Source organism: Ranitomeya variabilis, chromosome 2, assembly GCF_051348905.1.
Source record: "Ranitomeya variabilis isolate aRanVar5 chromosome 2, aRanVar5.hap1, whole genome shotgun sequence".
Lineage (NCBI taxonomy): Eukaryota > Metazoa > Chordata > Amphibia > Anura > Dendrobatidae > Ranitomeya > Ranitomeya variabilis.
Window position 1 is genome coordinate 746,960,304 of NC_135233.1, and position 144,179 is coordinate 747,104,482.

Genomic DNA, 144,179 nt, shown 5'->3' on the forward strand with positions numbered 1-144,179 from the left:
TTTTGGCTCCCCTGGTGGTGGCTGGTGGTACTGGAGACTTGTGTGTGCTTTTCTTCCTCAGCTCACCTGCTTCCATCAGTTTTGGGAGTTCCCTATTTAGCCTTGCTCTCCAGTCACTTCCTTGCCGGTCATCATTGTAACCTGAGTCTTCAGTTGCATGTTCCTGCTACTAGTCTGCTGATCAGCTAAGTGGACTCTTGTCCTTATTGTTTTGTTTTTCTTGTCCAGTTTACAGTTTTGTCATTTCCTGTTACTGGAAGCTCTTGTGGACTGAAATTGCCACTCCTGTGTCATGAGTTGACACAGGAGTCTTAAAGTAATTTCAGGATGGGTTTTTTGAAAGGGTTTTTCAGCTGACCGTGAAGTCCTCTTTTGTATCCTTCCTCTATCTAGTAAGTGGACCTCGCTTTGCTAAATCTACCTTCATACTGTGTATGTCTTTTCCTCTGAACTCACCGTTAATATACGTGGGGGCTACTATCATCTTTGGGGCATTTCTCTAGAGGTAAGCCAGGTCTGTTCCTTCCTCTTCCAGGCGTAGTTAGTTCTCCGGCTGGCGCATGGCATCTAGGCAGCCGTAGGAATGCTTCCTGGCTACTGTTAGTTGTGTGGTAGATTTAGGTCACGGTCAGCTTGAGTTTCCATCACCCGAGAGCTAGTCTGTTATTTTTGTGTTTCTGATGTTCCCATGCCATTGGGGAATCATGACAGTATGACCGGCCGCTGTTAAAGTAATTGGCAGAAGAAAGGAGAGTAAAAGAAGTCTGTAGATTTTTTTTTTTTTTTCCCTCTCATGTTTGCTACTTAGTTGGCTCAGTTGTATTTCTGCTCTATTTACAGCATTGCCTTTCTCTCCTTCTAATCCTTGAATGGCTCTGATCTCTCCGGTTTAAGGATGGACCCTCAGAGTTTGGCTGCAGGTTTAAATAATCTTGCTACGAAGGTTCAGAATTTGCAAGATTATGTTATGCGTACTCCTATTTCTGAACCTAAGATTCCTACACCAGAGGTATTTTCCGGAGATAGATCTCGGTTTCTGAATTTCAAATGTAATTGTAAATTATTCCTTTCTCTCAAACCTCACTCCTCTGGAGATCCTGTTCAGCAGGTTAAGATTGTGATTTCTTTGCTGCGAGGTGACCCTCAAAATTGGGCATTTTCATTGACACCAGGGGATCCTGCGTTGCTCAATGTGGATGCGTTTTTCTGGCTTTAGGGTTGCTGTATGAGGAACCTAATTTGGAGATTCAAGCTGAAAAAGCTGTAATAGCCCTGTCTCAAGGGCAAGATGAAGCTGAGATATACTGCCAAAAATTTCGTAAATGGTCTGTGCTTACTCAGTGGAATGAGTGTGCCCTAGCGGCAAATTTCAGAGAGGGCCTTTCTGATGCCGTTAAGGATGTCATGGTGGGGTTTCCTACGCCCACAGGTCTGAATGAGTCCATGACAATGGCGATTCAGATTGATCGGCGTTTGCGGGAGCGCAAACCCGTGCACCATTTGGCGGTATCTTCTGAAGGGACGCCAGAGAAAATGCAATGTGACAGAATTCTGTCAAGAAGCGAGCGGCAGAATTATAGGCGCAAAAATGGCTTGTGCTTCTACTGTGGTGATTCCGCGCATGTTATATCAGCATGCTCTAAACGTACTAGGAAGGTTGACAAGTCTGTTTCTATTGGCACTTTACAGTCTAAATTTCTTCTGTCTGTAACTCTGATTTGTTCTTTATCAGTTATTACCGTGGATGCCTATGTGGACTCTGGCGCCGCTCTGAGTCTCATGGATTGGTCCTTCGCCAGGCGCTGTGGGTTTGATTTGGAGCCTCTGGAAGTTCCTATACCTCTGAAGGGTATTGATTCTACACCTCTGGCTTGTAATAGACCACAGTTCTGGACGCAAGTGACTATGCGTATGACTCCAGACCATCAGGAGATGATTCGCTTCCTCGTGTTGTATAATTTACATGATGTTTTAGTGCTTGGATTACCATGGTTACAATCTCATAACCCAGTACTGGACTGGAAAACTATGTCTGTGTTAAGCTGGGGATGTCGGGGGGCTCATGGGGACATACCTTTGGTTCCTATCTCGTCATCTATTCCCTCTGAGATTCCTGCATTTTTGTCGGATTTTGGGGATATTTTTGAAGAGCCTAAGATTGGTTCTCTCCCTCCCCACAGAGAGTGTGATTGCGCCATAGATCTGATTCCAGGCAGTAAATTTCCAAAGGGTCGTTTGTTTAACCTATCTGTACCTGAGCATGCTGCCATGCGAGAATATGTTAAGGAGTCCCTGGAAAAGGGACATATTCGTCCTTCTTCATCACCTTTAGGAGCTGGGTTTTTCTTTGTCTCTAAAAAGGATGGCTCGCTGAGGCCTTGTATTGATTATCGACTCCTGAATAAAATTACTGTCAAATATCAGTATCCGTTGCCACTGCTTACTGATTTGTTTGCTCGCATAAGGGGGGCTAAGTGGTTCTCCAAGATTGATCTCCGTGGGGCGTATAATTTGGTGCGAATTAAGCAAGGGGATGAGTGGAAAACCGCATTTAATACGCCTGAGGGCCACTTTGAGTATTTAGTAATGCCTTTTGGCCTTTCTAATGCGCCTTCAGTTTTTCAGTCCTTTATGCATGATATTTTCCGTGAATATCTGGATAAATTCATGATTGTGTATTTGGACAATATTTTGATTTTTTCTGAGGACTGGGAGTCTCATGTTCAGCAGGTCAGGAGGGTTTTTCAGGTCTTGCGGGAGAATTCTCTGTGTGTAAAGGGTTCTAAGTGTGTTTTTGGGGTTCAAAAGATTTCCTTTTTGGGGTACATTTTTTCCCCTTCTTCTGTTGAGATGGACCCTGTCAAGGTTCGGGCTATTTGTGACTGGACGCAGCCTACTTCTCTAAAGGGTCTTCAGAAGTTCTTGGGCTTTGCTAATTTTTATCGTCGATTTATAACTGGTTTTTCTGGTGTTGCTAAGCCTCTTACGGATTTGACTAAGAAGGGTGCTGATGTTGCCAATTGGTCCTCTGCTGCTGTGGAGGCCTTTCGGGAACTTAAGCGCCGCTTTTCATCTGCCCCTGTGTTGCGCCAGCCCGATGTCTCTCTCCCCTTTCAGGTTGAGGTCGATGCTTCCGAGATCGGAGCGGGGGCGGTTTTGTCGCAGAAAAGTTCCGATTGCTCAGTGATGAGACCTTGTGCGTTCTTTTCTCGAAAATTTTCTGCCGCCGAAAGAAATTTGAGGAGTGGCGTCATTGGCTTGAGGGTGCTAGACATCAGGTGGTGGTTTTGACTGATCACAAGAATTTGATTTATCTTGAGTCTGCCAGGCGCCTGAATCCTAGACAGGCGCGCTGGTCGTTGTTTTTCTCTCGGTTTAATTTTGTGGTCTCATATCTACCAGGTTCTAAGAATGTGAAGGCGGATGCCCTTTCTAGGAGTTTTGAGCCTGATTCCCCTGGTGATTCGGAACCTACAGGTATCCTTAAGGATGGGGTGATATTATCCGCTATTTCCCCAGATCTGCGACGTGCTTTGCAAGAGTTTCAGGCGGATAGACCTGATCGCTGTCCACCTGGTAGACTGTTTGTTCCTGATGATTGGACCAGTAGAGTCATCTCGGAGGTTCATTCTTCTACGCTGGCGGGTCATCCTGGAATTTTTGGTACCAGGGATTTGGTGGCTAGATCCTTCTGGTGGCCATCTCTGTCTCGTGATGTGCGTGTTTTTGTGCAGTCTTGTGATGTGTGTGCTCGGGCCAAGCCTTGTTGTTCTAGGGCTAGTGGGTTGTTGTTGCCCTTGCCTATTCCGAAGAGGCCTTGGATGCACATCTCGATGGACTTTATTTCTGATCTTCCTGTCTCTCAGAGGATGTCTGTTATCTGGGTGGGGTGTGACCGTTTTTCTAAGATGGTTCATTTGGTGCCATTGCCGAAGTTGCCTTCCTCGTCTGAGTTGGTTCCTTTGTTTTTTCAAAATGTAGTTCGCTTGCATGGTATTCCTGAAAATATCGTTTCTGATAGGGGTACCCAGTTCGTTTCTAGATTTTGGCGGGCATTCTGTGCCAGGTTGGGCATTGATTTGTCTTTTTCGTCTGCCTTCCATCCTCAGACTAATGGCCAGACGGAGCGAACTAATCAAACTTTGGAGACGTATTTGAGGTGTTTTGTGTCTGCGGATCAGGATGATTGGGTTGCCTTTTTGCCGTTGGCGGAGTTTGCTCTTAATAATCGGGCCAGTTCTGCCACTTTGGTTTCCCTTTTCTTTTGCAATTCGGGGTTTCATCCCCGTTTTTCTTCTGGTCAGGTGGAGTCTTCGGATTGTCCTGGAGTAGATGCTGTGGTGGATCGGTTGTATCGGATTTGGGAACAAGTGGTGGACAATTTGAATTTGTCCCAGGAGAGGACTCAGCGGTTTGCTAACCGCCAGCATCGGGTTGGTCCTCGCCTTCGTGTTGGGGACTTGGTGTGGTTGTCTTCCCGTTTTGTCCCAATGAGGGTTTCTTCTCCTAAATTTAAGCCTCGGTTCATCGGTCCCTATAGGATTTTGGAGATTATTAACCCTGTTTCCTTTCGTTTGGACCTTCCGGCATCTTTCGCTATCCATAATGTGTTCCATCGGTCGTTGTTGCGGAGATACGAGGTGCCGGTGGTTCCTTCTGCTGGGCCTCCTGCTCCTGTGCTGGTTGAGGGTGAATTGGAGTACGTTATAGAGAAGATCTTGGACTCCCGTATTTCCAGGCGGAGACTCCAGTACCTGGTTAAATGGAAGGGCTATGGTCAGGAAGATAATTCTTGGGTAACTGCCTCTGATGTTCATGCCTCGGATTTGGTTCGTGCCTTTCATAGGGCTCATCCAGGTCACCCTGGCGGTTCTTGTGAGGGTTCGGTGCCCCCTCCTTAAGGGGGGGTACTGTTGTGGTCCGCTTTTTGGCTCCCCTGGTGGTGGCTGGTGGTACTGGAGACTTGTGTGTGCTTTTCTTCCTCAGCTCACCTGCTTCCATCAGTTTTGGGAGTTCCCTATTTAGCCTTGCTCTCCAGTCACTTCCTTGCCGGTCATCATTGTAACCTGAGTCTTCAGTTGCATGTTCCTGCTACTAGTCTGCTGATCAGCTAAGTGGACTCTTGTCCTTATTGTTTTGTTTTTCTTGTCCAGTTTACAGTTTTGTCATTTCCTGTTACTGGAAGCTCTTGTGGACTGAAATTGCCACTCCTGTGTCATGAGTTGACACAGGAGTCTTAAAGTAATTTCAGGATGGGTTTTTTGAAAGGGTTTTTCAGCTGACCGTGAAGTCCTCTTTTGTATCCTTCCTCTATCTAGTAAGTGGACCTCGCTTTGCTAAATCTACCTTCATACTGTGTATGTCTTTTCCTCTGAACTCACCGTTAATATACGTGGGGGCTACTATCATCTTTGGGGAATTTCTCTAGAGGTAAGCCAGGTCTGTTCCTTCCTCTTCCAGGCGTAGTTAGTTCTCCGGCTGGCGCATGGCATCTAGGCAGCCGTAGGAATGCTTCCTGGCTACTGTTAGTTGTGTGGTAGATTTAGGTCACGGTCAGCTTGAGTTTCCATCACCCGAGAGCTAGTCTGTTATTTTTGTGTTTCTGATGTTCCCATGCCATTGGGGAATCATGACAGTCATCATTAGTGTTGAGTAGGGTTGAGCGACTTTCATTTTTTTAAGATCGAGTAGGGTTATGGGAAACCCAATTTTGTCCAGAGTCGAGTCGAGTGCAGTCGGCCGATTATCGCTAAAAGTCGGGGATCGACCGAAACACGAAACCCAATGCAAGTCAATGGGGAAGCATAGTCGGCAGTGAGTGGAGGCCAGGAAAACACCTACAGTGCCCATTTTAATGCCAAAAACATCCATTCTTGTTTCTGAAGCTTGCCAATCTTAATTAACTGTATAATAATAGTTGGGCATAGGGAATTGGGGGAAAGTTGTGGGGGGAGTAGGGCTGGCTCAAGTTTTTCGTGGGCCCAGGAAATGCGGACTACGTCACGGCGGTGTTGCAGGGAAAGGTAAGTATTTAAACGTTGCAAGTGCTGTGATCCTGAGCAAGCAGGGGGGGGCCCACTCGTTCGCATTGGCACTGGCACAGGGCCCCTCAAAGTACGGCGGTGTGTTTGCATGGCGGGGGCGCCTCCCACCAGCAGCGACACTTTTGCGTACTCTGAGGGGCCCTGTGCCAGTGACGTCGCCAACGAGTATGCCCCCCCACCTGATGAAGGAACCTGCACTTTCATCTGCACCTTCCTCTTTGTCCCTGTGTAAGGTGGTATAACATGCGGGAAGGGGAACCTTACTTTCAGCAGGGTCAGATTCTGGCTGTGTAGAGTACAAGGGGAATGTAGTGGTCTAGGTCAATGTACCAGCAGACTCATTTAGCAGTGGCTGGGCAATGGGCAGGATGAGGAGGAAACAGATATAGGGCCAAAGAATAAAGTAGGCTAAATGCAGTTCAAAATTGGTAACAGGACTAAACAGGCGGCATTGCTTTGTTCAGTGGAGTAGCAAACCCAAGAGCAGCAGACACTGTTTCAAGGGCCTAACCACACTAGTAGGCCAAATGCAGTTTAATATCTGATAGTATAGGGCGAAAGCCAGAATGTGGAAGCTCAGCTTTGTTCAGTTGAGGACAACACCAGGGAGGGGCAGACACCTTTAGTAGGCCGGAAAAGCCTATTGCATTTTTCAAAATGGTAATTTGGAGCAGAAGGTTGAAGCTCAGCTTTATTTAGTTGAGGACAACACCAGGCAGGGGCACACAGACAGACACCTTTAGTAGGCCGGAAAAGCCTATTGCATTTTTTAAAATGGTAATTTGGAGCAGAAGGTTGCAGCTCAGCTTTATTTAGTTGAGGGCAACACCAGGGAGGGGCAGAAGCCGTTAGTAGGCCCTAACCACCATTTTGTTTTTTAAAAACCACTTAATGAGAGCCGGAAGGTTGAAGCTCAGCTTTATTCAGTTGAGGACAACACCAGGCAGGGGCACACAGACAGACACCTTTAGTAGGCCGGAAAAGCCTATTGCATTTTTTAAAATGGTAATTTGGAGCAGAAGGTTGAAGCTCAGCTTTATTTAGTTGAGGGCAACACCAGGCAGGGGCACACAGACAGACACCTTTAGTAGGCCGGAAAAGCCTATTGCATTTTTTAAAATGGTAATTTGGAGCAGAAGGTTGAAGCTCAGCTTTATTTAGTTGAGGGCAACACCAGGCAGGGGCACACAGACAGACACCTTTAGTAGGCCGGAAAAGCCTATTGCATTTTTTAAAATGGTAATTTGGAGCAGAAGGTTGCAGCTCAGCTTTATTTAGTTGAGGGCAACACCAGAGAGGGGCAGAAGCCGTTAGTAGGCCCTAACCACCATTTTGTTTTTTAAAAACCACTTAATGAGAGCCGGAAGGTTGAAGCTCAGCTTTATTCAGTTGAGGACAACACCAGGCAGGGGCACACAGACAGACACCTTTAGTAGGCCGGAAAAGCCTATTGCATTTTTTAAAATGGTAATTTGGAGCAGAAGGTTGAAGCTCAGCTTTATTTAGTTGAGGGCAACACCAGGCAGGGGCAGAAGCCGTTAGTAGGCCCTAACCACCATTTTTTTTTTTTAAAACCACTTAATGAGAGCCGGAAGGTTGAAGCTCAGCTTTATTTAGTTGAGGACAACACCAGGCAGGGGCACACAGACAGACACCTTTAGTAGGCCGGAAAAGCCTATTGCATTTTTTAAAATGGTAATTTGGAGCAGAAGGTTGAAGCTCAGCTTTATTTAGTTGAGGGCAACACCAGGGAGGGGCAGAAGCCGTTAGTAGGCCCTAACCAACGTTCAAGGCCAAATGCAGTTTAATTTCTGATACTATAGGCCGAAAGCCAGAAGGTGGAAGCTCCGATTTAGACAGTGGAGGACAATTTGAATTAGGGACTGCAGACAGACTTAGTAGGCTGTCCCCTGTGGACCATGCATCCACCACATCAACCCATTGCGCCGTAATGGACACGTAATCTTCCGTGGCCATGCCTACAGGTCCATGCGTCTGTTGTCAGGTGCACCTTTGTACTCACAGATTGCCAGAGTGCATGGACAATGCGGTCTTCTACATGCTGGTGGAGGGTTGGGATGGCTTTTCTCGCAAAAGAAGTGTCGACTGGTTAGCTTGTAGCGTGGTACAGCGTAGTCCATCATGGCCTTATTAATAGTAAATAAAATATATAACTAGGCTCTATGAACTTTTAAATAGGTTCCAGGGGTACACGGGCAGCATTGGTGTGGTCAGTGGAGGAGTATTGCAAGTAGGGGCTGCAGACAGGCTATCAAAGGCCTAAAATAACAAACAGTAGGCAGTCATGGCAGTTTTACATCGGTTACATGGATACACAGGCAGGCACTCCAGGCAGCATTGTGGTCAGTGGAGGAGTATTGCAAGTAGGGGCCGCAGACAGGCTATCAAAGGCCTAACATAACAAACAATAGGCTCATGGCAGTTTTAAGGCCCCGTCTCACTAAGCGATTTACCAACGATCACGACCAGCGATATGACCTGGCCGTGATCGTTGGTAAGTCGCTGTGTGGTCGCTGGGGAGCTGTCACACAGACCGCTCTCCCCAGCGACCAACGATCAGGGGAACGACTTCGGCATCGTTGAAACTGTCTTCAACGATGCCGAAGTCCCCCTGCAGCACCCGGGTAACCAGGGTAAACATCGGGTTACTAAGCGCAGGGCCGCGCTTAGTAACCCGATGTTTACCCTGGTTACCAAAAAAAACAAACACTACATACTCGCCTTTCGGTGTCCAGGTCCCTTGCCGTCTGCTTCCTGCTCTGACTGAGCCGCCGTACAGTGAGAGCGCAGCGGTGACGTCACTGCTGTGCTCTCACTTCTCACTGTACGGCGGCAGTCAGTGAGAGCAGGAAGCGGACGGCAAGGGACCTGACGGACATCAGAAGGCGAGTATGTACAGTTTGTTTTTTTTTACATTTACGCTGGTAACCAGGGTAAACATCGGGTTACTAAGCGCGGCCCTGCGCTTAGTAACCCGATGTTTACCCTGGTTACCAGTGAAGACATCGCTGGATCGGTGTCACACACACCGATTCAGCGATGTCAGCGGGGCCTCAACGACCAAAAAAAGGTCCAGGCCATTCCGACACGACCAGCGATCTCGCAGCAGGGGCTTGATCGCTGGTACGTGTCACACATAGCGAGATCGCTATGGAGGTCGCTGTTGCGTCAGAAAACTAGTGACTCAGCAGCGATCTCGCTAGCGATCTCGCTATGTGAGACGGGGCCTTTACAGCGGTTACATGGATACACGGGCAGGCAGCTTGGTGGTCAGTGGAGGAGTATTTAAAGTAGGGACCGCAGACAGGCTTCAAAGGCCTAAAATAACAAACAATAGGCTCATGGCAGTTTTACAGCGGTTACATGGATACACGGGCAGGCAGCTTGGTGGTCAGTGGAGGAGTATTTAAAGTAGGGACCGCAGACAGGCTATCAAAGGCCTAAAATAACAAACAATAGGCTTATGGCAGTTTTACAGCGGTTACATGGATACACGGGCAGGCAGCTTGGTGGTGAGTGGAGGAGTATTTAAAGTAGGGACCGCAGACAGGCTATCAAAGGCCTAAAATAACAAACAATAGGCTCATGGCAGTTTTACAGCGGTTACATGGATACACGGGCAGGCAGCTTGGTGGTGAGTGGAGGAGTATTTAAAGTAGGGACCGCAGACAGGCTATCAAAGGCCTAAAATAACAAACAATAGGCTCATGGCAGCTTTACAGCGGTTACATGGATACACAGGCAGCTTGGTGGTGAGTGGAGGAGTATTTAAAGTAGGGACCGCAGACAGGCTATCAAAGGCCTAAAATAACAAACAATAGGCTCATGGCAGTTTTACAGCGGTTACATGGATACACAGGCAGCTTGGTGGTGAGTGGAGGAGTATTTAAAGTAGGGACCGCAGACAGGCTATCAAAGGCCTAAAATAACAAACAATAGGCTCATGGCAGCTTTACAGCGGTTACATGGATACACAGGCAGCTTGGTGGTGAGTGGAGGAGTAGTGCAAGGAGTGTCTGTCCCAGTACTCCCAAAATATAAATAGATGTTAATGTCTCGCAAAACAACCAAAACAAAAAAAAAGGTGGCATACTTAGGTACAGGGGTGGGCTCATCTACTGAGTTTCTGACATAGTAATTTGGCAGTAACTATTTAATGGTGCCAATATAGGACACAGACACAGACTACTTTAAGTTGCATCATAGATGTCTACAAATTTGTATTGTCTGTGCCAGACATTGAATGATGTCAGCGAATAGACTAAAGATTGGTGGAGCTGTGCGACATAATTTTGCACGTGGTAGAGCACATTTTGAGCTGGGGTAGGGGGGAACTCTCTTGAGGCCGGCGGGACCGCCCCAGGGCCCCTCATGTTACAACGGTGTGTCTGACGTTGGGTGCGCACCACCACCGCCAGAGACACTACATTGTACTATGAGGGACCCAGTAGCAATGCCGTCAACCAAAAGCGAGCACACCCACCTCTTCAGACAAACAGCAGTCTCACGGGTGCTTGCGCCAAGTCGCGATACCACGGCCCCGTGTGGGGAGTTTTGCCATTTAGGGAGGTGTAAACATGTCGTATGCTGTACAATCAGCTGCAGCAAATTAGACATTAGAAAAGTAATTCACAGGCAAGAGCTTTTCATAGGAAAGCTAGGTGTCGGCCGGGCAAGGTGGGGCAAAAGATTTCGAAATCCAGTTGTGGTTCATTTTAATGAATGTTAGATCGTCAACATTTTGGGTAGCCAGACGAGTCCTTTTTTCGGTTAATATTGAACCTGCAGCACTGAATACTCTTTCTGATAGGACACTTGCTGCCGGGCAAGCAAGCTCCTGCAATGCATATTCTGCCAATTCTGGCCAGGTGTCTAATTTGGAGGCCCAGTAATCAAATGGGAATGACGGTTGAGGGAGAACATCGATAAGGGATGAAAAATAGTTAGTAACCATACTGGACAAATGTTGTCTCCTGTCACTTTCAATTGATGCAGCAGTACCTGTCCTGTCTGCGGTCATAGCAAAATCACTCCACAACCTGGTCAGAAAACCCCTCTGTCCAACGCCACTTCTGATGTGTGCACCCCTAACACTCCTAGTCTGCTGCCCCCTGGAGCTCGTGTGAGAACGATCACGTGCGCTGTGTGCTGGGAATGCCTGAAGCAAACGGTCAACAAGAGTTGATTGTTTGGTTGCTAATATTAGTTCCAAGTTCTCATGTGGCATAATATTTTGCAATTTGCCTTTATAGCGTGGATCAAGGAGGCAGGCCAACCAGTAATCGTCATCGTTCATCATTTTCGTAATGCGTGTGTCCCTTTTTAGGATACGTAAGGCATAATCCACCATGTGGGCCAAAGTTCCAGTTGTCAAATCTCCGGTTGTGATTGGTTGAGGGGCAGTTGCAGGCAAATCTACGTCACTTGTGTCCCTCAAAAAACCAGAACCCGGCCGTGACACGCAACCAATTTCCTGTGCCCCCGGGAAAGGTTCGGCATTAAAAATATACTCATCCCCATCATCCTCCTCGTCCTCCACCTCCTCTTCGCCCGCTACCTCGTCCTGTACACTGCCCTGACCAGACAATGGCTGACTGTCATCAAGGCTTTCCTCTTCCTCTGGTGCAGACGCCTGCTCCTTTATGTGCATCAAACTTTGCATCAGCAGACGCATTAGGGGGATGCTCATGCTTATTACGGCGTTGTCTGCACTAACCAGCCGTGTGCATTCCTCAAAACACTGAAGGACTTGACACATGTCTTGTATCTTAGACCACTGCACACCTGACAACTCCATGTCTGCCATCCTACTGCCTGCCCGTGTATCCTCCCACAAATAAATAACAGCACGCCTCTGTTCGCACAGTCTCTGAAGCATGTGCAGTGTTGAGTTCCACTTTGTTGCAACGTCTATGATTAGGCGATGCTGGGGAAGGTTCAAAGACCGCTGATAGGTCTGCATACGGCTGGCGTGTACAGGCGAACGTCGGATATGTGAGCAAAGTGCACGCACTTTGAGGAGCAGGTCGGAGAACCCAGGATAAGTTTTCAATAAGCACTGCACCACCAGGTTTAAGGTGTGAGCCAGGCAAGGAATGTGTTTCAGTTGGGAAAGGGAGATGGCAGCCATGAAATTCCTTCCGTTATCACTCACTACCTTGCCTGCCTCAAGATCTACTGTGCCCAGCCACGACTGCGTTTCTTGTTGCAAGAACTCGGACAGAACTTCCGCGGTGTGTCTGTTGTCGCCCAAGCACTTCATAGCCAATACAGCCTGCTGACGCTTGGCAGTAGCTGGCCCATAATGGGACAACTGGTGTGCAACAGTGTCATCTGCCGATGGAGTGGTTGGCAGACTGCGTTCTGTGGAAGAGCTGTAGCTTCTGCAGGAGGACGAGGAGGAGGAGGAGGAGGGGGTGCGAACGCCTACAGCCAACTGTTTCCTAGACCGTGGGCTAGGCACAACTGTCCCTAAATTGATGTCGCCTGTGGACCCTGCATCCACCACATTCACCCAGTGTGCCGTGATGGACACATAACGTCCCTGGCCATGCCTACTGGTCCATGCATCTGTAGTCAGGTGCACCTTTGTACTCACAGATTGCCTGAGTGCATGGACGATGCGCTGTTTAACATGCTGGTGCAGGGCTGGGATGGCTTTTCTGGAAAAAAAGTGTCGACTGGGTAGCTCGTATCGTGGTTCAGCGTACTCCATCAGGGCTTTGAAAGCTTCGCTTTCAACTAACCGGTAGGGCATCATCTCTAACGAGATTAGTCTAGCTATGTGGGCGTTAAAACACTGTGTACGCGGATGCGAGGATAAGTACTTCCTTTTTCTAACCAGAGTCTCATGTAGGGTGAGCTGGACTGGAGAGCTGGAGATCGTGGAACTTTCGGGTGTGCCGGTGTACATGGCAGACTGAGAGACGGTTGGAGACGGTATTGTTTCCGCCGGTGCCCTAGATGCAATATTTCCTCCTACAAAACTGGTGATTCCCTGACCCTGACTACTTTTGGCTGGCAAAGAAACCTGCACAGATACTGCCGGTGGTGCGGAAAATGGTGGCCTTACAGTGACGGAAGGGATGTTGCGTTGCTGACTAGCTTCATTGGCCGAGGGTGCTACAACCTTGAGGGACGTTTGGTAGTTAGTCCAGGCTTGAAAATGCATGGTGGTTAAGTGTCTATGCATGCAACTAGTATTGAGACTTTTCAGATTCTGACCTCTGCTTAAGCTAGTTGAACATTTTTGACAGATGACTTTGCGCTGATCAGTTGGATGTTGTTTAAAAAAATGCCAGACTGCACTCTTCCTAGACTCGGATCCCTTTTCAGGGATTGCAGACTGAGCTTTAACCGGATGGCAACGCTGTGCTCCAACAGGTTTTGGCTTTGACACGCGTTTTGGGCCAGATACGGGCCCGGCAGATGGAACCTGTTGCGATGTTGATGCCTGCTGCGGCCCCTCCTCCACCTCCGCTTCTGAACTACTGCCGCCTGCACCCTGTTCCCCCAATGGCTGCCAATCGGGGTCAATAACTGGGTCATCTATTACCTCCTCTTCGAGCTCGTGTGCAACTTCGTCTGTGTCACTGTGTCGGTCGGTGGTATAGCGTTCGTGGCGGGGCAACATAGTCTCATCAGGGTCTGATTGTGGATCTGTACCCTGAGAGGGCAATGTGGTGGTCTGAGTCAAAGGAGCAGCATAGTACTCTGGCTGTGGTTGTGCATCAGTGCACTCCATGTCAGAATATACTTGTAATGGGCATGGCCTGTTAAATGTTTCACTTTCTAAGCCAGGGACGGTATGTGTAAAGAGCTCCATGGAGTGACCCGTTGTGTCGCCTGCTGCATCCTTCTCTCTTGTTGTAGTTTTTGCTGAGGAGGACAAGGAAGCGACTTGTCCCTGACCGTGAACATCCACAAGCGACGCGCTGCTTTTACATTTACCAGTTTCTGAAGAGGAGGCAAAAGAGCTAGAGGCTGAGTCTGCAATGTAAGCCAAAACTTGCTGTTGCTGCTCCGCCTTTAAAAGCGGTTTTCCTACTCCCAGAAAAGAGAGCGTTCGAGGCCTTGTGTAGCCTGACGACGAAACTGGCTCCACAGCTCCAGACTTAGGTGGAATATTTTTATCCCCACGACCACCTGATGCTCCACTACCACTACCATCATTACCAGCTGACAATGAACGCCCACGACGACCTCTTGCACCAGACTTCCTCATTGTTTTAAAATCTTAACCAAAGTAACTTTATTTGTTGCTGTCAAACAACTTACACGGTGAGCTATAACTTCAGTATGATTTCAATATCCCTTAACAGGTTGGTGAGACCACAAGGAAAATCAGGCACAATGTTACACACTCTGTTTTCTGTGGCACAAAATCACAGAGATGACACACACGCAGGACTGTCACTCAAGCACTAATGTCAATATTAATCTCCCACCTAATTTATTTATTTTTTTTTCTCAGGGAGACTTTAGAAACCAAATAATATTAAAAAAAAAAGGCTTTCTATGGCCCACAATTAGAGAGAGAGAGGTGGCACACCCAGGAGTCAAGACTGGCGCACAAGCTGAAAGGGCAATATTACTCTCCCACTGTTTTTTTAAGTTTTTTTTTTATTTCAGGGAGACTTTAGAAACCAAATAATATTAAAAAAACCAAAAAAAAAAATAGCCTTTCTATGGCCCACTGAATGAGAGAGAGAGGTGGCACACCCAGGAGTCAAGACTGGCACACAAGCTGAAAGGGCAATATTACTCTCCCACTGTTTTTTTATGTATTTTTTGTTTTTTAAGGGAGACTTTAGAAACCCAATAATATTTTAAAAAAATAAATAAATAGGCTTTCTATGGCCCACTGAATGAAAGGGAGAGAGGTGGCATACCCAGGAGTCAAGACTGGCACACAAGCTGAAAGGGCAATATTACTCTCCCACTGTTTTTTTATGTATTTTTTGTTTTTTAAGGGAGACTTTAGAAACCCAATAATATTTTTTTAAAAAAATAAATAGGCTTTCTATGGCCCACTGAATGAGAGGGAGAGAGGTGGCACACCCAGGAGTCAAGCCTGGCACACAAGCTGAAAGGGCAATATTACTCTCCCACTGTTTTTTTATGTATTTTTTGTTTTTTAAGGGAGACTTTAGAAACCCAATAATATTTAAAAAAAAAAAAAATAGGCTTTCTATGGCCCACTGAATGAGAGGGAGAGAGGTGGCACACCCAGGAGTCAAGACTGGCACACAAGCTGAAAGGGCAATATTACTCTCCCACTGTTTTTTTATGTATTTTTTGTTTTTTAAGGGAGACTTTAGAAACCCAATAATATTTTTTAAAAAAAATAAATAGGCTTTCTATGGCCCACTGAATGAGAGGGAGAGAGGTGGCACACCCAGGAGTCAAGCCTGGCACACAAGCTGAAAGGGCAATATTACTCTCCCACTGTTTTTTTATGTATTTTTTGTTTTTTAAGGGAGACTTTAGAAACCCAATAATATTTTTTTTTAAAAAAAATAGGCTTTCTATGGCCCACTGAATGAGAGGGAGAGAGGTGGCACACCCAGGAGTCAAGACTGGCACACAAGCTGAAAGGGCAATATTACTCTCCCACTGTTTTTTTATGTTTTTTTTTTTTTTTTAAGGGAGACTTTAGAAACCCAATAATATTTAAAAAAAAAAAAATAGGCTTTCTATGGCCCACTGAATGAGAGGGAGAGAGGTGGCACACCCAGGAGTCAAGACTGGCACACAAGCTGAAAGGGCAATATTACTCTCCCACTGTTTTTTTATGTTTTTTTTTTTTTTTCAGGGAGACTTTAGAAACCAAATAATAAGAAAAAAAAAAATAAATAAATAGGCTTTCTATAGCCCACTGAATGAGAGATAGCACACACAGCAGTGGCACACAAGCCCTGACTGAGGCCAATATTTTTCTCCCACTGATTGATGTAGTGTTTTTGTGTTGAGGTAGATTTTAGAACACAAATCAAGGAAAAAAAAAAAATGCTTTCTATGGCCCACTGAATGAGAGAGAGGTGGCACACCCAGGAGTCAAGACTGGCACACAAGCTGAAAGGGCAATATTACTCTCCCACTGTTTTTTAATGTATTTTTTGTTTTTTAAGGGAGACTTTAGAAACCCAATAATATTTAAAAAAAAAAAAAAATAGGCTTTCTATGGCCCACTGAATGAGAGGGAGAGAGGTGGCACACCCAGGAGTCAAGCCTGGCACACAAGCTGAAAGGGCAATATTACTCTCCCACTGTTTTTTTATGTATTTTTTGTTTTTTAAGGGAGACTTTAGAAACCCAATAATATTTAAAAAAAAAAAAATAGGCTTTCTATGGCCCACTGAATGAGAGGGAGAGAGGTGGCACACCCAGGAGTCAAGACTGGCACACAAGCTGAAAGGGCAATATTACTCTCCCACTGTTTTTTTATGTTTTTTTTTTTTTTTAAGGGAGACTTTAGAAACCCAATAATATTTTTTTTTAAAAAAAATAGGCTTTCTATGGCCCACTGAATGAGAGGGAGAGAGGTGGCACACCCAGGAGTCAAGACTGGCGCACAAGCTGAAAGGGCAATATTACTCTCCCACTGTTTTTTTAGGTTTTTTTTTTTTTTTCAGGGAGACTTTAGAAACCAAATAATATTAAAAAAAAAAAAAAAAAAAATAGGCTTTCTATAGCCCACTGAATGAGAGATAGCACACACAGCAGTGGCACACAAGCCCTGACTGAGGCCAATATTTTTCTCCCACTGATTGATGTAGTGTTTTTGTGTTGAGGTAGAATTTAGAACACAAATCACGGAAAAAATAAATAGGCTTTCTATGGCCCACTCAGTGAGAGATGGCACACACACGGATGGCACTGTAGCAGAAATGCCAATCTTAATCTCCCACAAAAAAAACAAAAAAAAAACAGGGACTGTCCTACAATTACTATCTCCCTGCAGTAATCTAAGCCAGGTATGGCAGGCAGCAATAGGAGTGGACTGATGCACAAATTAAATAAAAAGTGTGGACAAACAAAAAAGATAGCTGTGCAGAAAGGAAGGAACAAGAGGATATGTGCTTTGAAAAAAGCAGTTGGTTTCCACAGTGGCGTACACACAGCAATACAGCTATCACGGAGCCTTCTAGGGCAGCCCAATGAGCTACAGCGCTGAGGGGAAAAAAAAAATAAAATAGCTTCCACAGTCCCTGCACACCGAAGGTGGTGTTGGACAGTGGAAATCGCTGCAGCACAAGCGGTTTGGTGGTTAGTGGACCCTGCCTAACGCTCTCCCTGCTTCTGACGAAGCGGCAGCAACCTCTCCCTAAGCTCAGATCAGCAGCAGTAAGATGGCGGTCGGCGGGAACGCCCCTTTATAGCCCCTGTGACGCCGCAGACAGCAAGCCAATCACTGCAATGCCCTTCTCTAAGATGGTGGGGACCAGGACCTATGTCATCACGCTGCCCACACTCTGCGTTCACCTTCATTGGCTGAGAAATGGCGCTTTTCGCGTCATTGAAACGCGACTTTGGCGCGAAAGTCGCGTACCGCATGGCCGACAAGCACAGGGGTCGGATCGGGTTTCATGAGACGCCGACTTAGCCAAAAGTCGGCGACTTTTGAAAATGATCGACCCGTTTCGCTCAACCCTAGTGTTGAGCGATACCGTCCGATACTTGAAAGTATCGGTATCGGATAGTATCGGACGATACCCAAAAAGTATCGGATATCGCCGATACCGATGCCCGATACCAATACAAGTCAATGGGACACCAAGTATCGGAAGGTATCCTGATGGTTCCCAGGGTCTGAAGGAGAGGAAACTCCCCTTCAGGCCCTGGGATCCATATTTATGTGTAAAATAAAGAATAAAAATAAAAAATATTGATATACTCACCCTCTGACGCGCCCTGGTTGTAACCGCCAGCCTCCGTTCATAAAAATGAGCGCTTGAAAGTCCTTAGATGATGTCGCGGCCTGTGTTTGGTCGCGGAGCGGTCACGTGACCGCAACGCGACCAATCACAAGCCGTGACGTCATCTAAGGTCTTTCAAGCGCTTGAAAGTCCTTAGATGACGTCGCGGCCTGTGATTGGTCGCGGAGCGGTCACGTGACCGCTCACGCGACCAATCACAGGCCGCGACGTCATCTAAGGTCTTTCAAGCGCTCATTCTTAGGAACGGAAGCTGGCGGTTACATCGGTAAGGTCCAGGCTGCGTCGGAGAGGTGAGTATATCAATATTTCTTATTTTTATTCTTTATTTTACACATTAATATCGATCCCGATACCGATTCCCGATATCACAAAAGTATCGGATCTCGGTATCGGAATTCCAATACAGCAAATATCGGCCGATACCCGATACTTGCGGTATCGGAATGCTCAACACTAGTCATCATCAAAATCATCTCCCTTAATAATGGGATAATCTGTCCTCTAGTGGGCAAAGCACTTAAAGGGGCTTTTCCAAGATCAAAGTTAATTTTGATCAATAAATCTATGAGTACTAATAAGTTCCACAATAGGATGTGTTTAAAAAAAAGTTCCTTTGCTGAGATAATCTTAAAAATGTGCCCTTGGTGTTTACTTTGTAATGTCTGGGCTGACTGTGCTGGAACATGGTCTGATCATATCACATCCCCTGGGTAGAGATGGGCGGACACCTGGATGTTCTGGTCGGGCGGGTTTGGAAGAACAGTTAAAAAAAGTTAGGGTTCGGGTACCAAAACAGTACCCAGACCTCATTCACTTGAATGGGGGACCCAAACATCCAGTGTTTGCGATGCTGTCATGTGCATGACAGCGCGGCAAACACTTCTTCTGATTGGCAGTCAAATCATTACCATTAGACAGCCGCAGCTCCCATGCGGTCATTTGACAGCGTGAGCCCGCAGCTGTGATCAAAAGTATAAAGTTTACCTGGTGTCAGCTGATGGGACTACTGCTCCCATCATCCGATGCCTGCTGCCGCTAACAACTAACAGTGAGAGCAGCCTGTGTTCTAAATGAATAATTAGAAAAAAAAAACTGCATGTGTTCCCCTGTATTTTTGATAACCAGCCAGGCAAAACTGACAGCTGGGGGCAGCAACCTTGAGCTCTCAGCTTCAGCAAGGCTGGTTATCAAGAATTGAGAGGTCCCCATGCTGTTTTTTTAACTATTTAAATAAATAATTTAAAAAAACGGTGTGGGTCCCCCCATTTTTGACAATCAGCCTTGCTAAAGCAGACAGTTAGGGGCTGGTATTCTCAGTCTGGTAAAGGGCCATGTATATTGACCGTCCAGTCCAAAATAGTAGCCCACAGCCACCCAGAAAAGGCACATCTATTAGATGTGCTAATTCTGGCACTTTGCCCGGCTCTTCCCACTTGCCCTGTAGCGGTGGCAAGTGGTGTTCATATTTGTGAAGTTGATGTCACCTTTCCATTGCCCGGTGGCATCAAGCCCAAGGCTTAGTAATAGAGAGACGTCTATAAGACACCTATCCATTATTAATCCTATACCTATATTGTAAATAAACACACAGCCAGAATAAAGTCTCAGCACTGGAATATTTTTTACAACACATCCAATTGTGGAATTTATTATTATGCTAAGTGGAATGCCCACCAGGGCCGTGGGGTACTCGGTACCGGGTCCGGTACTTAAAGGGATGTGACACGGCGGCGACACAGTCCGTGGACCAGTGCGCCCATGTTAGAGGGACGGTCTTTAAAGGGGTTAGTTGAATAATAAAAGTTTGTGATGCCACCTGTGGTATTCGGTCAGGGGTGACTGACTCTGCTTAAATGGGTCCACTGGGGTGATGTTATGGCAGCAGGGATGGTATGGCTTCCCACAGGTGAAGCTGGGTCCCCAGGGCTCCTGGTGTAATAGATGAAGATGTGTAGTAAGAAACAGAGGACACAGGGTTGCAGTCTCTTTACCTCTTTACTTGGTTCAAGGCAGCCACAGTCCAGAGTACCAGGTCATGGATGCTGGTGTGGTCTGGCCGGCTTGGAAGCGAATTGGGATCCCTCTAACCAAGTGGAGTTGGAACCCTTCCTTCTAGTGCTGTGGTGTTGTAGTCTCTTGCTGCCTTAGGCCTCACACAAGGTCCTCACATTTTCTCTCTGTCCCCCTTTAGATAGGACACTAGTCGTACGACAGGTAGCTCGAGCCTTTTTACAGGATCTACATTATGACCCAGGCTCTATTTGCTACTGTGTTCTCAGGTGTTAATGGTGGATAGGTAACTTGCAATCAGCTGTCCGCCGGTTTCTGCCATGGGGCATGAAGTTACCCCCATAACCTCTGTCTTCTAGCTACCGGTATCTGCGCTCAGCATGGAGAAAGCCCAGTCGCAGCTTCTCTCTCCAGCTCTTTACTCTCCTTCACTTCTTCTCCCTCTCAGTCTTCTACAGACTACTCTGCTACTTTTCCCTTCCTAGGAGCTGCAGAATCTCTCATTTCCATGGCCCCAGCTTTCCTTCCTCACCACACTCTCCTCTCACCAACTGTCCAACTCCATCTGCCTAGCAACTGCCCAGCAACTGACTCCTCCTCCCACCCAGTGAGAGAGGCTCCCCTGAAGTCGGGTGTAGAGCTCCCCCTTCTGGCCTGGAGTCAGAACAGTGTTGTATGTGCTGAATACCTGTCAAAGGGATCCTTCCTCACTTCCAAGTGTGACATGACTCTCCCCATGAGGAAAGCAATGCCACTGTAACAACCGGTTACCTGAAGCGTTACACTAAGCTCTATTATTTAAAATGTACTTTGCTTGTGGAAAAACATCTTCCCAACTCCACATTAAATCAGAATAGTTCACTGGATCAATGTCCCATCACAGAATCTAGTACCCATAATCTGTAATATCATATTTTTCAGGAAAATTATCCACAATCTCTTTGAATATTGTAGTGAATTAAACATTACAACCTAATGTGGCAACGCGTTCCATACTTTCGCTGCTTTTACAGTAAAGAATCTGTGATTATGATTAAATCTTCTTTTCTTTAGACATAGTATATGCCACTTTGTTACAGTCACAGTCATAGTTGTGTAAAAAGATCATTGGAAAGATAGCTGTACTGTCCCCAATGTGACATTCACAATTGCAGCTATGTGCTATACCAGTTGATTACCTGTTTACATGCCACAGTCCAAGCATGTAAAGACTTTGCAGAGAGATATTGCTTCTTTTGTTTGCCGATCGGCACCTTCGCAGTGTGACAATGAGGTGCCAATGGGTTGCCATTTATATGGGTCTAATTTAGAAAGTACACCGGAGAGAAAACAAAAACCCTTTAAAATTTAACTTTTAATTATTAGAGTAGAAATTTAATAAAAAAATGAAAAAACATGAAATCTCCCAAGCCCTCCAAATAGGGGGATATCTTGACAGTTTATACAGCAGAGACTCCAATATACAATTTGTCCAAGACAACACTAGGCTGTGGTTATGAGGGAATCTATATCTCATAGTGTTACTGTGGATGACAATCTGTCATACTGCTGTGCAAATATCTCCTAGACCAATAACAGGGTTTTTATATCAATGAACATCAACTTTTTTTTTGATAGTGTTCCCTCACACTAGCTTAATTACAGCTATAGCCACTATATGATAAAGTACACACGTGGTGGAGGTAAATATAAATATGTTCATGTAGCATATAAAGGCCCCGTCTCACATAGCGATTTACCAACGATCACGACCAGCGATACGACCTGGCCGTGATCGTTGGTAAGTCGCTGTGTGGTCGCTGGGGAGCTGTCACACAGACGGTTCTCTCCAGCGACCAATGATCAGGGGAACGACTTCGGCATCGTTGAAACTGTCTTCAACGATGCTGAAGTCCCTCTGCAGCACCCGGGTAACCAGGGTAAACATCGGGTTACTAAGCGAAGGGCCGCGCTTAGTAACCCGATGTTTACCCTGGTTACCAAAAAAAACAAACAGTACATACTCGCCTTTCGGTGTCCCTTGCCGTCTGCTTCCTGCTCTGACTGATCCGCCGTACAGTGAGAGCAGATCACAGCAGTGACGTCACCGCTGCGCTCTCACTGTACGGCGGCTCAGTCAGAGCAGGAAGCAGACGGCAAGGGACACCGAAAGGCGAGTATGTACTGTTTGTTTTTTTTGGTAACCAGGGTAAACATCGGGTTACTAAGCGCGGCCCTGCGCTTAGTAACCCGATGTTTACCCTGGTTACCAGTGAAGACATCGCTGGATCGGTGTCACACACACCGATTCAGCGATGTCAGCGAGACCTCAACGACCAAAAAAAGGTCCAGGCCATTCCGACACGACCAGCGATCTCACAGCAGGGGCCTGATCGCTGGTACGTGTCACACATAGTGAGATCGCTACTGAGGTCGATGTTGCGTCACAAAACTAGTGACTCAGCAGCGATCTCGCTAGCGATCTCGCTATGTGAGACGGGGCCTTAAGGTGCAAGAGCAAGACAAAAACCCATAATACAATCAGGGAATTCCCTGAACTAAGTCTTGTCACTTCTCATAGACAGTAGAAAAAGACCATTTTATGGATAAACATCATGATAGGTCACTTATCTGGTAAATTGTTCCCAGTTTGGATGTCTCTTGTACCTATGTGTTTCACCCCCTCCCATTATCTGGGCTCATCAGGGTACCCAAGGTAGGAGTATGTCATAGTAGGATATCCATAAAAATCAAGAAAAAAGCTGAATGGCACTAAGAAACAGGTGAGTACTCACAGTTTGAGCGGGTTTAGCAGAGTTCAGTAGATTTAGCTGAGTCAACAACCCCACCAATCGGTAATCCACGGAATATTGCGTGCTTGCTTGAAAAAACATATGTAGAAATCCAAATAGCAAAGAAAGTAGCAGCACTGCACAAATCTTCCGATAAAAAAACCTTTGTCCTTTATTTCAACGATGTGCTGTGGATATATTTACAGAGGGCAGGATAGTTGCAGAACAAGCTGGTTAGGTTAATGGACTACTGCCGTTTCGTGTGTTACACACTTCAACGGGTCCAAAACATTTGGACCCGTTGAAGCGTGTAACATGCGAAACGGCCATAGTCCATTAACCTAACCAGCTTGTTTTGCATCTATCCTGCCCTCTGTAACCATGTCCACAGCACATTGTTGAAATAAAGGGCAAAGGTTTTTTATCGGAAGATTTGTGCGGGGTTGCTACTTTCTTTCCTATTTGGATTTTCATAGTAGGATATGATTTAATGTAAACTGCGGGAATCCTCATTTATAGCAAGATTACCATAGTTACCATTTCTGGTTTAAGCGAGGGGAGTAATTCCAAACAGTGTTATATTCAAATCACTGTCTATAGCGCCCAAAATCCGTGGTGCCCGGTGTCTGGCATACTTCCGGTACGTGGATCGCACATGCGCTCCAGCCTAGACATCCAGTTGGGTGCTCTTCCAGTCGATAGAACACAAATGTGCTCCACATTGAATTTCCAGACAGATTAAATCTATTTCTGGAGTTGAAGTGCCAAGGGGTGTCATCACTGTGACCTGCGTAGTTGCGTGCCATCTGCGCTTCAATTATGCAGGCAGTCAGCTATACCTGAATAAATACTATAATAATCTCCCCATATTTTTCATTTTCTAAAAACCTGAAATATTTCAATGCTCATGATTTCATTGCATATCTTATTATTTATCACAGTGAGGGCCCAGAAATGGACTCATCAAAATCTGTTGTCACCCCTAGGGTTGAGCGAAACGGGTCGGCCATTTTCCGAAGTCGCTGACTTTTGGCAAAGTCGGGTTTCATGAAACCCGACTCGACTCCTGTGTGGGGTTGGCCATGAGGTCGGCGATCTTCTGAATCTGGTATCGGAATTCCGATACCGAGTTCCGATATGTTTGCGATATCGGAAATCGGTATCGGAATTTACATTTAAGTGTAAAATAAAGAATTAAAATAAAAAATATTGATATACTCACCTCTCTGGAGGCCCCTGGACATCGCCGCTGGTAACCGGCAGCCTTCTTTGCTTAAAATGAGCGCGTTTAAGAAGCAGGGCACGTCCGAGGGTGAGTATATACCTAATAGGAATATACTCACCCTCGGCTTCTTTCCGGCAGCCTTCCTTCCTAAGAATGAGCGCATTCAGGGCCTTAGATGACGTCACGGCTTGTGATTGGTCGCGGCCGCCCATGTGACCGCCACGCGACCAATCACAAGCCGTGACGTAATTCTCAGGTCCTAAATTCCTAGGAATTTAGGACCTGAGAATTACGTCACGGCTTGTGATTGGTCGCGTGGCGGTCACATGGGCGGCCGCGACCAATCACAAGCCGTGACGTCATCTAAGGCCCTGAACGCGCTCATTTTAAGCAAAGAAGGCTGCCGGTTACCAGCGGTAAGGCCCAGGCTGCGTCGGAGAGGTGAGTATATCAATATTTTTTATTTTAATTCTTTATTTTACACATTAATATGGATCCCAGGGGAACCATAGTATCCCATTGCACTGCATTGGGTTTCGTGTTTCGGCCGACCCGACCCCGACTTTTTTATAGGATCGGCCGATTTCACTCGACCCGACTTTTGAGAAAGTCGGGTTTCGTGAAACCCGGCCCGATCCTATAAAAATAAAAGTCGTTCAACCCTAGTTACCCCCACTATTGCAAGGGATATGTCTATAGAGCCACCAAAATTCATTTGGTACAAGGCTTATAAATATTCACATGGTATTAATTTAATGGCTCATAGGAATCTCATCTGTAAATAGGGCACAAGTTGACCTAATAAAGCTAGTAAAATTGAGCTGTTCATCAAGACCACCAGTGCTAACGCTGTCCAGCCAAAATAGCCACCTTACTTTCCCGTTGGAGAATTTTATTGTGCCAATCAATCACCCTTATCTAATGGATGGGCTGACCACGTCTATACTCCAAAAACTGATGCTTTCAAGGTTACCTCCATGTTGGAAATTGGCATGACGTGCCAGCGGGTTATCCTTCTTATTTTTGATGTTCCTGAGGTGTTCCCCTATTCTTACATGTAACTGTCTCTTAGTGTTTCCCACATAGTCTCTTGGGCATGTGCAGCACCAAGAAAAATAAAACAAAAAGTGCTAAAAAGGATGGATGCATACCAAAATGTACCAATAAAAAGTACAGCAAAAAAGTCCTTTTAGATCTCTGCAGAAAAGTAATGTTATAGCTCTTACAATATGAGGACCCAACCAAAGAAAGTTGTAAAAAGATATTCTGCAGCAAAAAGAGTGAAAGTTAAAAACATAAATACATTTGGTATAACTGTATTCATATTGAACTGAAGATTAAAGATAACTTGTTAATTATACAGCACAGTGAATGCTGTATAAGCATAAATAATTTTCATTTTCTAGATTTATTATTATTTATTTATATAGCACCATTAATTTCACGGTGCTGTTCATGAGAAAGGGGTTACATACAGAATTATAGATATTGTTTACAGTAAACAAATTTACGATGACAGACTGGTACAGAGGGGAGAGGACCCTGTCCTTGTGGACTAACATTCTGCTGCATAATGGGGAAGAGACAGAAGGTTGGGGGTGCAGTAGCTCTGGTGGTGGTGAGGAGGCAGCTCTGGTGGTGGTGAGGTGGCAGCTCTGGTGGTGGTGAGGCGGCAGCTCTGGTGGTGGTGAGGCGGCAGCTCGGGAGGTTGGTGAGGCGACAGCTCAGGTGTTGGTGAGGCAGCAGTTCGGGTGGTGGTGAGGTGGCAGAATAGTTATTGCAGGTTGTAGGCTTTCCTAAAGAGATGGGTTTTCAGGTTCCCTCTGAAGGTTTACTGTTTATTCTTCTCTAGGAGTGTAATGATGGCAGTTGCAAAGGTCGCCACAGGGAGGAAACATTCAGCTTCTCTCAGTGAGAGAGGAACTGTGCTACTCCTGCACTTTCAGTCAGTGTAAATAGCCAGGCAGTGCTGGGCTCCACTCCCTCCAGTCTGTGCCCGTACCTCCGTGTGACAATGTGCTGCTGCCTGTTGCTGAAGATAAATTAGGTGAGCGATAGTGATGGGCAGTCTGGCTCTTTTTGGTGTTCTGATTCTCCTGGTTCCACTCACCAAAAAGACCTAGCTCTTTTTGGATCCTAAATGGATCCCTATTAAAAATGTGTTTAACCCCTTAGTGACAGAGCCAATTTGGTACTTAATGACCGAGCCAATTTTTACAATTCTGACCAGTGTCACTTTAAGAGGTTATAACTCTGGAACGCTTTATCGGATCCCGCTGATTCTGAGATTGTTTTTTCGTGACATATTGTACTTCAAGTTAGTGGTAACATTTCTTCGATATTACTTGCGATTATTTGTGAAAAAAATGGAAATATGGCGAAAATTTTAAAAATTTTGCAATTTTCAAACTTTGTATTTGTATGCCCTTAAATCAGAGAGATATGTCACAAAAAATAGTTAATAAATAACATTTCCCACATGTCTACTTTACATCAGCACAATTTTGGAAACAATTTTTTTTTTGTTAGGGAGTTATAAGGGTTAAAAGTTGACCAGCAATTTCTCATTTTTACAACACCATGTTTTTTTAGGGACCACATCACCTTTGAAGTCGTTTTGAGGGGTCTATATGATAGAAAATAACCAAGTGTGACACCATTCTAAAAACTGCACTCCTCAAGCTGCTCAAAACCACATTCAAGAAGTTTATTAACCCTTTATGTACTTCACAGGAACTGAAACAATGTGGAAGAAAAAAATGAACTTTTAACTTTTTTTTGCAAACATTTTACTTCAGAACCATTTTTTTTTAATTTTCACAAGTGTAAAAACAGAAATTTAACCACAAATTTTGTTGTGAAATTTTTCCTGAGTACGCCGATACCCCATATGTGGAGGTAAACTACTGTTTGGGCGCACGGCAGAGCTTGTAAGTGAAGGAGCACCGTTTGACTGTTTCAATGCAGAATTGGCTGGAATTGAGATCGGATGCCATGTCGCGTTTGGAGAGCCCCTGATGTGCCTAAACAGTAGAAACCCCCCACAAGTGATACCATTTTGGAAACTGGACCCCTTAAGGAACTTATCTAGATGTGTGGTGAGCACTTTGAACCCCCAAGTGCTTCACAGAAGTTTATAACGTAGAGCTGTGAAAATAAAAAATAGCATTTTTTCTACAAAAATGATCTTTTTGCCCCCAAATTTTTATTTTTACAAGGGTAACAAGAGAAATTAGACCACAAAAGTTGTTGTTCAATTTCTCATGAGTACGTCGATACCCCATATGTGGGGGTAAACCACTGTTTGGGCGCACCGCAGAGCTTGGAAGAGAAGGAGTGTCGTTTTACTTTTTCAATGTAGAATTGGCTGGAATTGAGATCGGATGCCATGTCACGTTTGGAGAGCTGCTGATGTGCCTAAACAGTGGAGACCCCCCACAAATGACACCATTTTGGAAACTAGACCCCCCAAGGAACTTATCTAGATATGTGGTGAGAACTTTGAATGCCCAAGTGCATCACAGAAGTTTATAATGCAGAGTCGTGAAAATAAAAAATATTTTTTTTTAACAATAAAGATTTTTTAGCCTTCAAGTTTTTATTTTCACAAGGGTAACAAGAGAAATTGGACCCCAAAAGTTGTTGTCCAATTTGTCCTGAGTATGCTGGTAACCCATATGTGGGGGTAAACCACTGTTTGGGCGCACGGCAGAGCTCGGAAGAGAAGGAGCGCCATTTTGGAATGCAGACTTTGATAGAATTGTCTGCGGGCATTATGTTGCGTTTGCAGACCCCTAATGTACCTAAACAGTAGAAACCCCCAACAAGTGACCCCATTTTGGAAAATAGACCCCCCCCAAGGAACTTATCTAGATATGTGGTGAGAACTTTGAATGCCCAAGTGCTTCACAGAAGTTTATAATGCAGAGTAGTGAAAATAAAAAATTTATTTTTTCCCACAAAAAAGATTTTTTTAGCCCCCAAGTTTTTATTTTCACAAGGGTAACAAGAGAAATTGGACCCAAAAAGTTGTTGTCCAATTTGTCCTGAGTATGCTGGTACCCAATATGTGGGGGTAAACCACTGTTTAGGCGCACGGCAGAGCTCGGAAGGGAAGGAGCGCCATTTTGAAATGCAGGCTTTGATAGAATGGTCTGCGGGCGTTATGTTGCGTTTGCAGAGCCACTGATGTACCTGAACAGTAGAAACCCCCCACAAGTGACCCCATTTTGAAAACTAGACCCCCCAAGGAACTTATCTAGATATGTGGTGAGAACTTTGAATGCCCAAGTGCATCACAGAAGTTTATAATGCAGAGTCGTGAAAATAAAAAATATTTTTTTTTAACAATAAAGATTTTTTAGCCTTCAAGTTTTTATTTTCACAAGGGTAACAAGAGAAATTGGACCCCAAAAGTTGTTGTCCAATTTGTCCTGAGTATGCTGGTACCCCATATGTGGGGGTAAACCACTGTTTGGGCGCACGGCAGAGCTCGGAAGAGAAGGAGCGCCATTTTGGAATGCAGACTTTGATAGAATTGTCTGCGGGCATTATGTTGCGTTTGCAGACCCCTAATGTACCTAAACAGTAGAAACCCCCAACAAGTGACCCCATTTTGGAAAATAGACCCCCCCAAGGAACTTATCTAGATATGTGGTGAGAACTTTGAATGCCCAAGTGCTTCACAGAAGTTTATAATGCAGAGTAGTGAAAATAAAAAATATTTTTTTTTCCCACAAAAAAGATTTTTTTAGCCCCCAAGTTTTTATTTTCACAAGGGTAACAAGAGAAATTGGACCCAAAAAGTTGTTGTCCAATTTGTCCTGAGTATGCTGGTACCCAATATGTGGGGGTAAACCACTGTTTAGGCGCACGGCAGAGCTCGGAAGGGAAGGAGCGCCATTTTGAAATGCAGGCTTTGATAGAATGGTCTGCGGGCGTTATGTTGCGTTTGCAGAGCCACTGATGTACCTGAACAGTAGAAACCCCCCACAAGTGACCCCATTTTGAAAACTAGACCCCCCAAGGAACTTATCTAGATATGTGGTGAGAACTTTGAATGCCCAAGTGCTTCACAGAAGTTTATAATGCAGAGTAGTGAAAATAGAAAATATTTTTTTTTTCACAAAAAAGATTTTTTAGCCCCCAAGTTTTTATTTTCACAAGGGTAACAGGAGAAATTGGACCCCAAAAGTTGTTGTCCAATTTATCCCGAGTACGCTGATGCCCCATATGTGGGGGTAAACCACTGTTTGGGCGCACGGCAGAGCTCAGAAGGGAGGGAGCACCATTTGACTTTTTTAGCGCAAAATTGGCTGTCGTGTTTGGAGACCCCCTGATGTACCTAAACAGTGGAAACCCCCAAATTATAACTCCAACCCTAACTCCAACACACCCCTAACCCTAATCTTAACCCGATCCATAATCCTAATCACAACCCTAATGATAATCACAACCCTAACCCCAAAACAGCCCTAATCTCAACCCTAACCATAACCCTAATCAAAACCCTAAATCCAACACACCCCTAACCCTAATCCCAAACATAACCCTAATCCCAACCCTAATTCCAAACGAAACCCTAATCCCAACCCTAATCCAAACCCTAATCCCAACTCTAACCCTAACTTTAGCCCCAACCCTAACCCTAACTCTAGCCCCAACCCTAACCATAACTTTAGCCCCCGTCGTCACAAAAAAGTTCAATGCAACCTTTTTTTTGTACGTCGCGTCCGCCATTTCCGCGCATGCGTGGCTGTAACTCTGCCCCCTCCCCAGGACATAGACTGGGCAGAGGATGCGTTGAAAAACTGCATCCGCTGCCCACGTTGTGCACAATTTTCACAACGTGCGTCGGTACGTCGGGCCGACGCATTGCGACCGCCCCGTACCGACGCAAGTGTGAAAGAAGCCTAAGGCTACTTTCACACTAGCGTCGTACTTGGCCCATCGCAGTGTGTCGGGCCGACATACCGACGCTAGCGTTGTAAGCGCCACACAACGGGTGCAGCGGATGCTGTTTTTTCAACGCATCCGCTGCCCCATTGTGAGGTGTGGGGAGGCGGGGGCGGAGTTCCGGCCGCGCATGCGCGGTCGGAAATGGCGGACACGTCGCACAAAAAAGTTACATGTAGCTTTTTTTGTGCCGACGGTCCGCCAAAGCACTACGCATCCGTCGCACGACGGATGCGACATGTGGCAATCCGTCGCTAATGCAAGCCAATGGAGAAAAAACGCATCCTGCAAGCACTTTTGCAGGATGCGTTTTTTCTCCAACGACGCATTGCGACGGAAGCCAAAAAACGCTAGTGTGAAAGTAGCCTAACCCTAACCCTAATCCTAGCCCTAACCCTAACCCTAAATTTAGCCCCAACCCTAACCCTAACCCTAACCCTAACTCTAACCCTAACTCTAACCCTAAATCTAACCCTAACTCTAACCCTAACTCTAACTCTAACCCTAGCCCTAACCCTAACCCTAACCCTAACCCTAATTTTAGCCCCAACTCGTCTCTCCTGCCGGCCGGCAGATGGCAGCAGATGGCAGGCGCACTGCGCATGCGCCCGCCATTTTCTTTCCCGACGAAGAAGCTGGCCGGCAAGAGGAGACACAGGAGGACCCAGGGACACCGGGTGAGTATTATAGGGTCCCCGAATCCCCCTATTTCTCTGTCCTCTGATGTGCGATCACATTAGAGGACAGAGAATTACAGATCGCTTTTTTTTTTTTTTTTTTGCGGTCGCCGGTAAACTGTTAATTACCGGCGATCGCAAAACAGGGGTCGGTGCAAACCGACCCCGATCATGTTCTTTGGGGTCTCGGCTACCCCCGGCAGCCGAGACCCCAAAGATCTTCCGGGTGCCGGGCGGCGGGCGTACTGCGCGTGCGCCCGCCATTTTTTCCCGGAAAAAAGATGGCGGCGCCCATCGGGAGCCACGAGGAGCACCGGGGGAGATAGGTGAGTATTGGGGGGCTATTGGGGGCCATCGGGGACCCTATTTCTCTGTCCTCCGATGTGCGATCACATCGGAAGACAGAGAAATTAAAAGGCAAATCGCGTTTTTTTTTTTGTTGCGACCGCCGGTAAACGGTTAATTACCGGCGATCGCAACTCGGGGGTCGGTAAAACCCCCCCGAATCATGTTCTCTGGGGTCTCGGCTACCCTCGGCAACCGAGACCCCAGAGAAAATCCGACTCTGGGGGGCGCTATTCACTTTTTCCACAGCGCCGTTAATTAAGTACCCTTAGCGGCCGCCGTTAAAAGGCGTATCGGCGGTCGTTAAGGGGTTAAAATAGGTGAACATTAATGTTGAGATATACCTTCCAATATCAAGAAGTATTGGTATTGGATTGGATCGGCCGATATCCAAAAAATATCGGATATCGCCGATACCGATACCCGATACCAATGCATGTCAATGGGACACAAATATCGGAATGTAAATAAGCCCTTTCTGTCCTTCTACATCCTGTTCCGGAGGGAGGAAGAGTGTGGGCGGTGCGTGGGCGGACACTGTGCTTGTCTGTGTGTGCGGGCGGGGTCTGTGTGGGCCTGCCGGAGATCTGTACGGGAGACTATGCGGGCTGGGTCTGTACGTGCCCGCCGGGGCTCTGTGCGGCCTTCCGGGGCTCTGTGTGGCCTGCCGGGGCTCTGTGCGTGCCTGCCGGGGCTCTGTGCGGCCTGCCGGGGCTGTATGCCTTCTGCACTGTATTCCTCTGCCGCTGAAAAAAAATTGTCCCTAGTCTCACTTTTGGCATTGCTGTGTGAGAAATTTTCCCCGCGCGTAACGGCCGTCGTTTTCTCTTGCTCGCATGAGCCTGTTTCCTCACTCCCCAGGCCATGAAGTTTCTATATGAAGATTGAATAAAGATTGCCAACTTTTAGATCAATTAGTGCCTTCTTTTTTCTTGCCTGTACTATTTAAATATATGTTCACTAGTGTTGAGCATTCCGACGGGGCTCTGTGCGGCGTGCCGGGGCTCTGTGCAGGTTGCCGGGGGTCTGTGTGTGTGTCCAGGCATCGTCCGATGGCAGTGATTGACACATTAGCCAATGATGGGACAGTAGTAGTCCCCATTATCTGGCTAATGTGTTGAATGTAAAAAAAAACAAAAACATACATACTACATACATACATACTACATACAATCCATTCATACATTACATACATTACTGTACATACATACAGACATACAGACATACAGTACATTAAACATAGATTACATACTCACCATTACTAGTCACTTTGTTCCCAAAGCCAGTGTCATCTGTAAAAAAGATTAAAATAACAAACAACCAATATACTCCCTGTCCACAGAAATCCACGAGTGTCTGTCATGTCGGACGCTGTTCACACTAGGGCGTCCGACAGACAGCAGTAATTCTACTTACATCCACTATACGCTCAGTGGTGTCGGCTAGATTTTATCCAACTTGCTCGGGGTTAATCTAGCTGGTAATCAGGTTGGAGGCTGGGTCACGCCCATGGCCTTTAAATAGTCATGCTGGACTTTGGGCGTCACCGATTATAGCTTGTGCTTTATGCCTAGTGATTCCGGTCTGGAGTGGTGGTCTTGTTGCAGGAATATCATATCTGGTGGTGTATTATCCTTTGTCATATTCCTCCTTCCTATATTTGTATTTGTTTTGCCCTGTGCACATTTTAGTGTATTCCTGTGTGTCAGCGGCGTGGTGCGTTTTTCAGTTTTCCCTGTCTGTGCTTTCTGTGGGGATTGGTGTGTGGTCTCTTCACTGGGTGGCGGGTGGTGGTTTCAGCTTGGAGCTGAAACAGGAGACAGGGTCAGGCCTGGCGGCCCAGACATGCACACCTTTAGTGTAACTTCTTGGAAAGGGACAGACAGGGTTTCCCTAGCCTGAGGGATATCGCAGGGGCCCGGGTAACCAGCCTTAGTCTACCCAGTACTCCCGTGACATTATAATCGGCACAAAAGAAAAATATATATATATATATATTTATTTTTTTTGTATGTCATGGATCCCATGACTTCCATAAACCGCCAGTTGAGGGCGCTGTTCTTACAGGTCACTGAATTGAAGGGGGCAGTTCAGCAACAGGGTCTTGTGGTATCTAATGTGCAAGTGGAAACTGCAGGTAGAGTTGCAGAGCCAAAAATCCCTTTACCTGAGAGGTTTGCTGGGGAACACAGTAAATTTGTTGTTTTCTGTGAAGCTTGCAAATTGTATTTTCGTATGCGCCCACTTTCCTCAGGTAATGACGCTCAGTGTGTGGGCTTGGTTTTGTCATTACTGAACGGAGACCCCCAAGCATGGGCGTTTTCATTACCTTCTGATTCAGCTGCATTTAACTCAGTAGAGAGTTTTTTTTCTGCTCTTGGACTCATATATGATGATCCTGACAGATTGGCTCTAGCAGAATCTAAAATATGCGCTCTCTGCCAGGGGGAGGATTACTGTTCTGAATTTCGCCGCTGGGCGGTGGACACACAATGGAATGACCCAGCGCTGTGGAGTCAGTTTGTATGTGGGGTTTCGAGAAGGGTTAAACAAGCCCTTCTGATGTATGAGACTCCTGCTTCTCTAGAGTCTGCCATGAGTCTTGTTGTCCGCATTGATCGCTGTTTGCGTCAGGGGGCACTAGAGATGCCACCTATGGGGGAGGTTGTAGGTGCCCGTGAGGTTGCTGCAGGTGAGCCCACGGAGTCTATGCAAATCACAGGGGTGTCGTGTCATCAAGCCCCCTCGCTCAGGAAGCAGGGACTCTGTTTTTGCTGTGGTAAAAAGGGGCATTATGTAAATGCTTGTCCTCTGTTTTCTAAAAAAAAAGCGCAACGGCGGAAAACTACTAAGCTCAGAGAGTGTGGAGGAGGCCATTCTGAGCTTATGCATATCCTCCATGGTGGTCTCTCAATGTAGGCTCCCTGCCAGAGTTATGGTCGCTGGCAGAGAGCTGCCAATCACTGTTTTTGTGGATAGTGGTTCGGCCACTAATCTCATTGATGAGGAGTTTGCGTGCACGGCCAGGTTCACGGTCGAAAAATTGCCTCTTCCTATCCAGGTGGTCACCATCAATGCTACCCCTCTCCCACAGGGGGAGATTACTGAGTTTGTGGCTGAGGTTAAACTCCACATTGGGGTCCTACATTCTGAGCAGGTTACATGTAGGGTGCTCAGTAATCTTCCTGCACAAATGGTTCTGGGTTTTCCATGGTTATCTATGCACAACCCGGTTATTGACTGGAAAACTCAGGACATAATTCAATGGAGCGGATTTTGCCAGGAGAATTGCCTGGCCACATGTGTGTCTGCTGTGACTCCAAGCATTCCTGAGTCACTGCTGGATTTCGCGGATGTGTTCTCAGAGAAGGGTTGCTCAGAATTGCCACCACATTGCCCCTATGACTGTACTATTGGGTTTAAACCAGGGGCTAAATTGCCGAAAGCAAGGTTGTTTAACATCTCTGGTCCTGAGAGGCAAGCTTTAAAAGATTACATTGCTGAGAGTCTGAGCAAGGGTACATCAGGCCTTCGTCCTCGCCGGTGGCAGCGGGGTTCTTCTTCATTAAAAAGAAAGATGGCGGACTACGCCCGTGTCTGGATTTCAGGGAGTTAAACCAGATTACGGTTTGTGATCCATACCCTATGCCACTGATACCTGATTTGTTCAACCAGGTGGCTGGTGCTAAGTGGTTTTCCAAGCTTGACCTCAGGGAGGCTTACAACCTCATAAGAGTCCATCAAGGTGATGAGTGGAAGACGGCTTTTAATACTCCTGAGGGTCATTTTGAAAATTTGGTGATGCCATTTGGGTTGACAAACGCGCCTGCAGTTTTTCAACATTTCATAAATGATGTATTCTCGCATGTTCTGGGGAAATTCGTTATTGTGTACCTAGATCACATTCTCATTTATTCATGTGACCGTGATTCTCATGTAGAGCATGTGAGGCAGGTGTTACAGCTCCTCAGGGAAAATAAGCTCTATGCAAAACTTGAGAAATGTGTATTTTCGGTTCAGGAGTTGCCTTTCTTGGGTTATATTGTGTCTGCTTCAGGGTTTAAAATGGACGCCGCTAAGGTGCAAGCGGTGCTGCATTGGAAACGGCCTGATAACCTAAAAGCACTCCAGCGGTTCCTTGGGTTTTCCAACTATTATAGAAAGTTTATCAAAGATTTTTCTACCATTGCTAAACCGCTTACTGACATGACGAAAAAGGGTACCAATTTATCTGCCTGGCCTCAGGCTGCTGTGCGCGCATTTGAATTTCTGAAGAACAGTTTTGCTTCGGCCCCCATTCTGGTGCAACCAGACATATCAAAACCATTTACCGTGGAAGTCGATGCATCTTAGGTTGGAGTGGGGGCGGTGCTGTCACAAGGCTCATCCTTGGGCGAGTTGCATCCGTGCTCCTACTTTTCCAAGAAGCTGTCATCTGCCGAACGTAATTACGATATCAGCAACAGGGAGTTGTTGGCTATCAAGTTGGCTTTTGAGGAATGGCGACACTTTTTGGAGGGGTCGGTCCATCAGGTTACAGTTATCACCGACCATAAAAATCAGCCAAGCGTCTGTCCCCCAGGCAGGCTCGCTGGGCATTAGTTTTCACGCGGTTCAACTTTTTTGTTACGTACCGACCTGGGTCTAAGAACATTAAGGCGGATGCTTTGTCCAGGTATTTTCCGGGGGGAGAACCTCGGGAGGATCCGGTACCCATCCTCCAAAAGGGTGTAGTGGTCTCGGCTCTCACAACCGAAGTTGAGGCTGAGATTGCCGAGGCTCAGGAGGAGGTACCACCAGAGCTTCCCATTAACAAATCATTTGTACCGCTCCATCTTCACCTAAAGGTGTTGGGTGAGCATCATGATACTGTCCTGGCTGGCCATCCAGGGGTTAGGGGTACCTTGGAGTTTTTGGTGGCCCAAAATCCGACAGGACGTGGTCTCATACGTTTCAGCATGTACCACGTGCGCTAGGACGTCCCGCTCTCGTCCTGCTGGCACACTACATCCTCTCGGGGTACCCAGTAGGCCACGGACAGAGATTTCCATGGATTTTATCACAGATTTGTCCTCCTCTGCTGGGAACACGGTCATTCTGGTGGTTGTTGATCGGTTCTCAAAGATGTCGCACTTTGTGTCTTTGCCTTCGTTGCCTAACGCTAAGACTCTGGCTCAGGTTTTTGTGCAGGAGGTGGTCAGACTTCACGGGGTCCCGTCTGACATCGTGTCTGATAGGGGTACTCAGTTTGTGGCAAAATTTTGGAAAGCTTTTTGCTCACGGCTGGGGATCAAGTTGTCGCATTCTTCTGCGTTTCATCCTCAGTCAAATGGTCAGACCGAGCGTATGAACCAGAATTTGGAGCAGTACTTACGCTGTTTTGTTTCTGACAATCAGGAGGAGTGGTCGACGTTCCTTCCTTTGGCTGAGTTTGCCATAAATAATAACCGTCAGGAATCGTCTGGGGAGTCCCCGTTCTTTTGTGTTTACAGGCTCCATCCTCAATTTTGTACTCTGCGTCAGGGGGGCTCTACTGGCATCCCGGAGGAGGACCAGTTAGGAGCACAACTGTCATCCATTTGGAGGAGAGTGAAACAGCGCTTGCTAAGCGTAGGTGCAAGGTACAAACGAGTGGCTGACAGTAAACGTGTGACAGGTCCGGACCTGAGTGTGGGTGACTGGGTGTGGTTGTCCACAAAAAACATAAAACTCAAGATTCCATCCTTGAAATTGGGTCCAAGGTTTATTGGTCCATTTAGAGTTGCCGCCATCATTAACCCGGTAGCCTACCATTTGGCACTCCCTACGGTATATAAAATACACAACGTGTTCCACAGATCTTTATTAAAAAAGGTGGTGGGTTCTGTGGACACGGCGCCTATGCCACCTCCAGTTTTGGTGGATGGCAATTTGGAGTTTGAAGTCTCCAAGGTGGTTGACTCTCGTGTAGTGCACCGCACATTACAGTACCTGGTACACTGGCGTGGTTATGGGCCGGAAGAGAGGTCCTGGGTACCTGCCTCGGACGTACATGCAGACCGGCTGGTCAGTATGTTTCACCGCCACCATCCGGACAAGCCGGGTCTTATAAGTCGTGAGGGCCCTGGGGTGTTATGACCCCAATGGCGAGGGTCTCAGAAATATCAGCAAGTCTGCGAAGTACAAAAATCCAGCTCATAGGGCAGTGGTAACTGGGTTGACCATATATCTACTCCTAACGCCAACAATAGAAGTAGCCGGGGAACATGCCTACGTTGGTCGCTATATGTCTCGCGCCAGCCGGAGAGCTAACTACCCCTAGAAGAGGAAAACAAAGACCTCTCTTGCCTCCAGAGAAAGGACCCCAAAAGTAGGATACAAGCCCCCCACAAATAATAACGGTGAGGTAAGAGGAAATGACAAACACAGGGATGAACTAGGTTTAGCAAAGAGAGGCCCACTTACTAATAGCAGAATGTAGTAAGATAACTTATATGGTCAACAAAAACCCTATCAAAAATCCACACTGGAGATTCAAGAACCCCCGAACCGTCTAACGGCCCGGGGGGAGAACACCAGCCACCCTAGAGCTTCCAGCAAGGTCAGGATACAGATTATATACAAGCTGGACAGAAATGCAAACAAAAACAAAATAGCAAAAAGCAAGAAAGCGGACTTAGCTTAATCAACACAGGAACCAGGATCAGTAGACAAGAGCACTACAGATTAGCACTGATATCAACGTTGCCAGGCATTGAACTGAAGGTCCAGGGAGCTTATATAGCAACACCCCTGACCTAACGACCCAGGTGAGCATACAAGGGATGAATGACATACCCAGAGTCAAATCACTAGTAGCCACTAGAGGGAGCCAAAAGGTAAATTCACAACAGTACCCCCCCCTTAGTGAGGGGTCACCGAACCCTCACCAAGACCACCAGGGCGATCAGGATGAGCGGCGTGAAAGGCACGAACTAAATCGGCCGCATGCACATCAGAGGCGACCACCCAGGAATTATCCTCCTGACCATAGCCCTTCCACTTGACCAGGTACTGAAGCCTCTGCCTGGAGAGACGAGAATCTAAGATCTTCTCCACCACGTACTCCAACTCGCCCTCAACCAACACCGGAGCAGGAGGCTCAGCAGAAGGAACCACAGGCACAATGTACCGCCGCAACAAGGACCTATGAAATACGTTGTGAATGGCAAACGACACCGGAAGATCCAGGCGAAAGGATACAGGATTAAGGATCTCCAATATCTTGTAAGGACCAATGAATCGAGGCTTAAATTTGGGAGAGGAGACCTTCATAGGAACAAATCGAGAAGACAGCCATACCAAATCCCCAACACGAAGTCGGGGACCCACACCGCGGCGGCGGTTGGCAAAACGCTGAGCCTTCTCCTGTGACAACTTCAGGTTGTCCACCACATGATTCCAGATCCGCTGCAACCTATCCACCACAGAATCCACTCCAGGACAGTCAGAAGGCTCCACATGTCCCGAGGAAAAACGAGGATGGAAACCAGAGTTGCAGAAAAATGGCGAAACCAAGGTGGCAGAACTAGCCCGGTTATTAAGGGCAAATTCAGCCAACGGCAAGAAGGTCACCCAATCATCCTGATCAGAAGAGACAAAACACCTCAAATACGCCTCCAGAGTCTGATTAGTTCGTTCCGTTTGTCCGTTAGTCTGTGGATGAAAAGCGGACGAAAACGACAAATCAATGCCCATCCTACCACAAAAGGATCGCCAGAACCTGGAAACAAACTGGGATCCTCTGTCCGACACAATATTCTCAGGAATGCCGTGCAAACGAACCACGTTCTGGAAGAACACAGGAACCAGATCAGAAGAGGAAGGCAGCTTAGGCAAAGGAACCAGATGGACCATCTTGGAGAAACGATCACATATCACCCAGATGACAGACATGCCCTGAGACACCGGAAGATCCGAAATGAAATCCATAGAGATGTGTGTCCAAGGTCTCTTCGGGACAGGCAAGGGCAAGAGCAACCCGCTGGCACGAGAACAGCAAGGCTTAGCTCGAGCACAAGTACCACAGGACTGCACAAATGACCGCACATCCCTTGACAAGGAAGGCCACCAAAAGGACCTGGCCACCAGATCTCTGGTGCCAAAAATTCCCGGGTGCCCTGCCAACACTGAGGAATGAACCTCGGAAATGACTCTGCTGGTCCATTTAGCAGGCACAAACAATCTGTCAGGTGGACAAGAGTCAGGCCTACCAGCCTGAAATCTCTGCAACACACGTCGCAGATCTGGAGAAATAGCTGACAAGATAACTCCTTCCTTAAGAATACCCACAGGTTCAGCGACTCCAGGAGCATCAGGCACAAAGCTCCTAGACAGAGCATCGGCCTTCACATTCTTAGAACCTGGTAAATACGAGACCACAAAGTCAAAACGGGAGAAAAACCATTTAATGACCAGCGGGCCTGTCTAGGATTAAGGCGTTTAGCAGACTCGAGATACATCAGATTTTTGTGATCAGTCAAGACCACCACACGATGCTTAGCACCCTCGAGCCAATGACGCCACTCCTCAAATGCCCACTTCATGGCCAACAACTCCCGATTGCCCACATCATAATTTCGCTCTGCCGGCGAAAACTTCCTAGAGAAAAAGGCACAAGGTCTCATAGGAGAGCAACCAGGGCCTCTCTGCGACAAAACGGCCCCTGCCCCAATCTCCGAAGCATCCACCTCAACCTGAAAGGGAAGTGAGACGTCAGGCTGGCACAAAACAGGCGCCGAAGTAAACCGGCGTTTCAACTCCTGGAAAGCCTCCACGGCAGCAGGAGCCCAGTTAGCTACATCAGAGCCTTTCTTGGTCATATCCGTCAGCGGTTTAACAACGCTAGAGAAATTTGCGATAAAACGACGGTAGAAGTTAGCAAAACCCAAGAACTTCTGAAGACTCTTAACTGACGAGGGTTGAGTCCAATCATGAATAGCTCGGACCTTGACTGGATCCATCTCCACAGCAGAAGGGGAAAAAATGAACCCCAAAAAGGGAACCTTCTGTACACCAAAGAGACACTTTGAGCCTTTTACAAACAAAGAATTTTCACGCAAAATCTCAAAAACCATCCTGACCTGCTCCACATGCGAGTCCCAATCATCAGAAAAAACCAGAATATCATCCAGATAAACAATCAAAAATTTATCCAGATACTTCCGGAAAATGTCATGCATGAAGGACTGAAAAACTGAAGGTGCATTAGAGAGCCCAAATGGCATCACCAAGTACTCAAAATGACCTTCGGGCGTATTGAATGCGGTTTTCCATTCATCGCCCTGCCTAATGCGCACAAGGTTGTACGCACCACGAAGGTCTATCTTGGTGAACCACTTGGCACCTTTAATCCGGGCAAATAAATCTGACAACAGCGGCAAAGGATACTGAAATTTGACAGTGATCTTATTTAAAAGCCGATAGTCAATACAAGGCCTCAAAGATCCGTCCTTTTTGGCCACAAAAAAGAATCCTGCACCAAGAGGGGAAGAAGAAGGACGGATATGCCCCTTCTCAAGAGACTCCTTGATATATGAACGCATCGCAGTATGTTCAGGTACCGACAGATTAAACAGTCTCCCCTTAGGAAACTTACTGCCAGGAATCAGATCAATTGCACAGTCACATTCTCTATGAGGAGGCAGTGCACTGGACTTAGACTCGCTGAAGACATCCTGATAATCAGACAAATACGCCGGAACTTCCGAAGGCGTAGAAGAAGCAATAGACAAGGGCAGGGAATCTCCATGAATTCCATGGCAGCCCCAACTAGACACTGACATAGCCTTCCAGTCCAAGACTGGATTATGGGTCTGTAACCATGGCAAACCCAAAACAACCAAATCATGCATTTTATGCAGAACAAGAAAACGTATTACCTCCCGATGTTCGGGAGTCATGCACATGGTAACCTGTGTCCAAAACTGCGGTTTATTTTTTGCCAATGGCGTAGAATCAATACCCCTAAGAGGGATAGGATTTTCCAATGGCTCAAGAACAAATCCGCAGCGCTTGGCAAATGACAGATCCATAAGGCTCAGGGCAGCACCTGAGTCCACAAACGCCATGACAGGATACGATGACAGTGAGCAAATCAAAGTTACAGACAGAATAAATTTAGGTTGCAAATTACCAATGGCGACCGGACTAACAACCTTAGTAAGACGTTTAGAGCATGCTGAGATAACATGTGTAGAATCACCACAGTAGTAACACAAGCCATTCTGGCGTCTATGAATTTTCCGCTCACTTCTAGTCAGGATTCTATCACATTGCATTAAATCAGGTGCCTGTTCAGACAACACCATGAGGGAATTTGCGCTTTTGCGCTCCCGCAACCGCCGGTCAATTTGAATTGCCAGGGCCATGGAATCATTCAGACCTGTGGGAATGGGAAAACCCACCATCACATTCTTAATGGCTTCAGAAAGGCCATTTCTAAAATTTGCAGCCAATGCACACTCGTTCCACTGGGTCAGCACGGACCATTTCCGAAATTTTTGGCAATACACTTCAGCCTCGTCCTGGCCCTGAGACATAGCCAGCAAGGCTTTTTCTGCCTGAATCTCAAGATTGGGTTCCTCATAAAGCAAACCGAGCGCCAGAAAAAACGCATCAATATCAGCCAATGCCGGATCTCCTGGCGCCAGCGAGAAAGCCCAATCCTGAGGGTCGCCCCGTAAAAAAGAAATAACAATTTTCACTTGCTGAGCGGAGTCTCCAGAGGAACAGGGTCTCAGGGACAAAAACAATTTACAATTATTCCTGAAATTTCTAAACTTAAATCGGTCTCCGGAAAACAGTTCAGGAATCGGTATCTTAGGTTCTGACATAGGATTTCTGGTAACATAATCTTGTATGCCCTGCACACGAGCAGCAAGCTGGTCCACACTTGTAATCAAGGTCTGGACATTCATGTCTGCAGCAATCACAAGCCACTCAGAGGTAAAGGGGAAAAGAAAAAAAAATGAGAGAGAGAAAAAAAAACTCAGAACTTTCTTTCTTATAATCCCGCTTCTGCAATGCATTTAACATTTAATACTGGCCTGGCAAACTGTTATGACCCCAATGGCGAGGGTCTCAGAAATATCAGCAAGTCTGCGAAGTACAAAAATCCAGCTCATAGGGCAGTGGTAACTGGGTTGACCATATATCTACTCCTAACGCCAACACTAGAAGTAGCCGGGGAACATGCCTACGTTGGTCGCTATATGTCTCGCGCCAGCCGGAGAGCTAACTACCCCTAGAAGAGGAAAACAAAGACCTCTCTTGCCTCCAGAGAAAGGACCCCAAAAGTAGGATACAAGCCCCCCACAAATAATAACGGTGAGGTAAGAGGAAATGACAAACACAGGGATGAACTAGGTTTAGCAAAGAGAGGCCCACTTACTAATAGCAGAATGTAGTAAGATAACTTATATGGTCAACAAAAACCCTATCAAAAATCCACACTGGAGATTCAAGAACCCCCGAACCGTCTAACGGCCCGGGGGGAGAACACCAGCCACCCTAGAGCTTCCAGCAAGGTCAGGATACAGATTATATACAAGCTGGACAGAAATGCAAACAAAAACAAAATAGCAAAAAGCAAGAAAGCAGACTTAGCTTAATCAACACAGGAACCAGGATCAGTAGACAAGAGCACTACAGATTAGCACTGATATCAACGTTGCCAGGCATTGAACTGAAGGTCCAGGGAGCTTATATAGCAACACCCCTGACCTAACGACCCAGGTGAGCATACAAGGGATGAATGACATACCCAGAGTCAAATCACTAGTAGCCACTAGAGGGAGCCAAAAGGTAAATTCACAACAGTACCCCCCCCTTAGTGAGGGGTCACCGAACCCTCACCAAGACCACCAGGGCGATCAGGATGAGCGGCGTGAAAGGCACGAACTAAATCGGCCGCATGCACATCAGAGGCGACCACCCAGGAATTATCCTCCTGACCATAGCCCTTCCACTTGACCAGGTACTGAAGCCTCTGCCTGGAGAGACGAGAATCTAAGATCTTCTCCACCACGTACTCCAACTCGCCCTCAACCAACACCGGAGCAGGAGGCTCAGCAGAAGGAACCACAGGCACAATGTACCGCCGCAACAAGGACCTATGAAATACGTTGTGAATGGCAAACGACACCGGAAGATCCAGGCGAAAGGATACAGGATTAAGGATCTCCAATATCTTGTAAGGACCAATGAATCGAGGCTTAAATTTGGGAGAGGAGACCTTCATAGGAACAAATCGAGAAGACAGCCATACCAAATCCCCAACACGAAGTCGGGGACCCACACCGCGGCGGCGGTTGGCAAAACGCTGAGCCTTCTCCTGTGACAACTTCAGGTTGTCCACCACATGATTCCAGATCCGCTGCAACCTATCCACCACAGAATCCACTCCAGGACAGTCAGAAGGCTCCACATGTCCCGAGGAAAAACGAGGATGGAAACCAGAGTTGCAGAAAAATGGCGAAACCAAGGTGGCAGAACTAGCCCGGTTATTAAGGGCAAATTCAGCCAACGGCAAGAAGGTCACCCAATCATCCTGATCAGAAGAGACAAAACACCTCAAATACGCCTCCAGAGTCTGATTAGTTCGTTCCGTTTGTCCGTTAGTCTGTGGATGAAAAGCGGACGAAAACGACAAATCAATGCCCATCCTACCACAAAAGGATCGCCAGAACCTGGAAACAAACTGGGATCCTCTGTCCGACACAATATTCTCAGGAATGCCGTGCAAACAAACCACGTTCTGGAAGAACACAGGAACCAGATCAAAAGAGGAAGGCAGCTTAGGCAAAGGAACCAGATGGACCATCTTGGAGAAACGATCACATATCACCCAGATGACAGACATGCCCTGAGACACCGGAAGATCCGAAATGAAATCCATAGAGATGTGTGTCCAAGGTCTCTTCGGGACAGGCAAGGGCAAGAGCAACCCGCTGGCACGAGAACAGCAAGGCTTAGCTCGAGCACAAGTACCACAGGACTGCACAAATGACCGCACATCCCTTGACAAGGAAGGCCACCAAAAGGACCTGGCCACCAGATCTCTGGTGCCAAAAATTCCCGGGTGCCCTGCCAACACTGAGGAATGAACCTCGGAAATGACTCTGCTGGTCCATTTAGCAGGCACAAACAATCTGTCAGGTGGACAAGAGTCAGGCCTACCAGCCTGAAATCTCTGCAACACACGTCGCAGATCTGGAGAAATAGCTGACAAGATAACTCCTTCCTTAAGAATACCCACAGGTTCAGCGACTCCAGGAGCATCAGGCACAAAGCTCCTAGACAGAGCATCGGCCTTCACATTCTTAGAACCTGGTAAATACGAGACCACAAAGTCAAAACGGGAGAAAAACAATGACCAGCGGGCCTGTCTAGGATTAAGGCGTTTAGCAGACTCGAGATACATCAGATTTTTGTGATCAGTCAAGACCACCACACGATGCTTAGCACCCTCGAGCCAATGACGCCACTCCTCAAATGCCCACTTCATGGCCAACAACTCCCGATTGCCCACATCATAATTTCGCTCTGCCGGCGAAAACTTCCTAGAGAAAAAGGCACAAGGTCTCATAGGAGAGCAACCAGGGCCTCTCTGCGACAAAACGGCCCCTGCCCCAATCTCCGAAGCATCCACCTCAACCTGAAAGGGAAGTGAGACGTCAGGCTGGCACAAAACAGGCGCCGAAGTAAACCGGCGTTTCAACTCCTGGAAAGCCTCCACGGCAGCAGGAGCCCAGTTAGCTACATCAGAGCCTTTCTTGGTCATATCCGTCAGCGGTTTAACAACGCTAGAGAAATTTGCGATAAAACGACGGTAGAAGTTAGCAAAACCCAAGAACTTCTGAAGACTCTTAACTGACGAGGGTTGAGTCCAATCATGAATAGCTCGGACCTTGACTGGATCCATCTCCACAGCAGAAGGGGAAAAAATGAACCCCAAAAAGGGAACCTTCTGTACACCAAAGAGACACTTTGAGCCTTTTACAAACAAAGAATTTTCACGCAAAATCTCAAAAACCATCCTGACCTGCTCCACATGCGAGTCCCAATCATCAGAAAAAACCAGAATATCATCCAGATAAACAATCAAAAATTTATCCAGATACTTCCGGAAAATGTCATGCATGAAGGACTGAAAAACTGAAGGTGCATTAGAGAGCCCAAATGGCATCACCAAGTACTCAAAATGACCTTCGGGCGTATTGAATGCGGTTTTCCATTCATCGCCCTGCCTAATGCGCACAAGGTTGTACGCACCACGAAGGTCTATCTTGGTGAACCACTTGGCACCTTTAATCCGGGCAAATAAATCTGACAACAGCGGCAAAGGATACTGAAATTTGACAGTGATCTTATTTAAAAGCCGATAGTCAATACAAGGCCTCAAAGATCCGTCCTTTTTGGCCACAAAAAAGAATCCTGCACCAAGAGGGGAAGAAGAAGGACGGATATGCCCCTTCTCAAGAGACTCCTTGATATATGAACGCATCGCAGTATGTTCAGGTACCGACAGATTAAACAGTCTCCCCTTAGGAAACTTACTGCCAGGAATCAGATCAATTGCACAGTCACATTCTCTATGAGGAGGCAGTGCACTGGACTTAGACTCGCTGAAGACATCCTGATAATCAGACAAATACGCCGGAACTTCCGAAGGCGTAGAAGAAGCAATAGACAAGGGCAGGGAATCTCCATGAATTCCATGGCAGCCCCAACTAGACACTGACATAGCCTTCCAGTCCAAGACTGGATTATGGGTCTGTAACCATGGCAAACCCAAAACAACCAAATCATGCATTTTATGCAGAACAAGAAAACGTATTACCTCCCGATGTTCGGGAGTCATGCACATGGTAACCTGTGTCCAAAACTGCGGTTTATTTTTTGCCAATGGCTTAGAATCAATACCCCTAAGAGGGATAGGATTTTCCAATGGCTCAAGAACAAATCCGCAGCGCTTGGCAAATGACAGATCCATAAGGCTCAGGGCAGCACCTGAGTCCACAAACGCCATGACAGGATACGATGACAGTGAGCAAATCAAAGTTACAGACAGAATAAATTTAGGTTGCAAATTACCAATGGCGACCGGACTAACAACCTTAGTAAGACGTTTAGAGCATGCTGAGATAACATGTGTAGAATCACCACAGTAGTAACACAAGCCATTCTGGCGTCTATGAATTTTCCGCTCACTTCTAGTCAGGATTCTATCACATTGCATTAAATCAGGTGCCTGTTCAGACAACACCATGAGGGAATTTGCGCTTTTGCGCTCCCGCAACCGCCGGTCAATTTGAATTGCCAGGGCCATGGAATCATTCAGACCTGTGGGAATGGGAAAACCCACCATCACATTCTTAATGGCTTCAGAAAGGCCATTTCTAAAATTTGCAGCCAATGCACACTCGTTCCACTGGGTCAGCACGGACCATTTCCGAAATTTTTGGCAATACACTTCAGCCTCGTCCTGGCCCTGAGACATAGCCAGCAAGGCTTTTTCTGCCTGAATCTCAAGATTGGGTTCCTCATAAAGCAAACCGAGCGCCAGAAAAAACGCATCAATATCAGCCAATGCCGGATCTCCTGGCGCCAGCGAGAAAGCCCAATCCTGAGGGTCGCCCCGTAAAAAAGAAATAACAATTTTCACTTGCTGAGCGGAGTCTCCAGAGGAACAGGGTCTCAGGGACAAAAACAATTTACAATTATTCCTGAAATTTCTAAACTTAAATCGGTCTCCGGAAAACAGTTCAGGAATCGGTATCTTAGGTTCTGACATAGGATTTCTGGTAACATAATCTTGTATGCCCTGCACACGAGCAGCAAGCTGGTCCACACTTGTAATCAAGGTCTGGACATTCATGTCTGCAGCAATCACAAGCCACTCAGAGGTAAAGGGGAAAAGAAAAAAAAATGAGAGAGAGAAAAAAAAACTCAGAACTTTCTTTCTTATAATCCCGCTTCTGCAATGCATTTAACATTTAATACTGGCCTGGCAAACTGTTATGACCCCAATGGCGAGGGTCTCAGAAATATCAGCAAGTCTGCGAAGTACAAAAATCCAGCTCATAGGGCAGTGGTAACTGGGTTGACCATATATCTACTCCTAACGCCAACACTAGAAGTAGCCGGGGAACATGCCTACGTTGGTCGCTATATGTCTCGCGCCAGCCGGAGAGCTAACTACCCCTAGAAGAGGAAAACAAAGACCTCTCTTGCCTCCAGAGAAAGGACCCCAAAAGTAGGATACAAGCCCCCCACAAATAATAACGGTGAGGTAAGAGGAAATGACAAACACAGGGATGAACTAGGTTTAGCAAAGAGAGGCCCACTTACTAATAGCAGAATGTAGTAAGATAACTTATATGGTCAACAAAAACCCTATCAAAAATCCACACTGGAGATTCAAGAACCCCTGAACCGTCTAACGGCCCGGGGGGAGAACACCAGCCACCCTAGAGCTTCCAGCAAGGTCAGGATACAGATTATATACAAGCTGGACAGAAATGCAAACAAAAACAAAATAGCAAAAAGCAAGAAAGCGGACTTAGCTTAATCAACACAGGAACCAGGATCAGTAGACAAGAGCACTACAGATTAGCTCTGATATCAACGTTGCCAGGCATTGAACTGAAGGTCCAGGGAGCTTATATAGCAACACCCCTGACCTAACGACCCAGGTGAGCATACAAGGGATGAATGACATACCCAGAGTCAAATCACTAGTAGCCACTAGAGGGAGCCAAAAGGTAAATTCACAGCACTGGGGTCCCTCGTAGAAGGCACACTAGGGCGTCCGACAGACAGCAGTAATTCAACTTACGTCCACTACACGCTCAGTGGCGTCAGCTAGATTTTATCCAGCTTGCTCGGGGTTAATCTAGCTGGTAATCAGGTTGGAGGCTGGGTCATGCCCACGGCCTTTAAATAGTTGTGCTGGACTTTGGGCATCGCCGATTATAGGTTGTGCTTTATGCCTAGTGATTCCGGTCTGGAGTGGTGGTCTTGTTGCAGGAATATCATATCTGGTGGTGTATTATCCGTTGTCATATTCCTCCTTCCTATATTTGTATTTGTTTTGCCCTGTGCACATTATAGTGTATTCCTGTGTATCAGCGGCGTGGTGCGTTTTTCAGTTTTCCCTGTCTGTGCTTTCTGTAGGGATTGGTGTGTGGTCTCTTCACTGGGTGGAGGGTGGTGGTTTCAGCTTAGGGCTGAAACAGGAGACAGGGTCAGGCCTGGCGGCCCAGACATGCACACCTTTAGTGTAACTTCTGGGAACGGGACAGACAGGGTTTCCCTAGCCTGAGGGATATCGCAGGGGCCTGGGTAACCAGCCTTAGTCTACCCAGTACTCCCGTGACAGTGTCCCATGACGATCTCCCTTGGAGAACGGCAGCATCAGCTGAAGCGACCGCTCTCTAGGGGCTTCAGGAATACAATGACGGGAGAAAGGTATCCTTCCGCACTGTATTCCTCCGCCACTGAAAAAAATAGTCCCTAGTCTCACTTTTGGCATTGCTGTGTGAGAAATGTTCCCACGCAGCAATTGCCATAAAGTGAGACTTTGTCCTAAGGTAACCTCTCAGTTATGCACTGCAGGAGCCATTGTCTCCTGTCAGTGTGTCACTGAGGGTCCTATAGAGCAGTGACATCACCCGATGTCACTGTTCTATAGGGGAGATCATCGTGGGACACTCGTTATTAATTGGACTATGGCAGACAGGTAGTATACGGTTTATTATTTTACGTTTTTTGCAGGCGCTGTAGTATGGTAAGTATGGTTAAATGAAGAATATTAAAATACTTTTTTCCTAATGAGTGTGTGTTTTATTAACCCTGACCCGGTCTGTGGTGTTATGATCCCAATGGCAAGGGATCTCAGAGATTAAAGCAAAGTCTGCAAACATAAATATCAGCTCATAGGGAAGTGGTAACTAGGCTGACCATATAGCTGATCCTAGCACAAACACTAACAGTAGCCGGGGAATGTGCCTACGTTGATCCTAGACGTCTCGCGCCAGCCGGAGAACTAACTAACCCTATCAGGGAAAATAAGACCTCTCTTGCCTCCAGAGAAAAGACCCCAAAGAAATACAAGCCCCCAACAAATAATAACGGTGAGGCAAGAAGAAAAGACAAACGTAAGAATGAACTAGATTTTAGCAAAGAGAGGCCCACTGACTAAATAGCAGAAGATAGTAAGATGACTTATATGGTCAGCAAAAAACCCTGCAAAATATCCACGCTGAATATCCAAGAACCCCCAAACCGACTAACGGTGAGGGGGGAGAATATCAGCCCCCTAGAGCTTCCAGCGGTATCAGGAATCACATTTTGTATAAGCTGGACAAAAATAAGAACAATGCAAATAAACAAGAGTAAGAAAGCAGGACTTAGCTTATCTTGAAAGAACCAGGACCTGAAGACAGGAGCAAACAGAAATGAACTGATTACAACGATGCCAGGCACTGGACTGAGAATCCAGGAAGTTTAAATAGCAACACCCCAGTCCTAACGAAGCAGGTGAGTACCAACCTGGGAAAAGGCAATCCAAGTGCCAAACCACAAGAGACCACAAGAGGGAGCCAAAAAGTATAGTTCACAACACTGTGGCCCTTTTGAGGGAAGTCCAATAAAAGGAATAGTTCTATGAGAATAGTGTTCGTGATGCCATCTGTGGTATTCGGTCAAGGTGATTGACGCTGCTGTGAGGAATCCGCTGGGGTGATGTTATGGCAGCTAGATGGTATACATTCCCACAGGTGAAGTGTATCCCCAGGGCTTCCCAGAGTGTAGATGGTGAATGGTGTGAGGCGTAGTGAATAACAAGGACACCAGGTTGCAGTCTCTTTACCTTTACTGGAGGCTTCAGCGTCCACAGTCCAGGGTACAGACCACAGGGCAGGCAGAGTCCGGCCGGTCTGAAGGCAAATCCAGAGTCCCGTTATCCAGGTGGAAAATCAATAGCCTTCCTCTAGCACCTGGGTGTTGTAGTACCTCCTTGCTGAGCTTCTCGGTAAGGTCCTCACAACTATTCTGGATGTTAAGTCTCTTTCTCTCTGTCCCCCTGATGGATAGGATAGGACAAACCCGTATGACTGGTGGCCTGAGGCTTTTTACAGGGACACTACCACGCCCCGGCCCCACAAGTTGCCACAGTGCCTCCTGGGTATAAAGTCGGGCAGCTAACGTAGAATTAACTGTCCTGCCAGTCTCTGAAGTAAAGCGTCAAGATCCTTACTCCCTCGGTGTTCTGGCTACCGGATTACTGCACCTCAGAAGGAGGCAGCCTTTTGCAGGGCAGAACTCCTTCTGGTTTCCTCTCCTTTTTGCTATGACTTTGTTTCTCACTCACTGCAACACAAATCCCTTCAATGTCTCTTTCTTTGGATGCTGCCACACGTGGGGCAGGCGCAGCTCCGTGGACCCTCGGCCTCCTCAGACCGCAGTCCGGATTTGACTGCAGATCACTCCAGCCAGCTTCTCTCTGCTGCTGACTTCTGACTCTCACTAACTTCCTATCCAAACCACCAGTTTTACCCAACTGTGAGGAGTGCCCTCATAGATAGGAGCATAGCTCCCCCTGGGACTTGTAGTCTCATCGGACGATGCCTGCACACACGCACAGACCCCCGGCCGCCCGCACAGAGCCCCGGCACGCCACACAGAGCCCTGGCACGCCACACAGAGCCCCGGCACGCTGCACAGCCCCGCACAGAGCCCCGACACGCTGCACAGAGCCCCGGCACGCCACACAGAGCCTCGCATAGAGCCCCGGCACGCTGCACAGAGCCCTGCACAGAGCCCCGGCACGCCGCACAGAGCCCCGGCACACCGCACAGAGCCCCGGCACGCCACACAGAGCCCCGGAATGCCTGCACAGAGCCCCGGCAGGCCCGCACAGAGCCCCGGCAGACCACACAGAGCCCCGGCAGGCACGCACAGACCCCGCCCGCACACATACACACGCATTCTCCACCCACGCACTGTCCACACTCCATTGCAGTGCATAACTGCACTATGGTAACTTCCGATTCCGGTATCCGATATTGCAAAAATATCGGAACTCAGTATCGGAATTCTGATACAGCGAATATCGGCCGATACCCGATATTTGCAGTATCGGAATGCTCAACACTAGTGAACATATATTTAAATAGTACAGGCAAGAAAAAAGAAGGCACTCACTGATCTAAAAGTTGGCAATCTTTATTCAATCTTCATATAGAAACTTCATGGCCGGGGGAGTGAGGAAAGGAGCTCATGCGAGCAGGAGCAAACGACGGCCATTACACGCTGTGCTTGTGCTTCTACAGGTCAGCTCAGAGACCAGTCGGGTCTATGCGCAACAGTACACGCTGCAGGCCAATCAGAGGCCAGCAGACGAAGTTGACGTGCACGTGACTGCGGTGCATGGCAGTCACATCATGTCCCCCTGTCACTTGCACGCTAAAGTCAGCTGCTGGCTTCAGAAGAGAACGCTCTGTGGTGTGGAGCAGAGAGAAGGTGAGTATAATTGTTTCTTTTTTTATCTTTAAAGAACAGCGGCAGAACGAGCGGCATATACCAGGATGGGAACATACATACCAGGATGGGAGATAGATATACCAGAATGGGGCCCAGGATAAGGGAGATATATAACAGGATGGAGGACTTGTATATGTCAGACTCTAGTTACGACAATTTTCTTCTCCTTGGAACAGGAGGTTCTTAGTTTAATATTCTGATCACACTGTATGAAGCCCACTGTCACGTCATGGTGAATATCTGAGTGGGTCCTCGGTTTTGTTGCATTAAAGGAGCAGCATCATGCACTAACGCCCACCGCAGCAACAATGCATCAGTAGGTTGGGCGGCTTGGTGACTCACAGCACCCATGATGCAAGCCTGAGTCCCCATGGTTCCAGATTGCACTGCCCCACAAGCAGAAAAACACAGCAATAATGTCCGCCACACAGTACCAGCACCAAATGAAAAGCGCATTGAAACTCCCCTTCTTTAACCCTTTACTTGCCAAATTAGAAATTTTTATTTTATGGATTTTTCAGAAAAGGGTGTCCCAATATTCAATTAAAAATGACAATGACATGATTTCCTATTTTGAAAACATTAATTTTACAAACACAACACAAAAAATTGGACCTAATTATAAAAATTATAAAATCTTAGTTGCTAGAAGCAAAAGATTAGGCGTCCCAAAAAAAGGACATTGGTAGACAATGGGTTAACTCTCAAATAGAGCAAAAATAGGCTGGACCCCTTTTGCAGTCTCCTAATTAAAATAACCTGCACCAAACGGAGGGCGTGCACTTTTGAAAAAAAAAGGACAGATCATGCAATATGCTAAAAAAAAGAATGAACAGCGCCTCCAAAGTCATATATTGATCTAAAGCCGCTAAACAAAAATATATAAAACTGAACATGAAGTTCTTAGTTTAATGTTTTAGATCAATGTATGATTTTTGGAGGAGCTGTCCATTCTCTTAGGTCAGCATATTGCATGGTCTGTCCTTTTTTCAGATGTGCACTTCTCCCATTCATTTGGCACAGGTGATTTTAATTAGCAGAAGACTGCTGACCCTGCTGAAGAAAAGCATGTCCAAAGCATGATGCTGCCACCACTATGTTTGATGGTTGGGATTGTGCTCTCAGGGCGATGTGCAGTGTTAGTTTTTTTCCACACATAGCATTTTGAATTTAGCCCAAGAAGTTCTACTATGGTTTCATCTGCCAGAGCATCTTCTTCCACTTGTTAGCTGTGTCCCATACATGACTTTTCTCAAACTGCAAACTTCCTATGGCTTACTTTAAAAACTGTCTTTCTTCTGGGCACTCTTCCATAAAGGCCAGATTTGTGCAATACATGACAAATAGTTGTGCTGTGGACAGATTCTCCCACCTGGGATCTCTGCAGCTCCTCCATAGTAACTATGGACCTCTTGGCTGCTTCTCTAATTCGTTATTTCCTTGTTTGGGATGTCAGTTTAGGTGGACAGTCATGTCCTGGTAGGCTTACAGTTGTGCCATTCTTCTTCCATTTTTGAATGATGGATTGAACAGTGCTCTGTGAGATGTTCAGAGCTTGGGGTAATTTTTTTTATAACCTATATCCCTGCTTTAGTCTTTTCTACAACTTTATCACTGTCCTGTCTGGTGTCTTCCTTGGCTTTCATGATGCTGTTTGAGCCCTACTGTTCATATATAAACACCTGAGGCCTTCACAGAAGAGCTGTAGTTATACAAATAATACATTATACACTGATGGACTCAATTTACTAATTTTCTGACTTTTGGAGGCAATGAGTCACTTGGGATTTTATTTACGGTTATCAGACTACGGGGTGTACACAAATGCATGTCAAAAGTTTCAGATTTATATTTTTAAAATAATTAAGTAAAATTATCCTTTATTTTTCACTTTGCAAATATTTGCTATTTTGTGTTGGATACTATATCAAATCCCAATAATATACAGTTGGGTTTGTGCATGTATTGTGAGAAATGTGTAACATTTCACAGGGTATGAATACTTATTCAAGGCACTGCAAATATGCAGAGTTTCTTATGTTTAACCACTCTTATTTTTAGTGACATTAAAAATGACACCTGAAAGGTCAAAACCAGGCATTGTGTCACCACAAAGCTTACACTTCTGTTGCCTACTGTATTTGAATAAACCAAGTCTCTTCACTTTGCTAATTATAGTGTGCAGTGAATTTGTTTCATTGGATTGCAACAAGGGAATCTCTGGTCTACTGGAATGATCCCCCTTCAACTTTTCTTGCTTTGCTTGCAACTTTTATCTCATAAATATGCTAATCTTGATACATTGCCTGTATATCTGGAGGTACCGGTCAATCAACTAAATAATTTTTATGGAGAAGACAGATAGGGGTTGCGCCTGACTTATCTGATCTCTCCCTGTAGTCCATGGCCAGCTAAAATCTGTTTTCTCTGAAACAGAGTATTTTAGAGATTAACATACCTTGGCTACAATTGCACAGTCAGGCCTTGGTTGATAATGCACATGGATTGAACAACATGAATCAAGTGATAGATTCCCTTTGAATTGAAAAAAAGTCAAAAGTAAGTGCTAACACTGGCATTGAAGCCAAAATGCACTCCAATGCAGAAACTTCACTCCTGCATTATGAGGGATGTTTCTGTGGCTAGAGGTGATGAGGAGGGCTATCATAGTCACACAACTTTGAGTGATTAACTCCTACACCTGTTCAGTGGCAGTCTGGAAAATACAAATTACCTGAAGAGGTGGTAAGAGAGGAACTTGGAGATATTTCTTGACACATTCTCTTCAGCATCACTTGTGACTTTGAGAAATCCAGGAACCAGAGCACCAGATGTCCTCCTATTGGTAACTTTAGTAGTGTAGAAAAATCACAATATTTAGTTAGAGCAGGGCCTTTATCAAGCCATAGAATAAAGAGTGAAATGCATAAACAACCAAAGTAGATAGGATACTATTTATATTCAGTCAGTTGTAGTTTACTCCTCATAGATCCTCCCATCAATCCAACCTCTGCTGTCATCGAAGTGCGACCAAAACATTGTGATTTTCCTGCACTAATAAACTTAGCAAAAGGAGAACGTCTGTTGCCTTAGTTACAGGATTTTCTTGTATTGCTACAACCTTGTGGCGATCCTATGAAGAGTTGTAGTATTAATAGCACTTCTGGGGATGCATTTTGAGTTATACTGTGGTACTGTATGTAGTGCTATTGAGAATGTTGTGCTGCACTGTGCTGTTTGGCACAGCTGAGAAGGTATGTTGTGCTTCTGAGATGTATTATCTCTGTTACATGGTGGTACTTGCTTGGCTTTCCTTGGATTAAAGCACAACAGGGGCTACATGGTGGTACTTACCAATATGCGGTATTATTTTTTCACTGTTGAAGCCATTGCTTCAGCATGGATTGACTGATGAGACTGGAGTAGAAAAAGATAAAGAAGACCTATAAGTAGTGTTGAGCGATACCTTCCGATATTGGAAAGTATCGGTATCGGAAAGTATCGGCCGATACCGTAAAAGTATCGGATCTAATCCGATACCGATACCCGATCCCAATGCAAGTCAATGGGACGAAAATATCGGAATTAAAATAAACCCTTTCTTTTCTTGTAGGTTCATTCTACATGAAGAAAAACAACTAAGAATAATGTAGGATGTATTGGGGGAGGTGGCGGAGACATTAAAGGCACAGAGGTTTAGCCCAAACAAATAGAATAGCAGGTTTTTTTGGTTTTTTTTATGACGTTCGGCGTTAGAAAGATTTTGACTATTTTTTTTTAAAATTTTGTCAGATATTGATGTTTCACTACTTCCACGTCCTTCACCTTCTTTTTTACTTCTCCCACACTTTCTTCTTCATTATCCTCATCATCAGCTTCTTTGACATCAACTATCTTCACCTTATTCATCTTCTTCTTCTTCTACCTATAATTTTTTTTTTTACATTGTTCATATTCTTTTTATTTAACTATTATCTTTTTCATATTCAACTTCTTCATCATATTCTTATTTGTGACAGGCATTCCCGTAGTTGTTATCTATAAAAGTTTGAAGATTACACCTTCCGTTCTGCCTGTCACAAAAGAGTTACATTTGTCCGCGTTCAGTTTGGCCTGCAGCATCAGGCTTTATCCAGGGGCACCACGAGGAGGAACGGACTCACCCCCATACACTGCTTAGTCTTCTTCTGCTTATAATTTAGATAATATCTTTTGCTCTGATATTTAGTGTTATGCTTAATGTTCTTCTGCTCTTTGTTCTGCAGCCTCTTGTTCTTCTGCTTCTCGGTCTCCCATGTCGTAGTCGTCTCCAGGGTCGTCGTCATCTCAGTGGTTGTCGTCTCTGGTGTCGTCGTCATCTTAGGGGTGGTCTTCCTGGTCATCGTCTTTAGGGTCTTGAACTTGGAAATGTAGCAGAAGGTACAAGAAGGCTGAGAAAATGCCGAGAAACAGCTGATGGAACTGGAACTCGGATGGGTAGCCGAAGGTCCAAGAGCCAATGGAACTACCGAGGACCAGCTGACGTTACTGGAACCCGGTTACTAAGCAGGAGGTACCCGTGCCTGAAAGCACTACCAAGGACCACCTGACGTTGGTGGAACTCGGATACCCAGAGGGAGGCACCTAAGCCAAAGGCTCTGCCCGGAACCAGCTGACGGTACTGGAACCAGGATGGGGAGCAGAAGGTACAAGAGCAAAAGACACTGCCGAGAACCAGCTGATGGTACTGGAACCCGGATGGGTAGCCGAAGGTCCAAGAGCCAATGGAACTACCGAGGACCAGCTGACGTTACTGGAACCCGGTTACTAAGCAGGAGGTACCCGTGCCTGAAAGCACTACCAAGGACCACCTGACATTGGTGGAACTCGGATACCCAGAGGGAGGCACCTAAGCCAAAGGCTCTGCCCGGAACCAGCTGACGGTACTGAAACCAGGATGGGGACCTATTCAAGCTTGTCTTCCTAGAGCCCCAACTGGCGGTGTTAGAGCCCAGGGTCAGCAGGTGGAGGAGCAGGAGGAGGAGCAGGGGGAGGGGAGTGTAGGCCGAAGCCTGCACTGGCGGCAGCTTTGGGTCTGTTGTGTCTGCGTGGCGGTCGCAGGACACGTTGCCGGCTACACAGCAGGGGAACAGCTGGCGGTGCTGGACCCCACTGACACATTGGCGAGGTGTTTGGCTCTGTGCAGCCAGCACTTCCGGACAGCAACTAGCGGTGTTGGAGCCCGGGCTCTGCAGGTGGAGCAGAGTGTAGGCCGAAGCCTAATTGAACCGATTTTAAAAGTAACCTTTAACCCCCCCTCAGGGGTTACAAACTAGAAGAGCCACAGCTTATGCAGCAGTAGTGCTGCACAAGTCAAAGGTTGCTCTTTTAATTTTTCTCCTTGCACACGCTGAATGAAACACGTATAACATTTAGCCCTTTATACAGTCAAACTGTGTTGGAGGCGAGAGTTCCCTTCGTAATGAGACGCAGCACAGATGTCAAGAATCCCACCTTGGTGCTGAGCGCAGCCTCCTGAGCGTTGTTATTTGCTGTACAGGAGTCTGCGCTGTCGTGTTATCCCTTGGCCTTGAGCTGTTAGTGCTGCCCATCTTCTGACATCATTTAATGTCGGCCGTTGCGCTTTGCGATGACCATGAATCCCAGCCCCGCAGTGTCTTTACATAGTTAAAACACTGCGGGGCTGGGATTCATGGCCTGGCGCAGTACATATGTTCGCCTCTCACACTCGGGTCCTTACACCCGCTTCAGACTGTGCGGCGTCAGCTGATCCCTTATCGCATGCCATGGCCATGAAGCCGCACAGTCTGAAGAAGGCGGAAGGAGATGAGGGACAGGCGAACATAGGCACTGCTCATGCCCATCAATCACACCCTCGCAGTCCAAATAAATAAGACACCGAGGGGCGTTGTGTGGGTCAGGGCGGCCGCAGAGGTGCAGCCAGCCAAACAATGATGCCAGAAGACGGGCAGCGCTACCAAGGTGGTTGCAGCGTGTCATTACAAAGGAAAGTCACACCTCCGGGACGGTTAAATGGTCACAGAGGACACATTTTAGACGTGTTCAGTTCCCCATGGGCAAGGAGAATAAGTTTCCGAGCCACCTTGCACACATGCAGCATTACTGCTGTACAAGGTGGCTGTAAAACATAGAAACACCTGGGGGAGGGGGGACAGGTTCTCTTCAATTTCAGTTCTTGTGTCTGCGTGGCGGTCGCAGGACACGTTGCCGGCTACACAGCAGGGGAACAGCTGGCGGTGCTGGACCCCACTGACACATTGGCTGGTGTTTTTCTCTGTGCAGCTAGCACATCTGGGCCCCAACTGGTGGTGTTAGAGCCCAGGGTCAGCAGGAGGAGGAGCAGGAGGAGGAGCAGGGGGAGGGGAGTGTAGGCCGAAGCCTGCACTGGCGGCAGCTTTGGGTCTGTTGTGTCTGCGTGGCGGTCGCAGGACACGTTGCCGGCTACACAGCAGGGGAACAGCTGGCGGTGCTGGACCCCACTGACACATTGGCTGGTGTTTTTCTCTGTGCAGCTAGCACATCTGGGCCCCAACTGGCGGTGTTAGAGCCCAGGGTCAGCAGGAGGAGGAGAGGGAGCAGAGTGTAGGCCGAAGCCTGCACTGGAGCAAGTTGAAAGGGAACCTTTAACCCCCCCCCCAGGCGTTTGTAGCTGAAAGAGCCATCGTGTACAGCACTATTGCTGGAAAAGGTAAACTTAGCTCTTTTAATTATGGTCCTTGCACATGCTGAACCTAACACTTATGAAATGTGTCCCCTCACACCGTTAAACCGTCCGGTAGGTGGCACTTTCCTTTGTCATGTGACGCAGCACAGCCGTCAATCTTACCCCCTTGGCGCCGTGCGCCGCCTCCTCAGCGTTGTTTGAATCTGTCCCAGAGCCTGTGCTGTTAGGTTAGCCCTTGGCCATGCACACATTTTGCGCTGCCCGTCTTCTGACATCATTTGGTGTCAGGCTGGCTGCGCCTGTGCGGCCGCGCTGGCCGAGAGCCCGCCTCGCTGTGTCATCTAATGTAATCCCACCGCGGGCCTGGGATCCGTGGCCATGCGCAGTGCATATCCTCGCCTCTCACTCCCCTCCCTACGGCTTCTTCAGACTGTGCGGCGTCACGGCCGTGGCATGCTATTAGGGATCAGCTGACACCGCACAGTCTGAAGAAGTCGTAGGGAGATGAGTGAGAGGCGGAGGTTCAGATATGCACTGCGCATGTCCATGGATCTCAGGCCCCCAGTGGGATTAAATCAGAAGACAATGCGAGGCGGGCTCTCGGCCAGCGCAGCCGCACAGGCGCAGCCAGCCTGACACCAAATGATGTCAGAAGACGGGCAGCGCAAAATGTGTGCATGGCCAAGGGCTAACCTAACAGCGCAGGCTCCGGGACAGATTCAAACAATGCTGAGGAGGCGGCGCACGGCGCCAAGGGGGTAAGAATGACGGCTGTGCTGCGTCACATGACAAAGGAAAGTGCCACCTACCGGACGGTATAACGGTAGGAGGGGACACATTTCATAAGTGTTAGGTTCAGCATGTGCAAGGAGCACCACGAAAAGAGGCACCTTTTCCCTTTGCATCATTACTGCTGCACAAGGTGGCTCCTTCAGTAACAAACGCCTGGGGGGGGACAGGTTCCCTTAAAATTAACTTGTTGTGCCTGCGTGGCGGTCGCAGTACACGTTGCCGTATACACAGCAGGGGAACAGCTGGCGGTGCTGAACCCCACTAACACATTGGCGAGGTGTTTGGCTCTGTGCGTACAGCACTTCTGGACAGCAACTAGCGGTGTTGGAGCCCAGGGACAGGAGGAGGAGGAGGTGGAGGAGATAGGAGGGATTGCCACACACACAGCAGGGGAGCAGCTGACGTTACTGAACCCCAATAACAGAGGAGCGACTGTTGGGACTGTGCATACAGCACTACCAGGCAACAACTAGCGGTGTTGGAGCCCAGGGACAGGAGGAGGAGGAGGTGGAGGAGATAGGAGGGATTGCCCCACACATAGCTGGGGAACAGCTGACGTTACTGAACCCCAATAACAGAGGAGCGACTGTTGGGACTGTGCGTACAGCACTACCAGGCAACAACTAGCAGTGTTGGAGCCCAGGGACAGGGGGAGAAGCAGAGGAACACAATGTAGGCCGAAGCCTGATTGGAGAAAGTCGAAAGGGAACCTTTAACTCCCCCCCCAAGGCGTTTGTAGCTGAAAGAGCCAGCTTGTGCAGCACAAAAGATGCAAAAGGAAAAGGTGGCTCTTTTCATTATGCTCCTTGCAAACACAGAACTAAACACTTATAAAATGTGTCCCCTGAAACCGTGAGACCGTCCCGGAGGTGGGACTTTCCTTCGTAATATGACGCAGCACAGCTGTCATTCCTACCCCCTCGGCGCCGTGCCCGGCTCCTCAGCGTTGTTTGATTCCGTCCCGGAGCCTGCGCTGTTATGTTATCCCTTGGCCAGGCACACTTAGCGCTGCCCATCTTCTGACATCATTTGGTGTCAGGCTGGCTGCGCCTGTGCGGCCGCGCTGGCCAAGAGCCCGCCTCGCAGTGTCGTCTAATGTAATCCCACCGCGGGCCTGGGATCCGTGGCCATGCGCAGTGCATATCCTCGCCTCTCACTCCCCTCCCTACGGCTTCTTCAGACTGTGCGGCGTCACGGCCGTGGCATGCTATTAGGGATCAGCTGACGGCGCACAGTCTGAAGAAAGCGTAGGGAGATGAGTGAGAGGCGGAGGTTCAGATATGCACTGCGCATGTCCATGGATCTCAGGCCCCCAGTGGGATTAAATCAGAAGACAATGCGAGGCGGGCTCTCGGCCAGCGCGGCCGCACAGGCGCAGCCAGCCTGACACCAAATGATGTCAGAAGATGGGCAGCGCTAAGTGTGCCTGGCCAAGGGATAACATAACAGCGCAGGCTCCGGGACGGAATCAAACAACGCTGAGGAGCCGGGGCACGGCGCCGCGGGGGTAGGAATGACAGCTGTGCTGCGTCATATTACGAAGGAAAGTCCCACCTCCGGGACGGTTTTACGGTATCAGTGGACACATTTTATAAGTGGTAAGTTCTGCGTGTGCAAGGAGCATAATGAAAATAGCTACCTTTTCCTTGTGCAGCATTACTGCTGCACAAGGTGGCTCTTTCAGTAACAAACGCCTTGGGGGGGGACAGGTTCCCTTACATTTCAGTTGTTGTGTCAGCGTGGCGGTCGCAGGACACATTGCCGGCTACACAGCTGGGGATCAGCTGACGTTACTGAAACCCAATAACACTGGGTCATATGTTTTGACTGTGCAGACGGCACTTCAGAGCCTCAACTGGCGGTGTTGGAGCCCAGGAATTTAAGTTCAGGTGGTAGAAAGATGAACACAACAGGAGACCTGGATAACGTAGACAGTCACCTAATTATTTAATCAGGAAGAGGAGTGGCAAATTCCTTCGAGATCCAGGCCTTGTTCATTTTCAGCAAAGTAAGCCAGTCAACGTTATCGGAGGCTAGTCGCATGCGACGGTCAGTTAGTACACCACCTGCAGCACTAAAGACACGTTCCGATAATACACTAGCCGCAGGGCAAGCCAGCACCTCCAATGCATACTGGCTTAGCTCTGGCCATGTATCCAGCTTTGAGACCCAAAACTTGAAAGGGGAAGAGCCGTCTGGGAGTACAGCAAGAGGGCAAGACATGTAGTCTGTCACCATCTGACGGAACCGTTGCCTCCTGCTGACTGGAGCCGTCTGTGATGGTGTAGACTTTTGTGGCGGGCACAGAAAACTGTGCCACAGTTGGGCCATACTGGTCTTGCCTTGGGCAGAGGCACTGCTTCTGCTCCCTCTTTGTGCAGAGCCTCCACCACTGCCTGGACGCACTGAGCTGCTTTGTAATGCACTAGCAGCACTTCTCTCACTTGGAATGGAGAAGATGATGGAATTCACCAGTGTGTCTTGGTACTCCCGCATTTTTCGCTCCCGGTTCAACGGTGTGATGAGGCTTTCTACGTTGTCCCGGTAGCGAGGATCGAGGAGGGTGAACACCCAATAATCAGACATGTTGAGAATGTGGGCGATGCGGCGGTCGTTTCTCAGGCACTGCAGCATGTAATCCACCATGGGCTGCAAACTGCCAACTGCCCAAGAAACGCTGTCCCCTGCTGGAGGCGTGATCTCTGCCCGCTCGTCATCACCCCACCCTCACTGTACACACTGAGTACTGGACAATTGTGTAACTCCCTCCTCTGGACGGATGTCTTCCTCCTCCATTGACTCCTCCTCATCCTCCTCACAAACTGTCCCCTGCCTACGCGTTTGTGAGGAACCACGTGGCGCTGACTGTCCAGAAGATGATGGAAGTGGTGAATCCTCATCCTCCACCTCTTCCACAACATCATCCCTTAGCGCTTGCAGTGATTTTTCAAGCAGGCAGATAAGGGGGACAGTCATGCTGACTAGTGCATCATCTGCACTCGCCATCCACGTGGAATAATCAAAGGGACGCAAAACCTGGCAGACGTCATTCATAGTGGCCCACTCTGTGGTTGTGAAGTCTGTACGGCGCGGAGTGCGACTTCTTTGCGCCTGATACAGCTGGTACTCCATTACAGCTTGCTGCTGCTCACACAACCGCTCCAACATATGTAACGTGGAATTCCACCTGGTAGGTAGGTCACATATGATGCGATGATGCAGGTGGTGTCGGCGCTGCAGAGCCACAATGCGCGCTTTTGCCGTGCTGGAACGCCGCAAGTGAGCACACTCTAGGCGGACCTTGTGCAGCAGCGCATCAAGATCCGGATAGTCCCTCAAAAAACTCTGCACGACCAAATTGAGCACATGTGCCAGACATGGGATGTGAGTGAGGTTGCCGAGGCCCAGAGCTGCCACCAGATTTCGGCCATTATCACACACTACCATGCCTGGTTGGAGATTCGCTGGCACAAACCACACATCGCTCTGCTGCTTGATGGCATTCCTTAGCTCCTGCGCTGTGTGGCTTCGATTCCCCAAAGAAATTAATTTCAAGACGGCCTGTTGACGTTTAGCCACGGCTGTGCTCATGTCGGTCGTAACAGGTAAACGTTCATCACGGGTCCATGTGGAGGTGGACTGTGACGGCTCCTGCAGCGATGATTCTGAGGAACTGGTGTAAGAGGAGGAGTCAATGCGTACAGAATGGATTCCTGCAATCCTTGGAGTGGGCAGGACACGTCCTGCGCCACTCGCACGATCTGTACCCAGCTCAATGACATTAACCCAATGGGCAGCGAGGGAAAGGTATCTCCCCTGTCCATGTTGACTGGTCCACGCATCGGTGGTGAGGTGGACCTTGCTACTGATGGCATTCAGTAGCGCGTGTTTTATGTGTCCCTCCACATGCTTGTGCAGGGCAGGGACGGCTTGCCTGCTGAAGTAAAAGCGGCTGGGCACATTGTACTGGGGGACTGCCAATGACATCAAGTCACGGAAGCTGTCAGTCTCCACCAGCCTGAATGACAGCATTTCCAGTGACAGAAGTTTGGCAATGCCTGCAGTCAGAGCCTGTGCTCGTGGGTGGTTTGACGAGAAAGGCCGCCTTTTCTCCCATGCCTGTACTACCGATGGCTGTAGACTGGGCTGGGAGTGTGTGGATGACTGGGAAAGTGGTGCTGCGGGTGGAATTACAGCGGGTCTCTGGACAACAGGGCCAGAGGTTCTTCCACGGCGATCCTGGGAGGAAGCCGAACCAGCTGCATGTGAGCTGGAGGAAGAGGCAACACGAGCTGAAGAGGTGGTAGCTGCCGCTGTTGGTTGGCCTAGCTCTTCAGTGTGTTTTTGTAACTCCGCCGCGTGCCTGTTGCGCACATGTTTCCACATGTTGGAGGTATTGAGGTTGCTGACATTTCGACCTCTTTTTACTTTGTGATGACACACCTTGCATTTGACATAGCAAATGTCATCTGCAACTGTGTCAAAAAAGGACCAGGCACTGCAAGTCTTGGGAGTGCCCTTTTTGGCTTTTGGAAGAGACATGCTCCTAACGGGTGCCAAAGCGGAGGCTGCAGGATCCGCAGTCTTCCCCCTCCCTCTCCCTCTTTGGGCCGTACGGGGAATCTCTTCCTCAGAGCTGCTCCCACCACCTTCCTGTCCCTCACGCCAAGATGGGTCAAGGACCTCATCATCTACACTACCCTCTGCCCCCAACTGCTCCTCCTGGGTAGTCTCAGCAGCAGAGCACGCACCAGTAAGTGGCACCTGAGTGTCATCATCAGCGGATGCGGCCTGCGATGTGGTGACCGGAGGCACTGGCCCACCCGCCTCTTCAGACTCAGAGAGAAAAAGCTGTTGGGCATCACTGCACCCTGCCTCTTCTTCCATTTCTCCAATGCTGCTTGGCTGGCCCCCTGTTTCCAAGCCAAGAGATTCAGAGAACAGAAGTAGAGATGGCTCCTGTCCTGGGCTCTCTGTCTGCCTGGGCAATTTGGCAGGTGGTGAATAGACAGATGGCTGCTCTCCAGTGCTCTGTGTCTGAGAGGATGTGGCACTAATTGAAGTTGATGCATTAGCTGCCATCCATCCGACAACGGCTTCAATTTGTTCTTCACGCAGCAGCGGTGTACGGCGCTCTGCGACAAAGCTGCGCATGAATAACTGTTCCCTGGTGAAAGTGGGTGCTGATGAGTCACCGGTGCCCGCGGCAGGCACAGAATCCCCACGTCCCCTCCCTGCTCCGCGCCCACGCCCACGCCCACGTGCCTTACTCACTGCCTTCTTCATCTTGGTTGACTGATAAAGATAAGCAGAAAAGTACTAACGGCTTTGTGTGCTTATTCCTGAACAACTCCTAACAGGTATAAGAAACACTAATTTTCTAAAGTGTGGACTAGACTTTAATATGAGCTAATGTGGCCTACACAAATGTAAAGTGGTGTCACTGGTGTGTTTGGTGAACTTTATTATTTATTTTTTTTGGGGGGGCTGAACTGACAACAGAGAGAGCTGCAGTCACACGGAGACCATGCAGACAGCCGTAAACGGCGCTGCAAGGCCAGAAAACCCTCCTCTACGTTATCCTATGTAGTGTTTTTCCACAAATTAGCTGGAGACGGGTGGAAAGACACTAATAGGATTTTTTTGAAAAAATGTGCAGCAGCCTGCACTACTTAAAAGAAAAGGAAAATTGATTTTACGGTATGACGCAGTGAAGAACCCTGAGCTGGAGACAACCAGGCTATGGCTGCTCACAGACTACAGGGTGAGCTGCAGTCACACGGAGACCGTGCAGACAGCCGTAAACGGCGCTGCAAGGCCCAAAAACCCTCCTCTACGTTATCCTATGTAGTGTTTTTCCACAAATTAGCTGGAGACGGGTGGAAAGACACTAATAGGATTTTTTTGAAAAAATGTGCAGCAGCCTGCACTACTTAAAAGAAAAGGAAAATTGATTTTACGGTATGACGCAGTGAAGAACCCTGAGCTGGAGACAACCAGGCTATGGCTGCTCACAGACTACAGGGCGAGCTGCAGTCACACGGAGACCGTGCAGACAGCCGTAAACGGCGCTGCAAGGCCCAAAAACCCTCCTCTACGTTATCCTATGTAGTGTTTTTCCACAAATTAGCTGGAGACGGGTGGAAAGACACTAATAGGATTTTTTTGAAAAAATGTGCAGCAGCCTGCACTACTTAAAAGAAAAGGAAAATTGATTTTACAGTATGACGCAGTGAAGAACCCTGAGCTGGAGACAACCAGGCTATGGCTGCTCACAGACTACAGGGCGAGCTGCAGTCACACGGAGACCGTGCAGACAGCCGTAAACGGCGCTGCAAGGCCCAAAAACCCTCCTCTACGTTATCCTATGTAGTGTTTTTCCACAAATTAGCTGGAGACGGGTGGAAAGACACTAATAGGATTTTTTTGAAAAAATGTGCAGCAGCCTGCACTACTTAAAAGAAAAGGAAAATTGATTTTACGGTATGACGCAGTGAAGAACCCTGAGCTGGAGACAACCAGGCTATGGCTGCTCACAGACTACAGGGCGAGCTGCAGTCACACGGAGACCGTGCAGACAGCCGTAAACGGCGCTGCAAGGCCCAAAAACCCTCCTCTACGTTATCCTATGTAGTGTTTTTCCACAAATTAGCTGGAGACGGGTGGAAAGACACTAATAGGATTTTTTTGAAAAAATGTGCAGCAGCCTGCACTACTTAAAAGAAAAGGAAAATTGATTTTACGGTATGACGCAGTGAAGAACCCTGAGCTGGAGACAACCAGGCTATGGCTGCTCACAGACTACAGGGTGAGCTGCAGTCACACGGAGACCGTGCAGACAGCCGTAAACGGCGCTGCAAGGCCCAAAAACCCTCCTCTACGTTATCCTATGTAGTGTTTTTCCACAAATTAGCTGGAGACGGGTGGAAAGACACTAATAGGATTTTTTTGAAAAAATGTGCAGCAGCCTGCACTACTTAAAAGAAAAGGAAAATTGATTTTACGGTATGACGCAGTGAAGAACCCTGAGCTGGAGACAACCAGGCTATGGCTGCTCACAGACTACAGGGCGAGCTGCAGTCACACGGAGACCGTGCAGACAGCCGTAAACGGCGCTGCAAGGCCCAAAAACCCTCCTCTACGTTATCCTATGTAGTGTTTTTCCACAAATTAGCTGGAGACGGGTGGAAAGACACTAATAGGATTTTTTTGAAAAAATGTGCAGCAGCCTGCACTACTTAAAAGAAAAGGAAAATTGATTTTACAGTATGACGCAGTGAAGAACCCTGAGCTGGAGACAACCAGGCTATGGCTGCTCACAGACTACAGGGCGAGCTGCAGTCACACGGAGACCGTGCAGACAGCCGTAAACGGCGCTGCAAGGCCCAAAAACCCTCCTCTACGTTATCCTATGTAGTGTTTTTCCACAAATTAGCTGGAGACGGGTGGAAAGACACTAATAGGATTTTTTTGAAAAAATGTGCAGCAGCCTGCACTACTTAAAAGAAAAGGAAAATTGATTTTACGGTATGACGCAGTGAAGAACCCTGAGCTGGAGACAACCAGGCTATGGCTGCTCACAGACTACAGGGCGAGCTGCAGTCACACGGAGACCGTGCAGACAGCCGTAAACGGCGCTGCAAGGCCCAAAAACCCTCCTCTACGTTATCCTATGTAGTGTTTTTCCACAAATTAGCTGGAGACGGGTGGAAAGACACTAATAGGATTTTTTTGAAAAAATGTGCAGCAGCCTGCACTACTTAAAACAAAAGGAAAATTGATTTTACAGTATGACGCAGTGAAGAACCCTGAGCTGGAGACAACCAGGCTATGGCTGCTCACAGACTACAGGGCGAGCTGCAGTCACACGGAGACCGTGCAGACAGCCGTAAACGGCGCTGCAAGGCCCAAAAACCCTCCTCTACGTTATCCTATGTAGTGTTTTTCCACAAATTAGCTGGAGACGGGTGGAAAGACACTAATAGGATTTTTTTGAAAAAATGTGCAGCAGCCTGCACTACTTAAAAGAAAAGGAAAATTGATTTTACGGTATGACGCAGTGAAGAACCCTGAGCTGGAGACAACCAGACTATGGCTGCTCACAGACTACAGGGCGAGCTGCAGTCACACGGAGACCGTGCAGACAGCCGTAAACGGCGCTGCAAGGCCCAAAAATCCTCCTCTACGTTATCCTATGTAGTGTTTTTCCACAAATTAGCTGGAGACGGGTGGAAAGACACTAATAGGATTTTTTTGAAAAAATTAGCAGCAGACTACACTACTTGGAAAAAAAAAAAAAAAAAAAACAGTATGAGGCAATGAACCACCCTCCCTGAACTGAATACAACCAGCTATGGATGGCCTATGTGGCTGCACTCAGACTAGAGAGTGGGCTGCACTCACACACACACACACACACACACACACAGACCTTGCAGATCGCTGTGAAAACAGCGCTACAAGGCAAAAGCAAGGTGAATAGTAGGTGAACACAGCGGTTGCTAAATTAGCCTTTGAAAAGCACAAAAAAGCAAATCGCTATCTCTAAACTGGCCCTCAGTCAGCAAACAGCGTCCTGTCACTAACTGAATTCACAGCAGAGTGAGCGCAAAATGGTGCCAGCGACTTTTAAACTGCATCATGACATCATTTCAGCAGCCAATCACAGCCATGCCAGTAGTTTCATGCCCTCCATGCTGAACAGGATGTGCCCACACTTGGAATCATTGTCATTGGCTGAATTTGTGCAGTTTGAATCTGGGAACTTCCGATTCCGGTATCCGATACGCGCCGGCAAGTATCGGAATCCCGGTATCGGAATTCCGATACCGCAAGTATCGGCCGATACCCGATACTTGCGGTATCGGAATGCTCAACACTACCTATAAGAGAAATAAAAAAAAGCGATACCCGATTGCTTGTTGCCTCAGTTGTTATGCTGTTGTTACTTTTGATTATGGCACTTCAAGAGACAATTCTAAGCAATTGTTATACTTTTCAGTTCCTTAATCAGTTGATTCAATATAATACTGAAATATATTGTCCCTACAGACAGAATGGAATAATCATCCAACTTTGCTAACCTGTGTTTAGAAATATTCATTTTTAGAGGTTTGTATTTTAGGGCTTGTCATAGTTGATGAACAGTAATAATGTCCTAATATTTGCAGATTATTTTTGAACCTCAGGGGTCGTGAATACGTACCTAAATGCTATTCCTTACCCCAAGAAAAAAGTGTTCTGGAATTTTGATGTAATTTTTTTTCACAAGTCTTTTCTATCATTTATAAATTCATAATCCTCTGGCTGTCAGTGAATAGTCATAATGTATAAAATAGCCATTTGTTGTAGTGTGACCAAACAATGCATGTTCAGTGAAATTCAACCTTCCATGAATGTGCTTATCAAAAAACAGGGGAATTTTTTATTTGGATTGTAAAACAGGATATAAAATCTAAAATAAAGGTGAAATAAGCGTGGTTGTAGTGGTCAATGTGGTCAGCGCCTTAACGTTGTGTCTGCACTTGCTTTCATTCACATGTCCCAATGAAGTTGGGAGTACAGAATATGTTTTACATGCAGTATATTTTAATATAGGTATGTAAAAAATCTACATATATTCTGTATGCATATGATATACATGCAGAAGCACAGACAAATGAAGTACCGATTAGATCAAAATAATGAACATCCAGAACCCAATTCAATTTATTGTGACAGTCTCATAACACATGTGAATGGAGATTTGTCTTAAATCCCAGCTTAGTAAAAACTGAAAATATTCAGTTATTCATAAGTGTCATCTTTAATATGGATTCACTTTTTGAATGTTGGATTTCTATATACAAACTAAATTAGGCTTTGCAAAAATGGAAGCATGATATTCATGACTTAAATGAAAAAATAAGGTCCCTGCAGTTTAAATGTAGAAAAAAAACAAAACTCTAAGTTGGCAGCATGAGTTAGTGATTCTACTGTTCTAGATGCTCTTTTTTTATATTGGCAATTAGAAAATTACTTTAGGTTATAAACAAAAGGAGTATATTTAAAGCTCCTCTGTTAAAACAATTTCGATATACCGTACTTTATTTTAGAATGTTTCACCAATCCATTATGTCTCCTATTTTGGTTCAGTGGCCCAACTGTGTTCCAATGACCCTTTGATAACATGATATTCTTTGGGACAACAAAATGCAACACGAGCATGTTAGTAATATGTGGACAGGGATGCCAACCTTGTTTTTTAATTTTTCTTTACAACTTATCAAAAAATCTTACAGACCGTAAACATTTTGTATTAAGACATTACAAAAACAATAATAAATCCTCAAAGGGGTTTTCAATGATCAGCTTTAAACCCTTAGTGACCTGCCATCGTCAAAAGATGAATAGAGAGCGCTCAAGATCTGAGCTCATCCCAATCCTGGCAGAAGATTGCTGTGTCATTCAGCTATAAAACTGTTGTTCAACAAAATTATAAATTGAACAAAAGTAGCTAATTAGTATAGATTTGATCCTGCTAAAAACGAAAATGACAGAAAAAATTAAGAATTTGCTCTAGTTTTTATTTTACAAGTGTTGATTTTGGAAAATTGTTATGAAGTAAATGTATGGAAGCATATACAGTGGGGCAAAAAAGTATTTAGTCATTCAGCAATAGTGCAAGTTCCACCACTTAAAAAGATGAGAGGCGTCTGTAATTTACATCATAGGTAGACCTCAACTATGGGAGACAAACTGAGACAAAAAAATCCTGAAAATCACATTGTCTGTTTTTTTATCATTTTATTTGCATATTATGGTGGAAAATAAGTATTTGGTCAGAAACAAAATTTCATCTCAATACTTTGTAATATATCCTTTGTTGGCAATGACAGAGGTCAAACGTTTTCTGTAAGTCTTCACAAGGTTGCCACACACTGTTGTTGGTATGTTGGCCCATTCCTCCATGCAGATCTCCTCTAAAACAGTGATGTTTTTGGCTTTTCGCTTGGCAACACAGACTTTCAACTCCCTCCAAAGGTTTTCTATAGGGTTGAGATCTGGAGACTGGCTAGGCCACTCCAGGACCTTGAAATGCTTCTTACGAAGCCACTCCTTCGTTGCCCTGGCGGTGTGCTTTGGATCATTGTCATGTTGAAAGACCCAGCCACGTTTCATCTTCAATGCCCTTGCTGATGGAAGGAGGTTTGCACTCAAAATCTCACGATACATGGCCCCATTCATTCTTTCATGTACCCGGATCAGTCGTCCTGGCCCCTTTGCAGAGAAACAGCCCCAAAGCATGATGTTTCCACCACCATGCTTTACAGTAGGTATGGTGTTTGATGGATGCAACTCAGTATTCTTTTTCCTCCAAACACGACAAGTTGTGTTTCTACCAAATAGTTCCAGTTTGCTTTCATCAGACCATAGGACATTCTCCCAAAACTCCTCTGGATCATCCAAATGCTCTCTAGCAAACTTCAGACGGGCCCGGACATGTACTGGCTTAAGCAGTGGGACACGTCTGGCACTGCAGGATCTGAGTCCATGGTGGCGTAGTGTGTTACTTATGGTAGGCCTTGTTACATTGGTCCCAGCTCTCTGCAGTTCATTCACTAGGTCCCCCCGTGTGGTTCTGGGATTTTTGCTCACCGTTCTTGTGATCATTCTGACCCCACGGGGTGGGATTTTGCATGGAGCCCCAGATCGAGGGAGATTATCAGTGGTCTTGAATGTCTTCCATTTTCTAATTATTGCTCCCACTGTTGATTTCTTTACTCCAAGCTGGTTGGCTGTTGCAGATTCAGTCTTCCCAGCCTGGTGCAGGGCTCCAATTTTGTTTCTGGTGTCCTTTGACAGCTCTTTGGTCTTCACCATAGGGGAGTTTGGAGTCAGACTGTTTGAGGGTGTGCACAGGTGTCTTTTTATACTGATAACAAGTTTAAACAGGTGCCATTACTACAGGTAATGAGTGGAGGAAAGAGGAGACTCTTAAAGAAGAAGTTACAGGTCTGTGAGAGCCAGAAATCTTGATTGTTTGTTTCTGACCAAATACTTATTTTCCACCATAATATGCAAATAAAATGATAAAAAAACAGACAATGTGATTTTCAGGATTTTTTTTTCTCAGTTTGTCTCCCATAGTTGAGGTCTACCTATGATGTAAATTACAGACGCCTCTCATCTTTTTAACCCCTTAAGCCCCGAGGGTGGTTTGCACGTTAATGACCAGGCCAATTTTTACAATTCTGACCACTGTCCCTTTATGAGGTTATAACTCTGGAACGCTTCAACGGATCTTGGCGATTCTGACACTGTTTTCTCGTGACATATTGTACTTCATGTTAGTGGTAAAATTTGTTCGATATAACTTGCGTTTATTTGTGAAAAAAACGAATATTTGGCGAAAATTTGGAAAATTTCGCAATTTTCCAACTTTGAATTTTTATGCCCTTAAATCACAGACATATGTCACACAAAATACTTAATAAATAACATTTTCCACATGTCTACTTTACATCAGCACAATTTTGGAACCAAAATTTTTTTTTGTGACGGAGTTATAAGGGTTAAAAGTTGACCAGCAATTTCTCATTTTTACAACACCATTTTTTTTTAGGGACCACATCTCATTTGAAGTCATTTTGACGGGTCTATATGATAGAAAATACCCAAGTGTGACACCATTCTAAAAACTGCACCCCTCAAGGTACTCAAAACCACTTTCAAGAAGTTTATTAACCCTTCAGGTGTTTCACAGGAATTTTTGGAATGTTTAAATAAAAATGAACATTTAACTTTTTTTCACACAAAATTTATTTCAGCTCCAATTTGTTTTATTTTACCAAGGGTAACAGGAGAAAATAGACCCCAAAAGTTGTTGTACAATTTGTCCTGAGTACGCTGATACCCCATATGTGGGGGTAAACCACAGTTTGGGCGCATGGCAGAGCTTGGAAGCAAAGGAGCGCCATTTGACTTTTCAATGCAAAATTGACTGGAATTGAGATGGGACGCCATGTTGCATTTGGAGAGCCCCTGATGTGCCTAAACATTGAAACCCCTAACAAGTGACACCATTTTGGAAAGTAGACCCCCTAAGGAACTTATCTAGATGTGTGGTGAGCACTTTGACCCAACAAGTGCTTTACAGAAGTTTATAATGCAAAGCCGTAAAAATAAAAAATCATATTTTTTCACAAAAATGATCTTTTCACCCCCAATTTTTTATTTTCCCAAGGGTGAGAGAAGAAATTGGACCCCAAAAATTGTTGTGCAATTTGTCCTGAGTACGCTGATACCCCATATGTGGGTGTAAACCATTGTTTGGGCGCAGGGCAGAGCTCGGAAGGGAAGGAGCGCCATTTGACTTTTCAATGCAAAATTGACTGGAATTGAGATGGGACGCCATGTTGCATTTAGAGAGCCCTTGATGTGCCTAAACATTGAAACCCCTAACAAGTGACACCATTTTGGAAAGTAGACCCCCTAAGGAACTTATCTAGATGTGTGGTGAGCATTTTGACCCAACAAGTGCTTTACAGAAGTTTATAATGCAGAGCCGTAAAAATAAAAAATCATATTTTTTCACAAAAATGATCTTTTCACCCCCAATTTTTTATTTTCCCAAGGGTAAGAGAAGAAATTGGACCCCAAAAATTGTTGTGCAATTTGTCCTGAGTACACTGATACCCCATATGTGGGTGTAAACCATTGTTTGGGCGCAGGGCAGAGCTCAGAAGGGAAGGAGCGCCATTTGACTTTTCAATGCAAAATTGACTGGAATTGAGATGGGACGCCATGTTGCGTTTGGAGAGCCCCTAATGTGCCTAAACATTGAAACCCCCCACGAGTGACACCATTTTGGAAAGTAGACCCCTTAAGGAACTTATCTAGATGTGTGTTGAGCACTTTGACCCAACAAGTGCTTCACAGAAGTTTATAATGCAGAGCCGTAAAAATAAAAAATCATATTTTTTCACAAAAATGATCTTTTCACCCCCATTTTTTTATTTCCCCAAGGGTAAGAGAAGAAATTAGACCACAAAAGTTGTTGTGCAATTTGTCCTGAGTACGACGATACCCCATATGTGGGGGTAAACCACTGTTTGGGCGCATAGCAGAGCTCGGAAGGGAAGGAGCGCTATTTTACTTTTCAATGCAAAATTGACTGGAATTAAGATGGGATGCCATGTTGCGTTTGGAGAGCCCCTGATGTGCCTTAAACCCCCCCACAAGTGACACCATTTTGGAAAGTAGACCCCCTAAGGAACTTATCTAGATGTGTTTTGAGAGCTTTGAACCCCCAAGTGTTTCACTACAGTTTATAACGCAGAGCCGTGAAAATAAAAATATTTTTTTTTTCACAAAAATGATTTTTTAGCCCCCAAGTTTTGTATTTTCACAAGGGTATCAGGATAAATTGGACCATAAAAGTTGTTGTCCAATTTGTCCTGAGTACGCTGATACCCCCTATGTGGGGGGGAACCACTGTTTGGGCGCATGACAGAGCTCGGAAGTGAAGGAGCGCCATTTGGAATGCAGACTTAAATGGATTGGTCTGCAGGCGTCACGTTGCATTTGCAGAGCCCCTGATGTACCCAAACAGTACAAACCCCCCACAAGTGACCCCATATTGGAAACTAGACCCCCCAAGGAACTTATCTAGATGTGTTGTGAGAACTTTGAACCCCCAAGTGTTTCACTACAGTTTATAACGCAGAGCCGTGAAAATATTATTTTTTTTTTTTTTCACAAAAATGAAATTTAGCCCCCAGTTTTGTATTTTCACAAGGGTATCAGGATAAATTGGACCCTAAAAGTTGTTGTCCAATTTGTCCTGAGTACGCTGATACCCCCTATGTGGGGGGGAACCACTGTTTGGGCGCATGACAGAGCTCGGAAGGGAAGGAGCGCCATTTGGAATGCAGACTTAAATGGATTGGTCTGCAGGCGTCACGTTGCATTTGCAGAGCCCCTGATGTACCCAAACAGTACAAACCCCCCACAAGTGACCCCATATTGGAAACTAGACCCCCCAAGGAACTTATCTAGATGTGTTGTGAGAACTTTGAACCCCCAAGTATTTCACTACAGTTTATAACGCAGAGCCGTGAAAATATTATTTTTTTTTTTTTTTCACAAAAATGAAATTTAGCCCCCAGTTTTGTATTTTCACAAGGGTATCAGGATAAATTGGACCCTAAAAGTTGTTGTCCAATTTGTCCTGAGTACGCTGATACCCCCTATGTGGGGGGGAACCACTGTTTGGGCGCATGACAGAGCTCGGAAGGGAAGGAGCGCCATTTGGAATGCAGACTTAAATGGATTGGTCTGCAGGCGTCACGTTGCATTTGCAGAGCCCCTGATGTACCCAAACAGTACAAACCCCCCACAAGTGACCCCATATTGGAAACTAGACCTCCCAAGGAACTTATCTAGATGTGTTGTGAGAACTTTGAACCCCCAAGTGTTTCACTACAGTTTACAACGCAGAGCCGTGAAAATAAAACATATTTTTTTTCCCACAAAAATGATTTTTAGCCCCCCAAATTTTTATTTTCCCAAGGATAACAAGAGAACTTGGACCCCAGAAGTTGTTGTTCAATTTGTCCCTAGTACGCTGATACCCCATATGTTGGGGTAAACCCCTTTTTGGACGCACGGGAGAGCTCGGAAGGGAAGGAGCACTGTTTTACTTTTTCAACGCAGAATTGGCTGGAATTGAGATTGGACGCCATGTCGCGTTTGGAGAGCCCCTGATGTGCCTGAACAGTGGAAGCTCCCCAATTCTACCTGAAACCCTACCCCTAACCTCACCCCTAACCGTTTACTGAACATTTTCTGACAGTCATAAGTGCCACGTATATAAGTGCCACGTATTTAAGAGCCACGTATTTAAGTGCCACGTATTTCAGTGCCACGTATTTCAGTGCCACGATATTTCAGTGCCACGTATTTCAGTGCCACGTATTTCAGTGCCACGTATTTCAGGCACTGAAAAATACGTGGCACGTAAATACTTCAGTGCCACGATATTTCAGTGCCACGATATTTCAGTGCCATGAATTTCAGTGCCACGAATTTCAGTGCCACGTATTTCAGTGCCACGTATTTCAGGCACTGAAAAATACGTGGCACGTAAATACGTGGCACTGAAATACGTGGCACTGAAATACGTGGCACTGAAATACGTGGCACTGAAATACGTGGCACTGAAATAAGTGGCACTGAAATACGTGGCACTGAAATAAGTGGCACTGAAATACGTGGCACTGAAATACGTGGCACTTAAATACGTGGCACTTAAATACGTGGCACTTAAATACGTGGCACTTAAATACGTGGCACTTAAATACGTGGCACTTATATACGTGGCCACTGAAATATCGTGGCACTTATATACGTATATACGTATATAAACGTATATTTCAGTGCCACGTATTTCAGTGCCACGTATTTCAGGTTAGGGGTAGGGTTAGGGGTAGGGTTAGGGTTTTTTGTTTTTTTCTTGTTTTCTTGTGTTTTTCTATAAAAACGCATGCGTTTTACCGCGTTTACATGCATTTTTTCACACATGCGGTTTTTTTAAAAAACGCATGCAGATAAAAACGCAAGTGTGAAACCAGACTAAAAGACGCTTTTTATAGCAAAAAAGTTTTTGCGTCTCCACATTTTGAGACCTATAATTTTTCCACATTTTGGTCCACAGAGTCATGTGAGGTCTTGTTTTTTGCGGGACGAGTTGATGTTTTTATTGGTAACATTTTCGGACACGTGACAGTTTTTGATCGCTTTTTATTCCGATTTTTGTGAGGCAGAAAGACCAAAAACCAGCTATTCATGAATTTCTTTTGGGGGAGGCGTTTATACCGTTCCGCGTTTGGTAAAATTGATAAAGCAGTTTTATTCTTCGGGTCAGTACGATTACAGCGATACCTCATTTATATCATTTTTTTATGTTTTGACGCTTTTATACGATAAAAACTATTTTATAGAAAAAATAATTATTTTGGCATCGCTTTATTCTGAGGACTATAACTTTTTAATTTTTTTGCTGATGATGCTGTATGGCGGCTCGTTTTTTGCGGGACAATATGACGATTTCAGTGGTACCATGGTTATTTATATCCGTCTTTTTGATCGCGTGTTATTCCACTTTTTGTTCGGCGGTATGGTAATAAAGCGTTGTTTTTTGCCTCGTTTTTTTTTTTTTTTTTCTTACGGTGTTTACTGAAGGGGTTAACTAGTGGGCCAGTTTTATAGGTTGGGTCGTTACGGACGCGGCGATACTAAATATGTGTACTTTTATTGTTTTTGTTTGTTTTTTTTAGATAAAGAAATGTATTTATGGGAATAATATTTTTTTTTTTATTATTATTTATTTAGGAATTTTTTTTTTTTATTTTTTTTTACACATGTGGAAATTTTTTTTTTTACTTTTTTACTTTGTCCCAGGGGGGGACATCACAGATCGCAGATCTGATAGTGTGCACAGCACTCTATTAGATCTGCGATCATCCTTTCATCGGAGCAGGCTGCAGCTTTCATCTGCAGCCTGCTCCGACCCGGAAGTGCTCCCTGCAGGACCCGGATACAGCCCCTCGGCCATTTTGGATCCGGGGCCTGCAGGGAGAAGACGTTCGGTACGAGGTGAGTACATCACCTTGTACCGATCGTCTCAGGGAAGCCCGCAGGGAGCCCCCTCCCTGCGCGATGCTTCCCTGTACCGCCGGTACACCGCGATCATGTTTGATCGCGGTGTGCCGGGGGTTAATGTGCCGGGGGCGGTCCGTGACCGCTCCTGGCACATAGTGCCGGATGTCAGCTGCGATATGCAGCCGACACCCGGCCGCGATCGGCCGCGCTCCCCCCGTGAGCGCGGCCGATCGCGTATGACGTACTATCCCGTCACCGGGAATTAAGGCCCACCCCACCTCGACGGGATAGTACGTCATACGGGCTTAAGGGGTTAAGTGGTGGAACTTGCACTATTGCTGAATGACTAAATACTTTTTTGCCCCACTGTACATTTTATCATATTAGGATGTATTAGGTTGGCAATATTAGGCCAGACAAACACTTCAGCCTGGTACAAAAAAATGTACAAAATTACAGTGGGGCAAAAAAGTATTTAGTCAGTCAGCAATAGTGCAAGTTCCACCACTTAAAAAGATGAGAGGCGTCTGTAATTTACATCATAGGTAGACCTCAACTATGGGAGACAAACTGAGAAAAAAAAATCCAGAAAATCACATTGTCTGTTTTTTTATCATTTTATTTGCATATTATGGTGGAAAATAAGTATTTGGTCAGAAACAAACAATCAAGATTTCTGGCTCTCACAGACCTGTAACTTCTTCTTTAAGAGTCTCCTCTTTCCTCCACTCATTACCTGTAGTAATGGCACCTGTTTAAACTTGTTATCAGTATAAAAAGACACCTGTGCACACCCTCAAACAGTCTGACTCCAAACTCCACTATGGTGAAGACCAAAGAGCTGTCAAAGGACACCAGAAACAAAATTGTAGCCCTGCACCAGGCTGGGAAGACTGAATCTGCAATAGCCAACCAGCTTGGAGTGAAGAAATCAACAGTGGGAGCAATAATTAGAAAATGGAAGACATTCAAGACCACTGATAATCTCCCTCGATCTGGGGCTCCACGCAAAATCCCACCCCGTGGGGTCAGAATGATCACAAGAACGGTGAGCAAAAATCCCAGAACCACGCGGGGGGACCTAGTGAATGAACTGCAGAGAGCTGGGACCAATGTAACAAGGCCTACCATAAGTAACACACTACGCCACCATGGACTCAGATCCTGCAGTGCCAGACGTGTCCCACTGCTTAAGCCAGTACATGTCCGGGCCCGTCTGAAGTTTGCTAGAGAGCATTTGGATGATCCAGAGGAGTTTTGGGAGAATGTCCTATGGTCTGATGAAACCAAACTGGAATTGTTTGGTAGAAACACAACTTGTCGTGTTTGGAGGAAAAAGAATACTGAGTTGCATCCATCAAACACCATACCTACTGTAAAGCATGGTGGTGGAAACATCATGCTTTGGGGCTGTTTCTCTGCAAAGGGGCCAGGACGACTGATCCGGGTACATGAAAGAATGAATGGGGCCATGTATCGTGAGATTTTGAGTGCAAACCTCCTTCCATCAGCAAGGGCATTGAAGATGAAACGTGGCTGGGTCTTTCAACATGACAATGATCCAAAGCACACCGCCAGGGCAACGAAGGAGTGGCTTCGTAAGAAGCATTTCAAGGTCCTGGAGTGGCCTAGCCAGTCTCCAGATCTCAACCCTATAGAAAACCTTTGGAGGGAGTTGAAAGTCCGTGTTGCCAAGCAAAAAGCCAAAAACATCACTGCTCTAGAGGAGATCTGCATGGAGGAATGGGCCAACATACCAACAACAGTGTGTGGCAACCTTGTGAAGACTTACAGAAAACGTTTTAACCTCTGTCATTGCCAACAAAGGATATATTACAAAGTATTGAGATGAAATTTTGTTTCTGACCAAATACTTATTTTCCACCATAATATGCAAATAAAATGATAAAAAAACAGACAATGTGATTTTCTGGATTTTTTTTTCTCAGTTTGTCTCCCATAGTTGAGGTCTACCTATGATGTAAATTACAGACGCCTCTCATCTTTTTAAATGGTGGAACTTAATAATAATAATAATAATTTTATTTATATAGCGCCAACATATTCCGCAGCGCTTTACAACTTATAGAGGGGACTTATACAGACAACAGACATTACAGCATAACAGAAATCACAGTTCAAAACAGATACCAGGAGGAATGAGGGCCCTGCTGCTCTCAAGCTTACAATCTATGAGGAAAAGGGGAGACACAAGAGGTGGATGGAGGGGGAACTTGCACTATTGCTGACTGGCTAAATACTTTTTTTCCCCACTGTAACTATTGGTTGATTCTAAGAAAAATGTATTCCCTATGCTACACATCAAACTAGGACTAATGAAAAATTTTATAAAAATCAACAAGCAAGTGATGGTTTCAAGTATTTGACATAAAAATGTCCTCAATTAAGTCATGTAAAGTTGAGAGAAGGTATCTTTGTTGGCGCACAGATTAGGGAGGTTTACAAGTACATGCAGTTCAATGATGAACTTCAGGCTGTCGATATGACAGCTTGGAATATAATCTAAACCTACTTTTTGATTTTCCGTCTTTGCACCTTTGTTCCCCTCCCCCCCTTCTTACCAGAGCCATAACTTTTTTATTTTTCCAATAAAGCCATATGAGAACTTGTTTTGGGTATAACGAGTTGTACTTTTGAATGAAACCATTGATTTTACCATATAGTGTACAGGAAAATGGGGGAAAAAATTCAAAGTGCGGTGAAATTGCAAAAAAACAGTGCAATTCCACAATTGTTTTTTGGGGATTTACTTACCATGTCCGCTAAATGATAAAACTAACCTGGCAATGTGATTCCCCAAGTCAGCATGAGTACAGATATACCAAACATGTATAGGTTCTTTTTTATTCAAGTGGTGAAAACAAATCTGAAATTTGTAAGAAAAAAATTGCTTATGTTGTCATTTTCTGAGACCCGTAGCGTCTCCATTTTGTGGAATCTAGAAATGGGTGATGGCTTATTTTTTGTGCCTCGAGAAGATGTTCTTATTGATACCATTTTTGGGTAGATATGATGTTTTGATTGTCTGTTATTGCATTTTATTGCAATGTTGTGGTGGCTAAAAAATGTAATTCTCGTGTGTTGATTTTTTTCTCGTTATGCAGTTTACCAATCATATTAATTTACTTTATATTTTGAAAAATCGGACATTTCTAAAGACAGGGATACCAAATATGTATTTTTAACATTTGTTTAATGGTTTTATTTTCAATGGGGCAAAGGGGGGGGGGTGATTTTAACTTTTCTGCTTTTTTTTAATTTGGTAAAAACTTTTTTTTACTTTTTACTGGCTTCAATAGTCCCCTTAGCAGACATGAAGCTGCGATCTTCAGATTGCCTGTGCTACTCATAGCAGTGCATTATCACAGCTATATATACACACATGGTCAAAACTGTTGGTACCCCTCATTTAGTGACAGAAACACCCACAATGGTCACAGAAATAACTTGCTTCAGACAAAAGTAATAATAAATAAAAAAAACTATGAAAATGAACAATTGAAAGTCAGACATTGCTTTTCAACCATGCTTCCACAGAATTTAAAAAAATTAAACTCATGAAATAGACCTGGACAGAAATGATGCTGGTGAATCTTTGATCCACCCATGGCTCGAAGAGGCACATGACTGCAGACCAGATCAGAGCCCGCATCAAAGGCAGGAACAAGACCTTAGACGTACCTATACAGGGTGGGCCGTTTATATGGATACACATAAATAAAATATGAATGGTTGGTGATATCAACTTCCTGTTTGTGACACATTAGTGTATGAGAGGGGAAAAACTTTTCAAGATGAGTGTGACCATGGTGGCCATTTTGAAGTAGGCCATTTTGGATTCAACTTTATTTTTTCCAATGGGAAGCGGATCATGTGACACATCAAACTTAATGACAATTTCATAAGAAAAACAAAGGTGTTCTTGGTTTTAACATAACTTTATTCTTTCATGAGTTATTTACAAGTTTATGACCACTTATAAAATGTGTTCAAAGTGCTGCCCATTGTGTTGGATTGTCAATGCAACCCTCTTCTCCCACTCTTGACACATTGATAGCAACACCGCAGAAGAAATGCTAGCACAGGCTTCCAGTATCCATTGTTTCAGATGCTGCACATTTCGTATCTCCACATGGTGTGGTATATGGGGTACAAAGATAGTGGTGCTATTCTTCATCAATGGAAACCTCAATGCCACTGAATATATGAAATTGCTACTTGATGATGTGTTGTCCTCTTTATGCACTGAAGATGGCACGTTTCCTGAGTTTTTCCAGCAAGATGGTGCACCACCACATTATGGGTGTCAGGTCCGAGCATTCCTACATGAACAGTTTCCTGGAAAGTGGATTGGTCATCATGGGCCAGTTGAATGGCCACCAAGGTCTCCCGTTCTGACCCCCTAGACTTTTATCTTTGGGGTCATCTGAATGCAATTGTCTATGCTTTGAAGATACGAGATGTGCAGCATCTGAAACAATGGATACTGGAAGCCTGTGCTAGCATTTATTCTGCGGTGTTGCTATCAGTGTGTCAAGAGTGGGAGAAGAGGGTTGCATTGACAATCCAACACGGGGACCATCCCTGAGGCTACTCCCTGTATCGTATCCCTGGCCAACTGGGAGACACTGGCACTGAGGTGCAAACCCCTGACCCCCTGCCCTGATAAGCCGCTTGCTGGAGAATAGTTTGTCTGGAAGAGAGATCATTTGCACTTCCCAGGAGCTCCTGCTCAATTCACAATTTCCACGAAAATAACTGACCCCACAGTGCTAAATATAGCCCTCTGAATGAACTATAGTGTTGTGGCCATCCCTAGAAAACTTTGTGGAACAGCGGAGCACCTCATCCCTGGGCGGCACTCACAGACTGCGGGTGAGAGAAAGCGACAGTGTGAAGAAGTCACCATCTTGGACGACACACACACCGGGAAATCATCAGGCTGAAGCGGCACCGGGGAGGTACGGACCATACCACCACCCCTGCTCCTGGACATGCTTCCCCACTCCAGCACACCACTCACAGAGCCCACCGCTTACCTACATCAGTGCTCCAACATCCCCAGAATCAGGTACTTCCTGCGGTGCTCAGCGGCGCGCTGGTCAGCCGCCGCCATGTTAAGGCTACCGCTCCCTGCTTGCGGTGATGGACAGAGGAAGGGACACACCTGCCAGCAAAATGCTAGGTGGGCACATCATCTGCAACAGCGCTCTGTGCCCTTGTTAGCCCAGCGATAAACTTGGTGGGTCAATGCATCTCTGTGGGTGGAGTGATAGACCTGGTGGGTTTTCCCGCCAAATCTTACGCCATCTTAGACTCCTCTCATGCAGGGAGATATCCCAGTGACCAGCACATAGAAAGACAGTTTATATGAGAGTGCCTATGTGACCAAAAACTTGCAACTCAATACCATATAGGCATCTTTAGCCACATTGTGCTCACCACGCTATCAGGCAAGCTCAGGCTGTCGTATAACTATTAAAGCAGCCACAAAACAAACAATTCTGACTGACTGGCGGGATCTCAACCAGGTATTGTAGATTTACTGAGCTGCTAACTAGTACTCTGTTTGAGACCACTAAACCCCTCTTATAACAACACAATAGACTCCCTCTCCAACGATATCAGACAGTCTGGATATCTGACATGAATAACTAACTTCTCTAACTTGCGGGCTGGGGGAGATTATTGAAGCTACTCAATAAGAGACATTCCGAAGCCTACTCAATTAACCATGGGGAAATCTGGGGTAAATCCTCACGAGGAACCTCAAAACCCTCTAAATCTATAACTCAAGCTGATGTGGATAAATTCCTAAAAAAGCAATCTGCCATATCTGAACTTACTAAATCTCCAAGACATATAGATTCACAAATAGAAGAGGACTCAGATTCAGACGTTGAGAGTGATTCTGACTTAGGAGGAAATATGAAAGACAATATTGTGACTTGCTCATTTATAAAGAGAATACTTTCTAAATAGTTAGAACCTATAGAAAAAGAACTGGCCGAAATAAAACAGGATCTATCACAACAAGGACACAGGTTGGAAACGGTTGAGAACACTCAGACATCAATGTCACAACATACCAATACCCTACTAAACTGCCTCAAAGACCACGAATCACAGATCCAAAGGATTCAATCTACGTTAGAAGACCCACGAGATGTAATATGCTGTTTCCTAGACTACCGAATGAAAGATCTCATTCTTCGTTGAGCACGTGAATCACAAGATGTCACGTATGAAGATTCACAAATAAGACTATTCCAAGATCTTTCGGCCACAATGCTGAAAAAATAAAGGATCCTGAAACCCTTTACGGAGGCCTTGACACTAAAAGGGCATCGCATCTGCTGGTTATTCCCCTTTGGAATCTTTATTACCGCAGGAGATAAAAAGCTCCAAGCCAGAACATCTGCGGATGTCAAAGAACTTTGCAAGGTTCTAAATATCACCCTAGATGCATACCCAGATCTGGAAACATTCCACTCAGCATCACAGCACCAGCCACTACCAATTCCAGCCCCGTGGCACCTCACAGGGACTCCTAAATCCCAAAGACTGAAAAGGAAATCAATAAAGACACCACCTCCAAAAGGAAACCCTGAAATAACCTGATCTGCCGAGTGCAGATCTAATTAGTAATAATTTGTCACCCAATCCAATTTGAGTTCTAATTTACCACCGTACTTGGATGATTAGCTATTGACCCTGAACCTCCTTCCTCCACCCCCCGTACCCCCTCCCCCTCCCTACCTCAACCCTTATTTTACCCAAATCTACCCCCCCAAGCTTACCACCCTACCCACCCCACTCCCTCTCCTGCCTCCACCCTAACCTGTCCCTATACCCTAATATTAATATTAGGCTTTTAGTAACTAGGCTTCGGAATATTGACATTACTCTCCCAAAAAGGAAGCCTGTGAGACAGTCATGTCAACTGTTTAAATATGTTAATTAAGGTTTCTCTGTTCACTTTCATAATTAATGTGTTGTTCACTAATTTTTTCAGGCTCTGTTTTTCTTCTATTTCTTTCTTCCCCTTCCTTTGTTTCTCTTCTCCCTTCTTCTTTCCCAACTTTGATCCCAGCACCCTAAGGCACCTGCATCATCGGATGACGACCACCCAACGAATACCCGATTCTCCCGAACATCTCGTGCATGGCAACTCAGGATACGGTATTTACCTTTGCTTCTTTCAATGCAAATAGTCTAAACTCACCGAGCACCAGGCGGCACACATTGAATTTACTTAAAAAGCAAAAAGCAGACGTCCTGTTAATCCAAGAAACGCACTTTAAACCTAATAAACTCCCCAACTTTGAACACTCTCACTATGATACATGCCACCACGTCACAAACTGGCTCGAGAGGTACATCAATAGCGATAGCAAAAGAAATACCTTTTCAATCCCGCAATTTATTAACAGACCCTAATGGCAGATATGTATTGGTCAAGGGGCTACTAGCTGGAAACCTAGTCACTATTTGTAGCTTATATGCTCCTAATAAAAAACACCTAAAATGGCTACAATCACTGCTTAGGAAAATTGAGGACTTCAGAGAAGGTTCCCTTATTATAGGAGGAGACCTGAATATAGCTTTAGAACCTCTAAAAGATACAACAACAAAAAAGAGCACAATTTCCACAAAAGACTTAATTAGAATAAAAACAAAACTCGGGTCAATGCAGCTATTGGACATTTGGAGGCATTTACATCCGTCTGAACTTAATTTCACTTACTACTCTCATCCCCATTAATCATACCATCAGCTTGACTATATCTTCATACCTAGGCAACTGCTACCCAATGCAATAAGATCTAACATACTCCCTAATATCCATTCAGATTATTCCATAGTAATGTTTCAAACGACGCTAACCAAACCCTTTTCCATCAATAGATCATGGCAACTCAATGAATCCATCTTGAACTCTCCAGAAATCAAAGCTCGTATTACAAAAAAACTCAATCAATACTTTGAACAAAATGATACTGGAGATTTCTCCACTTCGATTCTATGGGAAGCACATAAATCCGTAATTAGGGGAGAATTAATCTCAATTTCATCGTATCTCAATAAAGAAAGACAACAGGAGTTAAAAACCCTATATGATGAGATACATGATCTAGAAATCCAACATAAAAAACAGGTAGAACAACAATTATTAAACGAATTAATCAAGAAAAGGCAACGCTTAAAAGAAATCTTAAACTTAAAATCAGTGAAATGGTACACCTCGTGGCGAACCAAAATGTTCGTGCATGGTGACAAAGCAACAAAACTCATGCTATCAAGGCTAAGGCAACGCCAGACATGTACCTGGAGCGCCCCCAGATGCAGGGCCGTGGGGTACTCGGCACCGGGCCTCTCTGTCTCAGTTCTGGGGTTGTCACGGTGGCTAGACCCGGTCCGTGACCCTGCTAAGGGGCGTCCAATGAAGGGTGTGATGGTGGTGCGGGGTGTGAGGCGCGACGAATAACGAGGACACAGGGTTGCAGTCTCTTTACCTCTTTACTGAAGGCTTCAGGATCCTCAATCCAGAGTACTGTTAACAGGGCTGGCTGAGACCGGCCGGTCCGAAGGCACCTCCAGAGTTCCCTTTGCAGGTGGAAATCTGTGCCTACCTTCTAGCGCCTGTGTGTTGTAGTCCTTCCCTGCTGAGCACCACGGGATAGTCCTCACAACTGTTGTGTCTGTTTCTGATGTTCTTTCTCACAAATTATATCTGTTCTGATGTTCCTCTCCGTCCCCCAGATGATATGGCTAGGACGCACCCATATGACGGGTAGGCCTGGAGTTCTTCCGGGACCCTAGTGACGCCCCTCTCCCACAGTTGCCCCCTATGTCTGCTTAGGTGATTTAGGTGAGACAGCCAACATATAATTAACTGTCCTGCCGTTGGTTTGAAGTAATGCTTGGAGCCCAATACTTCCTCGGCGTTCCGGCCACCGGCTACGCGCCTCAGTAGGATGTTGCCTCGATCTTACGGCTCGACTCCTACTGGTGTTATCTCCTTTTTGCTGTGATCTCGTTTCTCACTCTCCACAATAAACCTCGCTTCTTGTCCTTTCTTGAGATACCGCCGCAATGTCATGCAGGCGCGGTTCCCTAACGCTCTGTCTTGTTCGCTAGGCCTCTGTTAGGATCCCACCCCTGACAGGGACCCCCCTGAATCTTTCCCCTGCAACACCCCCTGCCACAGGATGTTGCCTGGTTCCAACCCAGTTACCTTCTAACTAACTTCCTATCCAACCCCCAGTTTTACCAGATTGTGAGAAGTGGCCTAATACATAGTACCCTTTGCTCCCCCTGGAGGCCAGACTGTGAAGTGTATTGGTGTCTGTGATACCTGGTCAGGTGAACTCCTTAAGTGCCATCAGACGTACCATCACTCCCCTTAGCGGCGGGGCGTCAGTACTGCATCGACCAGGACTCTGGGGCGCTGCACTCCCCCCCGGTTAAATCCAGTACTCCCGGACTGGGAAGAAAACAACAATACATATCAGCAAAAAGACATACAATTTTTGAAATGCAATAAACAAATAATAAGTAATAATAACAATGCTTCCCTTTATGGGAGGTGAGGACTCTTGAATGTTACAAACGAAACATGGTTAAATATTTTAAATAACATACTATAAATAACGTCTATTACCCAGCCGGGTATTCTACTAAGTGCAAATTCTGAACAATAATTTAACTTTGCCTTTAAGGACATATAAGCTGGATCCACTAAAGGCTTACTATAAAACTCTAAAGTATAAATTAACTTTTCCTTTATTTTTCTATTTGTCTTATGCAGGACCGCCTGTCTATCTGCCCAGGCCTACTGCCTCTTCTTTTAGTACAGGATCACTGAGCCATCTCTCTATGGCTCCTAGGAGGTCTCACCCACTAACCCCTATGGGTCTACTTCCTGTCCTCAATCTCTAGCAACATCATCAAACATTTTCTATAACTGTCTAGCTAACTACATATTACTCCTATGTGAAACATTATTACTATTCACTTTCTTTTAAGGCAACATTATATATTAAGTGCAACTGGTGAACCTTCCCTTTAAGAGGGAACCAAGTCTCTTTGAGGTAGTGCAACTTCTAAAGTTGCAAGTCTGTGTACGGCAGGAACTCCTGTACTGTTTCCAGGAACAGTTTCTTTGAAAAGAGTTATTTTTCTTGTAAAACCAGTAGGGGGCACCCTTAAGAAGGTGTGAACTATTTACATTACAGTTTGTGAACCATTCACCATCCATGATTCGGTAGTCTTTATAACATGGGTGAACAAGGAGCAAAAAGGAAAATAAAAGCAAAAATAAAAACAATAGGGATCCTGGGTAAACAAAGGGATCCCTTTAAGAATAACCCTAGTCGGGTTGAAAGCAGCAAAAAGCAGGGAAACAAACAGTTAACTATTTACATACTTGTGGTTCCGAGGTTTATCCTCACAGAAGGTTACACTGCATCAATTGGTGACGGACACTAGCGGGCCGGGAAGGCTGCGGTCCTCTGTCCTCGGCGGATGCAGAATCAGTATCATTGGTTGGTCTCCCAGACGTGGTCGGGTCACCCGGAGTCTGGATTCGAATGTCAGCTGTGGTTGCAAGTTCAGTAGCGGCGATAATACACGCTGTGGCGACAGTAGTTACGTTGGTCAAATCCGGGTTAGTCATAGTCGGGACAACAGGTGGCGCTACTGCCGGCTCGCATCGTTGGACGTCTCGAGTGCACCACCCCTGCGCACTCCGGTGGCGAGTGTAGGTCACCTGGTCCCCTTTACATGGTAGTTGATTGTCATATCAATTGCGGGACGGGGTTTTCACATTGTAGCTGGTATAGAAGATTTCAGTCGGCAGTCCCGGTTCTTGTATAGAGCCCCAACCCCGCTTCGGGTGAAAGGCTAGTACAGTCACCTGCCTGACCGAGTTCCTCCTGTTGTGTTCAGTCTTTGGTCTTTGTATTTTTGGTGGGTCATTTGGTTCTGTCTCTTTTTGGTTTTGCCATTGTAGAATTAAGCATTGCTTATACTGTTCCCAGGTGAGCGCAGCAATGCTGAGGCCCTCCTGCCTGGCCCGATCTGGCCCGATCTGTGGGGTGTCCCACTGGAAGATCACCCCCTCTGAGCTCACATCTAGCGGTTTCCCCATCGTGGTTGGTAACGGAGGCACCAGCTTCTCCATGGTGCCCGGGGTTAGCACTACCAGCTCAGCGGTGAAAACTCGGTTATTGTCGGACTGGGGAGCGGTCACGGGAGTAGGGTCGGTCGGGAGAGCAGGATCGGTCGGTGGAGCAGGGATGCTTTCCATACCTGCGTCTGATGTGATTCCACCGATGTCAATCTGTTCCGTTGACAAGGACACTGGAGTCGGCTGCAGCCCGGACCGCGGTTCTTCCAGGGCGGTCTCCCGACACAGCTCCGACTTCCATTGCTTTGCATCGGCTGGCTCCATATTCGGGATAGGCTGGCTCGGCTCCGCCACCTGTGGCTCCGGGAGATCCGGATCCTCCAGCTGCGGTGGGTTCGGGTCTGTCTCCAGTAGTCGAGGACAGGCCGGGATCACTTCGCCGTCGCTCTGGGACTCGCTGGTCGCCATCCCTGCTCCGGGATCTTCGGTGGCACATGCACGTTGCCCCTCCATTTTCTGAGGGCGTAGCTTCTTCTTCCTCTCGCTCCCACCGTTGCAAATCAGGGGGCGGTTCTCCTCTGCTTCTTGGCAGGTTGTCATCTCGCAGCAGTAGTCGGTGGGGGCGGTCGCCACTTTTGGCGCCGCTTGGATAGTCTCCTCCCATGGCACGCCCTTCTTCTTCTTCTGCGCTCCCCGTGGCGCTGCAATGGTGGCGGTTTTGGCGGGAACTTTTGCGGCAAGTGGCAATACACAGTCTTTGTGATAAATCACAGTTCAAGCACAATTCAGACACAGTTTCAAGGCACACATGACCTGATTCTTTAGGCTTAAGTAGATCCTGTTCGTGACGCCAAGTTTGGAGCGCCCCCAGATGCAGGGCCGCGGGGTACTCAGCACCGGGCCTCTCTGTCTCAGTTCTGGGGTTGTCACGGTGGCTAGACCCAGTCCGTGACCCTGCTAAGGGGCGTCCAATAAAAGGTGTGATGGTGGTGCAGGGTGTGAGGCGCGATGAATAACGAGGACACAGGGTTGCAGTCTCTTTACCTCTTTACTGAAGGCTTCAGGATCCTCAATCCAGAGTACTGTTAACAGGGCTGGCTGAGACCGGCCGGTCCGAAGGCACCTCCAGAGTTCCCTTTGCAGGTGGAAATCTGTGCCTACCTTCTAGCACCTGTGTGTTGTAGTCCTCCCCTGCTGAGCACCACGGGATAGTCCTCACAACTGTTGTGTCTGTTTCTGATGTTCTTTCTCACAACTTATATCTGTTCTGATGTTCCTCTCCGTCCCCCAGATGATATGGCTAGGACGCACCTGTATGATGGGTAGGCCTGGAGTTCTTCCGGGACCCTAGTGACGCCCTTCTCCCACAGTTGCCCCCTATGTCTGCTTAGGTGATTTAGGTGAGACAGCCAACCTATAATTAACTGTCCTGCCATTGGTTTGAAGTAATGCTTGGAGCCCAATACTTCCTCGGCGTTCCGGCCACCGGCTACGTGCCTCAGTAGGATGTTGCCTCGATCTTATGACACGACTCCTACTGGTGTTATCTCCTTTTTTCTGTGATCTCGTTTCTCACTCTCCACAATAAACCTCGCTTCTTGTCCTTTCTTGAGATACTGCTGCAATGTCGTGCAGGCACGGTTCCCTAACGCTCTGTCTTGTTCGCTAGGCCTCTGTCAGGATCCCACCCCTGACAGGGACCCCCCTGAATCTTTCCCTGCAACACCCCCTGCCACAGGATGTTGCCTGGTTCCAACCCAGTCAGCTTCTAACTAAATTCCTATCCAACCCCCAGTTTTACCAGATTGTGAGGAGTGGCCTAATACATAGTACCCTTTGCTCCCCCTGGAGGCCAGACTGTGAAGTGTATTGGTGTCTGTGATACCTGGTCAGGTGAACTCCTTAAGTGCCATCAGACGTACCATCACTCCCCTTAGCGGCGGAGCGTCAGTACTGCAACGACCAGGACTCTGGGGCGCTGCATACCTACATACACTCTATCAAGTCTTCAAGTGGCCAAAGTACTCAAAATTATAAACAAATAGAGAAAGAATTCCTAAACTGCTATAAACAACTCTATATTTTACGCCCAAAAGAATCTAGCCCCAAATCCAAAAGAAAACATACTATTAAAACCTTCTTAACTCGTTTGAAATTACCCCAACTGACAGCTCCTCAAAACACCTTTTACTCAAACCATTTCAGCTGGAAGAGCTTCAGTCCACCCTGTCAAGGAACCCATCAGGTAAAGCCCCTGGTCTTGATGGATTATCAACAATATATTATAAGTCCTTTCCTCTTGAGCTCCTCCCACACCTTCTAAACATGTGCAACTCAGTATTGAATGGCAATCACTTTCCCATACAGACACTAGAATCTAAAATATCTTTAATATATAAAGAAGGCAAGGACCAAGAGCAATGTAGCAGCTACAGGCCGGAACTGATATCTACGAATCAGATGGGCTTTGTTGTAGGGAGGGAAAAGACAATGCTTATAAGATACTACTAGTGTTGAGCATTCCGATGCTGCAAGTATCGGGTATCGGCCGATACTTGCTGTATCGGAACTCCGATACCGGGATTCCGATACTCTTGTGGTATCGGGTATCGGGTATCGGAACAACATTAATGTTAAAATGTGTAAAATAGAGAATTAAAATAAAAAATATCGCTATCCTCACCTCTCCGACGCAGCCGGGACCTCAGCGCAGGAACCGGCAGCGTTGTTTGTTTAAAATTCCCGCTTTTACATGGTTACGCGAAGTCCCGGCTTGTGATTGGTCAGGGCGGCCATGTTGCCGGGCCGCGGACCAATCACAGCAAGCCGTGACGAAAATACGTCACGGCTTGCTGTGATTGGTCCGCGTCTCGGCAACATGGCCGCCATTAACCAATCACAAGCCGTGACGTCACGGGAGGCTGGAAACGCGCTCATTTTAAAAAGGGCGCGTGTCCAGCCTCCCGTGACGTCACGGCTTGTGATTGGTTGCGTCGCGGTCAACCAATCACAAGCCGGGAGGCTGGACACGCGCCCATTTCAAAATGAGCGCGTCCAGCCTCCCGGCTTGTGATTGGTTGATCGCGGCGCAACCAATCACAAGCCGTGACGTCACGGGAGGCTGGACACGCGCCCATTTCAAAATGAGCGCGTCCAGCCTCCCGGCTTGTGATTGGTTGATCGCGGCGCAACCAATCACAAGCCGTGACGTCACGGGAGGCTGGACACGCGCCCATTTTAAAATGAGCGCGTGTCCAGCCTCCCGTGACGTCCCGGCTTGTGATTGGTCAGGGCGGCCATATTGCCGGGACGCGGACCAATCACAGCAAGCCGTGACGTAATTTCGTCACGGCTTGCTGTGATTGGTCCGCGTCCCGGCAACATGGCCGACCTGACCAATCACAAGCCGGGAATTCACGTAACCAAGTAATAGCGCGATTTTTAAACAAACAACGCTGCCGGTTCCCTCGCTGAAGTCCCGGCTGCGTCGGACAGGTGAGTATAGCGATATTTTTTATTTTAATTCTTTCTTTTACACATTTATATGGTTCCCAGGGCCTTAAGGAGAGTTTCCTCTCCTTCAGACCCTGGGAACCATCAGGAATACCGTCCGATACCTGAGTCCCATTGACTTGTATTGGTATCGGGTATCGGTATCGGATTGGATTCCGATACTGTGACGGTATCGGCCGATACTTTCCGATACCGATACTTTCAAGTATCGGACGGTATCGCTCAACACTAGATACTACATCTTATGCACTATGCAAAGGAAAGAAAGCTACCCTTAGTTTTACTCGGGACTGATGCGGAGAAAGCCTTTGACAGGGTGGACTGGACCTATTTAGAGGAGATTCTGGTCAGTTTTGGTTTCCGCACAGCAACTAACTTCATCAATAATGGAAATGTATAGAGAACCCAGGGCCCATATTAGAATAAATGGCTCACTGACCGATACAACAATTAAAAATGGCACATGTCAGGGCTGCCCCCTGTCGCCCATTCTTTTCGTGCTAGCGATGGAGCCATACAGCAGAACCCAGAAATTGAAGGTATCAAAATAGGAAAAACCCAATACAAAACAGCGACCTTCGCCGATGACCTTCTCGTACTGATGACAAGGCCGCTCAAAAGCCTTCCTGCCTTGACGAAGGTTTTAGAGGAATATAGCACCTTTACAAACTTCAAAGTAAATCTATCTAAATCAGAGGCTCTAGACCTCAACGTTCCCCCACACACTCTTACTAAGTTAAAGAAACTATACCCTTACTTATGGCCTAAACAATTTATTACGTACCTAGGAATTAAAATATGTAGAAACCATAAAACGCTATTTGCTCTTAACTACTACCCTCTATTCAAGAAGGTTAAATCTACCATAAAATCTTGGAGAGACCAATACCTATCATGGACAGGAAGAAAAAACCTCCTTAAAAGTTTAATACTCCGCAAATTTATTTATTTGTTCCTAATGCTTCCCATACACATACCAGACTACTACCTCGCTAAAATAAACTCTCTATTTCTCCAATATATATGGAAAAATATTAAACCACGAATAGGTTATCGCACGCTGACACTGTCTAAACCAAACGGTGGTATGGGTGCTCCTGACATAAGGAAATATTATGCCGCAGTACTGTTGCGGGCAGTTGACCTAATCCGAGACACTCAAAGCAAACAGTGGTTGGCGGTGGAGGGATGACTTTCGCCTCTACCCATCAGACAACTTTTGTTGACTTATGCTAAGGAGTAGAGTTGAGCGACTTTTACTTTTTTAGGATCGAGTCGGGTTTCGCGAAACCCGACTTTCTCAAAAGTCGGGTCTGGTGAAATCGGCCGATTATTGCAAAAAGTCGGGGGGCTGACTGAAACACGAAACCCAATGCAAGTCAATGGGGAAACAAAGTCGGCAGTGAGTGAAGGACAGGAAAACACCTACAGTGTCCATTTTAATGCCAAAAACATCAATTCTTATTACTGAAGCTTGTTAATCTTAATTTACTTTATAATAATTGTTAGGCATTGAAAACTGGGGTCATTTGGCTAAATTTGTAAGGGGGTAGGGCTGGCTAAAGTTTTTCGTTAGCCCAGGAAACGCAGAATACGTCACGGCAATGGAGCAGGGAGAGGTAAGCATTTAATATTTGCAAGTGCTGTGATCCTGAGCAAGAAGGGGGGCCCACTCGTTTGCATTGGCACTGGCACAGGGCCCCTCAAAGTACGGCGGTGTGTATGACGGCAGGGGCGCATCCCACCAGCAGAGACACTTCTGCGTACAATGAGGGGCCCTGTGCCAGTGACGTTGCCAACGAGTATGCCCCCTGACCTGATGAAGGAACCTGCACTTTCATCTGCACCTTCCTCTTTGTCCCCGTGTAAGGTGGTATAGTATGTGGGAAGGGGAACCTGACTTTCAGCAGGGTCAGATTCTGGCTGTGTAGTGCAAGGGGAATGTAGTGGTCTGGGTCAATGTACCAGCAGAGTCATCTAGCAGTGGCTGGGCAATGGGCAGGATGATGAGGAAACACAGATATATGCCCAAATAATAAAGTACGCTAAATGCAGTTCAAAACTGGTAACAGGACTAAACAGGCGGCATAGCTTTGTTCAGCGGAGGACAACTGTAATGAGAGGCTGACAATTAGTAGGCCCAATAAAGTAAGTAGGCTAAATGCAGTTCAAAATTGGTAACAGGACTAACCTGGCGGCATAGCTTTGTTCAGCGGAGGACAACTGTAATGAGAGGCTGGCAGTTAGTAGGCCCAATAAAGTAAGTAGGCTAAATGCAGTTCAAAATAGGTAACAGGAGTAAACTGGCGGCATAGCTTTGTTCAGCGGAGGACAACTGTAAGGAGTGGCGCAGACAGACTTAGTAGGCCTAAAATAAAAAAGTAGGCTAAATGCAGTTCAAAATTGGTAACAGGAATACACAGGCGGCATAGCTTTGTTCAGCGGAGCACAACTGTAATGAGAGGCTGACAATTAGTAGGCCCAAAAAAGTAAGTAGGCTAAATGCAGTTCAAAACTGGTAACAGGAGTGAACTGGCGGCATAGCTTTGTTCAGCGGAGGACAATTGTAAGGAGTGGCGCAGACACTTAGTAGGCCTAAAATAAAAAAAGTAGGCTCAATGCACTTCAAAATTGGTTACAGGAGTACACAGGCGGCATAGCTTTGTTCAGCGAAGGACAATTGTAAGGAGTAGCAGACACAGTTAGTAGGCCCAAAAAATTAAGTAGGCTAAATGCAGTTTAAAACTGGTAAGAGGAGTAAACAGGCGGCAAAGCTTTGTTCAATGGAGGACAGCAGTAATGAGTGGCGCAGACCCAGTTTGTAGGCCCACATTAAAAAAGTAGGCTCCAAGCAGTTCAAAAATGGTAACAGGAGTAAACAGGCTTCATAGCTTTGTTCAGTGGAGGACAATTGTAATGAGTGGCGCAGACAGACTTAGTAGGCCTAAAATAAAAAAGTAGGCTAAATGCAGTTCAAAATTGGTAACTGGAGTACACAGGTGGCATAGCTTTGTTCAGTGGAGGACAGCTGTATTGAGTGGCGCAGACAGACACAGGTAGTAGGCCTAAAGTAAAAATGTAGGCTAAATGCAGTTCAAAACTGGTAACAGGAGTAAACAGGCGGCATAACTTTGTTCAATGGAGGACAGCTGTAATGAGTGGCGCAGACAGAATTAGTAGGCCTAAAATAATAAAGTAGTCTAAATGCAGTTCAAAATTGGTAACTGGAGTACACAGGCGGCATAGCTTTGTGCAGTGGAGGACAGCTGTAAGGAGGGGCAGACACAGTTAGTAAGCCCAACCAAACAAGTAGGCCAAATGCAGTTTAATGTTTGAAACAGGAGTAAACTGGCGGCTCAGCTTTGTTCAGTGGAAGAGAAAAACAAGGAGCGGCAGACACCGTTAGTAAGCCCAACCAAACAATTTGGCCAAATGCAGTTTAATATTCGAAACAGGAGTAAAGTGGCGGCTCAGCTTTGTTCAGTGGAGGAGAACAACAAGCAGCGGCAGATACCGTTAGTAGGCCCAACCAAACAAGTAGGCCAAATGCAGTTTAATATTCGAAACAGGAGTAAAGTGGCGGCTCAGCTTTGTTCAGTGAAGGAGAACAACAAGCAGCGGCAGACACCATTAGTAGGCCCAACCAAACAAGTAGGCCAAATGTAGTTTAATATTTGAAACAGGAGTAAACTGGCGGCTCAGCTTTGTTCAGTGGAGGAGAAAAGCAAGGAGCGGCAGACACAGTTAGTAGGCCCAACCAAACAAGTAGGGCAAATGCAGTTTAGTATTCGAAACAGGAGTAAACTGGCGGCTCAGCTTTGTTCAGTGGAGGACAACTGTAAGGAGTGGCGCAGACAGACTTAGTAGGCCTAAAATAAAAAAGTAGGCTACATGCAGTTCAAAATTGCTTACAGGAGTACACAGGCGGCATAGCTTTGTTCAGTGGAGGACAACTGTAAGGAGTGGCTGACACAGTTAGTAGGCCAAAATAATAAAGTGAGGTAAATGTCTGCCCAAAAAATGTTCATAAATAAACAGGTGGCATAGCTAGGTACAGGGGTGGGCTCCTCTGCTGAGTTGCAGACAGTGGTAGTTGGCGAAAAGCATTAACTGGTCTAAATGGAGGCCAGGGCCCCTGTATATTTTTGCTATCATCTATCATTTAAAAAAAATTGTATTGGCAGTGCCATTGAAGGATTTAACAGAACAGACTACACAGTGGTGGAGAAGGAAGAGGTAAGTTTGGCAAGTGGTAGAGCACTGTTCGACCTGGGGGGGACCCTCTCTCGTGGGCGGGGGTACTGGCACAGGGCCCCTCATATTACGACGGTGTGTCTGACATAGGTTGTGCACCACCTCCATCAGAGACACTTCATTGTACTATGAGGGACCCTGTGCCAGTGCCGTCGCCCAAGAATGGGCACACCCACCTATCCAGGCAAACGGCACTCGCACGGGTGCTTGCGCTAGGTGGTGAGCAGGCCCTGTGGGGAGTCAGCCCATTTAGGGAGGTAAAAAAATGGCCTATGGTGGACATTCAGCAGCTGCAAATGGAGGAATTGGGTCAGTCTGTCAGAGGAGGCCAAAAGCAAGACATTTTCCAGGCAAGTTACGTGTCAGCAGGGGAAAGTGGGGCAAAATAATTTGAAATCCATGAATGGTTCATTTTAATGAAGGTTAGATCATCAGCATTTTGGGTAGCCAGACGAGTCCTTTTTTCGGTCAGTATTGAACCAGCAGCACTGAAGACTCTTTCTGATAGCACACTAGCAGCAGGGCAAGCAAACTCCTGTAATGCATATTCTGCCAATTCAGGCCAGGTGTCTATTTTAGATGCCCAGTAATCAAAGGGGAATGACCTGTGAGGGAGAACATTGATAAGGGAGGAAAAATAGTTCGTAACCATACTGGAAAAATGCAGTCTCCTGTCACTTTGAATCGATGCAGCAGTACCTGTTGTGTCTGCGGTCATTGCGAAATCACTCCACAACCTGGTCATTAAACCCCTCTGTCCAATGCCACTTCTGATTTGTGCACCTTTAACACCTCTGCCATGTTGCCCCAAAAGCTCATGTGAGAACCATCACCGCCGATGTGTGCTGGGAATGCCTGAACCAAATGGTCTACAAGAGTTGCTTGTTTGGTAGCCAATATATGCTCAAGGTTCTCTTGTGGCATGATATTTTGTCATTTTCCTTTATATCGTGGATCCAGGAGGCAGGACAACCAGAAATCGTCATCGGTCATCATTTTGATAATGCGGGGGTCCCTTTTTAGGATATGCAAGGCACACTCAGCCATGTGGGCCAATGTTCCAGGTGTCAATTCACTGCTTGTGCTGGGTTGAGGAGCACTTTCTTGCAAATCAACATCACTTGTCTCCCGCAAAAATTCTGTACCTGACCTTGCAACGCCACCAGTTTCTATTGCCCCCTGAGAAGCATCCTCCCATAAATATTCATCCCCATCATCCTCCTCCTCTTCGTCCACCACCTCGTCCAGGAGAGTTCCCTGAGCAGGCAATGGCTGACTGTCATCAAGGCTTCCCTCCTCCTCGGCTGCAGATGCCTGCTCCCTAATGTGCGTCAAACTTTGCATCAGCAGACGCATTAGTGGGATGCTCATGCTTATGATGGCGTCGTCTGCAATTACCAGCCGTGTGCATTCCTCAAAACACTGAAGGACTTGACAGAGGTCTTGTAGCTTCGACCACTGCACACCAGACAACTCCATGTCTGCCATCCAAGTGCCTTCCCAAGTATGTGTATCCTCCCACAAATTAGTTACAGCACGCCTCTGTTCGCACAGCCTCTGAACCATGTGCAGTGTGGAGTTCCACCTTGTTGCAACTTCGATAAATAGGTGGTGCTGGGGAAGATTCAGCAATCGCTGATGGTTCAGCATACGGCTGGAGTGTATGGGTGACTGGCGGATATGCGAGCAAAGTGTTCGCACCTTCAGGAGCAGGGCTGGTAACCCCGGATAATTTTTCAGGAAGCATTGCACTACCAGGTTCAAGGTGTGAGCCAGGCAAGGTACAGTTAGGTCCATATATATTTGGACAGAGACAACATTTTTCCAATTTTGGTTATAAACATTACCACAATGAATTTTAAACAAAACAATTCAGATGCAGTTGAAGTTCAGACTTTCAGCTTTCATTTGAGGGTATCCACATTAAAATTGGATGAAGAGTTTAGGAGTTTCAACTCCTTAACATGTGCCACCCTGTTTTTAAAGGGACCAAAAGTAATTGGACAGATTCAATAATTTTAAATAAAATGTTCATTTCTAGTACTTGGTTGAAAACCCTCTGTTGGCAATGACTGCCTGAAGTCTTGAACTCATGGACATCACCAGACGCTGTGTTTCCTCCTTTTTGATGCTCTGCCAGGCCTTCACTGCGGTGGTTTTCAGTTGCTGTTTGTTTGTGGGCCTTTTTGTCTGAAGTTTAGTCTTTAACAAGTGAAATGCATGCTCAATTGGGTTGAGATCAGGTGACTGACTTGGCCATTCAAGAATATTCCACTTCTTTGATTTAATAAACTCCTGGGTTGCTTTGGCTTTATGTTTTGGGTCATTGTCCATCTGTAGTATGAAACGACGACCAATCAGTTTGGCTGCATTTGGCTGGATCTGAGCACACAGTATGTCTCGGAATACCTCAGAATTCATTCGGCTGCTTCTGTCCTGTGTCACATCATCAATAAACACTAGTGACCCAGTGCCACTGGCAGCCATGCATGCCCAAGCCATCACACTGCCTCCGCCGTGTTTTACAGATGATGTGGTATGCTTTGGGTCATGAGCTGTACCACGCCTTTGCCATGCTTTTCTCTTTCCATCATTCTGGTAGAGGTTGATCTTGGTTTCATCTGTCCAAAGAATGTTCTTCCAGAACTGTGCTGGCTTTTTTAGATGTTTTTTAGCAAAGTTCAGTCTAGCCTTTTTATTCTTGATGCTTGTGAGTGGCTTGCACCGTGCAGTGAAACCTCTGTATTTACTTTCATGCAGTCTTCTCTTTATGGTAGATTTGGATATTGATCCGCCTACCTCCTGGAGGGTGTTGTTCACTTGGTTGGCTGTTGTGAATGGATTTCTCCTCACCATGGAGATTATTCTGCGATCATCCACCACTGTTGTCTTCCGTGGGCGCCCAGGTCTTTTTGCATTGATGAGTTCACCAGTGCTTTCTTTCTTTCTCAGGATGTACCAAACTGTAGATTTTGCCACTCCTAATATTGTAGCAATTTCTCGGATGGGTTTTTTCTGTTTTCGCAGCTTAAGGATGGCTTGATTCACCTGCAAGGAGAGCTCCTTTGACCGCATGTTTACTTCACAGCAAAACCTTCCAAATGCAAACACCACACCTCAAATCAACTCCAGGCCCTTTGTCTGCTTAATTGAGAATGACATAACGAAGGGATTGCCCACACCTGCCCATGAAATAGCCTTGGAGTCAATTGTCCAATTACTTTTGGTCCCTTTAAAAACAGGGTGGCACATGTTAAGGAGCTGAAACTCCTAAACCCTTCATCCAATTTTAATGTGGATACCCTCAAATGAAAGCTGAAAGTCTGAACTTCAACTGCATCTGAATTGTTTTGTTTAAAATTCATTGTGGTAATGTCTGTAACCAAAATTAGAAAAATGTTGTCTCTGTCCAAATATATATGGACCTAACTGTATGTGTTTCTGTTCTGAAAGGGCTATGGCAGCCATAAAATTCCTTCCGTTATCGCTGACTACCTTGCCAGCCTCAAGATGTACACTGCCCAGCCATGACTGAGTTAATTGCTGCAAGTACTCGGCCAGAACTTCCACGGTGTGTCTGTTGTCGCCCAAGCACTTCATTTCCAACACAGCCTGCTGACGCATACCACTAGCTGTTCCATAGTGGGACACCTCCTGTGCAACACTGGCAGCTGCGGATGGAGTGGTCGTGCAACTGCGCTCTATGGACGAGCTCTCACTTCTGGAGGAGGAGGAGGAGGGGTGAACGCCTACAGCCAATTGTTTCCTAGACCGTGGGCTAGGCAGAACTGTCCCACTATGACTGCCCCTGTGGACCCTGCATCCACCACATTAACCCAGTGTGCCGTGATGGACACGTAACATCCCTGGCCATGCCTACTGGTCCATGCATCTGTTGTGAGGTGCACCTTTCTACTGACTAATTGCCTCAGTGCATGGACAATACGGTCTTTGACATGCTGGTGGAGGGCTGGGATAGCTTTTCTCTCAAAGAAGTGTCGACTGGGTAGGTCATAGCATGGTACTGCATAGGCCATCAGGGCTTTGAAAGCTTTGCTTTCAACCAACTGTAGGGCATCATCTCTAACGAGATTAGTCTAGCAATGTGGGCGTTCAAACCCTGTGTACGCAGATGAGAGGATGAGTAGTTTCTTTTCCTAATGAGAGTCTCTTGTAGGGTGAGCTGGACTGGAGAGGTGCATATGGTGGAACTAGTGGTGGTAGTGGTGGTGGACATGGCGGATTGAGAGAGGGTTGGTGATGGTATTCTTGATGTTGACCTACATACAGTGTTTCTTACCAAAAACCTTGTGATTCCCTGACTGCTTTGGCCTTGTGACGATACCTCCACATTTGCTGCTGGTGGTGTCCTAACTGGTGGGCTTACAGTGAGGGAAGCAATGTAGCATTGCTGACTACCTTCATTCTGAGCAGGTGCACCAACGGTGCAGGACGTTTGGTAGTTAGTCCAGGCTTGCAAGTGCATGCTGGTTAAATGTCTACGCATGCACGTTGTATTTAAATTTAGGGGATTCTTCCCTCTGCTAAAGGTCTTTGAGCATTTCTTACAGATAACTTTGCACTGATCATTCGGATCTTGGTTAAAAAATTGCCACACTCCACTCTTCCTACTATGCAATACCTTTTCAGGCATTGCACGCTGTGCTACTTTCACCGGATGGCCACACTGTCCTAAAACTGTTTTTTTGGTTGACAAAACTTTTTTGGCCTGAGACGGGCCTGCCAGATGAAAGCTGTTGTGATGTTGATGTCTGCTGCGGATCATCCTCCTCTGCTTCTGAGCTACTGTCAGCGGCACCCTCTTCCCCCAATGGCTGCCAATCTGGGTCAACAACTGGGTCATCTATTACCTCCTCTTCAATGTCATGTGCACCTTTCTCTGTGTCACCGTGTAAGGTGCTATAGCGTTCCGGACAGGGCACCATAGTCTCATCAGGGTCAGTTTCTAGCTCAGTACACTGCGAGGGCAATGTAGTGATCTGAGTCAATGGAACAGCATAATAATCTAGCTGTGGCTGTGCATCAGTGCACTCCATGTCCGATTCATCTTGTAATGGGCTGTTAACAATTTCCCTTTCTAACCCAGGCATGGTATGTGTAAAGAGCTCCATGGAGTAAACTGTAGTGTCGCCTGCCGCATCCTTCATTTTAGGTTTGGGTGAAGGACACAAGGAAGCGACTTGTTCCTGACCAGGAGCATCCACTGATGACTCACTGCTTTTATATTTCGAACTGTCAGAAGAGGAGGCGAAAGAGCTAGAGGCTGAGTCAGCAAGGAAAGCCAAAACTTTTTCCTGCTGCTCCGGTTTTAGAAGCGGTTTTCCTACTCCCAGATAAGGGAGCCTTCGAGGCCTTGTGTAGGCAGACAATGATGCTGGCTCAACACCTCCAGCCTTAGCTGCTATTTTGCTTTTCCCACTACCACCAGAGGCTCCACCACCACCACCATCAGTACCAGCTGGCAACGACCGCCCATGGCCTCTTCCACCAGACTTCCTCATTTTTGGGAAAATCTAACCAAAATAACAACCGTTATATGGTACTGTAAAACAAGGTAGAAGGTGTATATAAACTTGATGAGAATTTAATTCTCCCTTTTTTTGGGGGGAGACTGCACTACAACTCAGGCCCAGTGTATAACACAACACAATGTAAGTGGCAGCAAGTGGCTGGCTGATACACCACAAACTAAGAGGACTGAGGTATATCCACTTTGTGAGATTTTCAATCTCACTTTTCTGGGGGGGAGACTGAACCCAAACTCAGGCCCAGGGTATTTTACAATGCAATGTGAGTGGCAGCAAGTGGCTGGCTGATAAACCACAAACTAAGAAGACTGAAGTTTATCTGCTTTGTGAGATTTTCAATCTCCCTTTTTATTCGGGGAGACTGAACCCAAACTCAGGCCCAGTGTATTTTACAACGCAATGTGAGTGGCCGCAAGTGGCTGGCTGATACACCACAAACTAAGAGGACTGAGGTTTATCCACTTTGTGAGATTTTCAATCTCAATTTTTTGGGGGGAGACTGAACCCACACTCAGGCCCAGTGTATTTTACAACGCATTGTGAGTGGCAGCAAGTGGCTGGCTGATACAACACAAACTAAGAGGACTGAGGTTTATCCACTTTGTGAGATTTTCAGTCTCACTTTTTTTGGGGGGAGACTGAACCCAAACTCAGGCCCAGTGTATTTTACAACGCAATCTGAGGAGCAACAAGTGGCTGGCTGATACACCACAAACTTAGAGGACTGAGGTATATCCACTTTGTGAGAATTACAATATCACTTTTTGGGGGGGAGACTGAACCCAAACTCAGGCCCATGTATTTTACAATGCAATGTGAGTGGCAGCAAGTGGCTGGCTGATACACCACAAACTATGAGGACTGAGGTATATCCACTTTGTGAGATTTTCAATCTCACTTTTTTTGGGGGGAGACTGAACCCAAACACAAGCCCTGTGTATTTTACAACGCAATGTGAGTGGCAGCAAGTGGCTGGCTGATACACCACAAACTAAGAGGACTGAGGTATATCCACTTTGTGATAATTTCAATCTCAGTTTTTTTGGGGGGAGACTAAACCCAAACTCAGGCCCAGTGTATTTTTCAACGCAATGTGAGTGGCAGCAAGTGGCTGGCTGATACACCACAAACTAAGAGGACTGAGGTATATCAACTTTGTGAGATTTTCATTCTCACTTTTTTTGGGGGGAGACTGAACCCAAACTCTGGCTTTGTGTATTTTATAACGCAATGTGAGTGGCAGCAAGTGGCTGGCTGATACACCACAAACTAAGAGGACTGAGGTATATCCACTTTGTGAGATTTTCAATCTCACTTTTTTGGGGGGAGACTGAACCTAAACTCAGGCCCAGTGTATTTTACAAAGCAATGTGAGTGGCAGCAAGTGGCTGGCTGATACACCACAAACTAAGATGACTGAGGTATATCCACTTTGTGAGATTTTCAATCTCACTTTTTTGCGGGGGAGACTGAACCCAAACTCAGGCCCAGTGTATTTTACAACACAATGTTAGTGGCAGAATGTGGCTGGCTGATATACGACAAACTAACAGAACTGACGTATATCCACTTTGTGATACTTTGAATCTCTCTTTTTTTGGGGGGAGACAGCACCACAACTCAGGCACAGTGTGTAACACAACACAATGTAAGTGGCAGAAAGTGGCTGGAAGATATCTGAAAAAATCCAAGGACTGTAGTACAATTTCAATCTCCCTACAATGATCTCAGGACAAGTATGGCAGCAACAAAAAGGACTGCTGCACACAAAAGTGTGGACAAATAAACAAGATAACTGCAGAAAGGAGCAACAGGATTTTTGCTTTTAAAAAAGCAGTTGGTTTGCACAGCAGCGGTGCAAACAGCAATGCAGCTATCAGGGAGCCTTATAAGGCAGCCTAATAAGCTACAGAGCTGATGCACAAAGATATAGCCTCCACTGTCCCTGCAAAACAAAGGTGGTGTTGGACAGTGGAAATCGCTACAGCACAAGCGGTTTGGGGGTTAATCTTCCCTCCCTAACTGGAATCCACCATACGAGAGTGCAGCAGAAGAGGATGTGTCAGGGGGGGTGAGCCTGGTTTCGGTGATGGCCAGGAAGGAAAGTTTGTGAGTAATGAAAAGATCATGGATGTAGGAAAGTTTGTTGCAGACAGAGCGAGCATTCCATAGAGCTCTGTTAGTGGGACTGGGGAAGCGAGGGCTGGATGGATGGGTATAAGGTTAGAGAGATAATGGAAAGTTGTAATAGAGCATGTATGGGAGGTAGAACTGACTGTGGGAATGTGGTGAGGAGGACCAGGATTGGGAGCAATATCACTGGCAGTGAGGAGGAGCAGAGAAAGTGTTAGCAGGTGGGAGCAGGAGAGGGCATGAGGAGACTGTTATTAGTAAGTAACAATTTCTTGTATCTTACATTAGTTACTACAATGTGCTTCATGTAAGGGATGCAAATATGAGACAAATAGAAGTACTAATTAAATGTCTAGTTGTCTTAATTTAATAATATAAAATACCTCTATACATCGTTGCTAATGTACAGGCATGAGGCAGCCGGCAGTTTTTCTTGCACAATTCGTCTTACAGTAGAGAGCAATGTGCCTTTGTGATGGCTATGTTCTTCACCTTCAAAAGCAGGGTTCACTGTTTTTTTTTGCGTATTTTACCATTTCACATTTGAAGTTAGCAGTGTGCCATGCAACACAAATGTATAACTCATATAAAAACTGTACATTCACATAGGTCAGATACATACAGTTTCTAAATAAATATAATCTGTTTGATTATAACTGATAATAATCTGCTGCATATTACAGTGCCAGTATGTCAGTGAGATTTTATGAAATCTCATCAATTTGCTAGAGATGTAAATTTATGCTGGAGAAATAGGGGACTTTTACCTCAGATTTCATCTTTTGTAATACATTGTAAAATATGGGGTACATTCTATCCACATAGCTCAAGCACCTCTTGTTCAATTTAGCAGCATTGCCCAAACATTTACCTCTTGGTCCACACAGAATGAACACCAAAAGGTGGATTCTGACAGCTTAAAACCCATTTTGCAGGATTTGTGTCTAGTACCCATCATGCTCCTCCTGGGCACATGCGCATGCGTATGCATTTATATATTATGAGCACATATGAAAAATCAAAGTGAAAAATGAAGTTACAGGCTGATCCAACTTCAGTGGAAATGCCTCAAGACAAGGAAATGATGCTCAGTGGTGTGTGGCCTCCACGTGCCTGTATGATCTCCCTACAATGCCTGGGCATGCTCCTGATGAGGCGGCGGATGGTCTCCTGAGGTATCTCCTCCCAGACCTGGACTAAAGCATCCGTCAACTCTTGGACAGTCTGTGGTGCAACGTGACATTGGTGGATGGTGCGAGACATGATGTCCCAGATGTGTTCAATCGGATTCAGGTCTGGGAACGGGAGGGCCAGTTCACAGCTTCAATGCCTTCATCTTGCAGGAACTGCTGACACACTCCAGCCACATGAGGTCTGGCATTTTCCTGCATTAGGAATAACCCAGGGCTAACCGCACCAGCATATGATCTCACAAGGGGTCTGAGGATCTCATCTCGGTACCTAATGGCAGTCAGGCTACCTCTGGCAAGCTCATGGAGAACTGTGTGGCCCTCCAAGAAAATGCCACCCCACACTATTACTGACCCACTGCCAAACCGGTCATGCTGAAGGATGTGACAGGCAGCAGATCACTCTCCACAGTGTCTCCAGACTCTGTCACGTCTGTCATTATGTGCTCAGTGTGAACCTGCTTTCATCTGTGAAGAGAACAGGGCGCCAGTGGCGTATTTGCCAATTCTAGTGTTCTGTGGCAAATGCCAAGCGTTATGCACGGTGTTGAGCTGTGAGTACAATCCCCATATGTGGACGTTGGGCACTCAGACCATCCTCATGGAGTCAGTTTCTAACCTTTTGTGCAGACACATGCATATTAGTGGCCTGCTGCAGGTCATATTGCAAGGCTCTGGCAGTGCTCCTCCTATTCCTCCTTGCACAAAGGCTGAGGTAGCGGTCCTTCTGCTGGGTTGCTGCCCTCCTATAGCCCCATCCACGTCTCCTGGTGTAATGGCCTGTCTCCTGGTAGCGCCTTCAGCCTCTGGACACTATGCTGACAGACACAGCAAACCTTCTTGCCACAACTCGCATTGATGTGCCATCCTGGATGAGCCGCACTACCTGAGCCATTTGTGTGGGTTGTAAAGTCCGTCTCATGCTACCATGAGTGTGAAAACTCAACCAACATTCAAAAGTGTCCAAAACATCAGCCAGAAAGCATTGGTTTTGAGATGTGGTCTGTGGTTCCCACCTGAAGAACCACTCCTTTATTGAGCGTGTCTTGATAATTGCCAATAATTTCCATCTGTTGTCTATTCCATTTGCACAACAACATGTGAAATTGATTGTCAAACAGTGTTCCTTCCTAAGTGGACAGTTTGATTTCACAGAAGTTTAATTTACTTGTAGTTATATTCTGCAGTTTAATTGTTCCCTTTATTTTCTTGAGCAGTGTATATATATATATATATATATATATATATATATATATATATATTTATATATATACAGTATATATGTATATATATACACACAGTTTTTATATATTTCTATTTATATAATTGCCTTGTAATGTTTTCATTTCCTGTTCTGTCCAGATGTCACCATATCCCAGAATTCCAAGTGGAGGAAGTTCACCTACCGCCATGTTGGGACATCTGGTGTCTCAATATGGAAACTGCTGTTGGTACCAACCTATTGCACGGTACCACCAGCAGTACACCGACGCACCACACACACACTCTATATGCCGTACACCACACACACACACACTCACACACTCTCACACTCACACACTCACACACACTCACACTCACTCACACTCTCACGCAGCCTCTTGCGCAATACCACCAGCGAAACACTGTCCCGAACACGCCGCCGGGATCAGCCAAATAATTCACTGACTGCCTCCATCTTTCTACAGGAGGAGTGCATGCGCAGTTTTAATGTGACCGCCGCTATCTGTCTGCACAAAGATGGCAGCAGTCTGATTTACTGCGCTTGTGCGAATTATGTGCAGGTGCAGGGAATCATTCAGCTGATCCTGGAGGCAGATGCGCGATGTGTCTACAGGCAGAGGAAGCCGGTCAAATTAAAGGGGTTTTCCCATGAACGAAAGTTCATTTTAAAAATTGACTGTATCTGACCGTGTACGGAGCATACCACATCCCCTCGGCAGAGGAGGAAGAAAAAGATAATGCTGACATTACATCAGGGGATCACAGTGGATTAATTTTGTGAGGTAAAATATTTCACTGACTGTTTTTAAAAAATATTTTACCCCATAAAATGTATCCTCTGCGATCTCCTGCTGTAATGTCAGTATTGTCTTTTGCTTCCTTCCCTGCTCAGGAGCTGGGGTATGTTCGGTGCATGGTCAGACACAGACAATTTTTAAAATTAACTTTTGTTCAAAGAAAAACCCATTTAAAAAGTAAATATCAGCCAATGACAATGAAAGGAAAGCAGCAAAGGCACAATGTTAAAGACAACAAAGGGCAAATGAGACTCGTGAAGAGCAACAGCATCACTGGGATAAAAACAATGCACATAAGCGTAGGCGTCAAGCACATGAGTCCTCTGATGCAAAAGTCATTAGATTATCACAGTGTGCCATTAGGCAACAACAGCACCGCATGCCTGCCGCATCGTTACATTACCGCCCTCCCACTGCGACAGCATCTGGCCTCCATCTAGTATGTATATATACAAATTTGTAAAGTGGGAACACTATATATTTTTAAGGCTGAGAAAATGCTCTTACAAATAAGAATAAGCCTGTGGCCTGCAGCTGACTTCAATTTTTTGACTACTATGCTATGGGTCATGAAGTTGTATTCCTAGCACTGAAAAGTTTAAAAAGTAGAATAAATTTGTGAATGCAGAAGTCTCTTTTCTGTTTCAGCAGCTCGGATGCGTGCTTGGTTAAATGGTTGCAAGTGCAGTTGCAGGTGCTGAGCAGTGCATGCTATAGATTTAGAGTTAAGGTTGTGTTTGATTGTCCAGGAACATGGCACATACCTCAGCTTCTAGAAAGAGGAGGAAGCAAGAGAGAGTATACAGAAATTTCAGAGCTTGGAATCACAGCTGTATCAGGTGTGATTCCATTGCCTGGTTATAACCCTTTAATGACATGCACCGTACATGTAGTGGGCATTGCAGGTCTCCCCCTTTGATTTGGGCTCAGGCACATCTTTCTGGCACATGTCAGCTCATTTCAACAGCTGACATGTGTCCCTAACAGTCACGGGTGGAATTGCGACCCACCAGTGGCTGTTAACCTGTTAAATGACGCTGTCAATCTCTGACAGCAGCATTTAATGGTGGATATTTTTTTCACCACTTAAATAAAAAAGAACGTAGACATGTTTGGTATCTACAAACTCATAATGACCTGGAGAATCATAATGGAAGGTCATTTCTATCACTTGATGAACATGGTAAAACAACACCAAATCACATTTGTGGAGTTGCACTTTTTGCAATTTCACCACATTTGAAATTTTTATTCCTGTTTTCCAGTAAATTATATAGTAAAACCAATGGAGTAGTTCAAAAGTACAACTCATCCCACAAAAAGCAAGTCCTCACATGACCATATTGATGGAAAAAAAAATTATGGCTCTGGGAAGAAGGGGAGTAATAAACAAATGCAGAAGCTAAAATAGGCTGTGGCATGAAGGGGTTAAGCAATGTTTTACCTCACGGAAAGCAGCAGCTGTGATCCCCTGCTGTAATGTCTGTATACTCTTTTACTCTTTTTCTTCCCCCTGCCAAGGAGATGTGGTATGATCAGACCATGTTCCTTATCATGGCAGTTCAGACTTGTTACACTCCACAAGGGGAAATGTTACCCCTTATATCCAAGTCTTAAGCCTCTAACCTAGCCAAATCAGATCTCATACTTTGCAGATAAGGAGCAATACCCTTAAACACTGTGTCTGCAAATTGAGATTCTGATTTGGCTTTTATCCTACACCATATGGAAAGGCAAGTTAAAGGGTCAATATTGCCTTTTAGGATTGCTAGTTCAATAGATGGCAATCGAGTTCTAGTCCTCTTCCTCTCTTAAGAGGCAATTTGCATGCCTCACACATTAAAAGTAATTGCTCCTTACACAGGTATGATGCCCTTTTTTTGCCCTCCCATATCATCCTCTTAATAATGCACTATCATTGTATGAAGTAGTCTCAGGAGCTGAAACCACTCTATGCAGTACGGGTGCCACCTCTGTTGCATTGCCAGTACACAACATGAATTATTAGGATCGGAATATATTTCAAAATTGCATCAATTTAACCTCTTAACCCCTTCACAACATCATCTGTACATGTATGGGGTGGTGACTAGTGTTGAGCGATACCGTCCGATACTTGAAAGTATCGGTATCGGATAGTATCGTCCGATACCCGAAAAGTATCGGATATCGCCGATACCGATACCCGATACCAATACAAGTCAATGGGACACCAAGTATCGGAAGGTATCCTGATGGTTCCCAGGGTCTGAAGGAGAGGAAACTCTCCTTCAGGCCCTGGGATCCATATTAATGTGTAAAATAAAGAATTAAAATAAAAAATATTGATATACTCACCTCTCCGGAGGTCCCTGCACCTCACTGCTGTTAACCGGCAGCCTTCTTTGCTTAAAATGAGCGCGTTTAGGGCCTTCCATGATCCCTGAAGGGGTAAAGATGAACTCCATAATCTATGTGGAGTTTCTAAAACAACACTTCCTGCCATGGTTCAAGAGGAAGAACCGTGCTTTCCGCAGCAAGATCATTTTCATGCATGATAATGCACCGTATCATGCTGCAAAAAACACATCTGCATCTCTGGCTGCTATGGGCATAAAAGAGGACAAACTTATTCCTAGGAATTTAGGACCTGAGAATGACGTCGCGGCTTGTGATTGGTCGCATGGCGGTCACATGAGCGGCACGCGACCAATCAGAAGCCGTGACGTCATGGAAGGCCCTAAACGTGCTCATTTTAAGCAAAGAAGGCTGCCGGTTAACAGCGGTGAGGTGCAGGGGCCTCCGGAGAGGTGAGTATATCAATATTTTTTATTTTAATTCTTTATTTTACACATTAATATGGATCCGATAGATTCCCGATACAACAAAAGTATCGGAACTCGGTATCGGAATTCCGATACCGCAAGTATCGGCCGATACCCGATACTTGCGGTATCGGAATGCTCAACACTAGTGGTGACTTACTTCCAGCGCCGGCAAGATCATCAGTGTGTAATGTCTGCTGCAATGTCTGTATACTCTTTTGCTTTCTCCCTTGCCAAAGTGATGTGGTATGATAAGACTATGTTTCTGCATGGTCAGACAAGCCATTACACAGTACACAGCAGGGGCACATTTATAAGATTATCTCAGGGACATTTTTTTTAACACATCTAATTGTGGAAATTTTAATTCCAAGATCTATTTATTAAAATGAACTTTGTTCATGGGACAACCCCTTTAACCCCTTTCTGACCTTGGATGGGATAGTACGTCCGAGGTCAGATCCCACGCTTTGATGCAGGGCTCCGGCGGTGGGCCCGCATCAAAGCCGGGACATATCAGCTGTTTTGAACAGCTGACATGTGCCTGTAATAGTGGCGGGTGAAATCGCGATTCACCCGCCGCTATTAACTACACTGTGTTCCAAATTATTATGCAAATAATATTTCCTCATATTTTCTCTAAATTACCAATCTGAATTGCAGTCATTGTTATTTTCCAGTCATCTACTATTCTAGTATAATTGCAATGTTTTGGAACAAACTGCCTATGAAAACAGTATATTTAAAAAAAAATAAACACTCAAAATGCATGTTCCAAATTATTATGCACAGCAGAGTTTTCAACCTTTTTTTTTTTTTGAACAAAAAAATGGTCAATTGTGAAGTTATAAGCATTATCAGCTTATTACAAAATGAAATCAAACAGTTTTCAAGTGAAAACTTTATTCTAGGTGATGTTACATTTGCACATAGGACCCCTTGTTCGAAAGAAGCTTCTGAACTCTCCCGTCCATTGAATTTGTCAGTTTTTGGATGCTTTCTGCTTCAATTGTTTTGCATGTGGACAGAATACCCTCCCAGAGCTGTTGCTTAGATGTGAACTGCCTCCCGCCATCATAGACACTCCTTTTGATGATGCTCCAGAGGTTCTCAATGGGGTTGAGGTCAGGAGAAGATGGTGGCCACACCATAAGTTTGTCCTCTTTTATGCCCATAGCAGCCAGAGATGCAGATGTGTTTTTTGCAGCATGATACGGTGCATTATCATGCATGAAAATGATCTTGCTGCGGAAAGCACAGTTCTTCCTCTTGAACCATGGCAGGAAGTGTTGTTTTAGAAACTCCACATAGATTATGGAGTTCATCTTTACCCCTTCAGGGATCATAAAGGGGCTGACAATCTCTCTCCCCATGATTCCAGCAAAAACATTACTCCACCTCCTCCTTGTTGGTGCCTTAGCCGTGTTTTCATGGGGTGTCCATCAACCAGCCATCCTACACTCCATCCATCTGGACCATCGAGCGTTGCACGGCACTCATCGGTGAACAAAACAGTTTGGAAGTCAGTCTTCATGTATCGTTTGGCCCACTGGAGCCGTTTCTGCTTGTGTGCAGTGGATAGAGGTGGTCGACAGGATGGCCTACGCACAGCTGCAAACCTCTGAAGGACCCTGCATCTTGTTGTTCTGGGGACGTTGGAGGCACCAGCAGCTTCAAAAACTTGTCTGCTGCTATGACAAGGCATTTTTGCAGCTGCTCATTTAACCTTACGCAATTGCCTGTTGGAAAGAGTCCTCAATTTTTCCTTATCAGCACGCACACGTGTGTGCTGGGAATCAGCTACATACTTCTTGATTGTGCGATGATCACGATGAAGTGTCTTGGCAATGTTGATTGTAGTCATGCCTTGACCTAAATACTCCACAATTTGTTGCTTCTCAGCAGCCGACACATCTTTTTTCTTTCCCATTTTGGCAAAAAATGTAGGCTGCTTAATAATGTGGAACAGCCTTCTTAAGTAGTTTTGCCTTTATTTGGACACACCTGCCAAACTAATTTGCACAGGTATCTGCAATTGCTTTCAGTGATATAAAGAGCCCTGACACACATCACCATCAATGAGTTTAAATGACAAACAAAAAAATTCTAATCTTATTACTCATAAACTCTTTGTGCATAATAATTTGGAACACAGTGTAGTTAAATACCGCTGTCAAACGCTGACAGAGGCATTTAACCGGCGCTTCCGGCCATTCTTCCAGAAATGAGCGCATCGCTGACCCCCGTCACATGATCGGGGGTCAACGATGCATCAGAATGGTAACCATAGAAGTCCTTGAGACCTCTATGGTTACTGATCCCGACTAGCTGTGAGCGCCACCCTGTGGTCGGCGCTCATAGCAAGCCTGTTATTAAGCTACATAGCAATGATCTGATGCAGTGCCGATCGAGTTGTGCCAGCTTCTAGCCTCCCATGGAGGCTATTGAAGCATGGCAAAAGAAAAAAGAAAAATAAAGAAGAATTAAAAATATATATATAAAAGTTTAAATCACCCCCCTTTTGCCCCATTCAAAATAAATCAATAAAAAAAATCAAACCTACACATATTTGGTATCGCCGCGTTCAGAATCGCCCGATCTATCAATGAAAAAAGGATTAACCTGATCGCTAAACGGCGTAGCGAGAAAAAATTCGAAACGCCAGAATTACGTTTTTTTGGTCAATGCGACATTGCATTAAAATGCAATAACGGGCGATCAAAAGAACGTATCTGCACCAAAATTGTATCATTAAAAATGCCAGCTCGGCATGCAAAAAAATAAGCCCTCAACCGACCCCAGATCATGAAAAATGGAGACGCTACGGGTATCGGGAAATGGCACAATTTATTTTTTTTTTTTAGCAAAGTTTGGAATTATTTTTCACCACTTAGATAAAAGAGAACCTAGACATGTTTGGTGTCTATGAACTCGTAATGACCTGGAAGGAGGGGAGCGAAAAACGAACCCAGAAAACCGGAAAATCCCAAGGTCATGGAGGGGTTAAGCATTTATCGGAAAAAAACAGTAGGGGACAGCCTCTGTAAGCCATATGTAAACTTTACTACAGCACTAATATATCTTAAATGGATCCCAAGTTGGACAAATTGAAGATATGGCCCAAACTCGACAAGTTGTCCATATAATATCCTGGAAACTGATATTCTTTTTTTTATATTTTTTGAATATTTTTATCTATCTATCTAAATAAAACATAGGATCTAACTATTTTAAACAACTTTATAGTATAATACATTGCCTGATTCTGCCTCTTCTATGCCTTATGATGCTCCCTAATTGAAGCCATGTTCTCTTTTTTTCATAGTAAAGTCCAGTTCGCTTGTATGGGATTAAAACACAGAAACATCCAGTTTCCATGATCCAAATAAAATAGTCAATGGCTTTATTGAATAATTCACAAAATATATGAATAAGACACAGTGTAGATATGCTAGGCATTTCAGATCAATTATGTTCCTTTTTCATGGCATTTTTTTGTGGATTATTCAATAAGGCCATCAATTATTTTATTTGCTTCTTGGGGCTGGATGTTTCTTCATTTCCATCTCTTTTTTTCACTGCAGTTCATGTGTAGCTATGTTCTATCTGTACTCAGCTCAGACCAGGATGGGTGCAAATACATGATTGGAGGAATCCACTCTCCAGTGTACCTGCTCCATGCAGGTAAGACAAGCACGGAGTCTCAGTGAGCAGCACATAGGAGTGCTGGAAAATCACAAAGCAGAGAGGTCCCACCCCCATTTTCATTCCATGGCATTTCAGGAGAGGAGGAACAGAATGTTAATAGTAATAACGAGCAGCCCAGCTCTTTTTTTGTGACCTGGCTCACTTGTCTCCACTCACCAAAAAGAGCCGGCTCTTTTGGATCCTAAATGGATCCCTATTAATTGTGTGTGCACCTGTGGCCAAAACCCGGCCTATTTGCAGACAGCCAAATAAATCAATGGCTAGGCGGAATTTGGATTGGATGGGCGGGGCTCTGTCATTTTACGCCCAGTGAGAGCTATTCAGATAATTATTGCACCTTACCAGGATGCTGGCTCTCATCCTTCACCGTCCCTGTCTCGGATTGGTCGCAAATTAAAAATCACTAATTATTAAGAAGTAGACAATTTTTGTATTTCTTTGTGAAATAAATAACAGTTAAATTTGTGGTGCAAAAAGTAATTTTATTTACAAGCCAGGTTTATAATAATTCAGTTAAGAATGTAGGAAATATCAGAAATATGGGATTATTGCATATTATGCACTGACTAGGTCCTCAGAAAAGAGAATAATAATAAGTGAGTGAACATTCATTCCAGAAAAACATAAAAAACCTGGCAGCAGAATCACTAAACAGTCTTTCATACCCCAGGGATGACATACACAGAATACCCATACTTGTAACTAATGTATATCAATGAGTAGACTTTTCAACGTGTGAGGCTTTGTTATAAATTCTTAATTGTATGATTCTGCTTTAAATGATAAAACCCCAAAGTGTACATGTATTACTGTAATGACTGTAAACCATATTTGATATAGGCACCTCAAAGATATCAAGGTCTATTTTTTATATTGCCCTATTAAAATAAATATTGCAGGAAGAGCTGGTGAAGGTTTGTCTTTTTATAGTTTAATACCTGATGCTTATGCAAGTAGAAATTGTATTATCTCGCGTGTCAGAATAATTCATTCTTCTGCTGCAGAATAAGCATCTGCATGAGATAAGCCAGATTTCTTGCCCTATTAAATATACTAGAGTACAGTCTATTTTGTCACTGTATATATTTTTCTGTGCTACAGGAATATTTTTCTGCCCAGCATAACTGAAGACCATAAAAATCCCAGTGGCATGACATTAGAAGGTAAAGCAATAGGAAAGACTGACACATAGAAAATAAAGTACTCACTAGTTATAAGATAGGATAACAAGTTGAGACAAGAGCACTGAGATCTGACATTTTTTGCTCCAAAACCAAGAAAAAAAAATTTGGTTTCTGCTACAGATGCACAGTTTAAACTGCTATGTCGATCAACTCTTTGCGATAGGGCTTTTTTTGCATTGCGCTATATACTGTGATTTTTAGGCACTTTTTGAACAGATTTTGTAAACTAATTAACCCCTTCATGACCCAGCCTATTTTGGCCTTAATGACCTTGCCGTTTTTTGCAATTCTGACCAGTGTCCCTTTATGAGGTAATAACTCAGGAACGCTTCAACGGATCCTAGCGATTCTGAGATTGTTTTTTTGAGACATATTGGGCTTCATGTTAGTGGTAAATTTAGGTCGATAATTTCTGAGTTTATTTGTGAAAAAAACGGAAATTTGGCGAAAATTTTGAAAATTTCGCAATTTTCACATTTTGAATTTTTATTCTGTTAAACCAGAGAGGTATGTGACACAAAACAGTTAATAAATAACATTTCTCACATGTCTACTTTACATCAGCACAATTTTGGAAACAATTTTTTTTTTTGCTAGGAAGTTATAAGGGTTAAAATTTGACCAGTGATTTCTCATTTTTACAACAAAATTTACAAAACCATTTTTTTTAGGGACCACCTCACATTTGAAGTCAGTTTGAGGGTTCTATATGGCTGAAAATACCCCAAAGTGACACCATTCTAAAAACTGCACCCCTCAAGGTGCTCAAAACCACATTCAAGAAGTTTATTAACCCTTCAGGTGTTTCACAGCAGCAGAAGCAACATGGAAGGAAAAAATGAACATTTAACTTTTTAGTCACAAAAATGATCTTTTAGCAACAATTTTTTTATTTTCCCAAGGGTAAAAGGAAAAACTGGACCACGAACGATGTTGTCCAATTTGTCCTGAGTACGCTGATACCTCATATGTGGGGGTAAACCACTGTTTGGGCATACGGCAGGGCTTGGAAGGAAAGGAGCGCCATTTGACTTTTTGAATGAAAAATTGGCTCCAATCTTTAGCGGACACCATGTCGCTTTTGGAGAGCCCCCGTGTGCCTAAACATTGGAGCTCCCCCACAAGTGACCCCATTTTGGAAACTAGACCCCCCAAGGAACTTATCTAGAAGCATAGTGAGCACTTTAAACCCCCAGGTGCTTCACAAATTGATCCGTAAAAATGAAACAGTACTTTTTTTTCACAAAAAAATTATTTTAGCCTCAATTTTTTCATTTTCACATGGGCAACAGGATAAAATGGATCCTAAAATTTGTTGGGCAATTTCTGCTGAGTATGTTGATACCTCATATGTGGGGGTAAACCACTGTTTGGGTGCACGGCAAGGCTCGGAAGGGGAGGCGTGCCATTTGACTTTTTGAATGGAAAATTAGCTCCAATCGTTAGCGAACACCATGTCGCGTTTGGAGAGCCCCTGTGTGCCTAAACATTGGAGCTCCCCTACACGTGACCCCATTTTGGAAACTAGACCCCCCAAGGAACTTATCTAGATGCATAGTGAGCACTTATAACCCCCAGATGCTTCACAGAAGTTTATAACGCAGAGCCGTGAAAATAAAAAATAATTTTTCTTTCCTCAAAAATGATTTTTAGCCCAGGATTTTTTAATTTTCCAAGGGTAATAGGAGAAATTGGACCCCAAATGTTGTTGTCCAGTTTGTCCTGAGTACGATGATACCCCATGTGTGGGGGTAAACCACTGTTTGGGCACACGGCAGGGCTCGGAAGGGAAGGCACGCCATTTGGCTTTTTGAATGGAAAATTAGCTCCAATCATTAGCGGACACCATGTCACGTTTGGAGAGCCCCTGTGTGCCTAAACATTGGAGCTCCCTAACAAGTGACCCCATTTTGGAAACTAGACCTCCCAAGGAACTAATCTAGATGTGTGGTGAGCACTTTGAACCCCCAAGTGCTTCGCAGAAGTTTATAACTCAGAGCCGTGAAAATAATAAATGTGTTTCCTTTCCTCAAAAATATTTTTTTAGCCCAGAATTTTTTATTTTTGCAAGGGTAACAGGAGAAATTGGACCCCAAAAGTTGTTGTCCAGTTTCTCCTGAGTACGCTGATACCCCATATGTGGGGGTAAACCACTGTTTGGGCACATGCCGGGGCTCGGAAGGGAAGTAGTGACGTTTTGGAATGCAGACTTCGATGGAATGCTCTGCGGGCGTCACGTTGCATTTGCAGAGCCCCTGATGTGCCTAAACATTAGGAACTCCCCACAAGTGACTCCATTTTGGAAACTAGACCCCCCAAGGAACTTATCTAGATGTGTGGTGAGCACTTTGAACCCCCAAGTGCTTCGCAGAAGTTTATAACGCAGAGCCGTGAAAATAATAAATGTGTTTCCTTTCCTCAAAAATATTTTTTTAGCCCAGAATTTTTCATTTTTGCAAGGGTAACAGGAGAAATTGGACCGCAAAAGTTGTTGTCCAGTTTCTCCTGAGTACGCTGATACCCCATATGTGGGGGTAAACCACTGTTTGGGCACATGCTGGGGCTCGGAAGGGAAGTAGTGACGTTTTGGAATGCAGACTTTGATGGAATGGTCTGCTGGCGTCACGTTGCATTTGCAGAGCCCCTGATGTGCCTAAACAGTAGAAACACCCCACAAGTGACCCCATTTTGGAAACTAGACCCCCCAAGGAACTTATCTAGATGTGTGATGAGCACATTCAACCCCCAAATGCTTCACAGAAGTTTACAACGCAGAGCCGTGAAAATAAAAAATCATTTTTCTTTCCTCAAAAAAGATGTTTTAGCAAGCAATTTTTTTATTTTCACAAGGGTAACAGGAGAAATTGGGCCCCAATGTTTGTTGCCCAGTTTGTTGTGAGTACAGTGATACCCCATATGTGGGGGTAAACCACTGTTTGGGCGCACGTCAGGGCTCGGAAGGGAAGTAGTGACATTTGAAATGCAGACTTTGATGGAATGGTCTGCGGCCGTCACGTTGCATTTGCAGAGCCCCTGATGTGCCTAAACAGTAGAAACACCCCACAAGTGACCCCATTTTGGAAACTAGACCCCCCAAGGAACTTATCTAGATGTGTGATGAGCACGTTCAACCCCCAAGTGCTTCACAGAAGTTTACAACGCAGAGCCGTGAAAATAAAAAATCTTTCTTCTTTTCTCAAAAATTATGTCTTAGCAAGTAATTTTTTATTTTTGCAAGGGTAACAGGAGAAATTGGACCCCAACAGTTGTTGCCCAGTTTGTCCTGAGTACGCTGGTACCCCAAATGTGGGGGTAAACCACTGTTTGGGCACACGTCGGGGCTTGGAAGGGAGGGAGCACCATTTGACTTTTTGAATGCAAGATTGGCTGGAATCAATGGTGGCGCCATGTTGCGTTTGGAGACCCCTGATGTGCCTAAACAGTGGAAACCCCTCATTTCTAACTTCAACACTAACCCCAACACACCCCTAACCCTAATCCCAACTGTAGCCATAACCCTAATCCCAACCCTAACCCCAACACACCCCTAACCACAACCCTAACCCCAACACACCCGTAACCCTAATTCCAACCCTAGCCCTAATTCCAATCCTAACCCTAAGGGTATGTGCCCACGTAGCGGATTCGTGTGAGATTTTTCCGCACGACTTTTGAAAAATATGCAAGTAAAAGGCACTGCGTTTTACCTGCGGATTTACAGCAGATTTCCAGTGTTTTTTTGTGCGGATTTCACCTGTGGATTCCTATTGAGGAACAGGTGTAAAACGCTGCGGAATCCGCACAAAGAATTGACATGCTGTGGAAAATACAACGCAGCGTTTCTGCACAGAATTTTCCGCATTATGGGCACAGCGGATTTGGTTTTCCATAGGTGTACACGGTACTGTAAACCTGATGGAAAACTGCTACGAATTCGCAGCGGCCAATCCGCTGCGGATCCGCTGCGGATCCGCGGCGGATCCGCGGCCGATCCGCTGCGGATCCGCGGCCGATCCGCTGCGGATCCGCGGCCGATCCGCTGCGGATCCGCGGCCGATCCGTTGCGGATCCGCGGCCGATCCGCTGCGGATCCGCGGCCGATCCTGTCGTGATCTCCATGGCCAGAGAACTAGCATAAGCCTCTATAGGAACAAGCTCTTGGAAGATGTAACTATACTGACCATGAACTAAACCTACCGCATCATCTAGAAGTAGCCAGGTAGCATGTCCTACTTTTTATCCCTATATGCCCAGCGCCGGCCGGAGAACTAAATAATGCTAGCAGAGGGAAATATAAGACCTGACTCACCTCTAGAGAAATGCCCAAAAAAAAGGAGACAGAAGCCCCCCACATATATTGGCGGTGATATGAGATGAAACAACAAACGCAGCAGGAAAATAGTTTTAGCAAATTTGAGGTCCGCTTTCTAGATAGCAGAAGACAGAAAGCATACTTTCATGGTCAGTAGAAAACCCTAACAAAACACATCCAGAAATTACTTTAGGACTCTGGCATTAACTCATAATACCAGAGTGGCAATTCCTGATCAACAAGAGCTTTCCAGACACAGTAACGAAACTGCAGCTGTGAACTGGAACCAAAATACAAAAACAAAACATGGACGAATGTCCAACTTATCTAGTAGATGTCTGGGAGCAGGAACAAGCACAGAGAGGCTTCTGATAACATTGTTGACCGGCAAGCATCTAACAGAGAAGCCAGGTTATATAGCGACACCCAGATCTAATCAGAACAGGTGAACAGGGAAGATGATGTCACAAGTTCAATTCCACCAGTAGCCACCGGGGGAGCCCAGAATCCAAATTCACAACAGTACCCCCCCCTCAAGGAGGGGGCACCGAACCCTCACCAGAACCACCAGGGCGATCAGGATGGGCCCTATGAAAGGCACGAACCAGATCAGAGGCATGAACATCAGATGCAGTGACCCAAGAATTATCCTCCTGGCCATATCCCTTCCACTTGACCAGATACTGGAGTCTCCGTCTGGAAACACGGGAGTCTAGGATTTTTTCCACAACGTACTCCAACTCACCCTCAACCAACACCGGAGCAGGAGGCTCAACGGAAGGCACAACCGGTGCCTCATACCTGCGCAATAACGACCGATGAAAAACGTTATGAATAGAAAAGGATGCAGGGAGGTCCAAACGGAAGGAAACAGGGTTAAGAATCTCCAATATTTTATACGGACCGATGAACCGAGGCTTAAACTTAGGAGATGAGACCCTCATAGGGACAAAACGAGAAGACAACCACACCAAATCTCCAACACAAAGCCGAGGACCAACACGACGGTGACGGTTGGCAAAAAGCTGAGTCTTCTCCTGGGACAACTTTAAATTGTCCATCACCTGCCCCCAGATATGATGCAATCTCTCCACCACCGCATCCACTCCAGGACAATCCGAGGATTCCATCTGACCGGAGGAAAATCGAGGATGGAACCCCGAATTACAGAAAAACGGGGAAACCAAGGTGGCAGAGCTGGCCCGATTATTGAGGGCGAACTCCGCCAATGGCAAAAAAGCAACCCAATCATCCTGGTCAGCAGACACAAAACACCTCAGATATGTCTCCAGGGTCTGATTAGTCCGCTCGGTCTGGCCATTAGTCTGAGGGTGAAAAGCAGACGAAAAAGACAAATCTATGCCCATCCTAGCACAAAATGCCCGCCAAAATCTAGACACAAATTGGGTTCCTCTGTCAGAAACGATATTCTCAGGAATACCATGCAAACGAACAACATTTTGAAAAAACAGGGGCACCAACTCGGAAGAAGAAGGCAATTTGGGCAGGGGAACCAAATGAACCATCTTAGAAAAACGGTCACACACCACCCAGATGACAGACATCTTCTGAGAAACAGGCAGATCTGAAATAAAATCCATCGAGATGTGTGTCCAAGGCCTCTTAGGAATAGGCAAGGGCAACAATAATCCACTAGCCCGAGAACAACAAGGCTTGGCCCGAGCACAAACGTCACAAGACTGCACAAAGCCTCGCACATCTCGCGACAGGGAAGGCCACCAGAAGGATCTTGCCACCAAATCCCTGGTACCAAAAATTCCAGGATGACCTGCCAACGCAGAAGAATGCACCTCAGAGATGACTTTACTGGTCCAATCATCAGGAACAAACAGCCTATCAGGCGGACAACGATCCGGTCTATCCGCCTGAAACTCCTGCAAGGCCCGCCGCAGGTCTGGAGAAACGGCTGACAAGATAACTCCCTCCTTAAGAATACCTGTGGGGTCAGAGTTGCCAGGTGAATCAGGCTCAAAACTCCTAGAAAGGGCATCCGCCTTAACATTCTTAGAACCTGGTAGGTACGATACCACAAAATTAAACCGAGAAAAAAATAATGACCAGCGTGCCTGTCTAGGATTCAGGCGCCTGGCGGTCTCAAGATAAATCAAATTTTTGTGGTCAGTCAATACCACCACCTGATGTCTGGCCCCCTCGAGCCAATGGCGCCACTCCTCAAACGCCCACTTCATGGCCAAAAGCTCCCGATTCCCAACATCATAATTCCGCTCAGCGGGCGAAAATTTACGGGAAAAGAAGGCACAAGGCCTCATCACGGCGCAGTCAGAACTTTTCTGCGACAACACTGCCCCAGCTCCGATCTCAGAAGCGTCGACCTCAACCTGAAAAGGAAGAGTCACATCAGGCTGACGCAACACAGGGGCAGAAGAAAAACAGCGCTTAAGCTCCTGAAAGGCCTCCACAGCATCAGGGGACCAATTAGCAACATCAGCACCCTGTCTAGTCAAATCGGTCAATGGCTTAACGACATCCGAAAAACCAGAAATAAATCGACGATAAAAGTTGGCAAAGCCCAAAAATTTCTGAAGACTTTTAAGAGAAGAGGGCTGCGTCCAATCACAAATAGCTTGAACCTTGACAGGATCCATCTCAATGGAAGAGGGAGAAAAAATATATCCCAAAAAGGAAATTCTCTGAACCCCAAAAACGCACTTAGAACCCTTGACACACAGAGAATTAGACCGCAAAACCTGAAAAACCCTCTTAACTTGCCGGACATGAGAGTCCCAGTCATCCGAAAAAATCAGAATATCATCCAGATACACTATCATAAATTTATCCAAAAAATCGCGGAAAATATCATGCATAAAGGACTGGAAGACTGAAGGGGCATTAGAAAGACCAAAAGGCATCACCAAATACTCAAAGTGACCCTCGGGCGTATTAAATGCGGTTTTCCACTCATCCCCCTGCCTGATCCGCACCAAATTATACGCCCCACGGAGATCAATCTTAGAGAACCACTTGGCCCCCTTTATGCGAGCAAACAAATCAGTCAGCAACGGCAATGGGTATTGATATTTTACAGTGATTTTATTCAAAAGCCGATAATCGATACATGGTCTCAAAGAGCCGTCTTTTTTTGACACAAAGAAAAAACCGGCTCCTAAGGGAGATGACGATGGACGAATATGTCCCTTTTCCAAGGACTCCTTTATATATTCTCGCATAGCAGTATGTTCAGGCACAGACAGATTAAATAAACGACCCTTTGGGTATTTACTACCCGGAATTAAATCTATAGCACAATCGCACTCACGGTGCGGAGGTAGTGAACCCAGCTTGGGTTCTTCAAAGACGTCACGATAGTCAGACAGGAACTCAGGGATTTCAGAGGGGATAGATGATGAAATGGACACCAAAGGTACATCCCCATGAGCCCCCTTACATCCCCAGCTCAACACAGACATAGCTCTCCAGTCAAGGACTGGGTTGTGAGACTGCAGCCATGGCAATCCCAGCACCAAATCCTCATGTAGATTATACAGCACTAGAAAACGAATAGTCTCCTGGTGATCCGGATTAATACACATAGTCACTTGTGTCCAGTATTGTGGTTTATTATTAGCCAATGGGGTGGAGTCAATCCCCTTCAGAGGAATAAGAGTTTCCAAAGGCTCTAAATCATACCCACAACGATTGGCAAAGGACCAATCCATAAGACTCAAAGCGGCGCCAGAGTCGATATAGGCGTCAGTAGTAATAGATGACAAAGAGCAAATCAGGGTCACAGACAAAATAAATTTAGACTGTAAAGTGCCAATGGAAACAGATTTATCAAGCTTTTTAGTACGTTTAGAGCATGCTGATATAACATGAGTAGAATCCCCACAATAGAAACACAACCCATTTTTCCGTCTAAAATTCTGCCGCTCGCTTCTGGACAGAATTCTATCACACTGCATGCTTTCTGGCGTCTTCTCAGTGGACACCGCCAGATGGTGCACTGGTTTGCGCTCCCGCAGACGCCTATCGATCTGAATGGCCATTGTCATGGACTCATTCAGACCCGCAGGCACAGGGAACCCCACCATAACATCCTTAATGGCATCAGAGAGACCCTCTCTGAAAGTAGCCGCCAAGGCACACTCATTCCACTGAGTAAGCACAGACCATTTACGGAATCTTTGGCAGTAAATTTCAGCTTCATCTTGCCCCTGCGATAGGGACATCAAAGTTTTTTCTGCCTGAAGTTCCAAATGAGGTTCCTCATACAGCAAGCCCAAGGCCAAAAAAAACGCATCCACATTGCGCAACGCAGGATCCCCTGGTGCCAATGCAAAAGCCCAGTCTTGAGGGTCGCCGCGGAGCAAGGAAATCACAATCCCAACCTGCTGTGCAGGGTCTCCAGCAGAACGAGATTTCAGGGACAAAAATAACTTGCAATTATTTCTAAAATTCTGGAAGCCAGATCTATTCCCTGAGAAGAATTCCGGCAAAGGAATTCTCGGCTCAGATACCGGAGCATGAATAATAAAATCTTGCAAATTTTGTACTTTCGTGGTGAGATTATTCAAACCTGCAGTTACACTCTGAAGATCCATTATTAACAGGTGAACACAAAGCCATTCAAAGATTATAAGGAGAGAGAAAAAAAAGAAAGACTGCAGCATAGACAGACTGGCAAGTGATCCAATTAAGAGCACAGAAAAAAAAAACAAAAAAAAACTCTCAGCAGACTTCTTATTTCTCTCCTTTCTCAGCCAAGGATTTTAACCCTTTAGTTGGACGGTCAAACTGTCGTGATCTCCATGGCCAGAGAACTAGCATAAGCCTCTATAGGAACAAGCTCTTGGAAGATGTAACTATACTGACCATGAACTAAACCTACCGCATCATCTAGAAGTAGCCAGGTAGCATGTCCTACTTTTTATCCCTATATGCCCAGCGCCGGCCGGAGAACTAAATAATGCTAGCAGAGGGAAATATAAGACCTGACTCACCTCTAGAGAAATGCCCAAAAAAAAGGAGACAGAAGCCCCCCACATATATTGGCGGTGATATGAGATGAAACAACAAACGCAGCAGGAAAATAGTTTTAGCAAATTTGAGGTCCGCTTTCTAGATAGCAGAAGACAGAAAGCATACTTTCATGGTCAGTAGAAAACCCTAACAAAACACATCCAGAAATTACTTTAGGACTCTGGCATTAACTCATAATACCAGAGTGGCAATTCCTGATCAACAAGAGCTTTCCAGACACAGTAACGAAACTGCAGCTGTGAACTGGAACCAAAATACAAAAACAAAACATGGACGAATGTCCAACTTATCTAGTAGATGTCTGGGAGCAGGAACAAGCACAGAGAGGCTTCTGATAACATTGTTGACCGGCAAGCATCTAACAGAGAAGCCAGGTTATATAGCGACACCCAGATCTAATCAGAACAGGTGAACAGGGAAGATGATGTCACAAGTTCAATTCCACCAGTAGCCACCGGGGGAGCCCAGAATCCAAATTCACAACACGATCCGCTGCCAAATCCGCACATGCCATAACCCTAACCCTACCCGTAACCCTAACCCTAGATCTAACCCTAACCCTAGTTCTAACCCTAACCCTAGTGGAAAAAAAAATAAAAAAAAATATTTTCTTTATTTTATTATTGTCCCTATCTATGGGGGTGATAAAGGGGGGGGTTTATTTATTATTTTTTTTATTTTGATCGCTGTGGTAGAAACTACCACAGCGATCAAAATGTACCTGTAAGGAATCTGCCGGCCGGCGGGCGTACTGAGCATGCGCCCGCCATTTTGGAAGATGGCGGCGCCCAGCGAGGAGACGGCCGGACACCGGGAGGATCGGTAAGTATGAAGGGGTGGTGGGGGGGTGGATCTGAGCACAGGGGGGGTGATCGGAGGACGGGGGAGCGGACAGCAGGACGGGGGAGCGGGCAGGAGCACGGGGCAGCGGAGCACAGGACGGAGGGGACCGGACCACGCACCGGAGCACTGGGGGGGCGATCGGTGGGGTGGGGGGTGGTCACTTCAGGTTTTCCAGCCATGGCCGATGATATTGCAGCATCGGCCATGGCTGGATTGTAATATTTCACCTGTTTTTTAGGTGAAATATTACAAATCGCTCTGATTGGCAGTTTCACTTTCAACAGCCAATCAGAGCGATCGTAGCCACGGGGGGGTGAAGCCACCCCCCCTGGGCTGAAGCACCACTCCCCCTGTCTCTGCAGATCGGGTAAAATGGGAGTTAACCCCTTCACCCGATCTGCAGGGACGCGATCATTCCATGACGCCACATAGGCGTCATGGGTCGGATTGGCACAGGTTTTCATGACGCCTATGTGGCGTCATGGGTCGGGAAGGGGTTAATTAACAAACATAGTCATATAAACAGTCATAAGTAGAAATGAGTAGATAATTTTAAATCAGCATTTGTCGGCTTTGCCAAATTATATTCGATTTACGTTGAATAAATTTGCCCAAATTACAATACTAAAAAGCCCCAGAAAATGCATATATAATACTTAGGTGTATCTGTTTTGAGTTCTGTAATGCCAACACAGCTTTATTACTGCCCAAGTAACCTCAACCTATCTGGCTAAGTGTAAATGGATATTCAGTAGTTGTGGCGGCAGTGGAGATTTCTCCTTTGAACATTAAAAAAGCATGTATGACTTGTCTGTCTTAAAAATAATGCAGGAGGATCACATTTTGTCACATAAGCCTTGGTTGTGATGGCGTGATATGCTATGTGGGTATCATTTTGTGTATATTTCTATTTTACTTATTTTCATGGTGTTGAGTTGTTATTTGCCATCTGATATTCTCCCCACAGTTCTGTATTGTTATCTCTCCACAGGGTTAGTAAATAATGTTGTTTGCTAATATGCTAATGACATGTTGACCTAGCTTGTTGAAACAATGAGCCCCTGTAACCCACCCCACTAACCTGTGAATGTGGAGGTGAAACACAGATCAGTCTTGTTTGGAACTATGAAGTGAACACTGCATGTCAGAGAGAGAAAGAAGGGAATATGGACTGTTATCCTCTGTGCTGGATTGTTGTACGTTTATCCTGTAACTGAACTGCATTTGTGTTCTGGAATATTTTTATCCATTGTGTGGTGGATCGTATATGGACCTTTTGTACTTTTGCCTAAATAAAGGTCTTGGTATTGTTCACTCTTCGCTGGCTCTGTTGATTGTGTGGTACCGGAGAAGGAACCTGTGACACTTGGATTCAGGATTTTGTTTTTGAGACCGATCCTCCCAAATCAAATTGCAGAGTGTTCAAATTCATGGGGTCTGAGAATTGCAGGCACTTGACTCAAAACTTAATCTCTATAAATCAATCCACTTAACTCTAGTCATTAGGTTTTCTAATAGAAAAAATGGGATCGAATTTTGTTGGCATTATTCGCTTTAATTTTACATTTGAAAATATTCATGTGAATATCTTAACTAATTTTTTCAAAGCTGAAGAGTCAGAAATGAAAAAAAAAATACAATTCTAATACTAAAACATATAAATGTATACCCTAATTATCAAGCTTTAATTATTATATAGCAATGTTTTTTATTTTGTTTTATTTTTTGGATCTTTTCTTCATAAATGTATTAAAATGATTCTGCTTTGGAAAAACCAGTCCAGTCTGCCTCATAAATAATTCAAAGCAATCCAAGTAAAAATAATATACAATTATGATAAATTATATTCATCAAGCAGATTCAGAAACTTCAAATACATTTCAAATTGTAGAAAAATATTAAATGCTCTTTTAACATGACATACTGTACTCTCATAATGAGTAGATTTTTCTAGTTTTGTCTTAAAACATTAGTATTTTTACTATGTGTCATTCTTACATAACATTATCATTTTAGAAACTTAGAAATCTAATTATTGTAAAAATGCCTTTCAATGTCCCACATGCCACATGTTCTATTCGAGCCATACACATGACCTTGTCAGTCCTAGAAAATGAAGAAACGGGCTGGTAGTCTAGCAATGTTTTCTTTAAATGCCATTAATCTATACCTTTGACACTCTGACACCACAATTCTTTTCAACAGTTTGTAAGTTACATTTTAACTGTAGATGCCTAAAGCACCATACTATTTCAATTTAGGTGTCAGCACCCTTTTAATGTATCATGCTTATGACAAATTTTCCTCTCATGACTTTGGAATATCAAAGCAATGATTTTGCACCTGCTCAGTAGCAACAGAAAGCGGATTGATTTGCATGTAAGCTGATTGAGGTTAAACTCCCAATACATTCTTGGAAAGCTTATGATCTTTAGGTTGGGGCATTACTAGGATAATAGGCTCATCAGGGGCATAAATACTTATGACTCCATTCCCTCCCTCCACCTAAATGCCCCATCCCCAAAATAAAATATCACACATGATATAATTATGATGATTACACAGTTTCTGGATATAACTTTATAATGAAAATCATCATTTTAGGGCTTGATATCTGCATCCATAAATCCATCTTTCTGACCCCAAATATTTTGTTCCTTTTTGAACAATAGTGAATATTTGATAGTTTATATTCATATATTTATTACGTAATACTACTATAACAGAGTAAAATAATGCCTCTACACAAAGACCATGTATAACTATTGCTCAATAATATTGCCATATATTGACCATATACGAAATACATTCCACTACTATACTGGTGCTATAAGGCCGAGGTCACACTACAGAGTGTTACGGACGTATGAGAGGCGCAAAGACAACGCATTGCACGCGAACCAATGATTCTCTATCGGGCAGCTCCTATCTGCCGTATATTTCGCAGCCATATTTTACGGGCTGAGAAAATCACAGCATGCTGTGTTTGTCAGCGTATTGCGCAAAAAATATGCCAATGAAAGTCTATGGGGGTGAGAAAAATACGGAATACACATGGACCATCAGTGTGACTTGCGAGAAATACGCAGCGGTGTTCTATAGAAAAGCTGGTAATTCAGTGCGGTGTACAGTAAAATCACACTGACAGGCTAGAATAGATAAAATAAATGTCTACACATAGTATTGAGATATATATATACACTCACTGGCCACTTTATTAGGTACACCTGTCCAACTTCTTGTTAACACTTAATTTCTAATCAGCCAATCACATGGCGGCAACTCAGTGCATTTAGGCATGTAGACATGGTCAAGACAATCTCCTGCAGTTCAAACCGAGCATCAGTATGGGGAAGAAAGGTGATTTGAGTGCCTTTGAACGTGGCATGGTTGTTGGTGCCAGAAGGGCTGGTCTGAGTATTTCAGAAACTGCTGATCTACTGGGATTTTCACGCACAACCATCTCTAGGGTTTACAGAGAATGGTCCGAAAAAGAAAAAAAATCCAGTGAGCGGCAGTTCTGTGGGCGGAAATGCCTTGTTGATGCCAGAGGTCAGAGGAGAATGGGCAGACTGGTTCGAGCTGATAGAAAGGCAACAGTGACTCAAATCGCCACCCGTTACAACCAAGGTAGGCCTAAGAGCATCTCTGAACGCACAGTGCGTCGAACTTTGAGGCAGATGGGCTACAGCAGCAGAAGACCACACCGGGTACCACTCCTTTCAGCTAAGAACAGGAAACTGAAGCTACAATTTGTACAAGCTCATCGAAATTGGACAGTAGAAGATTGGAAAAACGTTGCTTGGTCTGATGAGTCTCGATTTCTGCTGCGACATTCGGATGGTAGGGTCAGAATTTGGCGTAAACAACATGAAAGCATGGATCCATCCTGCCTTGTATGGAGCATCTTTGGGATGTGCAGCCGACAAATCTGCGGCAACTGTGTGATGCCATCATGTCAATATGGACCAAAATCTCTGAGGAATGCTTCCAGCACCTTGTTGAATCTATGCCACGAAGAATTGAGGCAGTTCTGAAGGCAAAAGGGGGTCCAACCCGTTACTAGCATGGTGTACCTAATAAAGTGGCCGGTGAGTGTATATATATATATATATATATATATATGCATATATATGGAGTGCCCCCTTGGGGCCGTGGGGTACTTGGTCCCAGGTCCTGCGGTTCACAGGGGGATGTCACGGTGGCTGACCCGGTCCGTGGCCCTGGGACGTCCGTGTAAAAGGGAAAGGTCTGTAAAGGGATAAAGTTTGTGTTTGTGACGCCACCTGTGGTATTCGGTCAGGGTGACCGACGCTGCTTTAAGGGGTCCGCTGTGGTGATGTTATGGCAGCTAGATGGTATACCTTCCCACAGGTGAAGTATGTCCCCAAGGCTTCCCAGTGAGTAGATGGTGGATGGTGAGAGGCGCAGAGAAGAACAAGGACACAATGTTGCAGTCTCTTTACCTTTACTGAAGACTTCAGCATCCACAGTCCAGGGCACCAGATCACAGGTCAGGCAGAGTCCGGCTGGTTTGGAGGCAAGTCCAAAGTCCCCTTGTCCAGGTGGAAATAAAAGCCTTCCTCTAGCGCTGTGGTGTTGTAGTCCCTTACTGCTAAGCTTCTCATAAGGTCCTGACAACTGTTGTAGATGTTCTGTCTCTCTCTATCCCCTGGATAGGATAGGACAAACCCGTACGACTGGTGGCTTGAGGTGGTTTATAGGGACTCTATCATGCCCCAGCCTCTAAGGGGTGCCACCGTGCCTCCTGGGTGTGGGGGCGGACAGGTAACATGAAATTACCTGTCCTGCCTGTCTCTGGAGCAAAGCATAAAGGTCCTTACTCCCTCGGTGTTCCGGCTACCGGGCTTCTGCGCCTCAGAAGGAGGCAGCTTGTGTAGGGCTGGTCCCCTTTTGGTATCCTCTCCTTTGCTATGATTTCCTTGCACGCGTGCTGCAATACAATTCTGTTTTCAATGTCTCTTTCTGGGAGCTGCAGCTCTGAGGGCATGCACAGCTCCTTTAACCTTCCATCCTCCTCAGACTACTGTCTGGAACTTTCTAACTTTCCCTACAGACTACCAGTTATATATACAGTGGGGCAAAAAAGTATTTAGTCAGTCAGCAATAGTGCAAGTTCCACCACTTAAAAAGATGAGAGGCGTCTGTAATTTACATCATAGGTAGACCTCAACTATGGGAGACAAACTGAGAAAAAAAAATCCAGAAAATCACATTGTCTGTTTTTTTATCATTTTATTTGCATATTATGGTGGAAAATAAGTATTTGGTCAGAAACAAAATTTCATCTCAATACTTTGTAATATATCCTTTGTTGGCAATGACAGAGGTCAAATGTTTTCTGTAAGTCTTCACAAGGTTACAACACACTCTGTTGGTGGTATGTTGGCCCATTCCTCCATGCAGATCTCCTCTAGAGCAGTGATGTTTTTGGCTTTTCGCTTGGCAACACGGACTTTCAACTCCCTCCAAAGGTTTTCTATAGGGTTGAGATCTGGAGACTGGCTAGGCCACTCCAGGACCTTGAAATGCTTCTTACGAAGCCACTCCTTCGTTGCCCTGGCGGTGTGCGTTGGATCATTGTCATGTTGAAAGACCCAGCCACGTTTCATCTTCAATGCCCTTGCTGATGGAAGGAGGTTTGCACTCAAAATCTCATGATACATGGCCCCATTCATTCTTTCATATACCCGGATCAGTCGTCCTGGCCCCTTTGCAGAGAAACAGCCCCAAAGCATGATGTTTCCACCACCATGCTTTACAGTAGGTATGGTGTTTGATGGATGCAACTCAGTATTCTTTTTCCTCCAAACACGACAAGTTGTGTTTCTACCAAACAGTTCCAGTTTGGTTTCATCAGACCATAGGACATTCTCCCAAAACTCCTCTGGATCATCCAAATGCTCTCTAGCAAACTTCAGACGGGCCCGGACATGTACTGGCTTAAGCAGTGGGACACGTCTGGCACTGCAGGATCTGAGTCCATGGTGGCGTAGTGTGTTACTTATGGTAGGCCTTGTTACATTGGTCCCAGCTCTCTGCAGTTCATTCACTAGGTCCCCCCGCGTGGTTCTGGGATTTTTGCTCACCGTTCTTGTGATCATTCTGACCCCACGGGGTGGAATTTTGCGTGGAGCCCCAGATCGAGGGAGATTATCAGTGGTCTTGTATGTCTTCCATTTTCTAATTATTGCTCCCACTGTGTTGTGAATTTACCTTTTGGCTCCCTCTAGTGGCTACTAGTGATTTGACTCTGGGTATGTCATTCATCCCTTGTATGCTCACCTGGGTCGTTAGGTCAGGGGTGTTGCTATATAAGCTCCCTGGACCTTCAGTTCAATGCCTGGCAACGTTGATATCAGAGCTAATCTGTAGTGCTCTTGTCCACTGATCCTGGTTCCTGCTTGATTAAGCTAAGTCTGCTTTCTTGCTTTTTGCTATTTGTTTTTGTTTGCATTTTTGTCCAGCTTGTATATAATCTGTATCCTGACCTTGCTGGAAGCTCTAGGGTGGCTGGTGTTCTCCCCCCGGGCCGTTAGACGGTTCGGGGGTTCTTGAATCTCCAGCGTGGATTTTTGATAGGGTTTTTGTTGACCATATAAGTTATCTTACTACATTCTGCTATTAGTAAGTGGGCCTCTCTTTGCTAATCCTAGTTCATCTCTGTGTTTGTCATTTCCTCTTACCTCACTGTTATTATTTGTGGGGGGCTTGTATCCTACTTTTGGGGTCCTTTCTCTGGAGGCAAGAGAGGTCTTTGTTTTCCTCTTCTAGGGGTAGTTAGCTCTCCGGCTGGCGCGAGACATCTAGCGACCAACGTAGGCATGTTCCCCGGCTACTTCTAGTGTTGGCGTTAGGAGTAGATATATGGTCAACCCAGTTGCCACTGCCCTATGAGCTGGATTTTTGTACTTCGCAGACTGGCTGATATCTCTGAGACCCTCGCCATTGGGGTCATAACAGTTTGCCAGGCCAGTATTAAATGTTAAATGCATTGCAGAAGCGGGATTATAAGAAAGAAAGTTCTGAGTTTTTTTTTCTCTCTCTCATTTTTTTTTCTTTTCCCCTTTACCTCTGAGTGGCTTGTGATTGCTGCAGACATGAATGTCCAGACCTTGATTACAAGTGTGGACCAGCTTGCTGCTCGTGTGCCGGGCATACAAGATTATGTTACCAGAAATCCTATGTCAGAACCTAAGATACCGATTCCTGAACTGTTTTCCGGAGACCGATTTAAGTTTAGAAATTTCAGGAATAATTGTAAATTGTTTTTGTCCCTGAGACCCTGTTCCTCTGGAGACTCCGCTCAGCAAGTGAAAATTGTTATTTCTTTTTTACGGGGCGACCCTCAGGATTGGGCTTTCTCGCTGGCGCCAGGAGATCCGGCATTGGCTGATATTGATGCGTTTTTTCTGGCGCTCGGTTTGCTTTATGAGGAACCCAATCTTGAGATTCAGGCAGAAAAGGCCTTGCTGGCTATGTCTCAGGGCCAGGACGAGGCTGAAGTGTATTGCCAAAAATTTCGGAAATGGTCCGTGCTGACCCAGTGGAACGAGTGTGCATTGGCTGCAAATTTTAGAAATGGCCTTTCTGAAGCCATTAAGAATGTGATGGTGGGTTTTCCCATTCCCACAGGTCTGAATGATTCCATGGCCCTGGCAATTCAAATTGACCGGCGGTTGCGGGAGCGCAAAACCGCAAATTCCCTCATGGTGTTATCTGAACAGGCACCTGATTTAATGCAATGTGATAGAATCCTGACTAGAAATGAGCGGAAAATTCATAGACGCCAGAATGGCTTGTGTTACTACTGTGGTGATTCTACACATGTTATCTCAGCATGCTCTAAGCGTCTTACTAAGGTTGTTAGTCCTGTCGCCATTGGTAATTTGCAACCTAAGTTTATTCTATCTGTAACTTTGATTTGCTCACTGTCATCATATCCTGTCATGGCGTTTGTGGATTCAGGTGCTGCCCTGAGTCTTATGGATCTGTCATTTGCCAAGCGCTGCGGTTTTGTTCTTGAGCCATTAGAAAATCCTATCCCTCTTAAGGGTATTGATGCTACGCCATTGGCAGAAAATAAACCGCAGTTTTGGACACAGGTTACCATGTGCATGACTCCTGAACATCGGGAGGTGATACGTTTTCTTGTTCTGCATAAGATGCATGATTTGGTTGTTTTGGGTTTGCCATGGTTACAGACCCATAATCCAGTCTTGGACTGGAAGGCAATGTCAGTGTCAAGTTGGGGCTGTCATGGAATTCATGGAGATTCCCTGCCCGTGTCTATTGCTACTTCTACGCCTTCGGAAGTTCCGGCGTATTTGTCTGATTATCAGGATGTCTTCAGCGAGTCTAGGTCAAGTGCATTGCCTCCTCATAGGGAATGTGACTGTGCAATAGATTTGATTCCAGGCAGTAAGTTTCCTAAGGGAAGACTATTTAATCTGTCGGTACCTGAACATACCGTGATGCGTTCATATATCAAGGAGTCTCTGGAAAAGGGGCATATCCGTCCTTCTTCTTCCCCTCTTGGTGCGGGATTCTTTTTTGTGGCCAAAAAGGACGGATCTTTGAGGCCTTGTATTGACTATCGGCTTTTAAATAAGATCACTGTCAAATTTCAGTATCCTTTGCCGCTGTTGTCAGACTTGTTTGCCCGGATTAAAGGTGCCAAATGGTTCACCAAGATAGACCTTCGTGGTGCGTACAACCTTGTGCGCATTAAGCAAGGAGATGAATGGAAAACCGCATTCAGTACGCCCGAAGGTCATTTTAAGTACTTGGTGATGCCATTTGGGCTCTCTAATGCACCTTCAGTTTTTCAGTCCTTTATGCATGACATCTTCCGGAAGTATCTGGATAAATTTTTGATCGTTTATCTGGATGATATTCTGGTTTTTTCTGATGATTGGGACTCGCATGTGGAGCAGGTCAGTATGGTTTTCAAGATTTTGCGTGAAAATTCTTTGTTTGTTAAAGGCTCAAAGTGTCTCTTTGGTGTACAGAAGGTTCCCTTTTTAGGGTTCATTTTTTCCCCTTCTGCTGTGGAGATGGACCCAGTCAAGGTCCGAGCTATTCATGATTGGACTCAACCCTCGTCAGTTAAGAGTCTTCAGAAGTTCTTGGGTTTTGCTAACTTCTACCGTCGTTTTATCGCTAATTTTTCTAGCGTTGTTAAACCGTTGACGGATATGACCAAGAAAGGCTCTGATGTGGCTAACTGGGCTCCTGCTGCCGTGGAGGCTTTCCAGGAGTTGAAATGCCGGTTTACTTTGGCGCCTGTTTTGTGCCAGCCTGACATCTCACTTCCCTTTCAGGTTGAGGTGGATGCTTCGGAGATTGGGGCAGGGGCCGTTTTGTCGCAGAGAGGCCCTGGTTGCTCTACTATGAGACCTTGTGCCTTTTTCTCTAGGAAGTTTTCGCCGGCAGAGCAAAATTATGATGTGGGCAATCGGGAGTTGTTGGCCATGAAGTGGGCATTTGAGGAGTGGCGTCATTGGCTCGAGGGTGCTAAGCATCGTGTGGTGGTCTTGACTGATCACAAAAATCTGATGTTTCTCGAGTCTGCTAAACGCCTGAATCCTAGACAGGCCCGCTGGTCATTGTTTTTCTCCCGTTTTGACTTTGTGGTCTCGTATTTACCAGGTTCTAAGAATGTGAAGGCCGATGCTCTGTCTAGGAGCTTTGTGCCTGATGCTCCTGGAGTCGCTGAACCTGTGGGTATTCTTAAGGAAGGAGTTATCTTGTCAGCTATTTCTCCAGATCTGCGACGTGTGTTGCAGAGATTTCAGGCTGGTAGGCCTGACTCTTGTCCACCTGACAGATTGTTTGTGCCTGCTAAATGGACCAACAGAGTCATTTCCGAGGTTCATTCCTCAGTGTTGGCAGGGCACCCGGGAATTTTTGGCACCAGAGATCTGGTGGCCAGGTCCTTTTGGTGGCCTTCCTTGTCAAGGGATGTGCGGTCATTTGTGCAGTCCTGTGGTACTTGTGCTCGAGCTAAGCCTTGCTGTTCACGTGCCAGCGGGTTGCTCTTGCCCTTGCCTGTCCCGAAGAGACCTTGGACACACATCTCTATGGATTTCATTTCGGATCTTCCGGTGTCTCAGGGCATGTCTGTCATCTGGGTGATATGTGATCGTTTCTCCAAGATGGTCCATCTGGTTCCTTTGCCTAAGCTGCCTTCCTCTTCTGATCTGGTTCCTGTGTTCTTCCAGAATGTGGTTCGTTTGCACGGCATTCCTGAGAATATTGTGTCGGACAGAGGATCCCAGTTTGTTTCCAGGTTCTGGCGATCCTTTTGTGGTAGGATGGGCATTGAGTTGTCGTTTTCGTCCGCTTTTCATCCACAGACTAACGGACAAACGGAACGAACTAATCAGACTCTGGAGGCGTATTTGAGGTGTTTTGTCTCTTCTGATCAGGATGATTGGGTGACCTTCTTGCCGTTGGCTGAATTTGCCCTTAATAATCGGGCTAGTTCTGCCACCTTGGTTTCGCCATTTTTCTGCAACTCCGGATTCCATCCTCGTTTTTCCTCGGGACATGTGGAGCCTTCTGACTTTCCTGGAGTGGATTCTGTGGTGGATAGGTTGCAGCGGATCTGGAATCATGTGGTGGACAACTTGAAGTTGTCACAGGAGAAGGCTCAGCGTTTTGCCAACCGCCGCCGCGGTGTGGGTCCCCGACTTCGTGTTGGGGATTTGGTATGGCTGTCTTCTCGATTTGTTCCTATGAAGGTCTCCTCTCCCAAATTTAAGCCTCGATTCATTGGTCCTTACAAGATATTGGAGATCCTTAATCCTGTATCCTTTCGCCTGGATCTTCCGGTGTCGTTTGCCATTCACAACGTATTTCATAGGTCCTTGTTGCGGCGGTACGTTGTGCCTGTGGTTCCTTCTGCTGAGCCTCCTGCTCCGGTGTTGGTTGAGGGCGAGTTGGAGTACGTGGTGGAGAAGATCTTAGATTCTCGTCTCTCCAGGCGGAGGCTTCAGTACCTGGTCAAGTGGAAGGGCTATGGTCAGGAGGATAATTCCTGGGTGGTCGCCTCTGATGTGCATGCGGCCGATTTAGTTCGTGCCTTTCACGCCGCTCATCCTGATCGCCCTGGTGGTCTTGGTGAGGGTTCGGTGACCCCTCACTAAGGGGGGGTACTGTTGTGAATTTACCTTTTGGCTCCCTCTAGTGGCTACTAGTGATTTGACTCTGGGTATGTCATTCATCCCTTGTATGCTCACCTGGGTCGTTAGGTCAGGGGTGTTGCTATATAAGCTCCCTGGACCTTCAGTTCAATGCCTGGCAACGTTGATATCAGAGCTAATCTGTAGTGCTCTTGTCTACTGATCCTGGTTCCTGCTTGATTAAGCTAAGTCTGCTTTCTTGCTTTTTGCTATTTGTTTTTGTTTGCATTTTTGTCCAGCTTGTATATAATCTGTATCCTGACCTTGCTGGAAGCTCTAGGGTGGCTGGTGTTCTCCCCCCGGGCCGTTAGACGGTTCGGGGGTTCTTGAATCTCCAGCGTGGATTTTTGATAGGGTTTTTGTTGACCATATAAGTTATCTTACTACATTCTGCTATTAGTAAGTGGGCCTCTCTTTGCTAATCCTAGTTCATCTCTGTGTTTGTCATTTCCTCTTACCTCACCGTTATTATTTGTGGGGGGCTTGTATCCTACTTTTGGGGTCCTTTCTCTGGAGGCAAGAGAGGTCTTTGTTTTCCTCTTCTAGGGGTAGTTAGCTCTCCGGCTGGCGCGAGACATCTAGCGACCAACGTAGGCATGTTCCCCGGCTACTTCTAGTGTTGGCGTTAGGAGTAGATATATGGTCAACCCAGTTACCACTGCCCTATGAGCTGGATTTTTGTACTTCGCAGACTGGCTGATATCTCTGAGACCCTCGCCATTGGGGTCATAACACACTGTTGATTTCTTCACTCCAAGCTGGTTGGCTATTGCAGATTCAGTCTTCCCAGCCTGGTGCAGGGCTACAATTTTGTTTCTGGTGTCCTTTGACAGCTCTTTGGTCTTCACCATAGTGGAGTTTGGAGTCAGACTGTTTGAGGGTGTGCACAGGTGTCTTTTTATACTGATAACAAGTTTAAACAGGTGCCATTACTACAGGTAATGAGTGGAGGAAAGAGGAGACTCTTAAAGAAGAAGTTACAGGTCTGTGAGAGCCAGAAATCTTGATTGTTTGTTTCTGACCAAAAACTTATTTTCCACCATAATATGCAAATAAAATGATAAAAAAACAGACAATGTGATTTTCTGGATTTTTTTTTCTTAGTTTGTCTCCCATAGTTGAGGTCTACCTATGATGTAAATTACAGACGCCTCTCATCTTTTTAAGTGGTGGAACTTGCACTATTGCTGACTGACTAAATACTTTTTTGCCCCACTGTATATGGGGGGGAAATGACCTAATAAATAGGAGCAGAAGCTCCCCCTGGTGGTCTGGAGTGTAAAATGTGTTGCATGTTTGTGATACCTGGTTGCAGTTATCTTTCTTTGCCTCCAAACGTAGCATGACTCTCCCCGAGAGGAAAGTAGTACCACTGCGATGACCAGGACCCTGGGGCGCCGCACTCCCCCCCCCCATTAAATCCAGTTCTCCCGGACAGGGAAAAGAAAACAACAGTTACAGGTTAGCAAAAGACATACAAATTTTTGGAATGCTATAAAACAAATTTATATGAACTGATGCTTCCCTTTATGGGAGGTGAGGACTCTTGAACATTGCGTAACAAAACATATTTACATTGTAGGCCTACTATTAGAAATAGAACAATTTAACAAAACAGTACATTAACTAACTATGAAATGCGATGTCCCTCACAGGTATACTATCTTAGAACTTCAAGTGCAAAACAATCATTTTCCTTATTCAGGTGCAGAACAGTCTATCAACCCCCACGGGCTCACTGCATTTTATTTCAATTTATTCAAAAGTGCTCTATAATATCAGCTACATACCATCGGCTATGTAAAACACAATTCTATCTATATTTAAGTCTAATCTGGCAAAGTGCAATATTTCAACATTCCCTTTAAGGGTTCAAACAATTCAATGAGGTAGTGCAAGTAACACTGAAGTCAATTATTAACTCTAAAACAGACGGAACTTTCACGATTATATTAAGAACTGTCTCTTCAAAAAGCTCCTTTTGTAAAACGAGTAGGAAGCACCCTTAAGAAGGTGCAAACTATATACAACAAAGTTTGTGAATCATTCACCGACCATGATTTCAATGTTCTTTAGAGCAAAAGAAAAGGCAGCTTTGTAAACAAAGGATCTCTTTAAACAGGGGACCCCTTTAAGAAGAAACCCTGGTATGGTTTAATAAACTTGAAAACAGCAACAGCATTCAGGACCTTGCAGCAAACAGATAACTATTTACAGTCACATTCTTTATTTTTATTTTTTCTTATGCTTGGAGCGGGCCTTCCAGTGACACGTCGGCCTGCAGTGGAGCACAGTCAGGGGCTGCGGTAAGATCAGTCACTGGAATGGAGTCAGCAGCTGTGGCAGGTGCAGTTGTAGGAGAGGGGTCAGCCACCGGGGCAGGGTCGTTCCTCATACCTGCTTCAGATGCGGTCCCTCTGGTGCCAGTCTGCTCCGTTTCCGCTAAGGTCTGGAACGCTGGTTGCAGGGCCTGGTGCCGCAGCGTTGTCATCTCTGTTTGCAGCATCTCGCTTTCTGACAGGGCCTTGCTTTCTGGCTTCGGAGCTCTGGAACTTCTTTCTTGCTCCGGACCAGACGAGGCTGCCGACGGACGTCTTGTGAGGCTCCCGATGAAGGTCTTCTTCCACCCGGCCACAGTGCTCAGCTGCATCCGCAGGAGTTGGTCACTGAGCTCTTCCACCTCCGCTTTCAGGAACTCCTCTGGTGACGGCTCGCTGTGGCTTCCATCCCGGTAGCTGGGGGAGTCCTCGGCTTCCACCCCACGCTCCGGGTCCTAGCCACTCGCCATCCTGTCCTCCATATTCCTTCTTGCTGGGTCGTCATCCCTTTCCCGCTCTCTCCTCCAGAGGTGGAGCTTCTTCTTTCTCTTTATTCCGCCATTCAGGATCAGGAGGCGGATCTCTGCTGCTGATGGACATGTCCGCATGGTACAGCAGTACTTAGAGTGGGTGGCCATTATTTTTTGCACTTCTCAGTTAGTTCCCGGCCACGATGGCATGCCCTTCTTCTCCAGCGCTCCTTGTGGTGCTGTAATTGTGACGGTTTTGGCGGCAAATCACAGTCCATTAGTCACACAGTCTTTTAGCACAAATCAGTTAGGCACAGTCTCTTAGATGCACATGACCCGATTTTCAGGCTTTAGTAGATCCTGTTCGTGACACCAAAGTTGGAGCTCCCCCATGGGGCCGTGGGGTACTCGGTACCGGGTCCTGCGGTTCACAGTGGGATGTCATGGTGGCTGACCCGGTCTGTGACCCTGGGACATCCGTGTAAAAGGGAAAGGTCTTTAAAGGGATAAAGTTTGTGTTCGTGACGCCACCTGTGGTATTCTGTCAGGGTGACCGACGCTGCTTTAAGGGGTCCGCTGGGGTGATGTTATGGTGGCTAGACGGTATACCTTCCCACAGGTGAAGTATGTCTCCAGGGCTTCCCGGTGAGTAGATGGTGGATGGTGAGAGGCGCAGAGAAGGACGAGGACACAAGGTTGCAGTCTCTTTACCTATACTGAAGACTTCAGCATCAACAGTCCATGGCACCAGATCACAGGGCAGGCATAGTCCAGCTGGTTTGGAGGCAACTCCAGAGTCCCCTTGTCCAGGTGGAAGTAAAAGCCTTCCTCTAGCGCCATGGTGTTGTAGTCCCTTACTGCTAAGCTTCTCATAAGGTCCTCACAACTGTTGTAGATGTTCTGTGTCTCTCTGTCCCCAGGATAGGATAGGACAAACCCATATGACTGGTGGCTTGAGGTAGTTTATAAGGACTCTATCATGCTCCAGCCTCTAAGGGGATGCCACCGTGCCTCCTGGGTGTAGGGGCGGACAGGTAATGTGAAATTACCTGTCCTGCCGGTCTCTGGAGCAAAGCATAAAGGTCCTTACTCCCTCGGTGTTCCAGCTACCGGGCTTCTGCGTCTCAGAAGGAGGCAGCCTGTGTAGGGCTGGTCCCCTTCTGGTATCCTCTCTTTTGCTTCGACTTCATATATATATATATTTATATTTACGTCAGCGCGATAATGTTGAAAAGCCGGTAATTCAATTGCCGGCTTTTCATTTCTCCTGCCTAAACCCGACATGATATGAGACATGGTTTACATACAGTAAACCATCTCATATCCCCCTTTTTTTTGCATATTCCACACTACTAATGTTAGTAGTGTGTATGTGCAAAATTTCGGCGCTGTAGCTATTAAATTTAAGGGTTAAATCGCGGACAAAATTGGCGTGGGCTCCCGCGCAATTTTATCCGCCAGAGCGGTAAAGCCAGTGACTGACGGCAGATATTAATAGCCAGGAGAGGGTCCATGGTTATTGCCCCCCCCGTGGCTAAAAACATCTGCCCCCAGCCACCCCAGAAAAGGCACATCTGGAAGATGCGCCTATTCTGGCACTTGGCCACTCTCTTCCCACTCCCGTGTAGCGGTGGGATATGGGGTAATGAAGGGTTAATGCCACCTTGCTATTGTAAGGTGACATTAAGCCAGATTAATAATGGAGAGGCGTCAATTATGACACCTATCCATTATTAATCCAATTGTTTGAAAGGGTTAAAAAACACACACATGATTAAAAAGTATTTTAATGAAATAAACACACCGGTTGTTTTAATATTTTATTGCTCTCTCAATCCATTTGAAGACCCTCACTTCGAAAAATAATAAACCCACAATATACATACCCTCTGATGAACTGTCACACGTCCCACGAGGTAATCCATCTGAAGGGGTTAAAATATTTTACAGGCAGGAGCCCTGCTAATGCAGCTGTGCTCGTGCCTGTAAGCCCCGGAGAATGAAGGAAATGTAGGTCAATGACCTATAGTTACCTTCAGTTGCGGTAATGTGCCCCCTGCTGGATGTCCTCATGAACTGCAGCCTGGGAACTTTTTCCCACGCTCCAGGTCATATGAGGACATCCACCTGCTTTTCAACATTATCGCGCTGAAGCAAATATTAAAAAAGTATGCTTCCTCATTGAAATGCATTGGGTTTCGTGTTTTGGCCGATCCCCGACCCCGACTTTTCAATAAGATCGGCCGATTTCACTCGACCCGACTTTTGAGAAAGTCGGGTTTCGTGAAACCCGACTCGATCTCAAAAAATGAAAAGTCGCTCAACCCTAGCGGTGTGATATGGGGTAATAAGGGATTAATGTCACCTTGCTAATGTAAGGTGACATTAAGCCTTGTTAATAATGGAGAAGTGTCAATAAGACACCTATCCATTATTAATCCAATATTAGTAAAGGGTTAATAATACACACACACATTAAGAATAAAGTATTTTAATGAAATAAATACACTTGGTGTTTTAAACTCTTTATTGTATGCTTAATTTACCTGAAGATCCTCGTTCTGTAGAAAAAAACAAAAAAGCAACAATATCCAATACCTCTCCGGCATTCAGTCGTGTCCTACACTGTAAATCCATCTGAAGGGGTTAAATAAATGTACAATCAGGAGCCTGCTAATGCAGCTGTTGCTCCTGGTTGTAAAAACTGTGGAATGAATGCAATGCAGGGGAACGTAGCTTCGTAGACTTGTGGTGTTGCACCCCCTGGTGGAATAAACTCATATGAACTCTACCGTGGGAATTTTTCTGAATATTTTCTCACGTGTGTGTATATATTTCATTAAAATACTTTATTATTAATGTGTTTGTGTATTATTAACCCTTTACTACTAATGGATTAATAATTAGTGATAAGTGAATACACTCGTTACTCAAGATTTCCCAAGCATGCTCGGGTGTCCTCTGAGTATTTTTTAGTGCTCGGAGTTTTAGTTTTTAGTAAAAAAAAGTAGATTGTAGGGCTGCAGCTGAATGATTTACATCTGTTAGCCAGCATAAGTACATGTGGGGGTTGCCTGGTTGCTAGGGAACCCCCACATGTACTTATGCTGGCTAACAGATGTAAATCATTCAGCTGCGGCGCTAAAAACTAAATCTCCGAGCACTAAAAAATACTGGGAGGACACCCGAGCATGCTCAGGAAATCTCGAGTAATGAGTGTATTCACTCATCACTATTAATAATGGATAGGTGTCTTACTGACATCTCTCCATTATTAACCAGGCTTAATGTCACCTTACATTAGCAAGGTGACATTAACCCCTTATTACCCCATATCCCACCACTACTCGGGAGGGGGAAGAGAGTGGCTAAGTGCCAGAATAGGCGCATCTTACAGATGTGCCTTTTCTGAGGTGGCTGGGGGCATATGTTTTTAGCCGGGGGGCAATAACCATGGTCCCACTCTAGGCTATTAATATCTGCCCTCAGTCACTGGCTTTCCCACTCTGGCAGAGAAAATTGCGCGGGAGCCCACGCCAGTTTTTTCCGTGATTTAACCCTTTATTTTAACAGCTAAAGCCACCAAATTTTGCACACAGACACTTCTAACATTAGTAGTGATGATTATGTAAAAAAAATAAGGGATATGAAATGGTTTACTGTATGTAAACCATGACTCATATCCTGTCAGGTTTGATAAGGAAATAGCAAAAGCCAGCAATTGAATTAGCCAACCAAGCTATCTAGCGCTGTATGAAATATAAATATATATATATATGTGTCTCATTGACATACTATATTTATATATATATATAAATATATATATATATATATATATATATATATATATATATATATATATATATATACACTATAGATGTTTTCACGAATATTTGAGCCCTTGGATCCATTCTGTGTCCATTTTGCAAGCCGGCAAGAAAATTTAGCTGTACGGATGCAATACGGATGACACACAGATAATTTTTAGAGAAATAATCGCATCCTCACGTTGAATACAGATCACTGTTCGGGAACTTTTCTGCATATTATGCCTGTAAAAAATGGACCGTATTTCCCTACGCTAAGTGTGACGCCGGCCTAATAGTGAATACATGAAAATTAAATCTGGAAACTCCCAAGTGATGTTTTCTGTGATCATAGTTTTTTTTTCCTGTTCTTTCAAATTTGATCATTTCTACCAGCCATGACTCATTTTTGCAGTTTTTTTGCCAAAACATCTTTGATTCATTGCTTTTCCAGCTCATGTTGATCCAGTATGGAAACTTCTTGTCCTGCAACTTCCTTTAAGCAGAAATTCAAATGTTTGTATAAATTGGATCATATGCAAATTGTCTCTTCAGAGAGGAAGAGGACTAGAACTCTAGTGCCACCTATTGGAAGTAGCAATCCAAACAGTCAATGTCAAACCTTTAACGAGCCTTGTCACATGACTTAGGATAATAGCCAAACCAGAATCTCAATTTGCAGACACTGTGTTTTGGGGTACTGCCCCTCGTCAGTGCAAAGTAGAGATCTGGTTTGGCTGATTGAGAGGCGTCTGACCGGGATCCAAGAAGTATCATTTCTCCTTGCGGAGAGTGACATGATAAGCATGTCGAGGTCAAGTGTCGACCACAATGCACGGACTGGTCAGTGGGTCTCCGGACTCAAGCTTAACAGCTTCATATATTTCTATTTCACATTCGGTTTGGGAGACATGCTGGCCAATCAGTGCATTCAGTTCCCATTTCGAACCAATTTACAAAAACGTTGAATGACCCTTAATCGTGGCCTGCTATAGTAAAAAATAGTGTCATATACATAGTGCCTGAAATAAATAGTAGCAAACAATTCCAGACACAGTAATATTGTACATCTATTTGTCGCACAGAGTGTCACTTATCCTTTCGTAATATTTCTCCTACATAGTAATGTACATAGTAGTAGTCCACAGAATCAGTAATTCTACCCCTTTGCATGGAAAACAAATGGCACCATTTTTAGGCCACACTTACAGTGATGTGCCTGCCCCAATTTGTGAAACACACATTGGAATCTAAGTTGTAGCATTTCTCTTTGTGGAGAGTGACAAGCCAGGCCTGGCATGTCAGAGTGAGGAGACATATATGTCATGCATGCTCCTCTGGGAAATTAAATGTGCAAACTGCCCATTCAGAGAGGAAGAGGATTAGAACTTCAGTGCCACCTAGTGCAAATTGAGATTCTACAGTAATATAGCAATGCTTGTTAAAGGGTCAATATTGACTTTTAGGATTGCTGCTTCCAATAGGTGGCTCAAGAGTTATAATCCTCTTTCTCTCTGAAGAAGCAATTTGCATATTTAATTTCCAAGAGGAACATGCATGGTGTATTCAAGTTTTCTCACTCTGACATGCCAGGCCTGGCTTGTCACTCTCTAAAAGTAGAAATGTTACCCCTTACATCCAAGTCTTAAGCCTCTCACCTAACCAAATAAGATTGCATACTTTGCATTGACCCCCCCCCCCGTCAATACCCTGAAACACTGTCTGCAAATTGAGATTCTAATTTGTCAGTTATTCTACATCATATTATTATTATTATTATTATTTATTGTTATAGCGCCATTTATTCCATGGCGCTTTACATGTGAGGAGGGGTATACATAATAAAAACAAGTACAATAATCTTAAACAATACAAGTCATAACTGGTACAGGAGGAGTGAGGACCCTGCCCGCGAAGGCTCACAATCTACAAGGGATGGGTGTTGTGAATTTGGTTTTTGGGCTCCCCCGGTGGTCACTGGTGGTACTGGACTTGTGTGCTTCACTTTCTCTGTTCACCTG